At 43.7% G+C, this 144,179-nt stretch overlaps 5 protein-coding genes, 1 non-coding gene and 2 pseudogenes across 8 annotated transcripts; 2 read left to right on the top strand and 6 right to left on the bottom strand.

The window, feature by feature from the left end:
• Positions 1-15,798: 15,798 nt before the first annotated feature.
• Positions 15,799-15,872, bottom strand: TRNAV-CAC. Its single transcript has one exon. It is a non-coding gene; the product is annotated as a tRNA-Val (tRNA).
• An 8,010-nt stretch (positions 15,873-23,882) lies between these two features.
• LOC120110011 (putative mannan endo-1,4-beta-mannosidase 9) lies at positions 23,883-26,368 on the bottom strand. The gene is made up of 6 exons (XM_039123970.1): positions 26,323-26,368; positions 25,713-25,954; positions 25,181-25,375; positions 24,876-24,998; positions 24,486-24,688; positions 23,883-24,231 (listed from the first exon to the last, which is right to left on the bottom strand). The coding sequence occupies exons 1-6, from the start codon at positions 26,366-26,368 to the stop codon at positions 23,883-23,885; spliced, it is 1,158 nt and encodes a 385-aa protein (XP_038979898.1).
• A 12,182-nt stretch (positions 26,369-38,550) lies between these two features.
• Positions 38,551-44,019, top strand: LOC103717422. Its single transcript, XM_008805801.4, has 2 exons — positions 38,551-38,938; positions 43,544-44,019. The coding sequence occupies exons 1-2, from the start codon at positions 38,782-38,784 to the stop codon at positions 43,759-43,761; spliced, it is 375 nt and encodes a 124-aa protein (XP_008804023.2). The 5' UTR covers positions 38,551-38,781; the 3' UTR covers positions 43,762-44,019.
• A 1,005-nt stretch (positions 44,020-45,024) lies between these two features.
• On the bottom strand, positions 45,025-102,002 carry LOC103717421. Of its 3 annotated transcripts, none has more exons than XM_039123710.1 (12): positions 101,624-102,002; positions 51,419-51,645; positions 50,885-51,097; positions 50,325-50,685; positions 50,108-50,226; positions 49,889-50,012; positions 49,175-49,274; positions 48,934-49,011; positions 47,816-47,899; positions 46,090-46,175; positions 45,580-45,881; positions 45,025-45,485 (listed from the first exon to the last, which is right to left on the bottom strand). In XM_039123710.1, the coding sequence occupies exons 2-7, from the start codon at positions 51,587-51,589 to the stop codon at positions 49,264-49,266; spliced, it is 999 nt and encodes a 332-aa protein (XP_038979638.1). In that variant the 5' UTR covers positions 51,590-51,645; positions 101,624-102,002; the 3' UTR covers positions 45,025-45,485; positions 45,580-45,881; positions 46,090-46,175; positions 47,816-47,899; positions 48,934-49,011; positions 49,175-49,263. The 3 variants fall into 3 exon arrangements, with proteins under 3 accessions (XP_038979638.1, XP_038979639.1, XP_017700745.1); XM_039123711.1 differs by lacking the exon at positions 101,624-102,002 and adding an exon at positions 52,382-52,659 and having other exon boundaries at positions 49,914-50,012; XM_017845256.3 differs by lacking the exon at positions 101,624-102,002 and adding an exon at positions 52,382-52,658.
• On the bottom strand, positions 45,704-49,227 carry LOC108511661 (mitochondrial substrate carrier family protein V-like). The gene is made up of 6 exons (XM_039123969.1): positions 49,175-49,227; positions 48,934-49,069; positions 48,091-48,195; positions 47,816-47,899; positions 46,090-46,175; positions 45,704-45,881 (listed from the first exon to the last, which is right to left on the bottom strand). The coding sequence occupies exons 1-6, from the start codon at positions 49,225-49,227 to the stop codon at positions 45,704-45,706; spliced, it is 642 nt and encodes a 213-aa protein (XP_038979897.1).
• Positions 57,962-63,014, bottom strand: LOC103699770 (receptor-like protein EIX2). The gene is made up of 2 exons (XM_039123709.1): positions 60,964-63,014; positions 57,962-59,365 (listed from the first exon to the last, which is right to left on the bottom strand). The coding sequence occupies exons 1-2, from the start codon at positions 62,808-62,810 to the stop codon at positions 58,150-58,152; spliced, it is 3,063 nt and encodes a 1,020-aa protein (XP_038979637.1). The 5' UTR covers positions 62,811-63,014; the 3' UTR covers positions 57,962-58,149.
• LOC120110010 lies at positions 93,880-100,169 on the bottom strand (annotated as a pseudogene).
• Positions 102,003-129,724: 27,722 nt separating the features above from the next.
• LOC120110009 lies at positions 129,725-137,770 on the top strand (annotated as a pseudogene).
• The last annotated feature ends 6,409 nt before the right edge of the window (positions 137,771-144,179 follow it).

Below are 144,179 nucleotides of genomic sequence, written 5' to 3'. Positions count from 1 at the left end.
TAATCAGATTGAACCCAGAAGCCTAAGTTTATAAAAATGGTCAACAATATATATCAAGCTTTCGTTTTTCAGTAACAGTACTGGTTACATCAATCCTAAGGTCGCGTGCAATACACATTTGAGGGAAGAGAGAAAGGGGAACAAATGATGATAAAGTGCATGCCACCTATTTAGAAGTGACATCCGAGTCAACTTTGTTTAGGTGAATTAGAAAAAGTTGGAGTCTAATTTATTTAGGAGTTCATTTGAGGTCATATATAACTGGAAAAGAAGCAGAAAGCAAGTATGCAGGAGAAAGATAAGTATTGTATTTTTAAGATAAACAAGAGTAGAACTCTGAATATAAAAATTGATAGACAGAATTAAAAGAAAATATTTTTTTTTTTTTTTTGTGACTGGAAGAGTAAGCTGGGAAGGGTCGCAAATGGTTTACTCTTTTAAGAACTCGGTTAGTGGCTTCACTGTGAGGCTAACCAAGGAGGAAGTGAAGGACATGAAGAAGATGGATAGGTTAATTCGTACATGCCAGACTAACTGTTCAAGCTCCAGAGTTGGTATAGATCATTCTTATGAGCAACTACCGCAAGCTTAGAAGGGTTACGGATGGTCCACTCTTACAACAACTCAAAACTCAATTAGTGGCTTGGTGTGAGGCTGACCTTAAAGGATCCTGACCACCAATATAACTATATAAGACTAAATACATATTTGTATGAGTCTTCATGTATTTACATTGTTTAAATCTCGACATGCTTACTTAGCTAAGTATTCAATCCGACCAAATCCAATCACAAATACCACGATCAATCCATGGTCAGTTCCAAAAGGGCACATGCTATAATATTTCTTGATCCATATAAGCCATAGGTTGTGTTCACTTTAATACTATTTCTAATGATCCAAAGCTTCATCCAAAAGTATTAGTTAAAAAATATTATTTGCGTTTCTTGGCTTTATATACAAGAACTACCTAATACATAATTGATGTGGAACTAAATCAACAACCCCAACCATCTATCCTGTAGTTGTGAAGGGATGCCTCCTCTTGCCTGATGGAAAGGATGGTGGGAGTTCGAAGCCTCCAAGTGCAACAACAAGCTCATCAGGAACGTTTCTCTCAGATGCAATGGCCATGAAAGGAGCAACAGCAGTGTTGATGTCTCCAATTTGATGATGCACGCCATGGCAAGCATCTTGGTAAGAACAGCCTTAAAAAATGCCAATACACTCGATAATGCGATAAAGATGGCTTGCGATATAAAAAGTATGCTCCATGGAGGATTGTGCAGCCAATGATATTTCGATAGGAATGGATGCTGCGTTGTCGGACAAAGTTGACATGCTTTTCCTCTCTTTAGGTGAAGCAGATGCTCCTTTCTTTCCAGATGAAATTGCCATTGGCTCCTTTAGGGCTCGTTTGGTTCGTGGGAAAAAAAGAGGAAAAGTGTGGTCAACGGAAAAGTAATGAGATGCCTCTTGTTTGGTTGGAGTTTTTAAATGAGAGAGACGGAAAAGTTGCATTGCCATGGGAATATGATTTCCACAATTCATGGAAAAGTCTTTCCCATGAGAAACATGGGAAAGTTACTTTCCCATGAGGCGGGAATCACTCCATTTTTATTTTTTTCCAAAAATGCCCTTCAGTATTAAAGAAGCATTAAAGAGGCATTAAAGACCTAATTTTTATTAAGGGTATAATAGGAATTATATATAACTTTTCCAGGAAAGTGGATGGTCAACCAAATATAAGCACTTTGGAAATCTGTCACTTTTCGATGGTTAACCAAACATGCCAAAAGTACTTTCTTAGGCATCCTCTTTCTAGGAATCTGCTTTTCAGGAATCATATTCCTAAGAGGGAAATGCTTCCCGCAAACCAAACGAGCCCTTAGTGTAATCGTAAAGGAATTATCCCTAAGCTATGCAGGTAGGAATTCTGACCCAGTTGCCACCACTCTCTCGAATGAGACTTCGTGGAATTGGGGTAAGGAGCATCATCAATTAGAGCATGAGGACGATAGTCAAGCTTAGAAATAGTGTTTTGAAAGTATATTTGGGGTAAAGGAAGCATCAAGGTCTAATACCACTCTAAATGATATGATAACAGAGTAGGAGAGGGTAGATAGAACATAACACTCTAATATTATTTCATTCCATAATTTATTCTTACTCTGATACTCATATATATATTGAGGACAATGGAAGCAAACACAATTCTAAATCACTCTATTTTAATATTGAGATGGAGAGTAGGAGAGAATAATAGAGAACACTCGTTAATATTTTTTATTCCATCACCACTTGCCCCCTTAGTTACAAGATGTCTCATTACCTGGCTTTAGCCAGAAGAGATTTTCCACCTTGAAAATTCTTCAAAAAGCAAAATAGTTGAACTTACAAGCAGGACTAGTCAGCAATAGCTTGGAAAGAAATTAACCTTTTCCTTGTGTGTTTTGGAAAGTTGGCAAGTGCATATCAATCATCATAAACAAATGTTACATGACAAACAACATTTACAATATATCCAAACAAATTGTGTTATTTTAATATATAATTAAGGTAGCTCTGGTAGCACATCCTCATCCCACCAACCCATCTACTGACCTCCAAAACTACCAATCACCAAAGAGAAAGGAGAGAAGGAGAAGAGAGCTAGGGCAACCCACCTTAGAGAGCTCTTCATGGACTCTGTGGCCGACCTGAACTCAGAGGCTGAGGCGCGGCAAACCTCGAAGAGAACCCACGGTAGGATCTCTCCGTCTCTTCCTCCTCTTCCCAACCTCCACCCTCATCAAAATTCTGTGAGTAGCTTAGTGGGTCATACTTGAAACTACCCCTCCTCACATACAACTTTCCTCGCCGCCGCCGTCGCCTTCTCCCTAACCTTCTTATCTTTCCACACAACGACCCCCAGCACGAGAAGAATCCATACTGCTGCTGCTGCTGCTGCTGCTGCTCCTCTTCTTCCACTGCTGGAAGCCTCTCCATGGTTCAGCTCTTACGACAGCATCGAGAAAGAAGACAGAGACACAGGAGAGTCGGGAAATGGGTATATGGACTTTGGACTGCTGGAGAAGCTGCAGTTAGATAAGAATATGGCGAGGGGGCGGCTGGCCCGAGGAGGACATTGTGGGACCAGCGGCTTGGAAGCTTGTGCGAGGCTACGGATGTGATTGCATTGTTCGGTTTGGCACATCGCATTTCCAATGGAATCTTATCACATGACGAGGGACGCACGAAAGGTCCCCATTCGGTGCGGCTCCGTGGAAGTTCCTTTCTTTCTTTATTAGAATATTAACTTTCGCATCCCAATTATTTAGTTCTAATTTGGGTGCTTGACCGCAAGCCAACTCAGACACAATCTATTTGATAAACATGTCAACAAAACCAACCCCAGATCTAACTCGCTTACCACAAAGGTTATGCAGCCCCCCTTGCTTAATCTACCTGTCCAAAGGATCAAGTTGGACCGGATTAGGTATTTCTATTCTCTTCCAACTTTTTCCGAAAATATCTTCAACGGGACTGGCCATGAGCACACAAAAAAATATATATTTTAAATAGATTTGTCAGAAGCTGAATTAGAAATAAATAGAATTTAGGTCCGAGACCCGGTCTATTTCGACAAATGGCAAGTGTAATCAATTTATCCTAGTTCATGGATGCAGGCTTGTGAACTCATCTGAATTACCTTATTATGTAGTCTTTAGTGTTGCTGGGGGATATGACTCATTTCATCTATGAATTGCCTTCCTTCAAGACATCCATGAAACAAGTCATGTCTTTGTTGGGGGGAAAAAACATCGCCGTAGTTCGGTGAGCAGACCCCCCGAGCGGGGGCCGACCGAGCAGACCCCCTTTAGCTTGAAGTTATCTCCTCTCCAGACGATTAAAGGGTTACATCTTACGTTTGCCATCAATTAATGCGTATGGGCTGCGCAGACACCTGATTCACTCAACAATTAAAGTGTATGGCCTCCATCACCTACGGACACCGAGCCTCTTACGGCAAATACGCATGCCTTCAAATGATGGCATGACTCTTCGATGGCTTAAGGCTCCGGCCTGATTTCGTACAATGATAGCATTGACTTACATGATCGAGCATTAATGGCCAATTGAGCAAACGTACGACCTGCTCTGTCACAGTCACAGGTAGCCCGACCCTCCCTATAAAAGGAAGATTTCTCCACTCACAGGGACAGGCTCTCTCTCTGGCTCAATCTCTCTCTCGCTCCCCCTCTCCTTCCTCATTTAGACTTCTTGCTGACTTAAGCATCGAAGGGCCGGTGCCGGACTGCCCGGCCACCGGATTCTTGCAGGCCTCCGGCTTCTTGCAGGCCTCCGGAAAGACGCAGCTCGCCGACAAGCCGCCGTCCGCCACTCAGGCAGCGGAGCCTCCCCCTTCCAGCCGACGGTCGCCCCCGGGTCCAATTTCCAGCAACAGTGGCGCTAGAGGAAGGGCCCGAGTCGCAACCATGAAGCTGAGAAGTAAGGGAGCTTCCAACGCCTCCCGACGTCCTCCACCTAGCCCTGGGCACTCTGTCCAGAACTCGCCGCCGCCGGAAGACTCGACTCCCCAAGTTCGGCCGGAGCAGTTCGATGCCTTGGTGCAGCAGATTCAGGCTTTGGCCGCTGCTATCCAGGGCCTGCAACCTAGGGGCGCCCCGACGGCACCGCTCCCTCCGGCCCCAGATCAACCGGCGCCCCCTGCGAGTGGACCGCTCCTCCCAGGCCAAGATCACCGTGTTCCGGCCTCCCCCTGGGGGGAACACCCGGTGAGGGGTCCTGGAGACTGGCCACAACCGTCAGAAGCCGAGTCAGTCCCAGGACAACTCGCGCCGGGGCGGACCGCTGCGGCGGTCCCTCCAAGTGATGAGCTCGACAAGAAAGTCGAGAACCTGGAGCGTCAGATTGAGGCGCTCCGTGGCAGGAAGATGGGACGCGATGGCGACTTCGAGTTCACCACGAGATCCCCCTTCTCCCAGCAAATCGAAGATGAGCCGGTCCCGCCAAGGTTCAAGATGCCCCAGGTGGAGCCCTACAGCGGCAGGATCGACCCTCTCGACCACCTGGAAAGCTATCGGGCCTTAATGGCCCTGCAGGGAGCCTCGGAGGCCCTACTTTGTAAAGCCTTTCCAGCGACACTCCGAGGAGCAGCCCGGCTCTGGTTCACTGGGCTAAAGCCTAGCACCGTCTCCTCCTTCGAATAGCTCGGCAGGCAGTTCGCCAGCACTTTCGCTGCCAGCCGACCCCAGCGGCGGACCTCCGACTCCCTCCTCGACATAAAGCAAAAGGAGGGAGAATCTCTCAGGGACTACCTGGACCGTTTTACTGCTGCAACATGGGAGGTCCGGGAGCTCGACCAGTCAATCGCCATGTCAGCACTAAAGACTGGGGCCCGGTCCTATAGATTCCTCTTCTCCATCGAGAAGAATTTTCCCGCTGACTTCACGGAGATGTTGGTTCGGGCGCGAAAGTATGCAAAAGCCGAGGAAGCGGTGGCTTCTAGGCAGAGCGGGGTCGAGCAGACCTCTAAGAAACAGAAAAGGCGTCGCGAGGACCGCGGCCGCCCCAGAAGCCCGTCCCCGCACCGAGCCGAGCGCCCGCCTCACCTGAAGCACCTACCCCGGCTGCAAGGACCGCCTCGGCAGAGATCCCCTTCTCGCCCGAGGCCACCACAACGGCCCCGCACACCCAACGGGAGGTACGAAAATTACACTCCCCTCACTGCTCCCCGGACCGAGATCCTCATGGAGATTGAGGGCCGGGACTACTTCCGACCCCCGCCCCCGAGGCGGGATCCCGGGGCCTGGCGCAACCCCCGGAAGTACTGCCGCTTCCACCGAGACCACGGCCATGATACGGAGGAATGCTTCCAGCTCCGGGACGAGATTGAAGCACTCATTCGCCGAGGAGTGCTTGACCGGTTCGTGCGGAACCGGCCCGCAGGAAGGCCAGTGGAGAATCCCCCACAGTCCGAAGATCCAAATACCAACAGGCCCATCGCCGGCACCATCAACACCATCCGAGGCGGGGCCTCGGCTGGAGGAGCTCCAGAAGGAACCACCTCAAAACGCTTGCGCGCCTCGGAGGCCATCTCATTCTCAGATGAGGACCTGAAGGGAGTTGAAACTCCCCATGACGATGCTGTGGTCGTCTCCATGGTTGTGAACAAATTTGATGTAAAGCGTGTTTTGATTGATAATGGAAGCTCGGCGAACGTTTTGTATTTTGATGCCTATTCCAGAATGGGAATGACGGAAAATCAACTGCGGAGGATGAACGCCCCGCTGGTCGGCTTCACTGGGGACTCGGTCCCAGTAGAGGGCGAGGTCGACCTTCTGGTCACGGTCGGACTCGCCCCCCGAGAGAGCACCGTGAAGATGAATTTCCTCGTGGTGCGCCTGCCCTCGGCTTACAATGCCATTCTCGGGCGACTAGGACTCAACGCTCTCCGAGCCATAGTCTCAATCCGCCACTTGCTCATGCGGTTTCCCACCAGCCAAGGGGTCGGCGAAGTTCGTGGAGACCAGATGGTAGCCAGACGGTGCTACATGGCGACCCATGAGGCAAGGCAGCCGACCGAGGCATCGACCACAACGAAAGATGAACTCCTGGCCGAAACCTTAGAGGCGCGGGTCGGCCCGCAGAAGAACCGGGTGGAGCCTGGTGAGCTGCTCATTCAAGTTCCCCTCCAAGAAAATTTCTCCGAGCTAACCGTACAGGTCGGCTCCGGCCTTGACGCTCGCGAGAGGGATCGCCTCATTAACTTCCTGCGGGACAACGCAGACGTCTTCGCCTGGTCGCCAGCAGACATGCCGGGGATAGATCCGGAGGTCGCGGTCCATCGACTCCAGGTGAAACCTTGCAAGCCTGTGCGACAGAAGAAGCGCAACACCGCCCCAGAGCGGCAACGGGCGATAGCTGAGGAAGTCGATAAGCTTCTCAAGGCCGGCTTCATCCGGGAGATATCCTATCCAGAGTGGCTCGCCAACGTAGTCCTCGTCAAAAAGGCCAGCGGGAAATGGCGCATGTGCGTGGACTACACCGACCTGAACAAGGCCTGCCCGAAGGACAGCTTTCCACTCCCTAGCATCGACCGGCTCGTGGACTCCACCTCGGGACACGAGCTGCTGACATTCATGGACGCCTTTTCCGGATACAACCAAATCCGGATGGCGCCGGAGGATGAGGAAAAGACGGCCTTCATCACTGATGGGGGCACTTATTGTTACAAGGTGATGCCCTTCGGCTTAAAGAATGCTGGTGCAACTTATCAGAGGCTGGTCAGTCGAATCTTCAAAGATCAAATAGGTCGAAACATGGAGGTCTATGTAGACGACATGCTAGTAAAGAGCAAAATGGCGCAAGACCATGTGACCGACCTCAGCGAAGCATTCGCCATACTCCGAAGGTACCAAATGAAACTCAATCCGGCCAAATGTGCATTCGGAGTCACCTCGGGCAAGTTCCTTGGCTTCGTGATCTCTCAGCGGGGAATCGAGGCCAACTCCGAGAAAATTCGAGCGCTCCAGGAGATGACGCCGCCAAGGACAGTGAAGGAAGTGCAGCGGCTTACGGGCCGGGTCGCAGCCCTCGGAAGATTCGTCTCCCGATCGGCCGAGCGCTGCCTCCCGTTCTTTGCGGCCCTCAAGAAGCTGAAAGACTTCCTATGGTCGGCCCAATGTCAGCGAGCCTTTGAGGAGCTCAAGCATCTCCTCGCCTCTCCTCCCCTGCTCACAAAGCCTCAGCAGGGTGAGCTCCTCTACTTGTACTTAGCTGTTTCCCCTGTAGCAGTGAGCTCGGTCCTGGTCCGGGAGGAGAGCAAGCTCCAGAAGCCGGTATATTATACAAGCCGGGTCTTGAGGGGTGCTGAGACCCGATATTCCAAGCTGGAGAAGACCGCCTACGCCTTGGTCGTCTCAGCCCGGAGGCTCCGGCCCTATTTTCAAGCTCACACGGTGGTCGTGCTGACCGACCAACCGGTGAAGCAAATCCTGCAGCGATCAGATCGAGCCGGACGAGTCACCAAGTGGGCTATCGAGCTTGGGGAGTTCGACCTCGAGTATCGACCCAGGCCGGCGATCAAGGCACAGGCACTCGCCGACTTCATAGTCGAGTGCACCGTGCCGGACGAGCCTGAGCTCGAGCTAGCGCCGGCGGAGCAGATTCCGAGCTCAACATGGACCTTGCATGTTGATGGTTCTTCGAACTCGGGGGGTAGCGGAGCGGGCCTCGTCCTCACCAGTCCAGATGGAGTGGTCGCCGAGCTGGCCTTGCGCTTCGAATTCCCCACCTCCAACAATGCAGCAGAGTACGAAGCACTTGTCGCCGGGCTCAAGTTGGCCAAGGAGCTGGGAGTAAAGGACCTAAGGGCCTTCAGCGACTCCCAGTTGGTTGTGAACCAAATCTTGGGTGATTTTGAGGCCAGAGAGCCCACTATGCAGGAATATTTTCGGAAGGTGCGGGATCTCACCTCGGCTCTGAACTCCTTCCACATCCAACATATCGCCAGAACGGAGAACTTCAGAGCAGATCAACTATCGAAACTGACGTCCTCCCGCATGAGCGAACTTCCGAAGGCAGCAGCGCTGGATTACTTCCAAAGACCCAGCACGGAGGAGCCCGAGCCGGCCCTTTGCATCGAGGTTGAGCCGAGCTGGATGGATGAGCTCGTCAACTATTTGCGGGATGAAGCCCTCCCCAACGATGAACATGAGGCCCGCCGGGTGAAGCGTTTGGCTGCCCGGTATATATTGTATGAGGGTAAGCTCTATCGGAGATCCTTTATCTCTCCCCTCCTCAGGTGCCTTCGCCCGACAGAGGCGGACTACGCAATGCGCGAAGTCCACGAGGGGATCTGTGGAAATCATCTTGGAGGGCGAGCGTTGGCGCACAAGATTTTGCGCCAAGGATACTACTGGCCGACGCTTCAAAAGGACACCCTGGACTTCGTCCGAAGGTGCGACCGATGCCAGAGAAACGCCAACATCCAACGTCGGCCTTCGTCTCTGTTGACCTCAATCAGTTTCCCCTGGCCGTTTGCCCAATGGGGAATCGACATCTTGGGACCGTTCCCCCTGGCGACCGAGCAAAGGAAATTTCTAGTCGTCTCCATCGATTATTTCACAAAATGGGTGGAGGCCGAGCCGCTTGCCCGGATCACCGAGCAGAAGATGCGAGACTTCGTCTGGAAGTCGATAATTTGCAGATTCGAACTTTCCCGCATCCTCATATCAGACAACGGTCGCCAGTTCGACAATGCACGTTTCAGAGAATTCTGCTCCGAGCTCGGAATCGATCACCGCTTCACCTCGGTCGCACATCCACAAACAAATGGAGAAACCGAGGTAACGAATCGTACTATTTTGCAGGGGCTCAAAGCCAGGCTCAACCAGTCCAAGGGATAGTGGGTCGAAGACCTGTACAATGCCCTGTGGGCTTACCGAACCACGTTTCGCACACCCACCGGCGAAACTCCTTTCAATCTGACGTACGGGACAGAAGCCGTCATCCCCTTGGAGATCGGGCTTCCTTCTCCAAGGGTGGAGCATTTTGACGCCGGCTCCAGCTCCTTGCAGCTCAGAAATAATCTGGACCTAATCGAGGAGACCAGGGAAGCCGCCCGAGTTCGCATGGCAAAGTACCAGCAAAGGACGGCGCAGTACTACAACGCCAGAGTCAAGATCAAATCCTTCAAAGAGGGGGACCTTGTTCTCAGAAAGGCGGAAGCCTCCCAGCCAACCGAGCAAGGAAAGCTGGCCCCGAATTGGGAAGGACCCTACCGGATCGCACGTGTCCAGCGACCCGGAGCTTACAAGCTAAAATCTCTTGACGGGACCCCCATTCCACGGAGTTGGAGCTCCGAAAACCTTCGAGTGTACTACCAATAATGCCCCGGAGGATCCTCCGTACCAATTGTGACTCTCATTTGCAATTGTTTTAACTCTGCTAAATTTCTCCTGGTGTCTACATACTTCCAGATGACCCGGCCCAGCTCGTATATACGACCCTGCTCGGATGCAAATAGAACCGAGCAAAGCCGGGCACCGCAGCGAAAATTCGGAATGCCGATATCTCCATCGACCATCGTGCTCGGCACAATCTCCATCGGTCAACGAGCTCGGCTCGTTCTCCTACCCCGACCACGGCCGGGATGCCCCGGTACTTCGGGATGACGGGGTACCTACGTGGTCTCCCTGAAGATGTTCGTGAGTCCGTGATGCGGTCTCGACCGTCGAGCTCGGCTCGATCTCCATCAGGCATCGAGCTCGGCTCGATCTCCATCACCTATCGAGCTCGGCTCGATCTCCATCAGGCATCGAGCTCGGCTCGATCTCCATCACCTATCGAGCTCGGCTCGATCTCCATCGACCATCGAGCTCGGCTCGATCTCCATCAGGCATCGAGCTCGGCTCGATCTCCATCACCTATCGAGCTCGGCTCGATCTCCATCGACCATCGAGCTCGGCTCGATCTCCATCAGGCATCGAGCTCGGCTCGATCTCCATCACCTATCGAGCTCGGCTCGATCTCCATCAGGCATCGAGGTCGGCTCGATCTCCATCACCTATCGAGCTCGGCTCGATCTCCATCACCTATCGAGCTCGGCTCGATCTCCATCAGGCATCGAGCTCGGCTCGATCTCCATCACCTATCGAGCTCGGCTCGACCTCCATCGACCATCGAGCTCGGCTCGATCTCCATCAGGCATCGAGCTCGGCTCGATCTCCATCACCTATCGAGCTCGGCTCGATCTCCATCGACCATCGAGCTCGGCTCGATCTCCATCAGGCATCGAGCTCGGCTCGATCTCCATCACCTATTGAGCTCGGCTCGATCTCCATCGACCATCGAGCTCGGCTCGATCTCCATCAGGCATCGAGCTCGGCTCGATCTCCATCACCTATCGAGCTCGGCTCGATCTCCATCAGGCATCGAGCTCGGCTCGATCTCCATCACCTATCGAGCTCGACTCGACCTCCATCGACCATCGAGCTCGGCTCGATCTCCATCAGGCATCGAGCTCGGCTCGATCTCCATCACCTATCGAGCTCGGCTCGATCTCCATCAGGCATCGAGCTCGGCTCGATCTCCATCACCTATCGAGCTCGGCTCGATCTCCATCACCTATCGAGCTCGGCTCGATCTCCATCGACCATCGAGCTCGGCTCGATCTCCATCAGCCTTCGGGCTCGGCTCGTCCTCGCCGACCACCGACACCTGGTCCCGATGTCAGACCCAAGTGATCCAGGCATCCCGAATCCAGTGGTCGCTCCGTGTGCGAGCTCGAAAGTCACGACCCCGTGCCTTGGGCTAAGCTCGGGGCCGTCCTCCATGGACAAATTCGCGGCACGGGGCATATAGCCCCGAAAAGGTATGCCCCGATAGCGCCCGCCTTGTTCGATACGCATGCTCCGTTCATTCTTATATCCTTGATGAATACCTCGACTGATAGCGGGGTCCTCAGCCAGAAGTCTGGTCAAACGCGTCTACTTAAACCTTAGCTCGGTTTTGCGGCCGCTCGGTAAAGTTTGGTCCCGAGCTCGAGGTCCGATGATTAAAGCAAGACGCTACCTAGCTAAGGCCCCGAGCCCTACGATTGCGAAACTGCATCTAAATTTAGGAGCTCGGCAAGTCCGAGTCCGATCTAAAATGCCTTGGTGGCTTGGACTAAAACGTCTAAGAAGTCGGAAAAAGTTGGGAAAAGTATAATTTCATTTAAAGGCCCAGAGGCCAAGTACAAAATTGAGGTTCGGTCGCGCGATAGACGCGGGCCGACCTCTTATAAAATGAGTACAAACTAAGGGGCGGCTGCCGCGACGTCTTCGGCCGGGAGCTCCCCGGGCTCGACTTCGGCTTCAACCTCGGCCCTTTCGGCAGCAGCTCCGGGTTCGCCGACCTCGGTCCCCTCGGACATGGCTTCGGAAGCGCCTCCCCGAGCAGTTTCCTTAGTGGCCTCCAGAGCCCCCTCTCCGGTCGCCTCAGCCGACTCCGCCTCGAGGCCCTCGACCCCGGCTCCGGGCTGAAGCAGGTCGAGATCGAAGTCGGGGCAAAGCCGGCGCAGTTGATTCCGGAAGTCGGTGAACCCTTGAACGAGGCCGTTCACAGCTTCCTCCTCGAGCAGCTCCCGGAATTCTTCCGACTCTCGGAAGAGCTGGACAGCGCTCCGAGCCCGCTCCTGGGCCTCCTCCTCCTAGGCTCCAAGCCGAGTTTGGAGCTCCTCGGCCTTGAGCTCCGCGCTCCTTATAGCCTGCTTGCGGACGACGAGCAGGGACCGCGCCTCGGCCAGGCGAGCCTCGGCGGCCCGCAGCTCTGATCTAGCCAGAGCATGAGCGGCCTTCTCTTCATCAAACGCCATCGACAGAAGCTTGACTTCGTCTTCGGTGGCGCCTACTCTGAGCAAGAGCTCCTTCTTATGGAGCTCGAGCTCTGCCACTTTCTTCTCGGCCTCCACCTGGGGTCGAACCCCCATGTCCGCTCAGAACCCAAGAAGAAAAACTTCTTTTTCCAGTCATGAATGGACGATGGGGCACCGTGGAAGAGTGGCCGACCCGCCCGGAGGGCGATGTAAAGCCACTCTCCGTCTCCCGGATTTGACTTTAACATGAAAAGTCGCCGGCTAACGTTGACCGAGGTCGGGATTCCGAACGCCAAGCATAGCGATAGGAACCCGACGATCGTCCTCCATGCGTTCGGAGCGAGCTGCGCCGGGACCAGCTAGTACTCCGCGAGCAGCTCATTCAAGAACCCATGAAGGGGGAACCGTAGGCCGGCCCAGAGTGCCTCCCGGTACACTCCGATCCGACCCTCCGGGGGGTTCGATACTCGATCCCCCGGTCCGGCGGGTTCCAAGCGGAACCCCCGCCGAGGAAAAAACCATTCCTCGGCTATCTCGACCTCGACCTCAGTCATGGTGGACCCAAAGTCATTCGGACCGGACCCCATTGCAAAAGAAAAGAAAGGGAGAGGAAGGAGAGACTCCGAACAAATAAGGGAAAGACCTGTCGGAAGTTCGCCGGAGAACGGTTACTTCAGACTAGGAGGAAAACAGGAAGAAGAAAGCAGGAAGAACAACCTGAGGGATATGTATATATATATACACCCTCCTCCGACGACCCAGATTTGCGGAGCAGAATGCTGCTCTCCGCCCAGATCGTGACACGCGTCCACCCAGAAATTAAAGAGCCGCACTCAATTCGAACCGACACCTCGAACACAGAAGCGTCTCGTCGGATCGTGTGGTCTCATCATGAGCCCACGACGCGAGGACGCTTCGGAAAGCGGAAGGGTACCCTGATAAAACATTTTCGGAGAGGGAGAGTCGCCGCCTATTTAAGGCGCCTTGAAACGCGCGATAATTCAAAATTCTCTCAAACGTATAAACCTAAACTACTTCCCGCGCTCGAACTCCCGAGCAGCTCGAGCTCGGAAGTCGGGGGGTAGTGTGGGGGGAAAAAATATCGCCGTAGTTCGGTGAGCAGACCCCCGAGCGGGGGCCGACCGAGCAGACCCCCCGAGCGGAGGCCGACCGAGCAGACCCCCGAGTGGGGGCCGACCGAGCAGACCCCCCGAGCGGGGGCCGACCGAGCAGACCCCCGAGCGGGAGCCGACCGAGCAGACCCCCTTTAGCTTGAAGTTATCTCCTCTCCAGACGATCAAAGGGTTACGTCTTACGTTTGCCATCAATTAATGCGTATGGGCTGCGCAGACACCTGATTCACTCAACAATTAAAGTGTATGGCCTCCATCACCTACGGACACCGAGCCTCTTACGGCAAATACGCATGCCTTCAAATGATGGCATGACTCTTCGATGGCTTAAGGCTCCGGCCTGATTTCGTACAATGATAGCATTGACTTACATGATCGAGCATTAATGGCCAATTGAGCAAACGTACGACCTGCTCTGTCACAGTCACAGGTAACCCGGCCCTCCCTATAAAAGGAAGATTTCTCCACTCACAGGGACAGGCTCTCTCTCTGGCTCTAATCTCTCTCTCGCTCCCCCTCTCCTTCCTCATTTAGACTTCTTGCTGACTTAAGCATCGGAGGGCCGGTGCCGGACTGCCCGGCCACCGGCTTCTTGCAGGCCTCCGGGAAGACGCAGCTCGCCGACAAGCCGCCGTCCCCCACTCAGGCAGCGGAGCCTCCCCCTTCCAGCCGACGGTCGCCCCCGGGTCCAATTTCCAGCAACAGTCTTCATCATAATTCATGATCTCAATACATGATCGATAGGCATCTCTATTTCTTCTTGAGGAAAATGAATCATGATGGTATTGTATTGTGAATCATTATGGAGACAGATTGTATAGATTCTTTGCAGCTTCTTCACACGCCAGCTTGATTGCCTCTCTTCTAAACATGATGTTTGGAATACTTAACCTTTTAATGGGGATATTTAGCTAAATCTTGTTTACAGAAAATATAGTTTGATAGTTGACAGGCTTGGTAGCAAAGTTAATATCAATGGCACTATGGGGATTTAGGGCGTCAACTTGGTAGTTAAGTTGGGTCACATGTTTTAGCCATCAAAATACTTGTTCTTGGAAGACCTGGTATGTCTAGCTTTTGAATGGTGTCTTCTTCTAGTAAATATAAAAATTAAGGTTGGTCTCTAATCCACTTCGGATTTTGGCTCCTCATGACCCCTTTTACAAGTTTAGTGACATCTAAGATACTCTAATTCAAGAAGGATTTCAAAATTGCGACTAAGAAGAAAAATTTAACCTATTTCACTTCATCAAAAATTCTGCATTCATAGCTAAATACTACTACTTGTGCATGTTATGCTTTCACCTTTGCTCATACTTTAGTGGTTAATCATGCAAATTAATAAGCTAGAGGTTAGCAATATCCTGTGAATAGATGATTCAAATCTGATACCCTTAATGTAACAAATAGTCTATGATTTTTTTTTTTTTTTCATTCTGGCCTTGCTAAGTATCATGATTGACTACTAAGTTATATACTTATGTTTGAGGAAAAAGGATAAAGACTAACCATGGTGCTGCAGCATTCAGACACAGAGTAAGCAGATTTACATTTTCAAATTTTAAGAGTTGAAGCCAGTAAGTGGAACAAAATGTGAATCACTCTAAGCTTATTATTTTTTCCTTCTATAAGAAAAAGGGAAATGACTAGTTGATTAGTTGGGTCTTGGTTTAGAAGGATATCCTACTTTATATATAGACACATCTATATTATATTATTAAATGAGAGAGGAATAAGTTGATCTAAATTTCATCTAAATTTTCTGATTAGAATATTATTAGTTCCTCTCTTTATAAACCTCTAGATTTATTTAACAAATAGGAGAAAGAAAACTCTACCCCTCACCAAAAATCTTAAAAAAGCCATAGAAAAATCAGCTACATGGATGAATATGAACATAATGCATGCCACAATGGATCAATTGCTGAAGGCAAAATGGCACAAATAAATCTTTCCTTTTGTTACTTTTTCTCATGATAATGACAAACAAAGTAATCTGTTTGACCAATTAAAGATGGTGTACGGGCAGGAGGTCTATCATCCTATGCTTTTTGGTGCACATTGTTGAGGTCTTTTAATCATTCATAAAGTGAATAAAATGAAAAGCATCTAAATCAACTAAAATTTAAATTTTTATCTCTAAAATAGGTAGATGAACATCAGTTGTTAGATAGATATACATACAGGTGTGGAGCCATGAATTTGCTGGGGAAAAATAATGAAAATAATGTTCCAAGCAGCAATTAGCAAGCTTAGCAAGCCTTAAGGGAATCAATTTTTTTTTAAAAAAAAAACGAAACTTGTCTGAGCCCGGGTTCGAACCGGGGACCTCTAGTGTGTGAGACTAGCGTGATGACCAACTACACCACCCAGACAAACATTTTTTGGTTAAACGACTGCTTTAGAATATGTTTATATATTATTATCAACGTTTAGAATATCTCCATCAGCTCGGACTACTCAAGGATAGTTTTTCGGATCCCTCACCGTGGACTACTCTACATGAGCCCTCTCTGCACAATAGTAAAAAGCTGTATGTGAAAACCCATGTAGGTGCTTATTTAGTTTCTCATTGATTGTATATTAGAAAGATTTTAGATATTTAAGTAGCGTTAAGAACTAACTGCTGCTAGTCTTTTTAGGTTAATTTTGGATGGTTATAAATGGAATCAAATCAAACATAATATATGGTTTATGTGATGTAGGGAACACTCACTACCAGAAAACACGCGTATAGTGACGGCGATTTCCGTCACTATACCGTGTTTCCGGTTACTAATATGGAATTTGTGACCGGAGCTCCCGTCACTGACTTGGTTACAAAAACACGCGTCACTAAATTCTCAGTGACGGCGGCGATTCCCGTCACTAACCTCCGTGACAGAACCGTCGTCACTAAGCCGTTACAAATTCAAGAATTAAATATTTAAAAAATTATGTATTTTCCGTCACTATCTAGTTGCGGAGTTAGTGCCGAAGGTAACTTGGTCACTGATTTTGTCACAGAATGCGGTCACAAGTTTGGTCACTAATCTGTCACAACCTTTAGTGACAGATTTAGTCGTCACAGACATGATCACACATTTTGTCACTACATTTGTCATTAATCCCGTCACTGACCTAGTGATAAGTTTACCGTCACTAATTGGTTACAAACGCGCTGAGCAAAATCAATTTTTATTAACCAAAATCCTGTCACTAAGTTTATGACTGCTCGTCACAATACTTGGTAAACAATTTAGTAACCAAAATTTGGTCACCGATCACAATCTAATAACCTGGAACATTTGGTACATTGATTGGCTCATAACAATAATAATAATAATATCATTAATAGCAAAGGCATTCAACATTACGCAAAAGTCATTTTAAATGTCATTCAAAATTGGCATCAACATGTCCTAAATCCATCAAAATCAAAGTCTAAAAATATATCATAAAGATCAACAGAGATTTCATTCCTCCTAGGAATGCAAAGACCTATCATCTAAGGCAAAAACAATCATAATGAAGCATGATCAGCAGAACCAGAATCACCATTACTCCCCCGATCTGCATGCCTTGGTCCAAAGCCAATCTCTTCTCTCATCTTTTGAAGAACCTCCTCTTGCCATTTTTTCTTTTCCTGCTCAAGAATACGTAGAAGGTCTTCATGAGTGTACAGCTTTGGAGCTTGACTTGTAGAGGTGGAAGAGGATGATGATTGCCCAATAATTCCAGTGAGATCCTCTAGGGGACTAAAGCCATAGACATGGCCATGAGTTGGGACACCAGTTGCCTCAAACCACAAGTCATAATCACGTGGAGGAGCATCTGAGGTGGAGGCATCACCATATTTTTTGGAGTATTCAGCTGAATACTTTGCCTGCCAGTTGATTTAAAAGAAGAGAAAAACATTATGGTGGATCAAACAAGAGATAAACATGAGCAAGCTCAATAATATTTATGAATTATAAAAAAATTATACTTACCATGACAGCTTCACTTTTCTTATCTACATATCCTCCCATGCCTTGCTTTGTCTTATGCGTCCGATTAAAAGATTCAACTATCGTTGGCTCCCTACCTAACTTTAATTTCTACAAAAGAGAAAAGAAAAAATTCATTAACAACAGCAAAATTACAAGCACAATTTTAAACTTGTAGATTCTCAGACACCATAGTATCATCGGGTACCAGCACTTGTGCATTATCGACATTAATCCCATAGCTTTCAAAACTAAACCAACAATTTGGGTTGACATTGCATACCCTTCCCCATCATTCACTAATATAAAGGGCTAAATCTTTCCCAAGTCCATATCCTTGTAATTGAAGCTACATATATATTAAAAAAACAGCATGCAAATTTTCAGCTAATATGATTCTAATGTGAAGTATAAAATTTTCATGTATTTTCAACCATATAAATTAAACATGTATTGGCCAGATCTGGATATGCGCTAAGATACAGTGGCTGCATATTATGACATTTCAGCGAATTCTACATCAAGAAAAACAAAAATCCACCCCCCCCCCCCCCCCCCCCCCCCCCCCCCCCCCCCCCCCCCCCCCCCCCCCCCCCCCCCCCCCCCCCCCGCGCCGCGGACAACACACACACAAGAAAAAAGGTTTTGAGTCTAATCATTTTGTCAGTAATAAGTAAGTAAAATTACCATGATCAACAACCTAACAAACAGGCCAGTAGGACGCACACCTGTAAGAACCAGTTGCTACCCGTAGTCCATCACCACTTAGGCAGCACTCAAATTTGTCGAAAATGGAGTCACTTTCATATAAATCACATAGCTGTATGAAAATAGAACCATCATAACCAAAGTACATGGTGCATTACATCTTTCTCGCCAACTATAATTAACATGAGCTAAACTGTAACAAAAACAAATTACCTGAGGCCTTAAATATTCATGGACCTGAAAAGTTGCAACAGGACCAGAGTCCATATTTATGTCCCATAACTGGAAAAATCGCATAAGGAAAAAAAAAGAAAAGTAAATCTAAATGAGACAACAAAATAAAACAAAAACCAACATCATGAGCTTCATAGGAAAGACTACAAAAGATATAACAGACTAATGCTACAAACAGACATCAAAAATAGCTACATGTAAATCCTACAGACACCAGAAATAGTTACACAAAATCAAGGTAGAGCTGCAATACTGCTAGACAAATAACATCATCATTCTTCATATTAAAAAATTAGCAAGGGAAGGGAAAAACTTTCATGTGTCTCAATTAAAGGGCAGAATTACTAGCTTATAAATGAACTAGAGCGAAGCTGTGCCATATACTTTACCAATATTTGTTTTTTATTGTGCCAAAGCCAAGGGACAGAAGAAAAAAAAAAGAGTTCAACCATTTGCTACCATCACCTAGCACACATGAAGCATGTATGTGTGCATATGAACGAGAGTCTGTGCATAAAGAGTATCAGCCTCACTCAGCCCAGGATGATGGGTGCATGACTTAAACCAAGGAGATGGGTATTCGACTTTTACTTTTTATGAACTTTTTTCATGATATAAAATGGAGCAAAATAGGGATTCGTGAATCCTCATTTGCCTACAAATTAAATGCTACATTATTGATTGCCTTGAAGTAGAAAATATCACAATTTTATATAACAAGGAGCTCGATCCTCATTTGCCTACAAATTAGGAAGGATCACAGATTGTATTACAAGGAGAAACCTCATTTCTCCAACAGAAGTGTGCACAGCTTAAAACATTGACAAAGTCCATTCTTTGATCTTTTCATACAATGGGAAAGTCATCATAGACTTGAAAACTGAAAGGGTCAACTGCAAAAGTCACATTGCTGCTCACAATCATGGAATACTGTCTAAAGTGACTTCCAAAGATCTAGAATGTGCAATCCAAAAGAAAGCTGCAGGAGTTTACACAGCATAAGGACAAAAGTGAAATTACATAAACATGTGATATGAGTTAGTTGTGCCTCTTAGGCACTTGGGCTTGCATGACGGATATAGTTCTCATTTCTGAACTTCTGATTCACAAAATTGCTCCTTATTATACTGCATTATATTACTTCTTCCTTTTATGCACCTTGTCAACACCATTATTACCTTGCTCTAGTGCCGTTTGGGCCAAAGAATTGATAACTCACTAATAATATTAGACAATCTGTACAAGAATAGGCAACAAGTTCTCTTGTTCAGTAATGCTGAACAGTAACATGAAATATCATAATCAAATACAGATGTTCCGAAAGTAGTGAGCTCTTCAAATAAATGGATTTGAACCTCTTGATCCCAGTAGTTGTAGGTCATTACCTTAATGTCAAGAATCCATTTCATCTGACTATTAAATTTTTAAACCACTTCCTTGCCTATTGCAGTAACCAGAAATTACTCAAACTACCAATTCAAAATTATGCAACCAAAACAGCTAACAAAGCTTATGAAAAAAAGGAACAAAGTGTCACTTTACTGATATATGTTGAAGCCTTCGCATCAATGGCATCTTTAGAGTATTGTATTCTTAACTGCTTAACAAAAACCAAATAAAAGCAAAGTTTCACCTATTACTACAAAAACTCATATCATTTAGCACAACATCTCGAGGATTCTTGATTAATTAAAATGATCCATCATGTGCTTAAAAAAGGATGTAAAATTTATCAAATATTATGTTCAAAATATTTCTGACTTAGTTCCTCCATAAATACTAATTAATTATCTTGTCTCCAAAATTACTGCTCAAATTTAGAAACCACTGCACACAACTTCCAAAACAAAAGAATATTTTCTGGAATGTGTTAAAATGTAAAAGCATGACACGTTGCCAGCAAGCATAATTCATATTGCTAATCCCTCAAGAAAAAGCAAATAATAAAGAAATTAAATTGCAAGAGGGATACAACTGTATGAACCTTAAGCGTCATATAATCACGACTTAGGATGTGCCTTCCATCTTGTCCAAATTTAATATCTGAAATTGAAGCAATGATCTCAGTAAAAAATGACCTTGAACCTGGAGCCTCCTCAAACCTGTATATGGAGAAGTCCCATTAGCTAAAGCAACACCAGACATGCTAAAGAGTCTAAAAGACACTTGTAACTGGGCCAGTAGAGTCCCATTAGGGTTTACCTCCGGGAAGAACCAGTTTAGGGTTTTGAAAACCCTAGCCGACGAGCAAGAAAGAGGGGGGCGCCGACGGGGTGATGTAGCCACAAGTTTGATCCCGGTGAGAAGGAGATGAACACAGGCGCCGAGCAAAAAAATAATGAAACCCTCGGTAGGTTAGGGTTTACCTCCGGGACGCCCAGTTGTGGGTTCTGAAAACTCTAGCCGACGAGCAAGAAGGAGGGGGGCGTCGACGAGGTGATGTAGCCGCGATCGGGAGGCGTGATGTAGCCGGAGAGGAGAGGGAGAGGCCGGAGGTGGAGGAGAGGAGAGGAGATGGGAAGCCGGAGGGGAGGCAAAAATGGTCGGCAAGGGGGAGCCGGAGAGGAGAGGCCGCAGGCGGAGGAGACGAGAGGAGATGGGAAGCCGCCCAAATCCCTAACTCGGGACTCCACTAAGAAGTCGGTCTGCAAGCCAAATTTCATATTAAACTATCTTTTACCTATAAGGCTGTGGGCTAAGTCGGTTTGCAAGCCAAATTTCATATCAAGCTATTTTTTATCTATAAAGCTGATTGGATGAAGGAAAAAATAATTTTGAACTATAAAGCATGGTAAAAAAATTCCAGACCTTCTTCCAAAATCCAATCCCATTGCAGGAAAGTTGCAATAGGGGTGCAAATGGGTCATGGGCGACACCATGAGATTTGAAAATGAGAAGAAGGAATTTGAGTTTTCTGGAGAAAAATTGGAATTTGGGTTATCGAAGAAATTTGGGCGGAACGGCGGGCACACTTAGTTTCATTTTAGATTTTCCTCCTTTTATCTTTTTTTTAAAATTTACATCTACTCAAAAATAATATTTTTAATATTTTTGGAATTAAAAATTAAATTTGGTGACGGAAATTTTTGTTAATAACCTGTCACCGCCAAAAATAATTTTTAAAAATTTATAAATACTTGGATTACGATATTTGTGACGGCTGCATTTGTCACTGTCTGGTTGCAATTTTGGTTATCATATTGCTGACAGATACCCCGTCACGATGATGGTCACTAAGTTCTGGCGCTCATCCTATCCGCGCATTCTGTAACCGGTCTGTCACTAATCGGTCACTAAGTTAACATCACGGTGACCAAATTTCTGTCGGTCACTAATCCGTCACAAATAGTGACTGATAACGGTCCGTCACAAATTTCCCGTCACTATACGCGCGTTTTCTGGTAGTGACTATAGATGGTCATTTTTAGGGTTGACCACCAATCAATTATGGCATTTGTATTTATGATTTTGATTGGATTCTCTCTGGCGAGGATGTTAGGGCTTAGATAGAAAATATGCGAGAATTCTCTCTGAATTAAAAGAACTAAGGTGATTTTAGATACAATCTGAATTCTCTCTATATTTCAACCTAATTTAAGCTTGGCCGAAAGATCTGAGAGCTGAAAAGGTGAGCCTATTCCATTGCAGTTTCTCATGTGGGACAATCTTCTACTCCATTGTAGATTCTCATGTTTCTTGAACTAAGAGAAGCATGGCGACCATGTTCAAATATGAAAGCCAGAGGACCCATTCCTAGTCTCAATAAAATAAAATAAAATAAAATGGGGTACCCACCAAATAAAAGGGAATCTGGAGAAATGTAGGACAGAAGAATACAAGACCTGACCAACTTCTTCAAGAATTTCAACTTCATATATTCAGCCATGTCATAATTCTGGCTAATTCGGAAGAGGTCAACAAAAATATCAGTGGGAGAATAGCCAAATGGACATGGCACAGGGAAAGCAGAAGGGGGGGGCGCAATCAAGGGGATTAAAAACATGGGAGAGAGAAAGAAGGCTGAGATTCTTGTGATCAAAACCAAATGGAATAGAAGAGTCCGTTTAAATTGCTTTGGAAGAGTCCCATTCATAAGTAATTGGGTAAATTCATAAGTAATTGGAAGAGAGAAAGAAGGCTGAGATTCTTGTGATCAAAACCAAATGGAATAGAAGAGTCCGATTAAATTACTTTGGAAGAGTCCTATTCATAAGTAATTGGGTAAATTCATAAGTAATTGGAAGAGAGAAAGAAGGCTGAGATTCTTGTGATCAAAACCAAATGGAATAGAAGAGTCCGATTAAATTACTTTGGAAGAGTCCCATTCATAAGTAATTGGGTAAATTCATAAGTAATTGGAAGAGAGAAAGAAGGCTGAGATTCTCGTGATCAAAACCAAATGGAATAGAAGAGTCCGATTAAATTACTTTGGAAGAGTCCCATTCATAAGTAATTGGGTAAATTATATTTTTTGTCCTCCAAATTTTGGTACCTTTTTTAAGTTGCCCTTTAGATTAAAAACCTCTAAATTAGGTTCATTTATTTTCAAATGTGATTTCATATAGTTCTTCTGGTCGGTTTCTATTAATTTTCGGTGCTGAAAAGTTGTACTTGATGCACATGTGACCTTCTTTTTCTTGTTGGCACCAATGTCAGCATATAGGTGATCAAGGAGCAAACTAGATAGTACTTAGCAGTAGCGGTGGTCACAAACCTCTCTCCATCTACCTACCTATTACTTCTTACCCAATCTTATGTCTATTTCATGATCCTAATGAATTTGATGAATCTTCCAATCTTTCATCAAAAACAGAAAAGCTATCATAATATGTCATTCTAGGCATGCAAATGTTGTGAGTACATGATACCTAGCTATTTTAACCAGTAGGCACATGATTTGGATTGTGATTATGGCTCATCCTTAGGTTCACTAGTCCAAAACGAGTTTGTGCTCGAGAATTAATTTAGGTCACAATGAAGAAAAAGGTATCACCTCGAAACATTTTTATTGTTTTCTCTAGAATACCAAATTATTGCTTGTTAATTGAGACAACATCAAAAGCATGATCCGCAAAACAATATCTAGAGGAAGGCCACATGAAGCTGAACAAATGTAAATTATCATTATACCCTTCATGAAATGAATAGACTGAATTTACCAATATTATAAAAAAAGTTGCATCATAGATGAAGTCTATTTTTCTTTCAAGGAAACAAATATTAGTTCTTATAACAATAATTTGGTCCCCTTGGTACAATCAAAGAATCATGCAACACTAACATTTGGATCCTCAGTTTCAATTGGTTCAAAGGGATGAATCCAACAAATATCATTAATAAAACATAATAATATAATGAAGACCATATATTTTCTACTGAGACCATATATTTAGTCTCTATATAAGGACAAATAAAGTTCATATATATCTTTAATACTTAGACTCCTTTATTTCTTCATCTCTATTTAGGATCTAATTAAAGGCTCGATATCCTGTGGGATTGCTGGGCAATGATACTCGTCGTCGAGGGGCATTCTGAAAATATGATCTCATAGCCATCTCCAAAGTTATCCATCCCTGGGGCCAACACCTGCCAGAAGAGCCCACCTGCACACGGGCCCCCGGCTCTGGCTGAGCCGTAGATCTCACCGTACACATCCGAGAACAAGGCATCCCTTTCGCCTACGGTGTACCCTGAAGTCTTGGAGCACTTGCCAAATTCTGTGATCATAAGTGGCTTTCCAAGGAATGCACCAGCATCATCAGTATGTGATTGAACCCAACTCTTGAGGAATGCCATTTGGGCCTCATTTGAACCTGAAATCCTGAATAAAAAAAAAAAACGAGTGTTATTTGATGGACTACTTGCTCCCTCCATGAATTCTGTTGCTGGTTGATGGACTCATGACCATGAACAGCTTGCAACTTTGAACTTAATGGGCTGGTGAAAAGAATTGCTTGCTTATAAATTATGATGCACAGTTTCAGTTCAGAAATTTATACTACTCAATCACATGTATAAACTCTTTCTGCTAATTAAATCGTAACAGGAGTTAGCAATCAGAGAGACCTGGCTTACCATTGATCAGGGTAGGCATGGATGGTGGCAAAGTCAATTTCAGGGACCATATTATTAGCGATGAAATCGGTGCCGACCTCATAGCCAGGGTTGAATTGCTTCCTTTCAGGCCTAGATTCCCCATAGAACCCTTCCAACCCAACTTCAAGCATGTGATTGCTATCTATGGATTTAACATAAGCAGCCATCTCTGTGACCCAAGCCTGTCACACAAAAAAAAATATGGAAGTTTGGCTTTAATTTTTGCTTCATAGAGCTAATTTTAGACTACGTCTTCCTATAGCTTGAGCGCTTAATTGTAACTGCAACTAAATGAGATTTAAGGCAACAATAGCATAACAAGAATATCGAAATTAGTTTAGTAGAAAAGAATGAACTAGGGTTATGAACCTGGAGAGTTTTGCCAGAGAGGTCACTTTGGCATCGTGGTTCATTGATGAGTTCCCATGAAAAGATGATGGGATCATCCTTATATGCCACTCCCGTTATCGTGTTCACCCTCGTAAGAACCGTCTAGATCAAACAATACAAAAGTACTAGATGTTAGGATAATGCCCAAGCTTCAACCAACTATTTCTACCATATATCTACTACTACAAAATGGCAGAAGAAAGTGAAGTGTTTGAGTCAGCACTTAGGTGCAAGCAGAAAGGCATGATAGCGTGCATGGGAAAAAGGTAGGATCTCATAGTCACCTTCACATGATCCTTGTATAATCCTTTGACGACATCGTTCGAATAGAAGTCATCATCGGAACCCAAGTACTGTCCCTTGTCCTTTGCCCACTGAACATACTGCTTCCTCCCTCCAAAGTCTGCGTAGTTATTCACCAAACTCAGTATCAGATACACTCCATTCTTCTTAGCCTCCGCGATCACCAAGTCCAAACCCTGAAAAAGAACGCCAAGCAAAAGGAGGACTCATCAGCAGTTTGAAAATAGATAATTACATGCATGCGTGCACTATTACGTACTTGCATGTTTTATAATTTCCTTTTCTTTATTTTTCAAGAAATTTATCACCAATTCCGATATGAAGTATGGTATAAATTGATAAATATCTTTACATACTACCTGCTTGCAAATGTTTTCAGTTCCACTATCTTTAAGTTGAGATGATTCCGTAAAAGATCGAGCAGATTCTACAATAAGCTCTTGGCTTGACGTCAACTATTTAAAGTTGGTGTCAAATGCCAAGACGAGACAGGTATATGTAGTAAATATATACCTTGAACATAGCCTCATTGTAAGAGCCAGGGGAGTACTGCAGGGGACTGTTCCCACCGTCGCTGAAGGCCCAGGTCCTGACCACTCTCATTCCATAAGCGGACGCCTGTTGGAGGACGGTGGACACCTTGCCCCTCTCGGCCGGGTCCGATGCCTTGAGCATCAACCAGTACGCGTTAAATCCATTGGAGTGGAACGGGCGCCCGTCCACAACGAAATGGGTTCCGGTTGTCCTTGCAAAGCCGGAGCCAGTATAGGCAACGGCAACATGGAACACAAGCAGAGGGAAGACTGCGAGACTGAAAAGAACTTGCTTCCCCACCATCTTCATACCAGAGAGCGAGAAGTAACAATGTGCGTTGTGGAAAGGAAGGAGAAATGCTATCGATATCAAAGAAGACTCGATGTTTTGAGGTGTGGGATGGTGAGAGTTCTCATGGTGGAGAGAGGTTTATATAGAGCTCCAGGGCATGCAAGAGGACAAGGTTTAGTTTCCTGTTTTGCTGCTAAGATTTGGTGCAACTTGATTAACGGTATGGCCAGCCAAAAATAAAATATATGACCACCGAAAAATGCCCTCCGGGAAGGTAATATAAGTTGAGTTGATGCATTAAAAGAAGAAGAAGAAGAAGAAGAAGAAGAAAGAAAGCATTTCATAAGAAATTTCTCCTCACCAATTCACCTTGGTTATCAACATAGGATTGAGTAACAGCCAAGGAACTCTTCCTATTATACGGAGTCCCGGCCCATGTTACGCTTCCGTTCTTCTTACACTGTTATAGCAGTACTAAGGTGTTTTTTTTTTAATTTAATAAAAAAAAAGTGTCATGATATGGTATGTGTTTCTGTGAAGTCGATACGGTTCATAACTTGGTTAGCAAGTATGTTAGTTGTTACCTCTAGCACACATCTTCGGCATATTGCATGCATGGCAAGTGCGTCAATTAATGCTAACTGACGTAAGTTTGTTTCAGAATTTACTGTGACTTTCTTTCCCATCCTTGATTCAAGCTTTTATGCGAGTTCTTGAGCACTGCCCATTCCGATCTGATCTGACTGATCTCATGCTGGGGTGCAAAAGGATCCCTCTTACTCGTGGCTAGCTACATGGAGGCATATGCATGCAATTAATGCATGGGATGGCCATCTCTAGCACAACTATTGTTGTGGGATGGGGTTTCCAGTTTAGTCCCACATCGGGTAATCAGCGAAAAGGTCTGTGCCTTAAATGGGGGGCAAACACCTCTTCTCACCGAGGCCTTTTGTAGGACAAAACCGTGAGGGTAGGGGACAACCTCCGCGGACCCCCGCGCCGTCAGGGCTCGGGACTGTCATTGGGCCACGGCCCTGGGCGACCTCCCGCAGACCCGAAGCGGCAATCCCAGAGCGGACAATACCTCGGGGAGGACGCGGATGCTTTCCCTGCTCGCCCGGTGTGCGGGCTGAACTATTAAAGCAACTTTTATATGTATATTTACTTGAATTGATTGAGGCATACAATATTAAAACTAAATTTCGCTCTGACCCTTCAATTAAAACTTCTCTCTCTGTTACGGTTGTGTCCATGTGATAGTTTTTCATTTTTTTTTTAATTATATATGGTTGTTGATGATGTTGTCCGTGTAAAAAAGGTCACATTAGCCTAGGTTCTACCATGGCCGGGCTTCCAAATGGTTACTTCCCACTAGCCCACTGATACCGTTGGCTCATTTGCCCTTTCCAATACTATCTGTTGTGTTTTCTATAGTATTTTTATACTGAGCTATATATATTTAGTTTATAATATTATTTATAATTTATTTAGATATGCAGGAGAAAGAAACAAACTTACGTTCAAGAAACGACTACGTACACGTTAACGAAACCATTGAGAAAATATAACATACCCACATGATCCAGAAAAAAAAAACATTGGAAATTCGAAAAGCTGGTATTGGCATGGGAATGAGTCAAGCGAACACGGAGACCAAGGTAATTTGTCTAATAAACAACGTCGATGTATTGGTGGAGCATGGATCCTTTACGATGCACATATGGTACCATAAAATGCTGTACAGCTATGAATGACTGCCATCAAAAGATGAACGGCTATCAAATAAGGCAGTTTACGAGAACATCTTATATCATACACCATATACATTATTTGATGGCTGTCCATCTTTCAATTAATGATGACCATCCAAAGATGCACAATATTATACTCTGTGGACTGCACCATATAGAATTCTAGTTAATATCGGTAACATGGGGTTTCTCACCATGTATTGCGGCAGGAATGCACGAACGAAGGCCATCACATATTAAACAGACTGCAAAGATGCCTTTTGTAAAGTCTGGACTATGGCATCTCGCCATTTTCTCCTCACTAAGCCATTTTAAAAGTGGTAACTATAGATATTTCATGATCTTAGCCCATTATATTAGGACCGTGATCGCTGCTTGACCCCGGACTCAACTAACCCTACTGCTCATGAACAAATCAGGTTAGGCTTGCTACGAGCTCAGGCTCAATTAGGAAATAAGCTCAGCTAACACATTTTCAAAGCTTGGTTCGGTTATATAGTGGGGAAGCTTGATTCGGCCGGACTAATATTTAGCTCAAAGCTTAGCCAAGCTGATCTCGAAAAAGTTTTTCAAAGTCGCTCAACTTCACATCGAGCTTGAATAGATTGTTTAGAATTAAACCGAGCCAGGTTTGATTATCCTAGTTCTTAGCTTGACTCATCTTCCAAACCTAAGTGATCCATCACACTACAAAAAAATATTAATTTGCCGACTCTTCCCCGCCGACGCTATCAAAAGCATCGGCGAATTTCGAGCGGGGGTCGAAACTCGACGCTTTAAAGTGTCGAAAAATTGTTTAAAGCGTCGTCGGAGACCAAAAGGGGCCCAACTTCCCCGATCCCTCCTTCACCCAGCGGGTCCCCCGATCTTAGAGACGACGATGCTTTAAAGCGTCGTCGGAGGCCAAAAGGGGCCCAACTCCCCCGATCCCTCCTTCACCCAGCCGCTCCTCCGATCTTAGAGACGACGACGCTTTAAAGCGTCGTCGGAGGCCAAAAGGGGCCCAACTCCCCCGATCCCTCCTTCTTCACCCAGCCGCTCCCCCGATCCCTCCTTTTTCTGCCGCTCCATCCACCCACCCCACCATCCGCCGACGTTCTTCTTTTAATCCCACACCGGAGACCCCACCCGTTCTCCCCTTTTCTTTATCTACTGCACCTTTGGGCTTCTCCGTTCTTCTTTCTACTACTCTTTGGCATGGGGTGTTGGGAGGGAGAGGATGGGGATCGATCTGAACACGATCGAGGAGGAGGAGGAGGAGGAGGCGGGCCCGCGTCGCCGAGCACAACCCCGACCTCCGCCACTCCGCCTTCAAGCCCACCTCGCCTGCCGCCAAGGCGGTCGTCGACCAGCTCCTCCGGATCGCCTGGGCTTCGAAGCAAGGGCACTTGGTGCAGGACTCCAGGGTGGACTCCTCCTTGCCGGAGGCCAGAGGTCGGATGGAGCTCTACCAGTCAAGAGGATCTCGATGATCGACGACATTGAGATCATCCTCCTCCTCATCACTCTTCTTCCCAGGCCGGCAGCCCCCTGGTTCCCCTCTTCTTTTTTAATTTTTTTTTGGAAAAACAGGTTGCTAACGCCGACGCTTATAAGCCTGTTTTTTTGAAAAACATGTCGGCGTTGAGTACTTTCGCGACGCTTTCATTAGCGTCGGGAAAGTTCCTGTTTTTGCGACGCTTTCTCTTAGGTCGGCAAAAAACCGGACCCACGCCCACCTGCCCGACGTCTGACCCACGCTTGTGGTGCGTGGGCTGGAAATCCGCCCGACGCTTAAAGCTGTCGGTAGAGACCAAAAAAACCGTCGGGAGATATTCCTTTTCTATGTAGTGTCATCAAATTCATTTTTCTTGAAGTTAATCTAAACCAATTTGTTGATGAATGTGTCTTGAGGGGCCATAGTCGAGCTCTAATCCGGGACCATGTTTTGAATGTTTGGCCTTATATGGACTTGAAGTTAATCTAAACCAATTTGTTGATGAATATGTGTCTTGAGGGGCCACAGTAGAGCTCTAAGCCGGGGAACCATGTTTGAATGTTTCGCCTTATAAGGATATGTTAGAATCACCCTCCCCCCATACTCACTTCTGTTAATTTAAGTTAATAGGAGAGCTAGTATAGTTGGCCATAAGGTCACACCAAACACTGCAATTATTCAGGTGTATAAAATTGAAAACTCCGACGTTCTTCTACGCCTCCATTGTTACAATAAGATCGTGAAGTCCCAGCTGAGTAAAACTATCCCAAACAGGAACCATCTCCAAAAGGTCTTTGCGCGCATCCATCCTCCTTTGCAACTTTCTCAAAATCATAACTCTTCCTTCTATAAGCCACTATCAAATCAAACCTGAGACAATCCTAATTTAAATTAAGTTCAAACTTGATTCAGTGATTGGTCAGTCGATTAGATCTGACAATTGCTTTTATTATTTCTAATATTAATTATAATATACCAGACCAATTTCCAGTTCTATGTAGCTTTATCAGTCTTCTTCTTAGGCCCCACTTGAAATTACTTCCAAGCCTATAAATTAGTTTCATGTTCAACTCAATCACACTCAAATCAATTCTTATTTGAGCTTTATTTCAACTCAAGCTTAAGTTGCTTGAATCAATAAATAAATCTACCTAGCTTCAAGAGTGGATTTTTTCTTCTGGATTTTCTCTTTTTAAAATAATGTTCGAGAGACTGCAATGTTGCAAATTAGACATAAATTTGAGTAGGCATAAAGAGGAAAAAAGAGTTCAAAATGCTAAGTCACCTTTATCTGTGAAGAGGCATGTGCAAGCATGAGTGGGCTTTTTTTTTTTTTTTGCTACATCAGATGAATCATACAACTTTAGTATGAATACATCCAAAAAAAATAAAATACAAGTCATGAAGCACCTGAGGCAGTTCCCCGCTGCCTGTCTAAAGAACTCCCCCAATTAAAGTGATTTGCAACAAAGAGGCCACCTAGTTCGCAACTCCATTGGTCTCCCTAAATACATGCTTTGCCCTGAAAATAATGTCACCACTAGCCATGCTTCATATGTCCCGAAAGTAGAGGGTGGTGTCTCCCAGCTACGCCAGGACACTCTCGAATCTAGCCGATCATAGTGGCCGGGTCATCTTTAAGCAGGATGGCACTGGCATGCAACACATGCTGAGCATGACGTAGGCCAGCCCAAGCTGCTCTCATCTCTGCCCTAGGGACTGAGATGTTGAAAATCGAGCTTCTTCCGATTGCTACTACTTTAGAGTCCGGGCCTCTGATCACAAAGCCCGCACTACCCTTCCTGCCACCGTCCAAAATATATCCATCAAAGTTGACCTTGAGAAAAATTGAGGGGGAACGCTCCAGGTGATGACACCGTCTGAGACGCTACATGAGCAGAAGAAGAGTTCCAGATGCCCCAAGCTATCAACGGCTCGCCTGATGGACCAGTATAGGGAATCTTCGTAGCCTCCCCTCGGGCCCTCTTCATGACGAGCCTACATGTCGAACTGCTCTCCCCAAAAATCTAAGCATTTCTAATTAGCCAAATGTGATAAGCAACATAAGTCACCCTGATAGCCACATATCGATTCTGAGGCATTCCAGACTACCTTCTGAGTGCCTAGGTAAAGAAACTAGATTAGCGTAGTGCCTCTAGCGGGATGTCAAACAACCTCCATACCCTCACAACTCAATTACACTAGAATAACACGTGATCCACGGACTCCTCCGCCTATCACCCAAGGCAAATCAGCGAAATACTCAGTCCACACTTGCTCTGGATGGCCCTAGTTAGTAGACGTCCCCAAGTCATCTTCCATAAGAATAATGCAACCCTTGGATGAAGACCGAACCTCCAAATCCAGGCACAATCCAGCCTTTGACTCTGCTTACTCTGGAACAGGTCGTAGATGTCCTTTGACATTGATTCTCAGATTGCAGAAAGTACTCTAGACCCTCGCATCTGGGACATCGTATCCAGGAACTACCAGTGAATGCACTCTCTCTGCAAGGTGCTCTCCAAATAGATGACTAATCCGGCTAGAGTCCCACCCAGTCTCATCCAGACGGAGGAGATCACAAACCTGCAAACCACCCATAACCTCAATGTTGATCTTGTCAGCTAGAGTCTCACCAAAAAGGTGTCTATCCAGGGATCCTCCACTAGATGCACATTGTGCCCGTCTCTGATCAGCCATTCGATGTTGGCCAAGATAATAGGAACATGCCTGCAAATCTCTCTCCAAATAAAGGAGCACCTTTGACCTCTCTGGAATACTCTATCAATGGTCCCAAGGTCGTACCAAGCTGTCATCACTTGACTCCATAGGCTCTGTGGCTCAAGGAACAACCTCGCGGTATGTTTGGTGACCAATATCTCTGTCCTCTTGAGCAGAGACTGAACACCAAGTCCCTCTCCTGAGTCGGCTGGCAAACGATATTCTAAGCAAGCAGGGGCACCCTATGCCCACCAGCATACGAGCCCCATAAGAAGCTCCGGAGCATTCGCAATCCTCAGTAGCATCGACTTTGGAACCACCAAATTGAACATGAGGTAGATCGACATGGAGTTGAGGACCGATGCCACAAGGGTCAGCTTGCTCATTATGGATAATGAATCAGCTCCCCAACCCTCCAGCTGCTCTTAGATGCGCTACGCCATACCAAGGCACTCAGTTGTCCGAAATCTCCTTTCGGTAATAGGTACGCCCAGATAACTCCATAGCCCCTCGTGCTCTCTTATACCATGGAGCTCCCTAATAACCTACCTCACCCTCAGCTTAGTTTTTGGACTGAAACAAATGGTATACTTGAGCAGGTTCACTCTCTAACTTGAGGCCGCACAGTAGTCCTCCAAAATACATCTGAGAACCAACGCGTCCCTTGTCATTGCCCTGACCAAAAGGAGACAGTCGTCAACAAAGAGTAGGCGAGAGATCAATCAGGCCTAAGGGCAAGCTCATAGGCATCCATCACTCGTTCTTGACACGCTGCCCATAAGGCTCAGGATAACACGTCAATGCAAATAATGAATAGGTAAGGAGATAGGGGACAACATTGACACAACTCGATAGTGGAAATGGAAGAAAGGTGTTGGCGTGCCACTGATCAGGATGGAGAAAAAGGCATCCGCACACTATCTAGAATCCAGCTGATCTAGGTCTCGTGGAACCCAAAGCCATCCAGAGTATACCGAAGAAAGTCCCATCTAACTCTATCGTGGGCTCTTTCCATGTCGAGCTTTGCTGCCATGAAAGCTTCGCCAACATAGGGCCCGCTGCATATCCCATATCATCTCCTGGGCTATCAGAATATTATCTGTGATGTTCTACCCCCCACAAAAGCACCCTACTCCTGGCTAATAAGTCTAGGCAATAGCGGCTTCATCTTGCCCATCATGATCTTCATCACTACCTTGTACAGAGTAGTGCAAAGACTGATCAGTCTGAAATGGTTGTGCTCCGCTGCATTTTGGCACTTTGGGATCAGGATAATGTAGCTGGCCTTCCAAGCATTCAGCATTGAGGTCGTATTGAAAAATAGCCGGACAACCTCCACCACCTCATTCCTAATAATGTTCCAATATCTCCTGAAGAAGGCCCCAGAGCCTTGTCCTCCGCCAAAGCCCAGATCGCCTCTCGCACCTTGCCCTCCGAGATCAGCTCAATAAGACTAGCACTCTCCACCATCCCAACTCCAACATCCGAGAGCGGAAAGTTGTTGGCCATCTCCTGGTCACTGCCCTCAGTCCACCTTGATCTAAAAAACTCAAACACCACCTGTCGAACCCTGTTCTCCTCCCCACTCTTTGTCTAGTTTCATCCTTCAAAGATCGGACCAGGTTTCTCTGCCTCCTAATGATAGCAGACCGATGGAAGAACCGGGGGTCCCTATCCTCTTTTCTGATCCACTAAACTTTGGACTTCTATTGCCAAAATACTTTCTATTGTCGTAAGAGAGAGTGATGCATAGCCAGCTTCTGTCGGAGATCAGCTAGCCCTTCCTCTAATAAGGCACCACTACTCGCCTTCCTTCCCTGAAGGTTGGCAATGGATGCTTCCACCACCTCTAGACATCTAAAGATATTACCCACCATCTTTCGGTTCCATCCTCGCAGCCTCCACTTGGTGAGCTTCAATTTTTGGGTGACCCTCTACATAGCATCCCCTAGCATTGGAGCCCCCAATGCTCCCCAGATGATGTCCCAAAATCGAGGATACGACAACCACAACTTCTCAAACCGAAATGGGATGTAACGACAGATGCTAAAGACACTGCTAATCGGGATAGGAAAATATGATTCGAGAAATCCGAGGAAGGTGACAGACCTGATAGGTGGAAAAGTGCTGGATCCAACTAGTTGAAGCCATGACCCTGTCAATCCTCTCCCACACTTTGATACGACCGAATCAGTTGTTAGACCACATAAACCTTTAGTCCGGAGAATCCAAGATCCACTAATCCATTAGCCGCAATAAAGTCATGAAACTCCTTTCTGCCTTATCAATATAGGCCTTATCACCTCTCTTCTCCATGGGCCCCTAGATGCAGTCGAAGTCACCAGTAACTAGGGTCGGGATACCCTGTGCGACAAGGTTGGTCACTTCTCCTCAAAGAGCTCTCCTCACTCTGTAGTCAGTACTGACATTCACACCCGACAAAATCTAAGAAAGTTCATTGGGTTTCGAGATTACCATTATAACCTACTAGGGATATTTATTGAACTCATCAATTATAGCCACTCCCCGCTTCCATAGTACAATTATTTCCCCTGACAAGCCTTGTGATGCGATGCCATAGGAATTCCAGGTCGCAGAAAACCGATTTAGAGTTTGGAAGAGGTTGTCTCCAGAGAGTCGCATCTCACACAAAAAATCGACATTCGAGCCATGCACTTGCATCAACCTCCTAAATGAGGTAGAAAAGGACGGCTTGCCCGCCCCATGCAATTCTACACCAAAATCTTCATTCTTATACATGAGGTGAAGATAAAGAGAGACCCGGCTCACCACTCAAAGGCCCCTTCCCAGGCTTCTCATTTTGGGCCGGTCCACTACAAGTGGCCCCCTCCTTCACCCCCAAATTCAGTGCTTCCTTTGCCCTCCTCCCAGCTGTTGAGTGGTCCCCCATTGTGGAGGAAGAAGGGCAGTCCGGTTGCTCCCTAACCAGCCCACTCCCTCGAGTGGCCTCTCAGCCGATCTACTCCGCTACTGCTGCCAACCGCCGATCCAGCTCCACCACCTAATGGGCTACCGCTTTGCCATCCACGGGAGAGCGCAACCTTTGAAAGTCCCCAGCAATCGGTATAGACGCCCCCAACGGTGCCGGAGGAGTGTTGGAGATCGCCGGAGCCATAGGCTCAGTCTCCAGAGTCGACTGTGATGCTTGTGCGGAGGATGGAGCATCGCCCAATTCTTGCTCGCCATTAGAGCTCTACCCGCGATCCTTAGCAGATTTGGCCACCAGGGATGCGTGAGACCTAGCAGCCACAATGCCCAGGTTCCCCGCATGTTGGTCCATGCTCGTTCCCACAAATGCTAGGCTCCTGAGACTCTTATTCGAGTGACTTAGGCCCATGTCTATCATTGCCACTTCTGGGTCGGTCTACACATCGCCCCGCCCAGCCTCATCGGATTCCTTAGCCAATTCGCCCAAGTCATTGAGTGGGTCAAACCTTGACCCGGTTCGGAGCCCCAATAGAGTTGAACTAATGCCCAGGGTCGGCTCCCTCTCCAACCATCCAGTCCTTCGGGGGCGAACGCTGGCTCACCACCTTTGCTGGCTTCTACTAACCATCCGAGTCCGGCAACAATCTAGTGGAGTTCGGGCGATTGAGGGGTGAACTCGGCCGTGAAGACGACAAACCCGAGGCGGACAATTTCGGGATTGACTCAGTCATCTTCCTCAACCTCGGCGGGCCTTTCACCACCCTCGACAGTCGGATCTTAGTCGTCGCCAGCCAGGGCCAAAGCTCGCCTCCAGGCCAGCTCATCCGAGCTGGAGTCAAGCTTGCCACCGACCCTCGGCTCTCCGATCACCTCCACCACCATGGGAGCTGAAGATCTTGAATGCTCATGCGAATCCCTAACCTCCGCTGCCGGCATCGGTGCTGGAAACTTGCACTCACAACTTGCATCCCTGATCCGCCCATAGTTGAAATAGAAGTCGAGGACATTCTTGAAAATGAAAGGCTGCTACAAAACCCTATTTCTTCCTTTGATTTGAATGTTCAGCACCAACGGTTTGGTGGCATCGATGGCCACCTTGACCCTCACGAAGCCCATCTTCCTTTGTTGGTTAGTGATGCCGTCCACGGCCAAAAGGCGACCAACAGTGGAGGTAATATGCAAGATAGTCTCCTTCTCGCAATATTCCACTAGAAGCTTCGGTATCTGAAGCCAAACAACCGTTGAGCTAACGTCATCAAGGTTCGAGACGAAATCAGGAGCTCAAGACTCCATGGCTGGCAGCTGCACTTGCACCACCCAGGGCCACCAGAGAGGGCATTGTCCCGGTCGGCCTCCAATTTGAACCTCACCACTATGTGATCTTCAGCAAGAGGGAAAACCTCTACCAAGAATTATTAGTTGGCTCAACCAAGAATTTTTTTTTATTTGAACATCATGGACTTTTCCAAAATTTTGCCTAGGTATTTTAGAAAAAGCTAAATCACAAGTTTTAATAATATAATCAATGGACTGTTCTGAAATGGGTTTGAAAAAAAAAACTAATGTGTCAAAATTCTTTATTATTGCTCTTGTCATGGCATGTCTCAAAAAATGTTAGTTGCCCGAACCAAGAATTCTCTTCGTAGGAACAACATGGACTTTGCCAAAATTTTGCCCAGGAAATTGTCAAAACATATAAATTAAAACATATAAATGTCTGAGCCTTCGAACCGGGGACCTCTAGTGTGTGAGACTAGCGTGATGACCAACTACACCACCCAGACATTACATAAGCATTACTTGCAAGTTCAGTTCAGTTATGACATATATTCCTGATTCTGCACCCTAAACGATGATCTCAGATTTGCAGGCAATACTGATCTTTAGGTTTTGGTAGATCAAGAAAGAGAAATGTAAATAAATTCACATTAGATTTGGAACCTTTCTGCTAGATAGTCTACCTAGCATGGCAAGCATCAATAAGCAATATATATGATGTACCATCATAGACATTGTCTTGAGTTTGGATACACATATTTATTACATGTTAGATCTTCACCTCCACATCAAGCATGCGAACAAGTATTTATTAAATTTTTGCTTCGACAATAAGTTGCATTCATGAATAAATTTTTACCTAATATTTCTATAGTTATGCTATCAAATGAAAGAATAGATTAAGTTTTGAGAAGATCTAAGCTTGTTTCATATTTGAATCAGGCCTAAAATGTTGAATTCGTACGTGGTCTACTTTTCCTCAAAAAGGTTAAGCAAGGATTGTAAATTGTTTTAACAACCCACTAAAGCTCTCTAGTGTTGACTTTGAGCGAGGAATAACACAAAGCCAATCTCTATAAAGCATGTAAGCACTGGTTGTTTAATCATATGATAAGCATATCAAGTAATACCCGTAAGCACTAGCAATAACTTGCATGCAACAAATTTACAATTATACATAATTTATCATTTATGATGATATAAGTAAACAATTAATTGCATAAGAAGTTGTTAGTAACCAAAATTTAATTTCATAAGTTTGATTAGATTTTGGTAGATTGGCGGAGGAAAATATATTTCATTACTTTCAAGGCAAATTGTATTTGGTTTAGATTTCATATAAGAAAGTCTAACTTATATTTCTTTAAAAGGGCAAATTTTTCATACAAGCTTGGTCTAAATTATTCGACATCAAATTAGATAGATTATTTTTGGGTCAATCATGCAAGTCGACATAATCTATTGGTACCTATAGTATTGCATATCTACAAACAAATTAATTATTTTTTACTAGTTTAATTTTTAAAAGCAACATAATAGTTTTTAATTAACATGCTAATCCCTACTGTTGTAATATTAAGACCTCGAGATTCTCATTCATAAGTTCTATTACAAATATAACGCAATTTTATATATACATACACACACAACAAACACACACACACATATATATAAAAAAATATATAATATAATATAATATAATATACATATAATATAATATACATAAAAAAAAAAAAAAAAAAAAAAAAAAAAAAAATATATACATATATATATATATATACATATATATATATATATATACATATATACATATATACATATATATATATATAATATATACATATATACATATATATATACATATATAATATATAAATATATACATATATATATTTCTTTCTTATATATATATATATATAAAAAACATATATATATATAATATATATATATATATATATATATACATATATATAATATATATATATATATATATATATATATATATATATATATACATGCATGCAAACATACATGCATAGACACATACATACAGATGGAGAGCTCCCTCCATCAAACGCCAAGTCCAGTTCAAATTTTAGAGCAGCGCCAGAGAGGTTCTAATCTCCTGCCCCTGCGGCTCAGTGTAATCGCGAGCTCTCCATCAACGACAAATCATTAAACGGTTTTTCACAGAGTCACAAGCCTTCACCACTCTCCTTAGTCCTTACATTAAAAGGCTCCTCAAAGGCACCACACCGTAGGTGGGCCCCGCAACGGCTTCCGAACGTCCCAATCCAAGTACCCAGCGGTCCTATCTCAATAAAACTGGACGAAAAAAAGAAAAGAGTTCGGAAAAAAATTCGCACGGGCGGGCGAGGGGGAGAAATTTGTTTGGGGGGTTTTTGAGAACCCTAATTTCTTGCCCTTGGGGAAGAGGAGATGGCGAGCGAGAAGCCGGGAGAAACCCTAACCCTAAGGAAGCGGAGGGCCAGTGGAAGCTGCGGCGGTGGAGGCGGAGGAGGGCGGGGAGGAGGAGGAGGAGGAGAGGGAGATTCAGGAGCTGGAAAAGGAGGTGGGCGAGATGGCCCGGCGAATCCTAGATTTCCGGAGGACTATCCCGGATAGGCTCATGGAGGCCTTCTCTTCTCGCCTCGTAGCACAAAGACCGCTTCTTCCGCCTCAGATTGGTTCTGCTTCTGCTCCATCTGAAACCCTGGTGGGCGCTGATTCCGGAGCTGGTATGTTTCTAGTGTTCTTTTCTTGAATCAGTTACTCTTTTGTTTTAAAAAAAAATTCGTTAATATGTTCGTCGGTCCAGTTGTCCGTTTGTTGCTGCTTTTTTTAAAAATTATTTAGTAAAAGATGGGTCTTTTGGATGTTATTGAACAGCTGTATTTTAGACTGATTTTGGTTTTGTTTGATGCTACCAGCACTGAGAGAACACAATCTAGTGTCTTCTAGTTTACCATAATTTTTAGGTTGCTATAATTTTTTTTCTTAATAATACATTGAATTCGATGAGAAAAGAGGGAAGAGTGGTAGAAATGGTGAGAAGATGCTGGTGTTTCGTGTTTGATTGTGGGAAATTACTTATCATTGTACATCAACAAAGGTGTAAATCGATTGATGAAGTGTGGTAACATTGGATGAATGCACTGCTGAGCCTGCTAAACAACAGTAAAAATGAAGTGATTGCCTGCACATCTACAAATTTTGAGTTTCTTGAGCTGAAAGATTTACGTGCAACAAAGTTCATTGAAGCAGGGTTCTTGACAACAATAGGTGATAACAAGTTTTTCTTCAGAAATTGAAAGTAAGCAACTTGACTTTGCAGCGGACTTGATGGGAATGTATTCATGATGCGGTGAAAAAAATCAAAATGTGAAAAACGAAGGAAAAAGGAGTTGGCCACTTATGATTGCAAAAAGTCTGCTTTTACTAGGTTATATGGTTGAAGAAAAGGTAGACTGAGGTTCGCAAAACTGCAGTGATAGCACTTCTAAGTTTGTCGAAAGACTCGCTTATCTCGAAGATGAAGGTACCTCATAGTTTTCAATGGAATGTGGATGTCTATAAGAGACCTCCTAATTGATTAGGGCAGGCAAATTCTGTATCCAATTGCGTCCCAAAATTCTAGCCACCTAAGCTTTATTACATTGTGGGGAACATAAGACATTCATGGTGACAAATAATTATTCATGGGGCAGGATAGATATGGTTATTATGACAATCCTATATTTATTGCCCTTAGAGAGGCATAACTTGATAGGTTCTTGTTTGAAATAACATGCATTGTAACTTGTTAGAGACAATTTTCTACTTATATTAATAGTCTTTAGGGATTGTGCTTGATGAACTCAGTAAGACAAAAAAAAAACAAAGTATGTAACATGCAAATATGTGACTCTAATTGAATATTTGTCAAAAATGATAGAGAAGATGTAACCTTTATTAGTGCGAAATGGATAAGTGGAGTCTTGCTTCATGGATATCGTGTTACTTGCAAATGCTTTTGACACTTAAGAGAATCTCGTCAAAGATTATAACAAAGCCTTCAGGGTGTTGGGTAAACAAAGATCTAACAAAATAAGATGGGTGTTAACAAATAAAATTATTGAATAGGATTTATGATAGAACCTTATTTCCTAGAAGTGGCTTGGGTGCGGGTACAGGGAAGCAGGTCTTTTAATAAATATTAATAATAAAACACTTAGAAAATAAGTCCAAGGATGAGTTCCTAAAGGGAAGATTCCTGCTACTAAGGGTAGAACTAGGAATGTGAAACAAGTACTGTAAAGGAAACCAAGGAGTAATACCAATGGAGAACAAAATGATGGAAACCTAAACAAGATGGCATGGTTATGTGCAATGAAGGTCTAAGGAAGTCCTGGTCATGTGAGACTTTTGAATTTGCATCAAAGATTTTTGAATGAGCAGAAATAGGCTAATGTGGATGGAAGTTGTGAAAGGATTTAGTAAAGCTTGACGGAGAACCAATATTTGACCTTAGTGGGAACAATTGGCAAACAAGGATTTGTAAAGGCAGCAACACATAGCTGAAATAAGGCTTGATGGCTTTGCTCATGGGTTCTTTATATATTGTGAAAGTTGCTCAAACTATGAATGTTGAAGTAAACTAGGAGTGTAAGTAGCTCTGCATTTACTTCTTACAAAAAACGTGAATCTAATCAGCTGTCTACATTTGATGGATTTTAGGGCAACATGGTTCAAATACGTTGGCTGATATAGGTTGCAAAGTGGGCATATACACTATTTTTAGTTATATAGATAATGAATGAACTAATGATTCTGCTTGGTGGATTTTTCTACTTATGACTGCAAAAAGTTACCTCATAGTTACTCTTGGTAGATTTTAGGCTATTCCATTTTTCTACTTCATGTCCCTGCATACATCGTCCTTCATTTTCAGCCCGTCCCTTTCTACTCTTGCCTTAACTAGACTTGATAAGAAGGTTCATTTCCTACCTTCGTCATATTTTAAATTTAAAGAAGCTCCATCCAATGAAAGGAGTTTATGCAATTTTATGGAGAGTGACTTGTGGAGTAAATGTAACTTGAGGACACTTGTTGAATATTCTCTTGAACATTACTTTATAATAAGGAGGGGACCAGTTGTAATGGTGACTATAAATTTTGGGATATGTTGTGGTTGTTAGCAAATTCTGCCACATTCATCATTTAAGTTTTGCAAGTTGATTTTATGTGCACCCTATTTATAGACTTTGGAATGATAGTAAACATCATATCTTGAGCATTACTTCGATGATGATACCTTAAATGATTGTCATGTGGATCGATGTGGCAAGATGTTGTAGTTCGTATGAAAGCAAGCTGATAGGCAAATTATGTAGTTCAAATATTCTTTGTGATTTTGTTGAGAACTACTAAAGTATTTTGTTATATGCTTTTTCACTTTTCTTGCAACATTACAACATTAGATTTGACACCAAAAGTAGCTCCAGTGCTGATATGGATGATGTTGTGATCATCTAAAAGCAGTCATAAAAATATCCTATTTCAAGTTATTAGTAATATAGAAGCTCAAAGGAAAGTTGCTATTAATGAAGGCCATTGATATGATCCATCTGTTAAAAAGGACCTAGTTATGGTATATATTTGCTTAGAAATATCTCCGTCAAACAATTTGTGATATATCAACGACAAAAGGTATGGCCTTGTCTAGTTGTAAAATCGATTCACAAATGATTATCATCTGGGAGTGCAACAAATGAATAAATTAATCTGCCTTTGCTCCCTCTTTTTCCTCGGGCTTGACCGGAATCGTCTCAAGGGTCCCATCCCCGCTGCCCTCCCCCTCATGCCCTCCCTCACGTTGCTCTCCCAGTCACACAACTGCCTCTCCGAACCCCTCCCTTTCTCCCTCTTCTCCGGTCCCAAACTCCACATCGCCCATCTCGCCTACAACTCCTTCAACTCCTCTCCTACCTCGTTGGTGAATTTTTCGAGCATGCTGGTCATCTTGGACATATAGGCCAACCGGCTGGCCGACTCCTTCTTAGCGTAGTTGGCCAATGTCATCAGGCTTGCGGTCCTGGACCTCTTGAGGAATGCATTATTCGGTATCCTTCTGCCGGTGATCAGGCGGCTCTCTAGGTGTTGTTGGTCAATGGTAACTCCTTGTCTAGCCCAATCTTGGTGGATATTTGCTGTCTCGCTATTCTCATAGAGCTCGACCTTGGCAAGAACAATCTCTCTGGTGAGATCCTGCCAGAAATCTCCAACTGCTCGTCTCTAGTGCTGCTCTTGCTGGATGAGAACCATCTCTCAAGTAACATCCCCAGCTCCATCTCTAGGCTTTTCTAGATCTGAACACTTGACCTCTTTGCAAATGACCTCTCCAATCCTATTCCAACATTTCTGGCTCACATCCCCAGGTTAGTGTGGCTTGACATCTCAGAGAACAACCTCAGCAGCAAGATCCAAGCATCCCTAAGTTCTCGCTTCAAGGACCCCTCTGCCTTCATTGGAAACACAGACCTGTGTGAGGTGCTGCTGGTGTTATGCAAATGCGTCCGAAGCAGGAGGTGACATAGTCAGGCGCTATTGATTGACAGCATGGTACAACCCACAATTTATGTTGTCATTCTTATTGGTGTTCTATTTTGGTGGAGGGCAGTTATATTCAAATGTGTTTGTATATTTTTATAGACCCGACAGACGACAGTGCAGCTCTAGGAATCCCCCAAATGAAGTGGAATTGTCCGTTTCAAATGGTTGGGAGTGATAAAAATTTTGTAAGGGATGGTACTGGAGTCAATATTGCCAGGTTTTTGTTTCTTGGATGGATTCCAGTAGAATTGACGACACGATGAGAGTGGGGAGCTATGAGGTCATACTGCTGTAGTTTGTTTTAACAAAAATTTTTTTGTATAGCGATGGGAACCCGAGTTGGTAGCAGTTTGAAAAAGTTGCTAGTAGTGGTTTGAAGAAATTAGCTATTACTCATCAAAATTTAGATGTTAATATGCCACCTTGAAATTCCGAGATGATATTTTGCTACAATTTACATAACATATATAATTTTTTGCTAATTTGATTTGCATATTTTATATCCATAACCATGCACTTAATATCATGATCATGATATTTTGTTAAAAAGAACAGATGATTTTTATATGAGCATGCGACAAAATTAATCTGGTTTGGTAAACCTTTTTTAACCCCAACAAAAAGTTGAGTATGAGCTGATTATCTGTTTTCTTTATACATTGTACAACTTTATCTGTTGGCTTACCTGAGTCAGAAATCAAAATCAATTACAATCAGTTGAATTATCCTTCAGTTTACTTTGTGATGTTCAGATGTACGATTAGAATCCCAGTTGACTTGGGGGACATCTCCTGCAGAAGCTGATCAGCTAATGCTTGGGAAATTAAATATTTTCAGAGCCAAAACTGCTAGCAATATTGCTGCAATGCCTGTCATTTTGAAGAGATTGAATGACTGCATTGCAAGGATTGACAAGCTGGATCAGTATAATGCAAGCATACATCCTGTTTTCAAAAGGAAAAGGAACTAGTAGCTGATAATATTTTGTTCTCAGTTCCTGATGTATATTGTAACAAATGAAGTAGAGTGTATTTTGAGAGTACCATTTTTACTCTGTATGCTGGTACCAAGAATCATTGGTTTGATAGAATTTGGTAAAGAAAATGTGACTCAGCGTAGACAAGACCGTGTTCAGCTTGATGTATTATTATTATTTTGCAAGTGCCGACGTGGATAATGAAAGATGGCCTTTTCGTGAAATACGATCGTTACTCTTCAGTGGTTCAAATCATATTTTGTGCACAATTGTACAAATGTTCTGGATGAGCTTAGCTTATATGGTTATTGACTTATTGATAACATTCTATGTAGCAGGGATGGTATCCCCAGAATGTCATGATTTATGTATTTTCATTATGGAGTTAACAGGTGTAACAAAACTATCTCTTTATTGCAATTCAATATTATTTATGATGTCTTAATTTAGTTCTGATCAAGTAATAGTGTTATGATACCATGGTTAGTGTCCTATACACTTATGTGCTGTAATGCTGTTCGTATAATGTATAATTCCTTGTTTTGGATAGCTAAGGACATTCAGTGGATTTCAGCTTGTGATATAAAGGATAAGGTGGAGTGAGACCAGAAATTTTCCTGCAAAAATATTGTGAAGAAAATAAGTGGGAAAATACAATATCGTAGAAGTATGTAACAGTATAAATTCTTTGCATATGTTTACACAGGACGTAAAAGATGGATTTGAACTTCCGCTATTTATCTTGGAAACCAAGAAAGGTTATCCTAGCAGACAATGTGCTCATTTTTCTATGTTGTCATCTTGGTTTTCAGTCTTGTTTTAAGACCCTTTCAAGATCTCACTCTTTCATGGCTGCAAAGTAGCACCGGTGGCTTTCTTCATAACATGGTAGTGGTGCTAAGTTAATGTGCTATCTGTTGCGGATGGTTTTGCAAATATGGTGTTGAATGTTCCTAAAGGTGATGGAAATTAAAATTTGGACGGTATGCAATTAGAAGCTCGGGCCATTTCACCAATTGTTGGAAACTTGGAGCATTAGTTACTTTGTTTTTCCCTTCTTTATTTTTTTAAAGTGCCTTAGCGAGAACAAGAATCTTCTCTTCCTGCATTGCATGTCTGTGTTATCTGATACTGACCAAAAGATACTGCGATTACAAGAGCAAGCAGCTTCAGATCTGCCACCAGCCATTCAAACTATTCTTTCCACTTTTCATTTGAATAATGTTAATTGAAAATATTTCTTGGCTCAGGGAGGGAGGGAGATCCAACATCTCGTTTTTATTAAGTTGTCTAAGCAGAAACTGGTACATATATTGCTAACGTATACAAAAAACAAAAAGGTAATTGACAAGGAGATCAAGCAAACATACAGTCATGTAAAGATAACATCCAGATGACATTTTCTGTTGCTTGATAAGAATCTTGAAATCTTTCAAGAATGGAAAGCTCCATGATGTTCAGAAGGCTGCTTGAAATGCTGTTGGATCTGATGCCTGAGGCAGTTTTGCATCCATGGTTGCAGAAGTATACCCATGTAGCATTAATTCAGCATGAAGAAACAAACAGAAACAAGAGGACATATAAAAATTCCAAATTGATGGACCAAATTGTTCATCTTCCTTAACAGAATGTAATGTTTTTCCCTTCCAGATTTTTTTATTGTTGGGGGGGGAGTGGCTAATATCCTGCCTTTATCCAGCTGAAGTGTGGTTGTAAGCCTGAATTGTCAACAAGACATTTAGTTTGTGATGAAAAGAATTCTAGAAAAACAAAAGGAGTATTAGCAGAACAAACAGTATTGCAGAATCTAACTTGAGCTTCGTTCTTCCAGCCGACTGCTCTTCTGTAGATGCTTTCTTAAGTTGGTATATCTATGACTTTCTTTCCTTGAAAAAACAACTTCATATGAACTTTCAAATATGTGCTCAAACTGTACTTATGAATGCCATTTGTGCATTCTTGATGGCGCAAGATCATCTGCTTTATGTTTGATCTTGGTGACTTGGCAAGGTGGTTGTGGAACTTCCAAAGCAAAAACTGCTTTGAGAAACTCATATGATGCAAAGATGATGGCTCCTTGAGAAACATACATAGCCAACCTCAGAGCCAAGCCCCTGAACATGGAAAAAGAGAATATCAGATTAAAGCAAAATTTAGGTGAGGTAATCTCAATACTGAAGATTACAAGCACCATTATATGCTTAGAGCATAAGTGAATCAGCTGTTCAATTGTCAACAGAGGAAGAATGATTGCATGGATTTTTTGGGGGAAAACATAGATTCATTTAAACTATGTGACAGAGATGATAAAATTACACTCACCTGTAAAGACCTTGCAAACCTTCTTCCCTAGCTATTTCTTGAAGCGCATGAAGAACCCCATTGTACCTTCCAAGAGTTCCAGGAGCCTAGATAGTAATTTCTCATTAGAACTACAGAACTCTCTAAGCTCACACATGTAAATGGTTACAAGGCATAAAAAAGTATCTGATCTCATATTCCCAAAATTGATGATCATATTCAAGCCATCAACTTCAACAGATTGCTTTCTTGCGGTTGTTTAGTTACTTACTAGGTATTTTCAGTATTCATTTTAGTTAATTGCATCTAGCGTTCATTTAATTGGGAAGGCCTGACCTCATTATGACTTTTGTAATCAAGAATGCCTCCCTTGCATTAAATATTTTATGATTTTGCTGTCAAAACTACAACTAGTACATTTAATCAAATCTAATTAACTAATTGCAAATAATACATCTTTCGAATATAATATAACTTATCTAGCATTTTCTGTCAAGTCCACCTGGTCAAATTCTCAGCAGGTCTGCGCAAGGAATATCGGCCTACCAAGTTGTATTGGCCTCAATCTTCACTCCCTCTCTTTCCTCTATCCCTTCATCCCTTCCCTCCTCTGCCTCTATAGACGCACCACTTGTTAGTGACTACCATTGCACCCAAGGTATGTTGTGTCCCCTTTCTATCAACTTAATCCCTTAATCTCCATCTCATGGCTCTCCGCTCCACTCCCCCGCAACACTCTCAACTACACCCTCCAATACCTAATTGCTGATCCATGACTCCTCTCTTTCCCAAAACTAAACCACAACCCCAACCTTCCTCCTTTCTCTTTCCCAAACATCACCTCTACCCATATAGTCCTAGCCCCTCCCCCTCCTCAGCCTCCGTATCTCTCTCAAGGCAGCCATGAAATGAAGTTTGCCTTTGAGTGTTGAACTTAGGGTTAGGCCATGCAGGGCTCATCCTACCCCAAGCCTATGGTTTAACTGTTTAATAATCAGGCTAGATTTGGGCTACATGAAAGTAGGTGCAAGGTCAGCTAGTTTAGGCTCCTGCCAACTATTTGGCTCTTGACCATGCACTATGACCTGAAATGAACCTGGCCCAGCCCAAAAATGTCTAGGTTTATTTGATATGAATGACACAACATACTAGAGTTCCCAAATATTAACAAGTTCATGTGATAGTATATTATACCTTCAGAAGGCACTATACACCCAATATTTGACTAGTAACAATTAGAACGATGCTTATATACGATATGCCCATCTTTAGCAGTTTTTTGTGTGTGTCCTCAACTAACAAGAATAGAACTTTAGATTGGTTCATTCCCCATATTAATAGGGGTCTTATAACTGTGGCCAAATTTTGATATATATGACTTACAAAGCAAGCTAAAGCCAAAGATGATTCCAATATAAATGTCTAATTTCTAATAATAGTTGAATATTCATTATCTTTTTGATTTTATAAGTTGAAATTCAAGACATTCTTGAACAGAAAATCCTGAAAGTGAGACAAGCAAAGAAGAATTCATGCATCTTAGTGCATCAGAACGGCACAAATAAATTTAAATAATAGATGATGCCAAATCAAAATGGATAAGGTGAGCCTCAACTGTTATGGTTCAAAGGCAAAATGCAGGAATTATTTATCAAAATTTCTCTACTTAGGATAATTAAATTCTATAAGGAAAGCGTTAAATTGTTTATCTCTTGAAGTCATCATTAATGCAAGCATGGAAACTCACTTGTGTCTGTAGTCTTGTCTTCACTACACCAAAAGGAGTTGTGAACAAAGCAGCACTAGATCCAGCAAGGCCACCGCATACTAGCTGCAAAGATACAATCATTCTATTCAATTAGTGTGTACTTCTTTAATGTCTAATACTGCATGTAATCATCCTTAGATACTACATAAAAAGAAACATATAAAGTATAAAATTCATTGGCTTGAAATGCATCGCATTTGTGCATAACACTAAGACAAGATAATAGCCTTAGTAGGTTGGTACTAGATGCTCACTAATTGTTGCAAACTTTCATAACCATTAACCCTAACAGAAAACTCTGGCTTCTGCTGATATGTTATCATAAAATCCTTGCACATGTGGATGCCCACACAGAGATTCTGATGACATATGATCTATTAAAGCATAATCAGCATACCTGATTTGGAAGGTATACAATAATAATAGTAGCAATAGCAGCATCCACAGAAGTAATAGCAGCGGCAACAGCATATTGTCACACATTATCCAGACCTTCTTAATTGGCAGTGCATAGGCTCTTCTGAAGAAATCCTTAAATATAAACCAGACTACTGAAAACATACATACAGACCATCGCAACAACATCACACGACGCCTACCTGTCTTAATTTGAAGCTAGTACGGTAGCAAGCTATTTAAGAACTCCAATGACAGAAGTTAAAACTCAACACTAGTGGCAAATTTAAAACTATAACATGCTAAATCCTTTGCTAATATATAAAAACATGCTCCCACACACAAATAATATGGTTTGGTTTACATTTTTGATACTGTGTAAGTTACTGTTCTAACCGCTGCACAAGCAGTTCTGGAATGTCCAAGTAGAGGTCTACATAACTAGATTATTAGTGAATAGCATGATTCGCCTATTAGAAAACTACATATATGAGGATCTTCAGTCTTCACAAAATCAAGGCAGGCTGAGCATTAGCTCACAGAGAGAACTGTAGTTTAGTACACATTTCTTAGAATACACAATTACAAAGAACTTCTCTTCAAAACAAACCATTATTGATGGCTGTTAATAATGATAATGTTGGCAGGTCCAATAGCTAACAGTATAGTGCGCACTGCAGGAGGATGGACAGAGAACTAACCGTTTGCAATGTGTTGAGACTAGCATCAGGCTTTGCTGATGCCAAAAGAAACTGCTTCAGGCTTTCATACGTATAGAACTGCACGCAGATGGATTTATATATGCAAGCATTGAAATCATATGAGCCTTTTAAAACACTGTATGTATTTAAAGGCAGACAGAGCAAGAAAAAAATACAGGCTCACTATAGTTATCACATGTTTGAAAGTTAACTAATAACAAGCTAAAATAAAGCAAAATACTTTAATGATAGAGTGTGGGATGTTCCTGCAAAGGACTGCACTCCATCCAGCATATAATGAAGACACACCACCTTTTTCAACACATCCAATCATAGCATTCCTGCAAAAAGATTTCTTTTGAGAGATTGATGAACTGACATATGCTATACAAAGAATTTACAAGAAGTATGATTTCTGAGAGAAATTTATAAGGCTAATTAAATTTCTGCAGCTAATATATGTGATAGTTAAACTTTGCAAAGTCCAAAATATATCTTGAAAATTTTATCAAAAATTATTAATTTTTTGATAGGATCAACAACAGCTTCTCTTCTGGGTGAGTGGCTAGCTTAAAAATTAGTGGAACGCTGGTCACCCTGATCCACTCCATGGTTGGATCAACGGGATATCTTATGCTGATGTTGCTAGCAAATTACAAAATATGGCTGCAAAGAACTCAATGCTCATCAAAGTTCCTGCTCTATGCATGTGAAGGCTATGCTTGGAAGAAGCGATAGATGCACCTGGAGTCTAACTAGTGTCATTTACCCTCAAATTCAAGGTGCTTAAAAAATAAAAATTATGCTTGGTTTTGTTGCCAAAACCAGGTATCTTATAACTTAAGTATAACTAATTCCATAATAGCTCTTGGTTGTAAGAGAAAAATACCAACAAAAGAATTCAAATAAACACTCTCAAACTTGAGACAAAATGGAATATACAATAAAAGATTACCAACAGTTCTGATACTGCAAACCACTTGCATCTGCTGCTTAATGCGTTCACTAGGAGTAGAGACAAAAGAGGTCGCTATACTTGAACAGCCACCCGTAATGCAATGTGCCAAGGAATGGTATTCCTGTATAAGGAAGACCAGTAAGACCAACAAAGGCAAATAGAAAAAGTACCTGCAACAAATAATGACATCTCACAGATGCAAGGACCAAAAATCACCTTTGGCAGAAGAGGCAGCAGAGCTCCCTTAACCGATTCATATGTGAAAGTATAAATTGCAGATATTGGTGCTGAAGAAGCAATATTGCTAGCAATTCCACAGTAGAGTCCCAGTGTGCCTAAACAAATTCTAAGCACATTTTAAGAAGGGTTCCCATCACATTCTTCAAGTAATAGCAACAAATGAACATCCTAAGCATATGCACTCAAATTTTACCTTTTTCAGATATAATTCTCCTAACAATGAGATAAGTTGATTTTTGGCCCATGCCATTAGCCTGAATGATGGTCTTAACTGTATCAACAGGATGCAGACAAAGGCTAACCAATGCTCCAGCCAGTGCTCCTGCTATGGCATGTCTATTATTGGAACAGACATTTTGGATTTTATTTTGTATGGATAACCAATGCTTTAGAGAAGGCTCTTGCTCATGAACAAGCTTGTCATGTAATTTTGTACTATTATCATGAACATTACAATCAATCCTTGGAAGCAGAAATTTCGCCTGAGGATTCAATGTCTGCACATAAAGAGTCTGTTTCTTGTTGGCACTGTCCAGGTGTGCAATCAGTTGAACCTAAAAGATCCATCATCCATGTTACAGTCGAAGTGAAGACCAGAACTTGGATTTCTTAAAACAATGATTGCCTCTTTCGTAGTTTTCAATGGTTGAAGTGTATAAGTTGAATAATGAGAACCATGAGTTTGTAGAACATTTTCTACTAAATTCACACGATTACCACTAGAAACACCTTCGCATTCAGTTTCGATATTACCTCCTTCACTCCGATTAGCAGATAAGTCAACAAGAGAATTTCTTTGGGCAATGGTGCAGTTGTCATCTGTTCCATCCGATCCATTGCTAGTGGGTCAGTCAGAACTTTCTTCCTAGTTGTACTTTCATATGGGTGTGCCAGATCATTGGAAACCTTTTGGCTTGCCACCTTATCGATTCCATAAGAGTCTACAGGCAAATGAGAATCACCGACCTGGACATTTTTACAGATGAAAGAATTACTGACATTCCTATTGCATGAAGCAAACAATAACCTTTTCTAAATTGTTTTCAGATCTTCGAAATTTGACTTTGCTGATGATGAGAAACAGCTACTGGATGTGAGATTATTGCAGAAATTTTCTCCATTGGCAGATCTAGATTTATGCTTTGTTTGGCCATCAGAATAGCATATAAGATTATCCTTCTGACAAATGTCGGGGCATTTCAAGCTTCCATTGGTATGAAAAATTGCTGGCTGACCAACATAATCCCAGATCCCTACAACTGCTGATATAAACTTCACTGTACTTACTCTGTTGCTAGGAGCTTTGGTTTCAGATTGTGCATTGCTTTTTGCACGAGAAATAGAGACATCCTCCTTGAGGAAAAATGTATTTGGCTCCAAGGATTGCACTTCCATTGGAACCCACCAATACCTGGTTGAAGATCTATTGCTTTTTGAAGGCCAGCACTGGGAAGTCATTTTCAGAAAACCTATATAGAAGTGTCCTTGACTGCTAAAGAGTAGCAATATCTACACTGAAAAGAATTACAAACACTTCAACAACTCAGAAAAGCACAAGAGTTAATATTTAGTAGCAAAAAAATAGTTACAGCACGATAAAATGGAGCATGCATTCTAATAAAACTCTTGATAATTTAGGCATTTGAAGATATCCGAGTAAAAAGCCTGCATAGCTAATACCAATATGAATAAATGCATACAAAATGGCGATCATAATGTCTGAAAAAGGTATAAGAAAATTTTATTATTTTACTAAGTAATTACATCGCAACTAGCACAGTGTAATGAAGAGCACCGCAGAGGTGATTCCAAAAAAGTTGAATGATAGAACTAATTAACTGGAGGTTTTATTTCTAGCAGACTTGAATATAGGAAGCAAATTGCCCAGGTCAAATCAGTACGCAAGCTCACAAATTCCAATGAAACCTAACAAGTACGCAACTACACATAAATCAGAAAAACCGAGATTAAATCAAAAACTCTGTTCTTCTCGGAGCTCTTGCATCAAACAGGAATTCTGCATAACCTAGCATCGAAATTCCCCAACACCACTAACTCAGACACAACATATCGTCCGATCATAAGTTCATATTTTTGAAATTTAACTGCAGATCCGACATAGTAGAAAGTGCAATTATCGGTGCAAAATGAAGCACAGATTTCTTCCAAGGATATTCATCAATTCACATTCAAGACAATACCTTTTCCAAGAAATCACAAACCCTAGCTCTAGATCGATGGGATTTATACCTCAAAGGGATTCGAAGGAGAGGAGCCTGCTCTAAACGGAGTAGGACAAGGGCTTCTCTACTGCGGGTTTGGGTGCTCTTCGAGGTCTTCCATCTGCCTCCTCTTATATATCGTTCGAAGAGGAGATTCTCTCGAGCGAGCATCGTTCCCGGTTCCAAAACTCTCCAAAAATCATTGTTTTCACTATCCAATCTTCAGCTGCGGTCGATCTCACCCGAAATCTGGAACATTTTCTTCGTGGAGAGAACACAGCCTCGGCTACTTTGTGCAAACGTTTTTTTAGCGAGTGTTTTCTTTTTTGAAAACGAATGATGGAGCCGTAGAAGTTGCTACAGCTGCTTTTTTTTACAAGAAAAAAATATTTCATCTCCGTCGAAATTTTTCCTAAACTTGTACAAATGCAGAGCTTATTAGGATATTTTTATAGAATTAAACTAACAATTTTTAAGGAATCAGCCCTTTTAGTATATTTAGCTTGTATTTTCTAAAAATTTATCCAAATCCAAACCCAAACCTAGTTCGTAGTCTGTGAGAAGAAAAAAAATTATAGATTTTTTTTTACTTCCCATAGAATTTAGACTGGTTGGTACTTAGCCGATACAGAGTCATGCTTAAATGAACGACCTAATTTTCGAAATCTACAGAATTTTCAACTCACTTCTATAGTATTATTGAAACAGACCTGAAGAGTTTTTGATCTTAGCTACACCGAGAGCTTGTCTAAGTCCCATGTTTATTACTGCCACATTGGACCAGCCGAAAAACCAGCAAACCAACCTTTGGCCTATCCGGTTTCTTAAAGGATTTGGAAATGCATTCGGATCTTTCAAAAAATTAGCCAGTTTTCAGGAAAAAAAACCTAAAGTCTTTTTTTTCAAATTAGGAATTGGAGGCAACCCCTTGAACTCTTACAAAAGAGCATTAATATGCATCACTAGAGAGAAGCAAACTAACAACCGAAAACATCATGATGCAAAACTAACAGCTGCAGGGATTGCTGCAACCTAGAGTGACAGTTCATCAATCTCACATCCTATATTAGCTAATCCAATCAGCTACTTGAAATGTTGTAACCCATATCAAGGGTTCATCAAGCTCACATCCCATATTAGCTAAACAATCAGCCATTTGATTACCTTTCCGAAGTATGTGAGTTGCCGAGAAGAAAGATAGTTGCTAGAATAAGTAAATAAAAACCTATACTTTAAACTGGGATACGGATTGCTGATATTTCACATGGTATGCAATCGCCAAACCACTGCACAATAACTTGTTGTTGTGTCATTTTGATTTTTTTTTATACTTATTCAATGTCATTACGTGAAATTATTTTAAATAGGTTATGATATTTCATAATCAAATAATTTGTATAAAAAATATAATCATTTCAATCTTTTGGAGGAGAATGAAACATACAATGCATACTTATTTTATTTTTTGAGTATTTTCAAATCTTAACTATTGTAGTATTACAAAATCAATAAGTTTCACATATGGTTTCCCATAATATAAATAATTTCATAGGTTTTAAAATTAAATAATTCATGATTATTTTCTGTTTATGCTATCATCAAAGAGTAGCATAGAATGTCGATCAATGTGATTTAGACAGTAGAATCAAAATATAAAATTATAAAATATAGATATTTTAAAATATATTTTTAATGCAAATCCACTCCGAGTGATGGCCAAGTTGGCAGCCCAAATTCTTAGCCAAGTTGGTCTTTGGTATGCTAAGTCTGAATCCAGTAAGAGATATATTTAGTAAAAGATACTAATAGATATCTTTTTATTTATTTTTATATAAAATAAATTGCAATAATCCATCATTTTTATGGTATGGATATTTTATTATTTTTGATGTGGATCATGGATATTACATATGTAATAACTAATTAAATTATGATTGTCATAACTTTTATATTTATTCATTTTTTATAATTTTTTAAATTTTATTACTTCTAAATATTCATTATTATATAGTACAAATGATTCCATAGGTCAATTGATTTACTCATGTTTCACCCACAGCTGAATTGTTCACTCATGACCCAAACACTAATGAGTTAGCATCAAAGTTAGTTTTCAAAATATTAACATGGATGCCCGTCTTTGGTAATATTATTATGCCTATATTTTTGGTATATGTGACTTACCAACGCAGCTACATAATAGAAGCTCAAAATAAAGTAAAATACTTTAGGGTGCCCACTAGTGCATATGAAAAGTTTTTCCAAGCCCACTCGCTACTGGCTAGGCAAGTTTGTCCTCAATCACTTTATGTGTATCACACCGATTCTCTTGAGCCATACCAATTTTTTATGCCTTTTGATTGGAGGAATTTTTCGCATATATAAGATAAGTAGACTCCAATTCTCTATAAGTAGACAAGCAATTTTATATATAGCAAATTTTTTATGCCTTCAATGGTGCGTTCTCTTTGAGGAAGAAATTTTTGATAAATTAACCCATTTTTCTAGGATAGTTTTGGAAGGACTTGTTGTTACTTAAATGAGTATTGGTTCTAATCACTCATTAGTAATCATCGCTCAATTCACCTAGATATCAATCGGGTCTTCTATGTGCTCTATTAGTTACACACTTTCACATCCCCGATGAATTAAATGATGATCGGAAGCGGATTTTGACAACCTAGGACCTTACCCACATAGGCTAGCCAGCATGTATTCTTTTATATTCCTTAGTCCTGGTATCATTATCCATATTCTTCCCAGCACATAATCGATGTGAATTAAGCATACACCTATATGGTTCCTTACATACTCTTTCATTTAATCTCTGACGCTTTCTAGGCTTAAATTCAATCACAATACTATGATCGGTCCATGGTTCCAAAAGGAACCATGCTGCAGTGTTTCCTAATCCATATAGACCATGAGTTAGGTCTATCCTGATATCATTTTGTAATAATCCACGATTTTACAAAAAAAAAAGTGAGCTGAAAGGTATTATTTTGAGTTTCTTAGTCCTGTATAAGTATTTAAAATTTTTCTTGTACAGATCCTCTTATAAGTGATATGTAATTTTTTACTATTTAATGTACTCATATTTTTGCATATTTTGTTTGAAGGGACATATATATAGTTGTAATTACCTCACATGGAAAGCATAGTTGCCCAGGAATTTGGACTGCTGCAAAAGCTTATTACATTGAGGATGAAGCGAGGGAGATAGCCATGAGTTCGCATGGATGGAGAGTAATAATCCAGCTTCATTTTGGCACAGCCTTGCGTTAATTTTAGTGAACCAAGTTTTGATCTACTAGGCATCCTGGGTTGGAGGCCTTGCACCTGAATGTCCCCTGACCTTCAAATATTTAATTTTTTCTATCTTAGTTTTACTAGGAACCCAGTCTTTAATTCATCTAAGATTGGCATGTGATTGTAAGTAAATATATTTAAGTCATTTAAGAGGTGGATGTTGAATCAATCTCAACTTTTCATTGTGCACGACTTTTAATTCTTGCTCAATTAGAATCAAATATCTGAGTAATGGACTCTAGATTTTCTTCTTATGAATATGGAACGCTGATAAGATCAGATCATGTCACCTGAATTAAATATTGTCCCTCTCCATTTGTATTCATTTTCTTTAATTTCTTGAATTAGGTTTGATTGTTTCACTCCATGCTTCGTTAAATGAAGTCTTCTTAAGCAACTTCGCACCAAATGTCTAATAGCAACTTGAAAGCATAGTTTCATTAGGCTGCTTCTGCTGCACATGATTTGGTTACAAGACTATAGTATGCTTCTTTGCGACAATTAGGAGAATTGTGACCATAATTATAACCATCTGGCCTTATCTGAATTATTTGGATTCGGCAATCAAATGTCTGTACATAAAGAAAAAAAAGGGACAAAATAGAGACATACAATTCAAAGAATTAACTCATTGCATAAATTGAGAGACCCAATTTTCACTATGTTGGTTATTTACTCCTTTGACCTAATTGCTGACAACTAGCAACTACCCAGCGATTGGGATGGTCAAGGACTCTGTGAAACTAGCAATAGCTTTCATTGAATTGTCAAAAAAAAATGGCTGGAGTGTTCACCAATGAGGTCGAGGTTGTCGCAATTGCCAGAATCCTACCTTCATGCTTGCCCCTCGCTAGAATGGTGTATCCATCCGGCATAACTGTGGAACTTTAGGAACACAACAACCAAATGAATGACTATGCCATGCGATATACCATCCGTATGGGTTGTTCCCTCTGATGCTAAAGAGTAAAGAGAGGCCCCCATGCATATATTAGAACAAAATTATTTGGAATGTCAAGGTTGCAGGCTTCCATAGCAAATTTATTTTATTTAGTTTTGCTTAGTTAAGGTAGGCTTCTGCATTGTTAGAAATGGTATTAGAGCATATCTGGTGTATAATCCATGTGGACTAGAAGATATTGTAGCATGGGTGGAGAAATTACAGGTCGGGGTATTTGTAATTGGATCTAATTGGATTTGATTGGATTTAAACCTTTAACATGGCAAGGATATTAGAGTATAAACGATAAGAGTGTAATAACACCTTCCTTTTCTGGTGAGGTCCTCGTTTAACTCGTTTCAAGTATTTCCTTCATATCCTTGAGTAAAGGGTGTCGTCCTTGACTCAAAGGTGAAATTGAGAATAATGGATCCCCAAGGGGATGCAATTGGATCCTTAGCTCCAACCTTTTGATAGAATTTCTCTTGTATTAAGCTTTAAAGCAAGCCACATAAAGATTTTAACTTACATCTTGGCATGCTGCAGTTGGGATGTGGGTGTGCAAAATTGAGGAGATCAAAGAGAGATTGAAAGCAAGACCATCCAAAATGGATCCAGATAGAAGTCTGGTTATAGTCTTATATGCCTGTAAGATTGAAGCCCATCCTCTTGTAATAATTCTAATAGATTTGCTTGATCCAAGGCTTTCTTTATCAATAATCAAATTTTCAAACCCCTCTTCAAGCACCACATCATCTCTATCCTTCCTCTCCACTTCTCTCTCAACTTAAACAGTAAACTCAACACATATCTAAGACACATATCACAACATCTTTCTCAACTCATACTTTTCTAATCCCTTTGATCCAAACTTGAAATAAATGGATCGGATATCTAAAATTGGAACAAGAAGTGATACAATCCTGACAATGCTGTGTGCATCTATAGATACTAGCATTGCTCTCTCTGTGTGTGTGTCTGTCTGTTTGTCCGTCAAGAGCCCAAAACGGTGTCAGGCATACTTTTTGGCAGTCAAGATCTACCAAGAAGGTAATCAATTCATAATGGTTGATGTCGTGGGAGTGAGGTTCGGAAAAATGTTCTTAGGGGCTTTGTCCCTTTTTCCTAAGAATTTAAAAGAAACTAATAATAAAAAAATATGCAAAAATATATATGTTTATATTTTCCAATTCCATATCATTGCACATAAATTATTTGAAAATGACGATTAGAATAAAGCATCCAAATTTTTTTTCTAAGCAAAATAGTGAGGATGCTACACTTGTCACTTCCATTGATAAAAGTATCGAAAGAAAACTTACAGCTTATAGCAAATGTAGAGAGGCTTCTAGGAGTATTTTGCTTAAATAATTCACTCAATTACAGCTTTTAAGTCCTCAATAACTAAAACATTTAAATGGTTTCCAAGCATTTCTATTTATTCTAATAGTCCATATTTCTACTCATCTTTCATGCATGATGCATTGCAGAAACATTAAGTCAACCTGAACCATACACAGGGGAAAGCATTACAACTTTGCAACAGTTTACTTGCCTCCTTTGCGTCCTCGATTTCTCTTGGACTTTGGCCTAGCAGAATTTATTGTTACAGCCATATAAATCCAATCACATATCCTGTCAATGAATCGGATATAAGCATACCTTGTGCTCTTTTTAAGCATCACTGCGCCAAGAAATCCCCAGAAGCCAACCACAAATCCCGGACTTAAGCCAACATAAAGCCATTTCATTTCTGAACCATTTTCATCCTGTTTTTCTTCTGTTGGACCTTCTGTAGGTTCATCGCCGGGGCATTTTTCTGGTAGTGGCTGTCCGCAAAGATACTGATTGCCAATGTAGATGGATGGATCATTCAAGGTTTGGAGTTGGTTCCCAGATGGAATTCTTCTTGACAGATTATTGTAGGACAAGTTCAGGCGCGCCAAAAAATTCAAATCTGTGATGCTTGTAGGAATTGTGCTTGATAAGTTGTTCATCGACAGATCAAGTGACTCCAACTGTCCCATGGCGCCAATATTGATCGAAATCCTTCCTGTCAAATGATTCCTTGATAAGTTCAAGGAATGAAGCCCATGAAGGTTCGTAAACTCCTCAAGAATCTCTCCAGAAATATTGTTGTCTGAGAGGTCTAAGCTTGTCACAAGTGAGAGCACACTAGTGAATGTGAGTTGCAAATCTTTTGTGGTTATCTGGATATTCTCAGTGTAATAGGAGGCCATATCTTCAGAAAGAACAGGTTTGCTCCCATTTTGTGTGGTAATCATGGCTTTTAAATTACCAAATGATGGTGGCAAAGTTCCAGAAAGTTTGTTGTCAGCAAGATCCAACACTTGAAGAGAAGCAAGGAGTGACAGTTGCTTAGGAATATTACCATCCAACATATTTGATCGCAGACGGAGAACCCTTAATGATAAGAGGCTCCCTCCAATCCATTCAGGTATGCTACCTGAGAACTTATTATTGCCAAGGTCAATAGTAGTCAGATGTTTGCACTGTTGCAAGGACAAAGGAATTTTACCAGAGAAGTTGTTGTCTCTCAAATGCAGTGACATGAGTTGACTGAGAGATCCCATTGAGCTAGGAATGCCTCCTGACAATTTGTTATCTGAGAAATCAATGACTCCCAAACGAGATGAATTGTTCCAACAGTTAGGGACAACTCCTGATAAATCATTATCGGCAAGATTGAGAACTTTTAGACTATTTGCCTCACAAAATGCTGATGGAATGCTGCCATTGAACCTGATGCGGGGTCGGAACCCCGACACCAGCCCACACACCGGCCGAGCAGGGAAAGCATCCGCGTCCTTGCCGAGGTATTGTCCGCTCTGGGATTGCCGCTTCGGGTCTCGGCGGGAGGTCGCCCAGGGCCGTGGCCCAATGACAGTCACCGCCGAGCCCTGACGGCGCGGGGGGCCGCGGAGGTACTACCCCTACCCTCACGGTTTTGTCCTACAAAAGGGCCCTCGGTAAGGAGAGGTTATTGAGCCCCCCATTTAAGGCACAGACCTTTCCGCTGATTAGCCGATGTGGGACTAAACTGGGAACCCCATCCCACAACATAGCCCCCCCAGCGGAAAGGTCTGTGCGTGGCCGGGGCCCTTCCTCTAGCGCCATCTGATGCGGGGTCGGAACCCCGACACCAGCCCACACACCGGCCGAGCAGGGAAAGCATCCGCGTCCTTGCCGAGGTATTGTCCGCTCTGGGATTGCCGCTTCGGGTCTCGGCGGGAGGTCGCCCAGGGCCGTGGCCCAATGACAGTCACCGCCGAGCCCTGACGGCGCGGGGGGCCGCGGAGGTACTACCCCTACCCTCACGGTTTTGTCCTACAAAAGGGCCCTCGGTAAGGAGAGGTTATTGAGCCCCCCATTTAAGGCACAGACCTTCCCGCTGGGCTGGTGTCGGGGTTCCGACCCCGCATCAGATTTGTGTTGTGGGATGGGGTTCCCAGTTTAGTCCCACATCGGCTAATCAGCGGAAAGGTCTGTGCCTTAAATGGGGGGCTCAATAACCTCTCCTTACCGAGGGCCCTTTTGTAGGACAAAACCGTGAGGGTAGGGATAGTACCTCCGCGGCCCCCCGCGCCGTCAGGGCTCGGCGGTGACTGTCATTGGGCCACGGCCCTGGGCGACCTCCCGCCGAGACCCGAAGTGGCAATCCCAGAGCGGACAATACCTCGGCAAGGACGCGGATGCTTTCCCTGCTCGGCCGGTGTGTGGGCTGGTGTCGGGGTTCCGACCCTGCATCAGATGGCGCTAGAGGAAGGGCCCCGGCCACGCACAGACCTTCCCGCTGGGGGGGCTGTGTTGTGGGATGGGGTTCCCAGTTTAGTCCCACATCGGCTAATCAGCGGAAAGGTCTGTGCCTTAAATGGGGGGCTCAATAACCTCTCCTTACCGAGGGCCCTTTTGTAGGACAAAACCGTGAGGGTAGGGGTAGTACCTCCGCGGCCCCCCGCGCCGTCAGGGCTCGGCGGTGACTGTCATTGGGCCACGGCCCTGGGCGACCTCCCGCCGAGACCCGAAGCGGCAATCCCGACACCAGCCCACACACCGGCCGAGCAGGGAAAGCATCCGCGTCCTTGCCGAGGTATTGTCCGCTCTGGGATTGCCGCTTCGGGTCTCGGCGGGAGGTCGCCCAGGGCCGTGGCCCAATGACAGTCACCGCCGAGCCCTGACGGCGCGGGGGGCCGCGGAGGTACTACCCCTACCCTCACGGTTTTGTCCTACAAAAGGGCCCTCGGTAAGGAGAGGTTATTAAGCCCCCCATTTAAGGCACAGACCTTTCCGCTGATTAGCCGATGTGGGACTAAACTGGGAACCCCATCCCACAACAGAACCTGTTATGTGCAAGAAGCAGAATGGTAAGATAGTCGAAACCACCACCCAAGATTGGCGGAATAGGTCCAGAGAATGAATTGTTGGATAGATCTATTAATCCACTAATCACTGAGTAAGATATAACATTCGAATATGATAAGCGTGTGAGGTTGGTGAAGTGGTCTTCAGTTAGTGCACCTGCCAAGGAATTTGCTGCGAGATTCAGATAAGAAAGGGCAGATAACTTCCACAATGATGCAGGAATTGAACCGTCCAATAAATTTGAACCAAGATCAAGATAGCCCAAACTTTGGAGCTCTCCTATCTGATTGGGCAAAGCACCGCTAAGATTGTTGTGATGCAAATCAACATTTTGTAATCTATTGGTGCTGCATCTCGAGAAACCTTCTATGAATCCTGTAATATCTCCACCTATATTGTTATCAGAAGCATTAAAGGTGCTCAAGTTGCAGAGATTACCCACTGTTCTAGGTATCTGCCCGTTGATACGATTACATGATAAATCCAAACTGCTCAACTTACCGAGATTCCCTATGGTTTCTGGAATCTCCCCACTAATGCTGTTAGAGCTGAGGTCCAAGGTCTCCAAGCTTTTGAGATTCCCCACAGTTTTTGGTATACGCCCACTAATTGTGTTTATACTGAGGGACAAGGACACCAAGCTTTTGAGATTCCCCACAGTTTCTGGTATATGCCCACTGATATTGTTATAGCTGAGGTCCAAGGACACCAAGCTTTTGAGATTCCCCACAGTTTCTGGTATATGCCTACTGATATTGTTATAGCTGAGGTCCAAGGACACCAAGCTTTTGAGATTCCCCACAGTTTCTGGTATCTGCCCACTGATACCATTCCCATTGATATTGTTCGTACTCAAATCTATTGACTGCAAGCTCTTGAGACTCCATACCATCTCCGGGATGTCTCCATTGAAGGTGTTCACTGAGAGATCTAAGACTCGAAGCTTCTTGAGATTTCCGATGGCAAGTGGTATACTGCCAGGGAAAAAATTGTTCCCAAGATCGAGAAGTTCAAGGCTGCTAAGATTAAACAGCCAACCGGGTATGCTTGATGCAAAGTAGTTCCCATGGAGATCAAGTGTAGTAAGAGAAGTGAAATTAACATGGGGTAGTGTAGAGGGAAGGCTTGGAAGACTAGCAAGAGACAGATGCAAGACAGAAAGAGAAGGGAGCATATTGATCACATGAATCCAGTTGGATGCTTTTGAGAGGTCGGCATAACTCATGTCAAGATGCTGCAGGAAACGGATCGAAGGTAACCAGCCAAGATTATCAACATCCAAAGAGTACCAAAAGTTTGAAGCGAGATCAAGATAGAGCAAGTTTGAGAGGTTCCCGAGTTGGTGAGGGATTGTTCCACCAAACCCAGCATGCGAGAGGCTTAGATACTTCATGTTGGCAAGAGATCCAATGAAGTCAGGGATCGGGGCACCACCAAAATTGTTCATACTCAAATCCAAATAATTCAGATGTCTCAAGTGAAGTAGTGAATGACTTACCTCACTTTTATCAGGACAAGGTTCGGGATAATAATCGTCACATGGATAAGGGTAGTGGAGGTCAAGCTTTATGACGTGTCCGGTCATGGTGTTGCATCGAACTCCTCTCCATCGGCAGGAGTCTTTTCCATTCCAAGAGAGCCATCTGTGGGCATCATAGATGCCCTTCCGTATGCTAAGAAGAGCCTTCCTTTCCCTCTCTATGCAGCCTCCTGACCCGGAACTATTTCCACTGAAACAGAGGCATAGTTGCACGGATCCAAAGAAAAGGAGGAACGCGATCCAGATGGCATAAACAAGAGGAATGGAAGTATTGGTTGAAGCCATGAGATCTCCCTATGCGAAGGAGCAAAGGGAGGATAGCTTGTTGAGACAACTGAGTTCAGAGGGAGACGGGAATGGGATTCTTGGTCATGTAAATAGTGACTCGCCTATCAGTGGAATGAAAAACTCGGTCATCGAAGAATAGTTCACCAATGGTTACGAATGAAGCTGAGCTATCAAGATAAGAATCCCGGTTCCCATATAGCTGCCAAAAAACATAGACCAACATCTAGTATTCTCAAGTCAATGCAACTACTAGAGGATGAGTTCCTGTTTTAGAAATGTATTTGTGGACAAGAATGCTCCCTATGCCGTAGGGAAGAAGTTGGCAGGACCGAAGTTGTGTGGACAAGAGTACTCCCTATGCCGTAGGGAAGAAGTTGGCAGGACCGAAGGTCGTGCTGGTCTTCTCGAATTTAGTTTCAAAGAGTCATTTAATTGCTCTTCTGCAGTTATAACCGCGACTTTCAAAGAGCCATTTAATAAGTTCAAAATTAAATTTTATTACAAAGACTCAAAATTTATTATGTTGACTTGACCATGCCGCGTCAGAGGCACGCAAGAACAAATAGCATATTTTGGTACTTTTAAGCTAATTTGCCTCCCTCGCACGCCAAAAATAAAGACCTGTCTCCTTGACAGTCGAATACCTCAAAAGATTTTGGACAAGTTGATCTTGTCAAATTATATATAAGCTGTATGAAGAATTTCCTTAACAATAAGCACAAAAGATCGTGCACAGGCTATTAAATCTATCGGCTACGTCAAGATTACGACACAATGAGCAGATAAAACTTTAATTTCTATGCTTGACTCCACAAGGAAAAGTGGATGACTAAGCTATTTTTGGCCATCCAAACTTGAGAGTCTTCTCCATATGGGTTGGCACCACCTAGAATGTCTCAGTTCTAATGATTTGTGGGATGGCACGCGCATCTCTTGCTGACTGTGGTACGAAAAAGAAAAAAAGTATGATCCCCTGGCTAATCTTTAACACTCCGTTTGAATTTTAGGAATGAAAAATTAGAAGAAGAATTGGATATAGAATGGGAATACATACGTACGTATATATATACATACATACATGAACATATATATATAATTCATAGTTTTTATTTTATTTAATTTTATTTTAATTTTATTTTGGTTTTTATTTTAATTTTATATTTTTCATTGATTATTATGATTTATAATTTTCCTACATTATTTGTTTTAATTTTCTATATTTATTAATTGATGTTTCCTTTGAATTTTTTTATTTTGGATTGGAGTAAGCAGCAATAGTTATATCTTTAATATTTAGTTATATTTTTGTTAATCTTAATCTAATTTTTAATTCACATCTCTCTAAGGTGACAAGGCCATAGCGAGATATGTTTCATCAAGCATGGGAGGGAGCAATTCTCTGCTAAGTTTACTGTCCACCACACATGATATTTCAAAAATCTCCAGTTGCTGTGATTGCTGCTACCGATATAAAACTGCCATGGTCGTCATAATTGTCTTTCAATGGCTGCACCCCTCGTCACTTGACCGCTGCTACCACTGCTGGATAAGCTAACTCGAGGAGATGAAGCGGTGTCGCCGGTGATGATGGCAAAGAAGAAGCCGAGACCATCATCGGTTGCCAAGGAAGTCTACGAGATATGGTCAGAGATGGCCCCAATGCATTTGGAGTCCTAAGGCGAACTCCGTAAGGAAGGCTTTTTTTTTTTTTTAATGATGAATATTTTTTTATGGTCAGGGGCGGCCCAATGGAATTTTTTTTATTTTTAATTAAGTTGCCCATATGGCTAGGCCATGGCAGCATATAAGATGTCAACAACCACGGTTATTTGTGGGGGTGGGTGGGACTATTTCCCCACTCGACACCAAACCCCAAATGTGGTACGAGTGGGTTTGACCCATTACTCACCCAACTATGGGAGGTCCGACCACAAGTCCCACTATTGAAAAGAAGGCTAGGTTAACTCATGGTCCAATCAAACAACAGTGAAAAAGAATCCCTCCAGTGGGTGGGTTGGTTTGGGCTCCAAATTCTATATTGCCAACCAAATGCTGTTGCATTTAGGTCGCCAACAGCCACTTTGGAAGTACATTCAGAGTTGGCTTCATTACTGCAAACCGATTAAATTAATTGTATAGGACTTTCTTATATACAGTCCCCCAAAGACGGTTTAAGAATTTCTTCCCCCTTTTTTAACGAAAAAAGAAAACTACTTTGGAATGACCCAACCTAGGACCCAATATCTCTGCCATATTCGATGGAACATTTATTCCAGGACTTGGTTTAGGTCATGCAAGCTTTGATGCCAGTTCCCAATAGCAACATTTCAACATATACCACATTTAGATTCCGAAATTTGATCCATCGGTCAGGTTCATATCCCTGATCGAAATTAAAGTACTCAACTATTATCATATAATGAGCTATAGCTCAAAAATTTACCCTGCCAAATAGTATCGATCCTTTCAAGGTAAATGAGAAACTCAAGCCGCACTATTCCCGAACCCAATCCAGCTAGAACGTGATAGTTAGTGGGTCGGGTATGCTTTGCTTTTATGATATTTGTGTCTTTTTTAAAATGAAAGGGGTTCTGAATTATGCTACTTGGTCTTGAAAATATCATGATAATAAAGTCTGTGAAGCATATTATCGTCATTAAGATATTGCGCAACTCTATTGTTTAAAAATACGCAAAAGTTCTGAAAATGCTATTATTCATTATAATGGACCTCAATGAAATCTTTATTAGCTGTTTTATTGTTTGTTAAATCCGCCTAGGTAGTGATATAGATAATGATATATTATTAATTATTAATAACTAGAAGGTATTGCAGTTGCTGATGCGAACCACTATTCACCATAATAGAGAATATTTTTGATTGTTATCATTGGATCAGTAATTATTTGACCTTTGTAACAGCCGTTGTCTTTGGTTGAGGCGGCTTCTTGATGATTGAATTTGTGATTAAGCTCTCCGTTTCATTCCACTTCTCTGCTTCTTCCGACTATTTCCTTTGCCGTTTCATTCCACCTGCGCTTTCATATATAGATGGCTGGAATCTCTACTAGCTTTGATCCTTTTGTAGCACCGTCCTTCCTTTCCTTTTCTGTTTTCTCTCTGTAAAAAAACCATTTTCAATAAAAGCCAAGTAGCAGTCTCTCTGCTTCCCTTTCCATCACAAAAAAAAAAAAAACTCTTGCTACTATTGCTATCCAATCCTTACATATCAGTTAAAAAAAAAAAAACTTTCAAAATTTCCCTTTTAATCCCTAGAAGGAAGAAGAATGCCCTTTTTGGTTTCAGAGGAGGCATCAACTCTGGCAATAACAGACCAGCTTTATTGTTGGGCATTTACAAATAGATGAAAGTGGGGACTTAACATATATGAGGTGGTGTTCAGGATGACATAGCTCCTTTGCTTCACCTGAAGAGCTGAATCTCTTTGAGCTAAGCATCAAGCATTTTGAAAAATGTTCTTTAGGTTTCTTTGCCCTATATAAGCACCAAGGTGTCTTCAATCTATAACTGATTAAGTACTAAATATGTCTACATGGACTCTCTTGTTAGATGTGGAAGCACTATAGCTATTCTAGCCCTTTCATGACTTAAATTGGCTTCAGTACCATTTGTCAAGTTTCGAACCAATAACCAAGTACGCAGAAGTCATACATGAGTGCCAAGATCTCTCTTGTACACTTGTATCTACCGGGGGTGGGGTGTGTACTGGCGTTGGATGCTGGCTTAGTTTGAGGTGTAGTCAAGTTCATTGCATGTTTGGTTGGGATCTAAACTTTACAAGAAAAGTCCAATAATTTGACCATTTTATGTTGTATGCATTGGGTGTAGAAGAACTGAAATCTAATCTTTCAGGAAAGGAGCCCACCTAGCTATATGCGTGGAAATGGAATCCAGTTGTCCAGGAGAACTGGGTTCAACTCGAATGAAGTCTAAATTTTGAAGCTCTTCTTCATGGCTTAGAATATTTGGGAGAAAATAAAAAAAAATTATTCTAGCAAGGATTTTGTATCATTGTTCGGTAATGAAAAGAATTCAATAAAAAACTTAAAAAAAAAGAAAACAATGATAAATTCTTTTTGCAACACATCAAAGATTTTCCCCTTAAAAAAAAAACCATATTAAAGAAAATAATAAATAGAAGGGCAGGTCAACTTAACATAATCAGCTATTACGTTCAATTTTTTTGATTATGCCAAATACAAGAAAATTTCTATTATTTCTTTTTTTTATTTTTTTTATTTTCATACCAAACACACCTTAAAGAAGTATAAATAAAACCTGCTTCTACTTGTTCTCTCTTTTTTTTCTCTCCCCCATCTCTCATTCAAATGCAACATTGCATTATCACAGCGATATGACCTTATCTTTGCCACCTACACAGCCTTCACCAAACCGACGCGGTTCCTCTCATTAGATGTGGAAGCACTACATCTACTTCAGCCCTTCCATGACTTAATAGTCTGGTTTTGGTATGACTTGTCAAGTTTTGGACCACTAGACCAGCACTCAAAGTCATGTGTGGTGTGGAAAGAAGTCTTTATACATATCCCACATCTTGCCCAGTTTTGGACCGCTAGACAGGACTCAAAGTCATGTGTGGTGTGGAAAGAAGTCTTTATACATATCCCACATCTTGCCCAGTTTTGGACCGCTAGACAGGACTCAGAGTCATGTGTGGTGTGGAAAGAAGTCTTCACAAATATGAAATATCCCACGGACTTTTTGACTGCATTGGCAAATTGATCTTGTTGGGAAGCTTCCGCTAACTTTCCCAGATGGAATTCAGAGGTTAAACTAGTTGAAGAGATGATTTCAGTTTCTTCGCCCGTATCAGTATCTTCTTCAATATATAATAGATGTGGGATTGAGTACTCACTTACACGGTTCCTCTCATTAGACATGGAAACACTGCACCTATTCCAGCCGTTCATGGCTTTGGACTGGTTTTGGTACAACTTGTCCGAGTTCTGGACCACCGAACTAGCACACCGAAGTCATATGTGGTGTGGAGAGAAGTCCTCGTAAATATCCCACGGACTCTTGAGTGAATCCAAGTTTTGTGTGGAGTGGAAAGGAGTCTTCGTCAATATCCCACGGACTATGGACTGTTTCCAAGTCGTGTGGAGTGGAAAAAGGCTTGATGTTGTTGTGCGGGTCATGGACGGCAATTTATTGGAATTCAGAGGTCAATTTATTGGCAGGTCATGGACGGCAATGGAATCTGCTTCAGATAAATATAACGAGATGCATCTACTCCATCTCACAGCAGTTCAATTCATGGATCTAAAGGGAACCCAGGTTCTACTTTTGTAAAAGGATCTAAAAGGAACACCGCACAGAGTGGTCTCACTGGATCAGTAATTATTAATACTTGGTTTTGGTTTAGCTTTATGACTCAGTACGACATCCAAAGCGGTAGAAAGTAGAACAATGATTCTTCACTTGTTTGTTCAGTTCACTGCTGAGACAGATGTGCACCCTTGCCCATCTCAGAGGTTGGATGGGGCATAAATCATGAAACTATGCGAAATGTGGAAAATGCATTGTGTAGTTTTACATTAAGGGAAGCTCATGTTACCCATAGGTGAATGTAATTACATAAAACATGCAACTTTGCTGCCTCATCTTTCCCCATCAAAGCATTGAGCATGAATTGTGGAACATCCCTTTCTTAAATTTATGATCTGGGTTTTGGAGTGGCATCATTTTATAATTGTTCACTTTGCCTATGTTTGTCTTTTACTCACATGGAACACCCCGTTCTTCTGGTACTACTGCTTAAACTCGAAGACTTTGGGCCAGTAAAACAGCATTAGATTGTTTCCAATACAACTTGTTGGTGCGCAAATTGAAGGGAGAATTCCTATGTTTGTAATCATAAATGACTAAGACTTGATATCATGGTTTCAAAAACCATTGAAACGGGATGTTCGACAAGTACCGTATCATTCTGGAATGAAAAATACACTGGTGTGGATTCTAGATGCCGAAACAATTGTAATGGTACATACCAACCATACTGGTACATACCAACCATATTGGTCCATACCAACCATATTGGTCCATAGACTCCATACCAATCCATATCGGTAGTATTGTACCTGATGGGGGGCAAAATGGATCATCTAGCCCACCACAAAAGGGCCATCCAATTTCGGCCCAATGGACACCAACGTCAACCAGACGTGTCCTTGGTCTGACTCAAAATCAGCTCGACCTCGGACTCTGCCGAGAGCTCCTTCCGCCTCCTGTATTCGCCGACTCGCCCGACCAAGTTCGGAGTGCCTCCTGTATTCACCGACCCGCCCGACCAAGTTTGGAGCGCCTTCTGTATTTTCCGACTTTCCGACCAAGTTCGAAGCGCCTCCTGTATTCGCCGACTCGCTCGACAAAGTTCGGAGCGCCTCCTGTATTCGCCGACTCGCCCCGACCGAGCTCGGGGCGCCCTCTCCAGTAATATGCCCCGACCGAGCTCGGGGCGCCCTCTCCAGTAATATGCCCCAACCCTTAAGCTCGAGGCACTTCACCGAACATACCTCGGAACCTGGGATGCAAGGTCGACCTTAGCACCCGTCTAGCCGACCTCGCCAAATGCCTGATACGACCTCTTAAGGAGCTTGAGGATGATAGTGTTATTTTGATGATTAACAAGCAATTATCTAGAGCATGCTATAAGTTAAATTGATACTTCATTTATAAGTTCATTACTCTCAGTACATTTGTTTAATTGAGAATATATATATGGTCTTGTTCATTTGAATGAATCTAACCTTAAGAATGCAGCAAAGTGTGGATTGAGTCGACCCATAGGTTGATTGGGTCGACCCCGGCACATCGAGGAATCATCTGGCACACTCCTGCAAAAGTGGCACAAATGAACAGTGAGTTGGGTCGACCCAAGGTAAGCATGAGTCGACCCAACCTCCAAAGAACCTCAAAATGCAAAGGAAGAATGCTCTCTGGATTTACTGAGAGGGTCGACCCAAGAAGAAGTTGAGTCGACCCAAGTAAACCTTGAGTCGACCCAAAGAAAGGTTGAGTCGACCCAAGTGAAGAAAGGCTGAAATTCAAGGCTCTGAATTTTCTGAAGCTGACCTTGGGTCGACCCAAAGAAAGGTTGGGTCGACCCAAGGCAACAGAAGGCTGAATTTCAAGTTTCTGTATTTTCTGAGAGGGTCGACCCAAGAAATGGTTGAGTCGACCCAAGTGAAGGTTGGGTCGACCCAAGGACAGGTTGAGCCGACCCAAACACGGGCTGAACATAACGGCTAGTTGTGCAGAAATGCTTTTTGGACTCCCAACGGCTATAAATGGCTAGTTTCTTCAATCCAACGGTCAGAAAGGACTATTTGGAGGTTGGAGAAGTATTTAAGAGGGAGTATTCATCAGAGGAAGCTAGCCTTGGGGGAAAATACATCAAGTGCATTCAAGAGAGAACCCTAGCAAGGCAAGCCTCATCCAAGTGCTTCATTCAAGAATCAAAAGAAAGGGGTTGAGCAGTTTCAAAGAGGCATCAAGAGCTCCATCCTCCCTTGAAGAAGTGAAGCATCCTTGACAAAGAAGAGAGAAGCCACTTCAAAGCGATAAATATTTTCTAACTCTTCTTTGTAGTTTATATTGTTTTATATGCTCATTTAGGAGTTTGAATCTTTCTTTTTGTTTGTCAAACTACTTGTTGTAAGGTTTGTTGGTAAGCCCGTAAAACCAACATTGTAGGTTGTTGGTAAGCCCGTAAAACCAACGTAGGTTGTTGGTAAGCCCGTAAAACCAACGTAGGTTGTTGGTAACCCCGTAAAACCAACGTAGGTTGTTGGTAAGCCCGTAAAACCAACGTAGGTTGTTGGTAACCCCGTAAAACCAACATAGGTTCTTGGTAAGCCCGTAAAACCAATTGTGAAGGTTTGTTGGTGAGCCCGTAAAACCAACATAGGTTCTTGGTGATCCCGGAAAACCAAATTGTAAAGGTTTTGGATTGTGAGCCCGGAAAACAATCCTACTGTAATCCGAGGGGTTATAGTAAAATTCCCAAGGGGACGCTTGGGGAGTGGACGTAGGTGCCTTGGGGTGCACCGAACCACTATATATCGCTGTGTTTGTGTTGTGCTTGTTCTTATGCTTATTCTTGCATTATCTTTCATCTTTACTCTAGTTTAATTCATTCAAGTAATTTATGAAAGCATTCACCGTACTTAATTACGAAAGTTTTTAAAAGCACTAAAATTTAGAAAAACCCAATTCACCCCCCCCCTCTTGGATTGTCACCTTGGGCAACAAGTGGTATCAGAGCAAGGTGCTCTAATAGTACCCATTGATCTCACAATCAAGAGTTAAAGATCATGACAACCCAAGTGGGATGTTCTATACGAGAGGGACAATTAATTGATAGACCACCTCTATTTAATGGCACAAACTACACTTATTGGAAAGCTAGAATGAGGATATTCATTCAAGCTTCAAACTATGAATTATGGTACATCATTACCAGAGGCCCTTACTCACTCTCTCACACTATTAATGAAAAAGACTTAGCACAATTGAATGCTAATGCTATGAACATACTATATTGTGCTATCCATGAAACTGAATTTAATAAAATCTCTGCATGCTTATCTGCTCAGGAAATCTGGGATACTTTAGAAAATATCTATGACAATATTCAGATTAGCTCACATGTGCTTCAATTACATACTAACAGTGAGCCTGCAGAAAACGATGTTGAATCTCCCAATCCGGAAGAAAGAACAACAAATGAAGAATTCGGTGATGAAAACAAGGATCCATACCCAAACACCGAAAAATTCAAAAGCTTCCTAAAGACAAAGAAGAAGAGGAAGCAAGAAGAAAGGAAGAAAGAGATAAAAAGCAAGAAAGCCTTGACCAAGGAAGAGTCAAGCAAGAAAATGAAAGTGAGGAGCAACAATAATGATACTAGCTCCAAAGAACTACAAGAGGTAACTAACTTATGCTTTATGGCACAAGAAGATAAGGTAAAATCTGAATCTGATTTCACACCTAATGAATTTCAGGAAGAATTCTCTTATGATGAACTATTAAATGCTTTTCATGATTTGTATGGTGAATGTAGAAAATTAGCTACGAAAAATAAAAATCTTAAAAAGATAAATCTGGAAATGTCAGAAGAAAGAAATTCTTCTGCTAAAATGAGAGACAAATTAAACTCTGAGAATGAACGCTTAAGATTAAATTCGGAAGAATTGATTCAGAAAAATCAGAATTTAATTAAAGAAAATCAAAACTTAAGTGAAGAAGTTAACCAATTGAAATCTTTTATTAACAAATTCACTGTAAGTTTAGAAAGATTAAAAACGATGTTTGAAAGCCAACATGCTGTTTTTGATAAATCAAGACTTGGTTGGATTCCTTTGCTCAATAATAAACCCCTAAAGAAAAAGGTTATCAATTCGCCAAGCAAACCATCAAATAAGATAACTTATTTCAAACATAAAAAGATTGGGCATAAAAACTTTACCTATGGTTCTAATACAAGCAAATCAAATGATAAAATTATTACAATTAAACAGATTTGGATTCCAAAAGGAACCATATGCACTAACTCCCAAAGACCCAAGCAAGCTTGGGTACCTAAAATGAAAAACTGAGATTATCTTGCAAATGTGTCAAAGCAGCCCTTGAAACTCATGTGAAACTCTTAATTGGGTGCCATGGCACGTGACTTATAAATAAATTTTATTTCATCATTTGTGAATGTAATTTAAATTGTCATTTTATGTCTTGATATGCTTAACTTTATAAATTCAGTTAGGCTATTGAATATTTATTAAATGCCTTGTATGTATGACAAATCTTATCTACACGATCTTAGCATGAAATTTTCTAGTGCTTGCATGATGATAAGAAAACAATGAATGAATATGTATAACTTTCTCCTTCAAGTTTTCAAAATCTAAATTTTCTCTCTAGTATAAATGATAGATGCTGATTTCATGCCTTCATGTTAAAACTTCATTGAGCATAATCTTTGTATCCATGATTAATATCTTTCTCTAAAATTATCTCAAATTCTACTGATTAATTGTAACATGTCATGCTTAACTTGATCATAAAAATCTTTTAAAGCATGAATATTAATTCTTTTAAACTATCACTCATAAGTCAAAATAAAATCCTAATTGCTCTAAAAGAAGATTGCTCAACTCCCTGAAACATGATTATTAGTGTTGAAAACTAAATCATAATCAAAATTTTTGATAGAAACAACTGTTTAAGATAATTTGATTAAAACTCAACTTGTATATCTTATTGATAATTATCTTAAGCAAATAGAATCTAAGCTAAATTAATTCTGAAAATAAAAATTTTTTTTTGACCTTGATGAATCCTTCTATTGCCTCACATGTTTGTCCTTGAACCATTTTACTTAATGAAGTTATCTCTTTAGTTCAAGTGACTTGTGCTTGCTTATATTTAGACAATCTCTTGAGTAAAGTGACTTAATATTCAATTATTGTCATATCTTATGTTGAGTCATCTAGCTAAGAAATATATTGTATGAATGTTTTGTATCTTGAAAAAACTAATGACTTTCCTTCAAGAAAGAAAAAGATTTCATTAATGATACAGGATTTATGAGCAAGAAATTTCAACTTGAAGGACACCTCGATGAAAGATACAATAAACATTTCCTTGCAAACAAAAAAAAAAGGAGATTTTCTTCAGCCAAGGGTATAAAGAATCTAAAAGGTATTTGGCTTGAAGAATGCTAAATGCATTGGTAATCTAAACCCTTCTCTTGTGAGTTAGTTGAGCAAAATTAATAGTCTAAAATTATATGGTAGCATGATTAAACATTTAATTGCTAATCTTCTTGATATCATGCTTCATTCTCATGCTAATGATAATTGTTTCATGGTATGATTAAATTGAAGTTCACTTTTGCCTGTATAATGCATAACCATGAAATACACAAGTTTATGCCTCAAGTTTCTAATTCAAAATAACTTGTGATAAGCTATGAATCATTGGGCATAATGAAAATGCTGTTTGCATGATATATATTTATATGCAGCATATTAGATTAATTCTTTATTCTGCTCTTTCATGTAACTACTTGAAAATAACAAAAAGAGAGAGAGATAAAGAAAAAGAAAAAGAACATTGCTCAGAAGAAGTAAAAGCTAAGTAAATACTCCAATCTTAAGTAAAAGCAGCGCAAGCATAACATATTCAGCATATTTGTGAGACTTGTGTGAACATTCTTTTGGAAGGGATAAAATCCGTAATTAATTATATTTAACTAGGGAGAGTTTGGAGTGAATATCTTGTTGCTAAAGAGAACAGTTTAACATTTCTACATTGCTCATTATAGGGATGGTGCCAATGGGGAGGCTAGTGGTAGTACCCGGCACTATTTGACCCAACTATTCGGTGTAGGGCATATTAGGGACGGCACAAGAGGGAGGCTAGTGGTAGTACCTCGTGCCCCTTCCAACTCCACCGGATAGGGAGCAAATAGAATATAGAGCATAGAAAAGTAAAACCCAAAAATAAATGAAGATAATCAAAATGTTCATTGAATGGTTAAAGAAAGAAATTAAAAATTTGGGGAATGAATGATAAATAAATGAAAATATATAAGAAGGTTGTGAAAAATCAAATGAAGTTTCAATCACTTGAAAACACACCTTAAGGATAAAATCAGTGCTAAATTGTATTTAAATAAAAAAAAAATTTATTTGAAAAGAATTGATTTTGATCCATGACATGCTTGTTATGTTTTGCATACTTTGAATTATATATTTTCAATATTCAGTTTGAAATGCTTCATGCTTGAATAATTTGATTGAAACATGTTTCTACCAATAGCAAATTTATTTTTCTTTATAACACTCATAATTTGGAATAGGCTTTAACTTTGTATACAAGTTTTTACTTCACCTTTGACTTCGAAATAACTTGTGCCTCAAAGCCTAATGAAAATTGTTTTACTTGTATTCTATACTCATCAATGATATGTTGGATTTCTCTTGTACTCTCTTGATCAAAAATAAAATTTCTTATTAAATCGGTTCCAATGCTTGAATGTTTGAAAAATTACATAAAGAATTTTTCTAAAAATATTTTTGAAAGAAATTTTAGATTTGTCGTTCATGATCACCTTTGAAATCTGAAAGTTGAATATATTTATAAAAAGAAGAAGAAAAGGATAATCTGAATTTGCAAATTAGGCAGAATGAATTGATTATAATTTATCTTTCAACTTGCCTAACATTAGTACATAATGTCCTCCAATTTGTACCAAAATTCAATATGAATTACAAAGATTCTGGATGTGCTCTAATGTTTTTGAAATATGTGTTTTCAATCTTAATGATTTAAGATGAGCTACAATGTGAAGATACATATCTCAAATTACAACTTTGAAAGCCTCCTTGAGAATCTTTATGAAATTCAGAATCTGATTTTGTATAAAAGCTTAAACTCAATATGAATTTCTAGATAAAACTACAGCTTAAGAAAAATAGAATAATTCTGATGCCTTGATTGCTTGCCCCGATACGCATCTGAAACATATCATTTCTTATCTTCAAAGTGTACCAATATTGGTCTGAATGATGTGTCTTTCGATGATCTTGATTGCAAACAAATATTTTTAATATATGATTTTATTTTAATATTGAAAAGATTTATTGTGCTTCATATATTCATTGCTGAAAAACTATGACTAAGAAATTAATACTTTGAATATACACTCCTGCATAATTAAATGCTTCCATCAAAAAAAAAAACTATTTTTAAGAAAAGAGTGAATGATCTTAAGTCTAGAAATATTTCAGCTCACTCAAATGATTCTTAAAAGAAAGAAAATGTAAATACTTTTGAAAGAATTTGAGCTTCAAATGAATCATTTTCTGATTAATATTTCAGTACATTTTCTCAAAGATTAAGAGGAAGCATAACTTGTTCTTAAAAGATTAAAAAGAGTGATTGCTATAAATTTTGAATAATTCTAGATCACTCTACATTCTTGATATCATAAAGTTTCAGTTTTATTCACGTTTATCATTAAAATCTGAAATTCAACAAAAGATAAGAATAATTAAAGAAGAATGCATCTTTTAAGGGGGGAGCTTTAAATACTCAATCTCTTTATTGAAAATTATCTTCAAACTCTAAACTCTCAAATGGAATGATTAATTAAGGGGAAGAAAGAAAATATCAGAGTGAGAGATCATATAGAACTTAATCGTATAAATTCGCATCTAAAGATGAGACAAAGAATACGAAATGTAAAGTGGTACTAAACTTTGCGCTTCATTGAATATCTTTTGAAAGTTGGATTTCCATCTGTATTCATCGGTAAATCATTTATTTCTGAAAATTTAATTGAAAAGGATTCCATCTGTCTTAGTTTCGAAAATTTATCTTGGAATCTACTTATGAGTTCTTATTGGCTTGCACTTTAGTGTTTCAATCCTGAGCCAATTCATTTTAATTGATTTTGATGCTATGATCTTTAAAGGAGTAAAAGAAAATTTTTAAGAGAGCTCTAAAAGAACTTTCAAAGCCTTGAATTTTATGTATCCTACACTGCATAAATTCACGTTTTGGTATCTATGCCCCAATACTTTTATATCATGAAAGAACTTTAAAGTCATTAAGAATTAAGGATTCAACATAATCTTATATTTTTCAAGTATATAAGGTTTGATCTTTATTTGATCTTATACTATACTCTGAAAATTAATTAGATTGCTCTCATTTTGCTATATACTTAATATATTAAAAAAAAATGTTGGATTTTCATCCGTGCCTTTCTTTGAATATTACTCTTAATACTCCTTGAAATAACTTGAAAAAGATTCCATCTACACTTGATTTCAAAACTATCTTTGGAATCTACATTTTGAGATCACTTCTGGCTTATATCCTAAATATCTCATTCCTAAAGCCAAACACATAGAAATAAGATATGATTTTATTAGGGATCATGTGCAAAATGAAAACATATGTATTGAGCATATATGTACTGAAAAACAATTAGCTCACATATTCACAAAACCCTTGAGTGAAGATAGAGTCTGCACGCTAAGGAGGAAATTAGGCATATGTGATCCTTTTTATTGAAGAGATATAAAAGGGAGCAAGCAATCTCATGATACATTCCTCCAATTTCTAAAAACCCATGAAACATGAGTCAAACTTGTCATCTATAGATTCCCTACTCATGTATCATTGTCCCAGAAAGAATTTATAAGGATTGGAAGCAAGAAAAATTTTTAGAAGCAAAAAGGAAGAGAAAAGAAAAATTCTGCACTTGGGTCGACCCAACCCAGAATAGGGTCGACCCAACGTTGAGTCGACCCAAGAAAATTCTTGAGTCGACCCAACGTCGGGACCCCATTGTTAAAAAGGGGACCCGTGAGCTATCTAGGGCACTGTTTACCCTTTGTCCTCTTCCGAAAACCCTATTTCCCACTCTCAAATCTTCTCCAATCATCTCCAAACAGTAGATTACTTCAAGATCTTGGAGAAATGGGACCCGAGAGAGCCGTAGCCAAGCGATCCGAGAGAGTCTCACGATCTTGTTTAGAGACTAGGATATGTATCTGGTTCTCATATGTATTTGGTGGTTATCATGCATCTTTAAATCTTGATTGAGGAACATTGTACTTATTTTTATTTTGGATATTAATGTATGAAAATGTTCCTATTTTGATCAATGAAGTCCGAAGATTGTTCCTTATTGCATCTTTTCCCATATATATGTTTTTGATGATAACAAAAAGGGGGAGAAGAGAAGGAAAGAGTATATAAAGGAGAAGAGAAGAAAAGAGTATATAAAAGGGGAGAAGAAAAGATAGAGTATTCAATTTAAGAAAAGAAAGAGTATTTCATTTGAATTTGAGAAGTTAAGAAAGAGTATTAATTTTGTGAGAAAAGAGTGAATAAAGAAGTTATGAAAAGAAAAGAGAAATAAATGGGCAAACAAATTGAAAATCATATAAGAAAGCTTATACATCTAAGGGGGAGCAATTTGTAACAATGAAATTGTTTAAATCAGAAATCTCTATCACAATTCAGAATTTGGCACATAAAAATTCAGAATTTGGCACGCACCTCTCGCACCCCGATACATAGCCTGAAACTCATATTTTATCTCAAATTTTTGAAGTTTCATTGCTAATGAATTATAAATGAAAGGGGGAGCAATTCAAAGAGTCAAATTGGCAACATTTAAATGATATAGGGGGAGATTTCACTCTTATATATAAAAAGCTGAAATTCAGCAATTTAAATCCTTTTATAAACTGTTTTTAAAGACAAGTATCAATAGGCTTATATACTCTTTATTTTGTAATCATCAAAAAGGGGGAGATTGAGGATGATAGTGTTATTTTGATGATTAACAAGCAATTATCTAGAGCATGCTATAAGTTAAATTGATACTTCATTTATAAGTTCATTACTCTCAGTACATTTGTTTAATTGAGAATATATATATGGTCTTGTTCATTTGAATGAATCTAACCTTAAGAATGCAGCAAAGTGTGGATTGAGTCGACCCATAGGTTGATTGGGTCGACCCCGGCACATCGAGGAATCATCTGGCACACTCCTGCAAAAGTGGCACAAATGAACAGTGAGTTGGGTCGACCCAAGGTAAGCATGAGTCGACCCAACCTCCAAAGAACCTCAAAATGCAAAGGAAGAATGCTCTCTGGATTTACTGAGAGGGTCGACCCAAGAAGAAGTTGAGTCGACCCAAGTAAACCTTGAGTCGACCCAAAGAAAGGTTGAGTCGACCCAAGTGAAGAAAGGCTGAAATTCAAGGCTCTGAATTTTCTGAAGCTGACCTTGGGTCGACCCAAAGAAAGGTTGGGTCGACCCAAGGCAACAGAAGGCTGAATTTCAAGTTTCTGTATTTTCTGAGAGGGTCGACCCAAGAAATGGTTGAGTCGACCCAAGTGAAGGTTGGGTCGACCCAAGGACAGGTTGAGCCGACCCAAACACGGGCTGAACATAACGGCTAGTTGTGCAGAAATGCTTTTTGGACTCCCAACGGCTATAAATGGCTAGTTTCTTCAATCCAACGGTCAGAAAGGACTATTTGGAGGTTGGAGAAGTATTTAAGAGGGAGTATTCATCAGAGGAAGCTAGCCTTGGGGGAAAATACATCAAGTGCATTCAAGAGAGAACCCTAGCAAGGCAAGCCTCATCCAAGTGCTTCATTCAAGAATCAAAAGAAAGGGGTTGAGCAGTTTCAAAGAGGCATCAAGAGCTCCATCCTCCCTTGAAGAAGTGAAGCATCCTTGACAAAGAAGAGAGAAGCCACTTCAAAGCGATAAATATTTTCTAACTCTTCTTTGTAGTTTATATTGTTTTATATGCTCATTTAGGAGTTTGAATCTTTCTTTTTGTTTGTCAAACTACTTGTTGTAAGGTTTGTTGGTAAGCCCGTAAAACCAACATTGTAGGTTGTTGGTAAGCCCGTAAAACCAACGTAGGTTGTTGGTAAGCCCGTAAAACCAACGTAGGTTGTTGGTAACCCCGTAAAACCAACGTAGGTTGTTGGTAAGCCCGTAAAACCAACGTAGGTTGTTGGTAACCCCGTAAAACCAACATAGGTTCTTGGTAAGCCCGTAAAACCAATTGTGAAGGTTTGTTGGTGAGCCCGTAAAACCAACATAGGTTCTTGGTGATCCCGGAAAACCAAATTGTAAAGGTTTTGGATTGTGAGCCCGGAAAACAATCCTACTGTAATCCGAGGGGTTATAGTAAAATTCCCAAGGGGACGCTTGGGGAGTGGACGTAGGTGCCTTGGGGTGCACCGAACCACTATATATCGCTGTGTTTGTGTTGTGCTTGTTCTTATGCTTATTCTTGCATTATCTTTCATCTTTACTCTAGTTTAATTCATTCAAGTAATTTATGAAAGCATTCACCGTACTTAATTACGAAAGTTTTTAAAAGCACTAAAATTTAGAAAAACCCAATTCACCCCCCCCCTCTTGGATTGTCACCTTGGGCAACAGAGCTCAACCTCACCAACGGCCACACCTATATGCGTGCCCACGCCCTCCTACGTGGTCGTACATTCCGGTGCCACTACGCCACGTTTTGTTAGCTGGCCCATAGAAGCCAAAGGACAGTGTCGTGCTACTCCGGTCATATCCTGTTACGACTATCAACGCCTTACCGTTCTCAAGAACGGACTCCACCATGCGCCACAAGCAAGCTCAAGTTGCGCGCCACTCCCTCTCATGATGAGAACGGGCTATACCTTCGCCACCTAAGCACTCCTATCAGGACTATTAAGGATCCCAACAGGTAACGCCTAGGAGACTTTTACTGGATCTACTAAGCTCTACTCTAACTTGAACATCGGAGGGCCCTCGCCGGAAACACCGGTGAGGCTTTGTGCAGGTACACTGTCGAACGCGGGAGGTGGCTCTCCTCGTCTTCCTCCATACTCCAGCAGCTCCCCCGACTCCTCCGACGTGGTCACCTTTGGGCTAGATTTGAACCACAACAGTACCAGCACTGATATTCAATTTTTGGGAATATATTAGTTTCGGTATGTAAGTACTGTATTGATATCATACCATTCTGTTGGAAAAATGATATGAGATTCGGTACCCATATTTAAAACCTTGCTTGGTATAGTTGGATAGAATAAAGCTAATTACCAAACATCCAATTGTTGAGGCAGTATTCAGTTTCATCATCACCCACTACATCAAAAATGAGTTTTTCCGGTGCTTTTTAAAACGTCGCAAAAGTGTTGGCTATATGAGAGTGGAAAAAAAATTTGCCAATACTTTTGAAAAGCATCGCTAAAGGGTCGGTTTTTAGCGACGCTTAAATACGTCAACCTTTAACTGATATTTTTATAACTGATATTTTTTATAACATGCTTTAAAGCGTCGTTATAATTATTTTTTAAAAAATTAAATTTTTTTTTAAATATATACATATTTTCTGTGGGATAATTCTGCAAAAAAATTATCTCCTTTGCACATCTCATCGACGATCATGCAATATAAGTACTTGCTAATAATAACAAAAAAATTTGAAGAATTGAACACATATATCGTAGTAATACATAACAAGAAGAAGGCAAAACATGGAGTGAAGCATGGGATAATTTATAAGGATCAAGACCCAACCAACAAGAATAGATACCATACATCAATTCCCAACATTGCCAAATTATAAAAGCAGTCAAAGAAGGAGAAATATTTATAACTATTTTTCGCATGAATTATCGAACGACGCTAAGAGAGTCTCACCCATCACGAGTATCAAGATGGGTGTTATCTTCTATTTAATTAGGATAAAATAATAAAGAGGAAAATATAATTGAGATATATAAAAAAAAAACAGTGGGACATGTAGCTTCTAAGCACTCCATAAAGCGGGAGGGATTATTTAACAAAAGAGAGAGAGGGGGAGGGGGAATTAACGAAGTGCTCAGATGTCGCCCTTCTTCGTATTATAACCGATGGAGACCAGATGCCGAAAGGAAGGCAGCAGGCTCCACAGCGGCGGCCGTGGTGTGGGCATCTCCGACAGCTTTCTCCCATCGATGTCATAGTTAATAACGCCGGAGAAATCTAGCAGCTGGCATTTCTCTCCCACGAGTATCGACCTCCGCCAAGAAAGAAAGCTGAAGGTCCTATACGTCGATTCCCCATGGCTTCCTGCCAACACGATCAAGAGAAGCACACCCAAGAAAGAAATAAAGGAGAAGAAACCCTCGGAGTCGGTGACAAAGCGGGAGTGCTAGACGATAGAACGACTAATGGAGTTGATCCACTCCTCCTTTCTGTTGGTTACTAAACTTAGTTTTTAATATTTAGTAACTTATGGTTTTATTTCAATAATTGCATATTAGTATGGTGAGGAGTTACATGTCTTTTGGTTTTTTGGTCATGTGGGAGTTACATGGAGTTATAAGAAATTTATTTAGAGAGAGTTATTTGAGATTTATTTGGGGTTATGAATGGTGTAATGACTAATTCAATTAGGGAGGTTAAAAGACCATCTAAAGTCCCTATAAATATCCATGTACTCTAATTGTGTTTGGATGTGAGTTAAATGAAAATTATTTTTCTTCCAAACTTTCTTCTTGAGTGTTCTTCCTCATATTTTTTTATCTAACAAAGTGGTATCAGAGCTAGATTGATCCAATGGCCAACAATACGATGGCATTTTCGGTTCCTCAACTCACCAAAGACAACTACGAAAATTGGTGCATCAAAATGAAGGCACTTCTTGGCTCGCAAGATGCATGGGAGATGGTTGAAAAAGGCTATGTGGAGCCTGAAGATGAGGCGACTTTGACGGAGAATCAAAGGCAATCGCTAAGGGAGTCAAGGAAGAAGGACAAGAAAGCTCTTTTCTTGATTTATCAAGGATTAGATGAAGCCACCTTTGAGATTGTTGGAGCTGCTACAACATCAAGACAAGCTTGGGAATTTCTTCAAAAAGCATACAAGGGTATTGATAAGGTAAAGAAGATTCGTCTTCAAAGCCTTAGAAGTGATTTTGAGTCTTTACAAATGAAAGATTCAGAATCTATTGCTGATTATTTTACAAGAGTTATGGTGATTGTTAATCAATTAAGGAGGAATGGTGAAACTCTAACCAATGTTCGAGTGGTGGAAAAGGTGTTGCGGTCTTTGGACCCGAAATTTGATTTTGTTGTTGCAGCCATAGAAGAATCCAAAGATTTGGAGGAAGTGACAATTGAAGAAATTATGGGCTCTTTGCAAGTTCATGAGAAAAAGCTTAACAAAAGAAAGGAAGAAAAGCCATTGGAGCAAGTTCTACAAACGAAGCTTACTACAAAAGAAGATTATGGGAGAACTCAAGAAAGAGCCCGAGGACGAGGTCGTGGCCGTGGCCGAGGACGAGGAAGAGGAAGAATCAATCGTGGCTCATCAAGCAATGAAGAGAAGGAGCAAGGTTCAAATCCTATAAGAGGAAGAGGACGTGGTAGAGGAAGGCCATATGAAAGAAGGTGGTATGATAAATCTAATATTCAATGTTATAATTGCAAGAAGTTTGGGCACTACTCTTCAAATTGTTGGAGTGCTACTAATCAAGTTGATGAGAATGTTAATTATGGTGAAAAGAGAAATGAAGAAGAAGAGCCGTTTCTATTATTAGCATATAAAGGAGAAGAAAGCAACAAAGAGGAAGCATGGTATCTTGATACTGGAGCGAGCAATCACATGTGTGGCAAAAGAAGCTTATTTGCGGAGCTTGATGAATCAGTCGGTGGTCAAGTTACTTTTGGAGATTCTTCTAAAATTCCGGTAAGGGGCAAAGGCACTATTTTGATTCGTTTGAAGAATGGCACTCATACATTTATTTCTAATGTTTTCTATGTGCCAAATATGAAGAATAATATTTTGAGTCTGGGGCAACTTTTGGAAAAAGGTTACAATATTCAAATGCAAAATCGTACTCTTTCTATAAGAGATTCAAAAAATAGATTGATTGCAAATATTGAAATGACAAAGAATAGAATGTTTCTTCTAAACATTCAAAGTGAAGTTGCTATGTCTTTGAAGGCATGTTTTAAAGATTCATCATGGCTTTGGCATTTGAGATATGGTCATCTTAACTTTGGTGCTTTAAAGCTTTTATCTAAGCATGATTTGGTGAAGGGATTGCCATTCATAGAAGATCCAAAACAGCTTTGTGAAGGTTGTCTTCTCGGCAAGCATCATAGAAGGAGCTTTCCAAATGAAGCAATATATCGAGCACGGGAGCCACTAGAACTTGTGCACACAGATGTTTGTGGGCCAATTGTTCCTACCTCTTTTGGTGAGCACAAATATTTTCTCACTTTTACTGATGATTTCAGTAGAAAAATATGGATTTATTTCTTGAAAAACAAATCTGAAGCTTTTAGTACTTTCAAAAGATTCAAGATATATGTTGAGAAAGAAAGTGGTTATACTATTAAATCCTTGAGATCCGATAGAGGTGGAGAATTTACTTCTAAAGAATTTGAAGCTTATTGTGAAGAGAATGGAATTCGTAGACCTTTGACGGTTCCATACTCTCCACAACAAAATGGAGTTGCAGAAAGAAGAAATAGAACTATTCTTGATATGGTGAGATGCATGTTGAAAAGCAAAGGTATGCCAAAGCAATTTTGGGCCGAAGCAGCAAATTGTGCCGTTTACATCTTGAATAGATGCCCCACAAAAGGCTTGCGGAATATCACACCACAAGAAGCATGGTCCGGTAAGAAGCCTATTGTTTCTCATTTAAAAGTTTTTGGAAGTATTGCTTATGCTCATATACCGGCAGAAAAGAGAACTAAACTTGATGATAGAAGTACTAAATATGTTTTCATTGGTTATGATGCTCGCTCAAAGGGGTATAAATTATATAATCCATGTAATGAAAAAGTTGTTGTTAGTAGAGATGTTGAATTTGATGAAGAAGGCATATGGGATTGGAGTTCTCAAGAAGAAAAAAGGCAATCCGGCACATTTATTGAAGAAGAGCATCCAAGAAATGAAGAGTTACAAGCACCTACACCATCTTCATCTTCATTCCCAGCAGAACCAAGTTCAAGGCCAAGCAAAATGAGAAGACTAAGTGAAATATATGAGGTAACAGAGAATGACAATAATTTAACTCTTGTTTGTCTTCTTGCCAATTGTGAGCCTATAGATTTTGAAGAAGCCATTAAAGATCACAAATGGAAGAAGGCTATGGATGAAGAAATCAAGGCTATTGAGAAAAATGACACATGGAAGTTAGCTACTTTACCAGATGGGCACAAGGCAATTGGAGTAAAATGGGTATACAAGATGAAGAAGAATGCACAAGGTGATGTAGAAAAGTACAAAGCAAGGTTGGTGGCCAAAGGATATAGTCAAAGGTATGGTATTGATTATGAAGAGGTATTTGCTCCCGTTGCTCGTATGGAAACAATTAGATTGATAATTTCTTTGGCGGCTCAATTTAAATGGCAAATATTTCAAATGGATGTAAAATCGGCATTTTTGAATGGTTTTCTTGATGAAGAAATATATGTTGAACAACCACAAGGCTATATCAAAAAAGGAGAAGAGGAGAAAGTTCTCAAGCTAAATAAGGCTTTATATGGCTTAAAGCAAGCTCCAAGGGCGTGGAACCGAAGAATTGATTCTTACTTTCTTGAAAATAATTTTATGAAGTGTCCTTATGAGCATGCACTCTATAGTAAGGTGAATGAAAATGGAGATATATTTCTTGTTTGCTTGTATGTTGATGACTTGATCTTCACAGGAAGCAATCCAAACATGTTTATGCAATTCAAGAAATCTATGATTCGGGAGTTTGAAATGACAGACATTGGTCTTATGTCCTACTTTTTGGGCATAGAAGTGAAGCAAACTGAAAATGGAATTTTCATTTTACAAGAAGGATATGCAAAGGCAATATTAAAGAAGTTCAAGATGGAAGATTGTAATCCAACAAACACTCCGGTGGAATGTGGCACAAAATTAACGAAGTATGGTGATACAGAAAAGATTGATCCTACTATGTTCAAGAGCCTTGTTGGAAGTCTTCGTTACTTGACATGCACAAGGCCGGATATATTATATGGAGTTGGACTTGTGAGTCGTTATATGGAGGAGCCAAAATCATATCACTTGAAGGCCGCTAAAAGAATCCTTCGGTACATCAAAGGTACTATTGGACAAGGCTTATTTTATTCTTCTTCCAAAGATTTTTGTCTTGTAGGTTACTCGGATAGCGATTGGGGAGGAGACTTGGATGATAGAAAAAGTACTTCCGGCTATGTATTTTACTTGGGAGACACTGCATTCACATGGTGTTCGAAGAAGCAGCCAATTGTTACTCTTTCTACATGTGAAGCCGAATATGTAGCTGCCTCCTCCGGTGTTTGTCATGCAATTTGGCTAAGGAAGCTACTAAAGGAGATACAATGTCCACAAAAACAACCTACAAGATTGTTCATTGACAACAAATCTGCCATATCACTAGCCAAGAATCCCATCTATCATGAAAGAAGCAAGCACATTGATACTCGATATCATTTTATAAGAGAGCACGTGAAGGACAAGGAGATCGAGCTTGTACATGTCAAATCTCAAGATCAAGTAGCGGATATATTCACTAAGCCCCTCAAGAGTGAAACTTTTTGCAAGTTAAGGAGTTTGCTTGGAGTTGCAAAACCAAGTTTAAGGGGGGGTGTTGGTTACTAAACTTAGTTTTTAATATTTAGTAACTTATGGTTTTATTTCAATAATTGCATATTAGTATGGTGAGGAGTTACATGTCTTTTGGTTTTTTGGTCATGTGGGAGTTACATGGAGTTATAAGAAATTTATTTAGAGAGAGTTATTTGAGATTTATTTGGGGTTATGAATGGTGTAATGACTAATTCAATTAGGGAGGTTAAAAGACCATCTAAAGTCCCTATAAATATCCATGTACTCTAATTGTGTTTAGATGTGAGTTAAATGAAAATTATTTTTCTTCCAAACTTTCTTCTTGAGTGTTCTTCCTCATATTTTTTTATCTAACACTTTCGAAGTCGGTGATGAAGTACATGGTCTCGCGGCTGGTCGACAGCTCGAAGGCGAACTGCTGGTTGAGCACGTCCTCGGTGCCCTTCACAGTGAGGCAGGAAGCCACAGGGTTCACCCCTCGTGGGACCGATGCAGTCACCCCCGGTTCCTTGAACCAGAATATCTCTCGGACAACGGAGGCGATGGCGTTGGGGCCCGACTACTGGAGGAGAGACTCCACGCACGGGGCGGGGGGGGGGAAGGGGGGTTAGGGATTTATTGGGGCAGCAGGGGGGAGAGGGGTTTGGGATTTATTGGGAGTGGGATGGTGGGGAATGCTCTGGAAGGGGCCGAAGGAGACACTCCGACGACGTTTTCTAAAGCGCCATCCCACTTCGCAGAAGTAAAAATTTTGGACTCCGACGACGCTTTCTAAAGCGTTGTCTCACTCAGAAACTCCGATAACGCTTTCTAAAGCATCATCTTAGCTTAGAAGGCCTCCGATGATGCTTTTAGAAAGCGTCATGTTGTTTGGCCTAGGCTTCCAATGATTCTTTTAGAAAGCGCCATCAATTTTAGCCTCTAACGACACTTATAAGCATTGTCGGAGGTCAAAATTTTCTTTAAAATTCCGACAATGCTGATAAGCATCGTCTAATTCAGATTTCTCCCGAAAGAAGGATCAGCAATTTTTGGCACAGTGACCAAATTGCCAACACTTCTTTCTTGCATCTGCAGCTAAGAGTCGGCGAAACTTTTTTTTCCGCTGTAGTGACCGCATAATTTTTGTAGCCATTTCACTCTCACCATGTACATCCTATTTTTCTTCTCAAAAAATCACGACAACATCAAGCATGCAACACTGCAACCTGAAACCTTGCCATCTAGAATTGACCCCTATTTTCCTTGATAGTTGAAGGGTTTTTCTTTAGGTGAACATGTAGATACATGCATATCCAAATTAAGTTGCCACTACCTTTGATCCATCTCGGAATTCTTACACTTATTCAAGAATTGCAAACAAAGTTTTACTTTTGAGATGTATAAATAACTAATGCATGTTATAAATCTTAACATAACAAAACTCATTTTGCAGAGTACATCTATGATCTTTTAGATGTGCTTTGAGACACCTGTTATTGCATTCTAGGCCTCCATATGCTGGTTAGACAATTTAACATTCTATAGCTTTCAAGGAGCCGTGTCAATTCATGTAACTTGTCCTGAAAAAAAAAATCCTAACATACACGCTGTAACACGCCACGTAAGCCCATTCACATATCCAGGGCCGGCCTGAGCCTTAAGCGACTGAGGCGGTCGCCTAAGGCCCCGGGCCAATGGAAGGCCCCGGGAGGCTGACCAAAAGGAAGCAAAGGCCCCATATAAACGGGATCAGGAGCTGGCTACGAATCTTCCCCCCTCCATCGGTGGAGAGTTTTCTGGCCTGCAGAGGGGCAATTTGGAAGTTGGGGACAGTAGTTTTGTTTTGGATGGGGGGGGGGGGGGGGGGGGGGGGGGGGGGGGGGGGGGGGGGGGAGAGAGAGAGAGAGAGAGAGAGAGGAGGGATTTGGTTGGCTTGATAGACGCCTGAAGCCACTCTTACCTTTCATCCCTTCTCTTTTTTGTTTTTGGTCTTGGTTTTCCTTCCCTCACATTACTCCTGATCCAGCTGGGCCATCCGGAAGAAAGATAGGGGGGATTGGAGATGGACATCTTGGAGGGTGGAGATTCTTTTAGTTTTCTCCTCTCGGTTTCTTCTCCCCTCTTGGGTGGTAGAGAGAGAAAAGGAGGGAGGGGGTTGAATGGTTGCTGTGCCGTGATGTTGCAATTGCTCCTTGGGTACTCACTTGAAGGGGAGATGGTGGGATGGGACTTTTATTAATTTGATGGAGTGAATTTCCCATAATGACCCTACTTTCTCTTATTGAGAAGTTTCTTTATGGACAAATCCTTTTCTTTATCTTGACCATGAAGTGCCATGGGATGATCTTTTCCTACTCTGCTCTTGCTTGACATGGTAAACAGTATTGCCAAGTATTATCTCAGTTATTTAATCAATTTCATGGCCCTTCATTTAGAATAATTACTTTTATATGCTTCCATTCAAGAATTATATTAAATTGAAAAGGCTTCTTATCTATCTTTGTTAGATTCATGGTTGAAATAGTGTACTTGATAGCTATCTATTTTCATATTTTTTTTAAGTATTTTATATTTATTAAAAAAATTATTATTAAAAAAAATTATTATTTAAAAAAAGGCCTCATTCACTGGATTCGCCTTAGGCTCCAGAATGTATTGAGCCGCCCCTGCACATATCCTAACGCACAATCGCGAGGGAGGGGACGGGAACTAACGGAATCCGTTAGTTCCGTCAAGAGCCGCCCCCTACCCCCTTCATCACTCCAAGGCAACCCCACGGCCGTGGACTCGGGCTCCTCCCTCTCCGTCCTCCTCGCTGGCTGTTGCCACCGTCGACCACCGGAATTGTTCCTCTACCTCCAAAATGTCAAGCTATCCGAAATCTCTCCGTTCTTTTTTTTTCCTTTTTTTTTTTTAAAAAAAAGTGCCTTGTAGAGAAAAAGAATCTTCTCTTCCTGCATTGCATGTCTGTGTTATCTGATGCTGACCAAATGATGCTGCGATTACAAAAGCAAGCAGCTTCAGATCTGCCACCTTGTTGAATAATGTTAATTGAAAATATTTCTTGGCTCAGGGAGGGAGGGAGATCCAACATTTCGTTTTTATTAAGTTGTCTAAGCACACATAAACTGGTACATGTATTGCTAACGTGTACAAAAAACAAAAAGGTAATTGACAAGGTGTTGAAACCCAGCAACTGACTCAAGCTGAAATAATAAAATGCAATAGAATTCTCCAATTTGGGATGGAGACAAAACTACAATTACAATCAAATTCAATGCCCTATCCTGCTGTCCAAAGACCTATTTATAATAAGTAAGCCCAACAGCTACTTAGACTTCTGAACAGACTCAACAAACTCCCTTCCTAAACTCAAGCAACGTTCACATAGTCAACAAATCCTCCTTAGAATTAGCTCCAGCCTCCACTTTTATTATCTTTTGAACTGGTCCTCCTGTTGCGGCTAGCATAGCAAAATATCATGGGTTCGGTTTCCTAACTCTTCGAGATCCATCACGCACCGCCTTGGAACTTCGACCTTGCCCTCAAGGTCGAAATCTGAAAACTGATTTTGCATCAGTTTGGTTGACTCCCAAGTGGCTTCTTTCATTAGGCAGATGCTTCCACTGAACTGACACTTCGATTATCACCTTGTTACACCCAGTGGAAATGCTTGACAGCTATTGGCTCAAGCATAAGATAACCCTCTTCTGAAACTGGAGGCGCAATGCACTGTGAGACTTTTCTCGTTCCTATGCGTCGCTAGGCATGAGCTGTGGAACACCGAGCGAACCTTAGAGTGCTCTGGTAGCTCCAGTTTTTAAGCTACAGCACCTATCTTCTCCATCACCTGATAAGGTCCAAAAGTATTTATTAGCAAGCTTTTAGTTAGCTCGCTTGAACACGACTGTTGTCTAAATGGCTGCAACTTGAGAAAGACCCAATCATTCACCTCAAAGGAACCATCACAGCGATGAGCATCTGCTTGTTGCTTCATTCAATTCCTGGTTGTTTCCAAATTCTTCCTTAGACATCTTAGCAACTCATCCCGATTACGCAGCTCCTTATCCACTTCTTGCACCACTGCACTTTCTGGTAGATAATGAGTGATTACAAGTGGGATCTTCCATGCAAAGCTTGAAACGGAGTGAGCCAAATTGCACGGTGGAATGTGGTATTGTATCAAAATTCCGCCCAAGGTAGATGACGACTCCATTGCTTTGGCGCTTGACTTGATAAGCAGCGGAGGTATTGTTGAAGGCTCCGGTTTACCACTTTCGTCTGACCGTCAGTCTCGGGGTGATAAGCGGATGACATCTTAAATTGCATTCCTCGCAACTTAAAGAATTCCTTCCAAAAATTGCTAGCAAACAAAGCATCGCGATCACTAAGAATATTTGAGGAATACCATGGAGACGTGCTACACTTTCAATGTACACCTCTGCTATTTTCTTGGTTGTGAATGGATGGGTCACACCAATGAAGTGGGTGTATTTTGTCAAGCGATCCACCACCACGAGTATGGCATTTTTTTCATTGGAGTTCGGCGGTCCCCCTATGAAATCCAAAGAAACATCCTCCCATACTTGCAATGGCACGAGAAGAGGCTGAAAGAGGCCTGCTGGTGTTCGAGAGTCGGTCTTGTTTCGTTGACACATGTCACATGCTGCAACATAATTCTGCACATATTTCTTGAGCCTGCTCCAATGAAATGCTTGAGCAATTCTTTTCCAAGTTCGCAATACTCCCAAGTGGCCTCCTATTTTTGTGTCATGAAACTCCTCGAGTAGACGAGACTTCAAGATTGAATCTGGTGGGACAGCTACACATCCTTTGAACCATAGTAAATCATCCTTCCACTCATAGTGAGGCACTTCTTCAGGCTCAATTTCTATGTGGCTCTTTATTTCTTGAACCCATGGGCCATTGGCTGCTGCTTTTTTAATTTCAGCCCAAATCATGAACTGGGGCTCAGAAATTGCCCACAATGTTGGTGACCCCACTTCCCTCGATAGTAAATCTGCTGCACTGATCTCTTTGCCCGGTCTGTACAATATCTCATATTCGTAGCCCAGCAACTTGGTGACCCATTTTTGTTGCTCTGGGTTAGCTACACATTGCTCTAAGAAGAACTTTAGGCTGCGTTGATCCATTAGGATCCGAAATTTTCTGCCCAGGAGATAGAGCCACCAACACCGAATGGCTTCAAGTATGGCAAGCATCTCCTTTGAATAAATGGGCCGGGCTGTCTTTCTTGGTCACAAAACTCTGCTTAAAAATGACATTGGTCAACCTTGTTGGGATAGTACAGCTCCAATACCTGCATCTGAAGCATCGGCTTCTATTACAAAAATTTCATTAAAATTAGGAATAGACAATACCGGGGTTGCGGACATGGCGGATTTGAGCTCTTTGAAAGCTTTCGTTGCTTTTTCATCCCAGTGGAATTGTCCTTTCTTCAATAATTATGTTAAAGGTGATGCAATAATTCCGTAGTTGCGTACAAACTTATGGTAGTACCCCATAAGCCCCAAGAATCTCCGGAGTTCGGTCACATTGGTGGGCCTAGGCCAATTCTTCATAGCAGTGATCTTGCTTTCATCCACATGCACTCCTTCCTTAGAAATTAGATGTCCCAAATAATCCACCTTCTCTTGTCCGAACGCACATTTAGAGCATTTAAGAAAAAATTGCTGATCTTGCAAAATTTTAAAAACCACTCTAATGTGTTCCAAATGCATCTCCCAAGAGCGACTATACACTAAAATATCATCAAAAAATACAAGGACGAACTTACGTAAGAGTAGCTTGAAGATGGAATTTATGGTGGATTGAAATGTTGAAGGCGCATTACAAAGCCCAAAAGGCATAACAAGATATTCAAAATGCCCACTGTGTTCAGAATGTCGTCTTGTGCACATCTTCAGGATGGACTCGGATTTGGTGGTATCTGGCTCTAAGGTCAAGCTTGGTGAAATACTTGGCGTCGTGCAATTCATCGAGCAAGTCATCTATTGTTGGAATGGGAAAGCAATCTTTGATCGTCGCTTTGTTTAATGCCATATAATCAGTACAAAAATGCCAAGACCCATCCTTTTTCTTAATCAGTAAGACTGGTGAGGAAACCGGGCTGCGGCTAGGACGGATGATCCCTTTCTCGAGCATCTCTATTACTTGTCATTCAATCTCATTCTTTTGGAAGTGCGTGTATCTGTAAGGGCGCACATTGATAGCCAAAACCCCTTCTCACAATGGAATTCAATGGTCAACTTCTCTAAAGGGAGGCAAAGAACGTGGTTCCTCAAAAATCGCCGCAAACTCTTCTAATATTTATCTATATCGGTTGGCATTTGTGGGGCACTCACCTTTGTGTGTTCGACTTCCTTGACCAATAATGCGAATAAGGCACCCCCACCATCAATATCTTTCTCAAGAGACCGTAAAGTAATTGCCATTGAAGAGGGATCCTTTTGACCATGAAGTACTTGAGACTCCCCTTGCCAATTAAATCTCATTGTCATGTTGTGCCAATCACATAGTATAGGACCCAATTCTACCAACCATTGCACGCCCAATACAATATCCAATCCTTGTAGTGGAAGAGAAAAAAAAAAGTGACAGCAAAAGAAAAACCTTGGATCTCCAATGGTACGGCTTCAATGCTTTTCTTGGCAAGATAGTTGGCCTCCATCTGCAATTCTCGCATTGAAACTATCGGTTGAAGTAACTGGTAAGTGAAGGTGTCGAGCAACTCGGTGACTCACAAAATTGTGGCTAGAGCCGCTGTCTACCAACATCGTAACTGGGTGTTTGCCTATAAATGACTACAACTTCATTATATGTGGCCCCTTCCAACCCGAAAAAGCGTGGAGGGTGATCTCGGCTTGCTCCTCTACTCCTTCCTATTCCAATTCTTTGATTATTCGAATAGATTTGGGAACGTTGTTGCTGGTTTCGCCTTCCTCGTCCTCTCCTCCTTCGATCAAGAAGAGCTGTGAAGTTTTACATTTATAGCCAGGGGTGAATCGATTATTACAATTAAAGCACAGACCTATCTCTCTCCTTCTCTCCATCTCTTCCCATGATATGCGCTTAACTGGGGAGCCAACGACTTGTTTTGATAGCCTCGCGGAGAATCTTTGGTTTAGCTATTTGTACTTCATCTGTGATGTCATCGTGTAGGCCTCCGACATAGGTTCCAACAAGAGCCGATTGAGGCCACCCAGTCACTCTATTAGCCAACCTTTCAAACTCACTGTTGGTAGTCCCTGAGGGTACCCGTTTGCTTCACTCTGGAGAGTGCTTCATCAAAGAACTCATACTCTGTGGGACCAAAACGAGTCATGATTTCATGCTTGAATAAACCCCAGGTAATTTCCACTCCTTCATTTTTTTGGCTCTCTGGAGCCATTGTCACCACTGGTTTGCTTCTCCCTCTAGGTGGAAGGATGCTAAAGCGACCTTCTGCTCCTCCACAGTTTCCTGAAAGTCGAAGTATTGAGAAGCTCTGCTAAGCCACTCTATTGGATCACTACCAAAAAATTTTGGAAAATCCATCTTAATGAATCTTGTGGGGGTGGAATAATGGAAGCCTTCTGTTGGACCCTTCTTGAGACAATGAACTCTTCTTGCCATGGTGTTGAGATGATTTTTCCCAGGACACATGAAAGCCAAATAAGGAGTTGAGGACCTCCTTCAACTTATCCTCCACTCCTGGCATCTGAGCTCGTGTTTCCTTAGATTCAATCATCGATTGCTGCAAGCCATCGCGCACGTCCTGCAATTCGAGCTCCAGCCTGTCCAATCGCTCCTTATTAGTTCCCATGTGCTCTGATACCAGATTTGTTGAAAACTAACAACTGACACAAGCTGAAATACTAAAATACAATAGATTTCTCTAATTTGGGCTGAAGACAAAACTACAATTACAATCAAATTCAATGCCCTATCCGACTGTCCAAAGACTTATTTATAATAAGTAAGCCCAACGGCTACTTAGACTCCTAAACAGACTCAACTGACTCAACAAACTCAATAAACTCCTTTCCTAAACTCAAGCAACGTTCACATGGTCAACTAATCCCCCTTAGAATTAGCTATAGCCTCCACTTCTGTTATCGGGTCCTCCTGCTTTTGCGGCTAGCATAGCAAAATATCGTGGGTTCGGTTTCCTAGCTCTTCAAGATCCACCACAAAGAGATCAAGCAAACATACAATCATGTAAAGATAACATCCAGATGACATTTTCTGCTGCTTGATAAGAATCTTGAAATCTTTGGAGAATAGAAAGGCTCCATGATGTTTAGAATGCTGCTTGAAATGCTGTTGGATCTGATGCTTGAGGCAGTTTGCATCCATGGTTGCAGAAGTATACCCATGTAGCATTAATTCAGGATGAAGAAATAAACAGAAACAAGAGGACATACAAGAATCCAAATTAATGGAGCAAACTGTTCATCTTCCCCAAGAGAATGTAATGTTTTTCCTTTCCGGATTTTTTTTATTGTGGGGGGGTGGGATGGCTAATATCCTGCCTTTATCCAGTTGAAGTGTGGTTGTAACTCTGAATTGTCAACAAGATATTTAGTTTGCGATGAATAGAATTCTAGAGAAACAAAAGGAGCATTAGCAGAACAAAAACCTCAAAAACCTCAAAGAAAATTAAAATATGTTGGTTGGAAATAAATGGGATTGCAAAATCTAACTTGAGCTTTGTTCTTCCAACCGACAGTGCTCCTGTAGATGCTTTCTTAAGTTGGTATATCTATGACTTTCTTTCTTTGAAAAAATAACTTCATATGAACTTTCAAATATGTGCTCAAACTGTACTTATGAATGCAGTTTGTGCATTTTTGATGGTGCAAGATCATCTGCTTTTTGTTTGATCTCGGTGACTTGGGAAGGTGGTTGTGGAACTTCCAAAGCAAAAACTGCTTTGAGAAACTCATATGACGCAAAGAAGATGGCTCCTTGAGAAACATACATAGCCAACCTCGGAGTCAAGCCCCTGAACACGGAAAAAGAGAAAATATCAGCTTATATCAAAATTTAGGTGAAGTAATCTCAATACTGAAGATTACAAGCATAATTACATGCTTAGAGCATAAGTGAATTGGTTGTTCAATTGTCAACAGAGGAATGATTGCATGGATTCATTTAAAGTAACTATATGACAGAGAGATGATGAAATTACACTCACTTGTAAAGACCTTGCAAACCTTCTTCCCTAGCTATTTCTTGAAGCGCATGAAGAACCCCATTGTACCTTCCAAGAGTTCCAGGAGCCTAGATAATAATTTCTCATTAAAAGTACAGAACTCTCTAAGCTCACACATGTAAGTGGTTACAAGACATAAAAAAAGTATCTGATCTCATATTCCCAAAATTGATGATATTCAAGCCATCAGCTTCAACAAATTGCTTTCTTGCAGTTGTTTAGTTACTTATCAGGTACTTCCAGTATTCATTTTAGTTAATTGCATCAAGCATTCATTTAATTGGGACTCAAAGGGAAGCCCTGGCCTCATTATGACTTTTTGTAATCAAGAATACCTCCCCTGCATTAAATATTTTATGATTTTGCTCTCAAAACTACAAATAGTACATTTATCAAATCTAATTAACTAATCGCAAATAATACATCTACCGAATATAATCTAACTTATCTAGCATTTTTTGTCCAGCCCACCTGGCCAGATTCTCGCAGGTCTGCACAAGAAATATCGGCCTGCCAAGTTTTATTGGCCTCACAATTTTTTGCCTGAGTTAATTTTGGGTCAGGGTTAGGCACGAGCTGGATATAAGTGTACCTTGGCTTGGCTTGCCTGCCCAAACAGTTTATATATGATAAATGTATCAATAATTCCTAATATTGTCCTTAGTTTCAACCCTAAAATTGCTTCCTTTATTGCTTCACCCATGTCCCCTCTCCTCCCACTTTAGCAGCTTTCCCTCTCTTTCCTCTATCCCTTCATCCCTTCCCTCCTCTGCCTCCATAGACGCATCACATGTCAGTGACTACCATTGCACCCAAGGTATGCTGTGTCCCCTCTCTATCTCCCTTAATCTCCGTCTCATGGCTCTCCTCTCCACTCCCCCGCACCACTCTCAACTACACCCTCCAGTACCTAATCGCTGATCCATGACTCCTCTCTTTCCCAAAACTAAATCACAACCCCAACCTTCCTCTTTTCTCTTTCCCAAACATCCCCTCTACCCATATAGGCCTAGCCCCTCCCCCTCCTCAACCCCCGTATCTCTCTCAAGGCAGCCATGAAATGAAGGTTGCCTTTGAGTGTTGAACCGAGGGTTAGGCCATGCAGGGCTCATCCTACCTCATGCTTATGGTTTAACTGTTTAATAATCAGGCTAGATTTCGGCTATATTAAAGTAGGTGCAAGGTCAGCTAGTTTAGGCTCCTTCCAACTATTTGGTTCTTGACCTTGCATTATGACCTGAAATGAACCTGGCCCAGCCCAAAAATGTCTAGGTTTATTTGATATGAATGACACAACATACTAGAGTTTCCAAATATTAACAAGTTCATGTGATAGTACATTATACCTTCAGAAGGCATTATACACGCAATATTTGACAAGTAACAATTAGAATGATGCTTATATACGATATGCCCACTCTCAACAGTTTTTTGTGTGTGTCCTCAACTAAAAGAATAGAACTCTAGATTAGTTCGTTCCCAGATTAATAGGGGTCTTAAAATTGTGGCCAAATTTTGACATATATGACTTAAAAAGCAAGCTAAAGCCGAAAGATGATTCTCATATAAATGTCTAATATCTAATGATAGTTGAATATTCATTATCTTTTTTATTTTATAAGTTGAAATTCAAGACATTCTTGAACCGCAAATCCTGAAAAGGAGACATGCAAAGAAAAATTCATGCATCTTACTGCATCAGAACAGCACAATAAATTTAAATAATAGATGATGCCTGGTCAAAATGGATAAGGTGAGGCTTAACTGTTATGGTTCAAAGGCAAAATGCAGGAATTATTAATCAAAATTTCTCTACTCAGGATAATTGAATTCTATAAGGACAGCGTTAAATTGTTTATCATCTCTCTTGAAGTCATCACTAATGCAAGCATGGAAACTCACTTGTGTCTGTAGTCTTGTCTTCACTACATCAAAAGGAGTCGTGAACAAAGCCGCGGTAGATCCAGCAAGGCCACCGCATACTAGCTGCAAAGATACAATCATTCTATTCAATTCGTGTGTGCTTATTTAATGTCTAATACTGCATGTAATCATCCTTAGATACTACATAAAAAGAAACATATAAAGTATAAAATTCATTGGCTTGAAATGGACCGCATTTGTACATAAGATCAAGACAAGATAATAGCCTTAGTAGGTCGGTACTAGATGCTCACTAATTGTTGCAAACTTTCATAACCATTAACCCTAACAGAAAACTCTGGCTTCTGCTGATTTGTGATCAAGAAATCCTTGCACATGTGGATGCCCACACAGAGATTCTCATGACACATGATCTATTAAAGCATAATCAGCATACCTGATTTGGCTAGCATACAATAATAATAGCAGCAATAGCAGCATCCACAGAAGTAATAGCAGCGGCAACCAGCATATTGTCACACATTATCCAGACCTTCTTAATTGGCAGTGCATAGGCTCTTCAGAAAAAATCCTTAAATATAAACCAGGCTACCGAAAACATGCATACAGAACAGAGCAGCAACAACACAGGATGCCCACCTGTCTTAATTTGAAACTAGTACGGTAGCTAGCTATTTTAGAACTCCAATGACAGAAGTTAAAACTCAACACTAGTGGCAAACTTAAAACTATAACATGCTGAATCCTTTGCTAATATATATAAACATGCTCCCACACACACAAATAATATGGTTTGGTATACATTTTTGATACTATGTGTAAGTTATTGTTCTAACCACTGCACAAGCAGTTCTGGAATGCCTAAGTAGAGGTTTACATAACTAGATTATTAGTGAATAGCATTATTCCCCTATCACTAAACTGCATATATGAGATCTCCAGTCTTCACAAAATGAAGGCAGGTTGAGCATTAGCTCACAGAGAGAACTGCAGTTTAGTACACATTCTCAGAATACACAATTACAAAAACTTTTCTTTAAAACAAACCATAATTGATGGCTGTTAATAATGATAATGTTGGCAGGTCCAATACCTGACAGTATAGTGCTCACTGCAGGAAGATGGACAGAGAACTAACCGTTTGCAATGTGTTGAGACTAGCATCTAGGCTTTGCTGATCCCAAGACCAACTGCTTCAGGCTTTCATAGGTATAGAACTGCATGCAGATGGATTTATATATGTAAGCACTGGAAACGTATGAGCCTTTTAAAACACCGTATGTATTTAAAAGCAGACAGAGCAAACAAAAAAACACAGACTCACTATAGTTATCACATGTTTGAAAGTTAAGTAATAACAAACTTAAGTAAAGCAAAATACTTTAATGATAGAGTGTGGGATGTTCCTGCAAAGGACTGCACCCCATCCAGCATATAATGAAGACACACCACCTTTTTCAAGACATCCAATCATAGCATTCCTGCAAAAAGCTTTCTTTTGAGAGATTGAAGAACTGACATACGCTATACAAAGAATTTACAGGAAGTATGATTTCTGAGAGAAAGTTATAATGCTGATTAAATTTCTGCAGCTAACATATGTGATAGTTAAACTTTGCAAAGTCCGAAACATGTCTTGAAAATTTTATCAAGAATTATTAATTTTTTGATAGGATCAACAACAGCTTCTCTTCTGGGTGAGTGGCTAGCTTAAAAATTAGTTGAAGACTGGTTACCCTGATCCACTCCATGGTTGGATCAACAGGATATCTTATGCTGATGTTGCTAGCAAATGACAAAATATGGCTGCAAAGAACTCAATGCTCATCAAAGTTCATACTCTATGCATGTGAAGGCTATGCTTGGGAGAAGCGATAGATGCACCTGGAGTCTAACCAGTGTCATTTACCCTCAAATTCAAGTTGCTTAAAAAAATAAAAATAATGCTTGGTTTTGTTGCCAAACCAGGTATCTTATAACTTAAGTATAACTTATTCCGTAATAGCTCTTGGTTGTAAGAGAAAAATACCAACAAAAGAATTTAAATAAACACTCTCAAACTTGAGATGAAATGGAATATACAATAAAAGATTACCAGCAGTTCTGATACTGTAAACCCACTTGCATCTGCTGCTTAATGCGTTCACTAGGAGTAAAGACAAAAGAGGTCGCTATACTTGAACAGCCACCAGCAATGCAATGTGCCAAGGAATGGTATTCCTGTATAACGAAGACCAGTAAGGCCAACGAAGGCAAATAGAAAGAGTACCTGCCACAAATAATGACCATCTCACAGATGCAAGGACCAAAAATCACCTTTGGCAGAAGAGGCAGCAGATCTCCCTTAACTGATTCATATGTGAAAGTATAAAATTGCAGATATTGGCGCTGAAGAAGCAATATTGCTAGCAATTCCACGGTAAAGTCCCAGCATGCCTAAACAAATTCGAAGCACATTTTTAGAAGGGTTCCCATCACATTCTTCAAGTAATAGCAACAAATGAACATCCTAAGCATATGCACTCAATTTTACCTTTTTCAGATATAATTCTCCTAACAATGAGATAAGATGATTTTTGACCCATGCCATTAGCCTGAATGATGGTCTTAACTGTATTCAACAGGATGAAGACAAAGGCTAACCAATGTTCCAGCCAGTGCTCCTGCCATGGCATGTCTATTCTTGGAAAAGGCAACTTGAATTTATTTTGTATGGATAACCAATGCTTAGAGAAGGCTCTTGCTCCATGAACAAGCTTGTCATGTAATTTTGTACTATTATCATGAACATTACAATCCTTGGAAGCAGAAATTTCGCCTGAGGATTCAATGACGGCACATAAAGAGTCGTTTCTTGTTGGCACTGTCCAAGTGTCAATCAGTTGAACTTGGATTTCTAAAACAATGATTGCCTCTTTCGTGGTTTTTCAATGGTTGACAATTATAAGTTGAATAATGAGAACCAGAGTTTGTAGAACATTTTCTATAAATTCACAACATTACCACTAGAAACATCTTCACAGTCAGTTGCGATATTACCTCCTTCACTCCGATTAGCAGATAATCAAGCCAAAGAATTTCTTCTGCAATGGTGCAGTTATCATCTGTTCCATCCCGATTCCATTGCTAGTGGGTTTGGTCAGAACTTTCTCCCTAGTTTGTACTTTCATATGGGTGTGCCAGATCATTGGAAACCTCTTGGCTTGCCACCTTATCGATTCCATAAGAGTCTACAAGCAAATGAGAGATCACTGACCTGGACATTTTTACAGATGAAAGAATTACTGACATCTTATGCATGAAGCAAACAACAACCTTTCTTAATTGTTTCAATCTTCAAAGTTGACTTTGCAGATGATGAGAAAGAGTTACTGGATGTGAGATTATTGCAGAAATTTCTCCATTGCAGATCTAGATTTATGCTTTGTTGGCCATCAGAATAGCTATAAGATTATCCTTCTGACAAATGTCGTTGGTATTTTCAAACTTCCATTGCATGAAAAATTGCTGGCTGACCAACATAATCCCAGATCCCTGCAACTGCTGATATAAACTTCGCTGTACTTACTCTTGCTAGGAGCTTTGGTTTCAGATTGTGCATTGCTTTTGCACGAGAAATAGAGACATCCTCCTTGAGGAAAAATGTATTTGGCTCAAAGGGATTGCCACTTCCATTGGAACCCACCAATATCTGTTGAAAGTCTATTTGCTTTTGAAGGGCCAGCACTGGGAAGTCATTTCAGAAAACCTATATAGAAGTGTCCTTGACTGCTAAAGAGTAGCAATATATACGCTGAAAAGAATTACAAACACTTCAACAACTCAGAAAAGCGCAAGATTAATATTTAATAGCAAAGGAAATAGTTACAGCACTATAAAATGGAGCATGCATTCTAATATAACTCTTGATAATTTAGGCATTTGAAGATATACGAGTAAAAAGCCTGCATAGCTAATACCAATATCAATAAATGCATACAAAACGGTGATCATATTGTCTGAAAAAGGTATAGGAAATTTTATTATTTTCCTAAGTAATTACATCACAAATAGCACAGTGTAATGAAGAGTACCGCAGAGGTGATTCAGTTGAATGATAGAACTAATTAACTGGAGGTTTATTTCTAGCAGACTTGAATACAGGAAGCAAATTACCCAAGTCAAATCAGTACGCAAGCTCACAAATTCGAATGAAGCCTAACAAATACGCAACTACACATAAACCAGAAACAGCGAGATTAAATCAAAAACTCCGTTCCTCTCGCAGCTCTGCATCAAACAGGAATTCTGCATAACCCAGCATCGAAATTCCCCAACACTACTCACTCAAACACAACATATCATCCGATCATAAGTTCATATTTTGATATTTAACTGCAGATCCGACATAGTAGAAAGTGCAATTATCGGTGTAAAATGAAGCACAGATTTCTTCCAAGGATATTCATCAATTCACATTCAAGACAATACCTTTCCAAGAAATCACAAACCCTAGCTCTAGATCGATGGGATTTATACTTCAAAGGGATTCGAAGGAGAGGAGCCTGCTCTAAACGGAGGAGGACAAGGGCTTCTCTACAGCGGGCTTGGGTGCTCTTCGAGGTCCTCATCTGCCTCCTCTTATATATCGTTCGAAGAGGAGATTCTCTCGAGCGAGCATCGTTCCCGGTTCCAAAACTCTCCAAAAATCATTTTTTTCACTATCCAATCTCACTCTCTTCAGCTGCGGTAGATCTCGACTAAAATCTGGAACATTTTCTTCGTGGAGAGGACCCAGCCTCGGCTACTTTGTGTAAACGTTTTTTTAGAGAGTGTTTTCTTTTTTGAAAACGAATGATGGAGCCGTAGAAGGGTCGTTTTGTAGAGAGGGATCGCGCCTTTTGGATTATTAAGCACAGGGGTACGGTAGGCGGAGGGCAAGCCCTGAGAAAGTGGCTTGGCTTCGCGTCAATGGGAAGTTGCTGCAGCTGCTTTTTATTATAAAAAAAATATTTATCTCTGCCGAATTTTTTTCTAAACTTGTACAAATGCCGAGCTTATTTAGATCTTTTTATAGAATTAAACTAAAATTTTATAGAATCAACCCTTTTAGTATATTTAGCTTGTATTTTTTAAAAATTTGTTCAAATCGAAACCCAAGTCGTAGTCTTTGGACCGTAAGAAAAAAAAAATTATAAAATAAAATTTTGAATTTAGGCTAGTTCATATTAGTCGATACACAGTCATACTTAAACAGACGGCCTAATTTTTGAATTCTACAGAATTTTCAGCTCAATTCTATAAAATTATTGAAGCAAACCTGAAGATTTTTTTTCTATTGGGCAGCGATGGCAGAGTTAATATTTAGACTCTAATAAACCACCTGCCCACCGTATTAGCACCAAAAATATTCAGTTTATCAGACAAACATAATTGCATCCTTATTAAAAAAAATTATAAATATATTTATTGTTTTATTTTTAGAATTAAGTTTTGATCTTAGCTATACCGAGAGGTTGTCTAAGTCCCATGGTTATTGCTGCCACATTGGACCAGCTGGAAAACCAGCAAACCACCTCTGGCCCATCTGATTTCTTAAAGGATTTGGAAATGCATTCGGATCCATCAAAAAATTAGCTGGTTTTCAGGAAGAAAAACCTAAAGTCTTTTTTTAGGAATGGGAGGCAACCCCTTAAACTCTTACAAAAGAGCATTAACAGGCATCAGTAGGGAAGCAAACTAACAATCGAAAGCATCATGAAGCAATACTAACAGCTGCAGGGATTGCTACAACCTAGAGTGACGGTTCATCAAGCTCGCATCCTATATTAGCTCATCCAATCAGCTACTGGAAATGCTGTAACCCATATCAAGGTTCATCAAGCCTCACATCCCATATTTCATAATCAAATAATTGTATAAAATATAATCATTTCAATCTTTTGGAAGAGAATGAAACATACAAAATCAATAAGTTTCACATATTTTTCCATACTATAAATAATTTCATAGGTTTTAAAATTAAATAATTAATGATTATTTTCTGTTTATGCTATCTTCAAAGAGTAGCATAGAATGTCGATCAATGTGATTTAAAAAGTAGAATCAAAATAGAAAATTATAAAATATACATATTTTATATTAATTCTATTTTTATATCTTAAATTTTAAAATATATTTTTAATGCAAATTCAATCTGACTGAAGGCTTGTAGTAAGACCAGTATCTTGGCAACCCAAATCCTTAGCCAAGTTGGTCTTTGGTATGCTAAGCATGAATTCAGTAAGAGATATATTTAGTGAAATATACTAATAGATATATTTATATTTATTCTTCTATAAAATAAATTGCAATAATCTATCATATTTATGGTATGGATATTTTATTATTTTTTATGTGGATCATGGATATTACATATGCAATAACTAATTAAATTATGATTGTCGTAACTTTTATATTTATTCATTTTTTACATTTTTAAATTTTTATTACTTTTAAATATTCATTATTATACTGTACAAATGATTTCATAGGCCAATGGATTAATCCATGTTTCACCCACAGCTGAATTGTTCACTCATGACCCAAACACTAAGTTAGCATCTAAGTCAGTTTTCGCGATATTAACATGGATGCCCATCTTTGGTAATATTATTATGCCTATATTTTGGTATATGTGACTTACCAATGTAGCTACATAGTATAAGCACAAAATAAAGGAAAATACTTTAGGGTGCCCACCAGTACACGTGAAAAGTTTTCCAGGCCTACTCGCTACCATCTAGGCAAGTTTGTACTCAATCACTTTGTGTGTATCACACCGATTCTCTTGAGCCATACCAATTTTTTATGTCTTTTGATTAGACGAATTTTTTGTATATATAAAATAAGTAGACAAGCAACCTAAAAACAACTTTGTAAATGCAAATTCTCTATAAGTAGACAAGCAATTTTGTATATACCAATTTCTTATGCCTTCAATAGTGGGTTCTCTTTGAGAAAGAAATTTTTGATAAATTAACCCACTTTTCTAGGATAGTTTTGAAAGGACTTATTGTTACTTAAATGAGTATTGGTTCCAATCACTCATTAGTAATCATTGCTCAATTCACCTAGATATCAATCGGGTCTTCTATGTACTCTATCAGTTACACACTTTCACATCTCTAATAAATTAAAAGAATGATCGAAAGCGGATTTTGACAACCTAGGACCTTACCCACATAGGCTAGCCAGCATGTATTCTTTTATATTCCTTAGTCTCGGTATCATTATCCAAGTTCTTCCTAGTGCATAATCGATGTGAATTAAGCATACGCCTGTATGGATCCTTACATACTCTTCTCATTTAAGCTCTAATATTTTTTCTAGGCTTAAATTCAATCACAATACTATGATCGGTCTGTAGTTCCAGAAGTAACTATGTTGCAATGTTTCCTAATCTGTACAGGCCATATGTTAGGTCTAGTCTGATATCATTTTGTAATAATCCATGATTTTGTAAGAAAAAAAAGCTAGCTAAAAGGTATTATTTTGAGTTTCTTAGTCTTGTTTAAGTACTCATGATTTCTCTAGCACATAACTAATGTAGGACTAAAAAAAAGCCCGTATGGATCCTCTCATAGATGATCTATAATTTCTTACTATAATCATGTTTTTGCATATTTTGTTTGAAGGGATGTGTTGGGGGAAAAACCCAAGTCATACCACCACGGAGGCGCTCGACCAAAGAGCGCCGACCAGAAAGGCGCCCGACTAAAGAGCGCCGACCAGAAAGACGAGAGCGCCAAATAGAGGCGCTCGGCTAGAAGGCGCTGCCGAAGGGCGCCGACCAGAAGCACTAGAAGCAACCCCGCCACAGGGCGCCCCACTGGGCGACCAGCTCGGCTCGGCACCCCTGCCGAGCCGATGCCTTAACCAATTCATCCCGCCTAACTTGAAAGATCTGGGGCTATATACGCAACTCCACTACAACTGCCACCTGCCACCATCTTGAGCCATCAAGGCACAAGATCTCCGCAGGTATTCTGGCACGACCTGTCATTAATGCATGAGACCCCCTCAAGTCTCCGATGCACTCAGTCATTTAATGAACACGGCCCAAGACGATCTCCGGATCACTGAACCATCAAAGCGTATGGCTCTCCCTGACGCCGGTTCACTCGGTAATAAATGCACTTACCATCACGAACCCCAGGCCCACTACGGCCGACGGTTCAACCACTCCAACAGGTCCGATCCGACCGACAACTCCCTGACTCCGGTCTGATTCGGCCTTATTCTCCACTACGCCATTAATGGGCCAAATCGTGCCCAATTATACAAAAAGGACAAATTCCCCTGTCACCTCCCAGGTAACAAATATCCCTCTATAAAAGGGAACCTGGGGGAAAAAAGAGGGGGACGGGAAGACAGCACAGACACAATTGAACACAATATTCTCTTTATTTCTCCACATATCTCTTCCTTGCTCTCTCCACATATTGCCCCCTCTGACTTAAGCATCGGAGGGCCGGCGCCGGGAGCCCGGCCACCGGCTTTTTTGCAGGACAGGACAGGACGCACTCTTCTCCGCTCTCTCACCCCCAAGGACGCAGCCGGCCGGCGCACCGCCGTCCGCCCTCCCGGCGGAGCTCCTCCTCCCCTGGTTTCGCGGCGGCCCCCGGGTCCAATTTCCAGCAACAGTTGGCGCTAGAGGAAGGGCCCGAGTCGCTGCCATGAAGCTAAGAAGCAAAGGGGCTTCCAACGCCTCTCGACGTCCTCCACCCAGTCCTGAACATTCTGTCCGAAACTCCCACCTCCGGCCGAGTCACCCTCAAGTTCGGCCGGAGCAGTTTGATGCCCTGGTGCAACAGGTGCAGCCTTGGCTACCGCTGTCCAAAGCTGCAACCCAGGGGCATCCCAACGGCACCGCTCCTCCGGCTCCAGTTCAACCGGAGCCCCCTACAAGCGGACTTCCCCTTCGAGGTCAGGACTCTCAAGTCCAGGCCTCCCTCTGGAGAGAGCACCCAGTCAGAGGCCACGGAGGCTGGCCACAACCTTCAGAAGCTGAGTCGGTTCCAGGGCAACCTGCACCCGAACGAACCGCTGCAGCGATCCTCCAGAATGACGAACTCGACAAGAAGGTCGAGAAGCTGGAGCGCCAAATCCAGGCACTCCACGGAAGAAAATCAGGACGTGATGGCGACTTCGAGTTCACTACGAAGTCGCCCTTCTCCCGGAGATTGAAGATGAACCGGTTCCACTACGGTTCAAGATGCCCCAGGTGGAGCCTTACAACGGCAAGGCTGATCCCCTTGACCACCTGGAAAGTTACCGGGTCTTAATGGCCCTACAAGGAGCCTCGGAGGCCATGATGTGCAAGGCTTTTCCGGCGACACTCCGAGGACCAGCCCGGCTTGGTTTACCGGGCTGAAGCCGAGTACTGTCTCTTTTGAGCAGCTCGGCAGACAATTTGCTGGCAATTTTGCCGCCAGCCAGCCCCAGCGGCGGACATCGACTCCCTCCTTGATATCAAACAAAAGGAGGGAGAATCCTTCAAGGAGTATTTGGACCGGTTTACCGCCGCAACATGGGAGGTCCGGGAGCTTGACCAGTCAATCGCCATGTCAGCGCTAAAGACTGGAGCCCGGTCTTACAGGTTCCTCTTCTCGATCGAGAAGAATTTCCCGCGGACCTCACCGAAATGTTCGCTCGGGCGCGGAAGTACGCCAAGGCTGAGGAAGCCGTGGCTGTTAGGCGGGGCGGGACCGAGCAGAACCCCAAGAAGAGACGCCGCGAGGAGCGCGGCCAGCCCAGAAGCCCGTCTCCGCGACGAGCAAGAATCCGCCCCGCCCGAAGAGTCCACCCCGGTTGAGGGGACCGCCACAGCAGAGGTCACCACTCCGCCCGAGGTTCCCACTGCGGGCCCATGCACCCGAAGGGAGGTATGAAAATACACTCCCCTCAATGCTCCTCGGGCTGAAATCCTCATGGAGATTGGGTCGGGATCGCATCCGGCTCCCACCTCCAAACAAGATACCAGAATCCGGCGTGATCCCGGAAGTATTGCCGTTTCCACCGGGATCACGGCCATGATACTGAGGATTGTTATCAGCTCCGAAACGAGATCGAAGCACTCATCCGCCGAGGGGTGCTCGATCGGTTCGTGCAAGGCCGGCGTGAAGAGAAGAAGCCAGCCGAAGGAGCGCACAGCCTGAAGGTTCAAATGCCAACAGGCCCATCGCCGGCATCATCAACACCATCCGAGGCGGGGCCTCGGCTGGAGAAGCTTCAGGGGAAGAACCTCCTCGAAGCGCCTGCGCGCCTCTGAAGCCATCTCCTTTTCAGATGATGATCTAGAGGGAGTCGAAACTCCCCATGATGATGCCGTGGTCATCTCCATGATCATAAATAAATTTGATGTAAAACGCATCTTGGTTGATAATGGAAGCTCGGCGAATGTTTTGTATTTTGGTGCTATTGTAAAATGGGGATGACAAAGAGCAGCTACGGAGGATGAATGCTCCGTTAGTTGGATTTACTGGGGATTCAGTCCCAGTAGAGGGCGAGATCGACCTTCTGGTCACAGCCGGGCTCGCCCCCGTGAAAGTACCGTGGGGATGAGCTTCCTTGTAATACGCCTGCCCTCAGTCTACAATGCCATCCTCGGAAGGCCAGGCCTCAACGCCCTCCGAGCAGTGGTCTCGACCACCACCTGCTCATGCGATTCCCCACCAGCCAGGGAGTCGGCGAAGTTCGAGGGACCAAATGGTGGCAAGGCGATGCTACCTGGCGACCCACGAGGCAAAGCACCAGCCGAGGTGCCTCCCAGCAACTGACCAGCCCTCGACTAAGATGGAGGCACGGGTCAACCCTCAGAAAGTAGAGCCTGGTGAGTTATTAATTCAAGTTTTTACGAGAGAACTCCCGAGCTAACCGTGCAGGTCGGCTCTGGCCTCAACGAGCATGAGAGGGTCGCCTCGTCAATTTTCTACGAGACAACATGGATGTCTTCGCATGGTCGCCTGCAGACATGCCGGGGATAGATCCGGAGATCATGGTCCACCGGCTCCAAGTGAAGCCAACCAGCAAGCCCGTGCGACAAAAGAAGCGAGGCGCCGCCCCTGAACGACAGCGAGCAGCAGCCGAGGAGGTCAGCAAGCTCCTTGAAGCTGGCTTCATCCGGGAGATATCCTACCCGGAGTGGCTCGCCAATGTGGTCCTCGTCAAGAAAGCCAGCGGGAAGTGGCGTATGTGCGTGGACTACACCGACCTGAATAAAGCCTGCCCAAAGGACAGCTTCCCACTCCCCAGCATCGACCAGCTCGTGGACTCCACCTCGGGTCACGAGCTGCTGGCATTCATGGACGCCTTTTCCGGATACAACCAGATCCGCATGGCGCCAGAAGATGAGGAAAAGACAGCCTTCATCACCGACGGGGGAACCTACTGCTACAAAGTGATGCCATTCGGCTTAAAAAATGCCGGGGCAACTTATCAAAGGCTGGTCAGCCGGATCTTCAAAGACCAAATAGGCCGAAACATGGAGGTCTATGTGATGACATGCTGGTGAAAAGCAAGGTGGCGCAAGACCATATAGCCGACCTCAATGAAGCATTCTCCACACTCCGAAAGTACCAGATGAAGCTCAATCCAGCCAAATGTGCATTCGGAGTCACCTCCGGCAAATTCCTCGGCTTCATCATTACACAACGGGAATCGAGGCCAATCCAAAAGATCCGAGCCCTCCAAGAGATGACGCCTCCCAGGACGGTCAAGGAGGTACAACGGCTCACAGGCCGAGTGCAGCCCTCGGGAGATTCATCTCCCGCTCGGCCGAGCGCTGCCTTCCATTCTTTGCAGCCCTCAAGAAGCCGAAGAACTTTTTGTGGTCGGACGAGTGCCAGCAATCTTTTGAGGAGCTCAAGCATCTCCTGGCTTCCCCTCCCCTGCTCACAAAGCCTCAACAGGGTGAGCTCCTCTACTGTATCTAGCTGTCTCCCCTGTAGCAGTAAGCTCGGTCCTGGTCCGAGAGGAGGGTAAACTCCAAAAGCCAGTATATTACACCAGCCGGGTCTTGAGGGACGCCGAGACCCGATACTCCAAGCTGGAGAAGACTGTCTATGCTCTGGTCATCTCAGCTCGGAGGCTCCGACCCTACTTCCAAGCCCACACAGTGGCCGTACTGACCGACCAGCCGGTCAAGCAGATCCTGCAAGATCAGACCGTGCGGGCCGGATCACTAAATGGGCCATCGAGCTCGGAGAATTCGACCTCGAGTACCGACCCAGACCGGCGATCAAAGCACAAGCGCTCGCAGACTTTATAGTCGAGTGCACCATACCGGACGAGGCCGAGCCCGAACCTGAGCCACCAACGGAGCCGACCCCGAGTTTGACATGGACTCTGCATGTCGATGGCTCTTCAAACTCGGGGGTAGCGGAGCGGGACTTATCCTCACCAGCCCGGAGGGGGTGGTCGCCGAGCAAGCCTTGCGCCTCGAGTTTCCTGCTTCCAATAACATGGCGGAGTACGAAGCGCTTGTCGCCGGGCTCAAGCTAGCCAAAGAGCTAGGAGTGAAGGACTTGAAGGCCTTCAGTGATTCTCAGCTCGTCGTCAACCAAATCATGGGCGACTTTGAAGCCAGAGACCCGACCATGCAGAAGTATCTTCAGAAGGTACGGGATCTCGCCTCGACCCTGGACTCTTTTCACATTCAACATGTTACCAGGTCGGAGAATCTCAGGGCCGACCAGCTATCAAAGCTGGCGTCCTCTCGCATGAGCGAGCTTCCCAAAGAGGCAGTACTGGAGTATCTCCAAAAGCCCAGTACAGACGAGCCCGAGCAGACCCTCTGCACTGAGTTCGAGCCAAGCTGGATGGATGAACTCATCAGCTACCTGCAAGACGAAGTCCTCCCCACTGATGAACGAGAGGCTCGCCGAATAAAGCGCTCCGCCACCCGGTACATACTGCATGAGGGAAAGCTCTATCGGAGATCTTTCACATCTCCCCTCCTCAGATGCCTTCGCCCAACGGAGGCTGATTACGCCATGCGCGAAGTCCATGAAGGAATTTGTGGAAATCATCTGGGAGGCGAGCATTGGCCCATAAAATTCTACGCCAAGGATACTATTGGCCGACACTCCAGAAGGATGCTATGGACTTCGTCCAAAGATGTGACCGGTGCCAGAGGAACGCCAATGTTCAACGCCGGCCCTCGGCTCCCTTGACTTCAATCAGCTCCCCTTGGCCTTTTGCCCAGTGGGGAATTGACATCCTAGGGCCATTTCCACTGGCCACCGGGCAAAGGAAGTTCCTGGTCGTCTCCATCGACTATTTCACAAAGTGGGTGGAAGCCGAGCCCCTTGCCCGGATCACCGAGCAGAAGATGCGGGATTTTTCTGGAAGTCCATAATCTGCAGATTCGGGCTTCCCCGCATCCTTATCTCTGACAACGGTCGCCAGTTTGACAACATTCACTTCAGAGAATTCTGCTCCGAGCTTGGCATTGACCACCGCTTCACCTCGGTCGCGCACCCTCAGACGAACGGAGAAACCGAGGTAACAAACCGTACTATTTTGCAGGGTCTCAAAGCCAGGCTCGACAAATCCAAAGGACAATGGGTCGAAGACCTATACAATGTCCTGTGGGCTTACCGGACCACGTTCCGCGTCCCCACCGGCGAGACTCCCTTCAACCTGACATATGGGACGGAGGCTGTCATCCCACTGGAGATTGGGATTCCTTCTCCAAGAGTCGAGCATCACGACGCCAGCTCCAACTCTTTGCAGCTCAGAAGCAACCTTGACCTAGTCGAGGAAACAAGGGAGGCCGCCCGAGTTCGTATGGCGAGGTACCAGCAAAAGACAGCTCAGTACTACAACGCCAGGGTCAAAGTCAAATCTTTCAGACCAGGGGACCTTGTCCTCAGAAGAGCTGAAGCCTCCCGACCAACTGAGCAAGGGAAGCTGGCCCCGAACTGGGAAGGACCATACCGAGTCACGCGCATCCGCCGACCCGGAACTTATAAATTGGAGTCTCTAGATGGGACTCCCATTCCGCGAGCTGGAGCTCTGAAAATCTCCGCGCGTGTACCACCAATAGAACCCCAAGGGGTCCCTCATTATTCAACTATGAATTTCATTTTGTGAATTTCGTTTTATGATGGTCTGCGTGCTTACTTCAAGCTCACCAATTCTCCTGATTACCCATGGTGTCAGGTTTATTTCCCTCCCTTGACCACGGTTGGGATGCCCCGATGTCTCGGGATGATGGAGTATCTACGTGGACTCCCTGAAGATGTTCGTGAGTTCGTGATGCGCTCTCCATCGGCCAACGAGCTCGGCTCGTTCTCCATCGACCAACGAGCTCGGCTCGTTCTCCTGCCCTGAGACGTTAGGATGCCCCAATATATTGGGATGCCCTGTTACAACGGGATGCCCCGATACGTCGGGAAGCCTCGAGACGTCGAGGTGCGGTCTTTATTGACCAGACGAGCTCGGCTCGTTCTCCATCGACTTCCACCAACGAGCTCGGCTCGTTCTCCATCAACTAAACGAGCTCGGCTCGTTCTCCTACCCCGACCACGGTCGGGATGCCTCGAGACGTCGAGATGCCCCGATCCGTCGGGATGCCCCGGTTATAGGGATGCTTGAGACGTCGAGATGCGGTCTTTATTGACCAGACGAGCTCGACTCGTTCTCCATCGACTTCCACCGACGAGCTCGGCTCGTTCTCCATCAACTAAACGAGCTCGGCTCGTTCTCCTATCCCGACCACGGTCGGGATGCCTCGAGACGTCGAGATGCGGTCTTTATTGACCAGACGAGCTCGGCTCGTTCTCCATCGACTTCCACCGACGAGCTCGGCTCGTGCTCCATCGGCCAACGAGCTCGGCTCGTTCTCCTACCCCGACCTCGGCCGGGATGCCCCGAGACGTCGGGATAACCCGATTCGTCGGGAAGCCTCGAGACGTCGAGTTGCGGTCTTTAGTGACCAGACGAGCTCGGCTCGTCCATCGACTTCCACCGACGAGCTCGGCTCGTGCTCCATCGGCCAACGAGCTCGGCTCGTTCTCCTACCCCGACCTCGGCCGGGATGCCCCGAGACGTCGGGATGCCCCGATTCATCGGGAAGCCTCGAGACGTCGAGTTGCGGTCTTTAGTGACCAGACGAGCTCGGCTCGTTCTCCATCGACTTCCACCGACGAGCTCGGCTCGTGCTCCATCGGCCAACGAGCTCGGCTCGTTCTCCTACCCCGACCTCGGCCGGGATGCCCCGAGACGTCGGGATGCCCCGATTCGTCGGGAAGCCTCGAGACGTCGAGTTGCGGTCTTTAGTGACCAGACGAGCTCGACTCGTTCTCCATCGACTTCCACCGACGAGCTCGGCTCGTGCTCCATCGGCCAACGAGCTCGGCTCGTTCTCCTACCCCGACCTCGGCTGGGATGCCCCGAGACGTCGAGATGCCCCGATTCGTCGGGAAGCCTCGAGACATCGAGTTGCGGTCTTTAGTGACCAGACGAGCTCGGCTCGTTCTCCATTGGCTTCAGCCAACGAGCTCGGCTCGTTCTCCATCACTGAATCTCTGCCGACGTCCTCGAAGAACGGACCCCGAGCAGAGCGTCTTCAGTCGCCTCGGCGAAAGGCAACCTCGGTACAAGGTACCCATTTATTTAATGTCTTTACATTATTTTACCTATTCTTGGATTTCTCTGCCGACGTCCTCGAAGAACGGACCCCGAGCAGAGCGTCTTCAGTCGCCTCGGCGAAAGGCAACCTCGGTACAAGGTACCCATTTATTTAATGTCTTTACATTATTTTACCTATTCTTGGATTTCTCTCTGCCGACGTCCTCAAAGAACGGAGTCCGAGCAGAGGAGCGTCTTCAGTTGCCTCGGCGCGAGAACGCTCACGGTACCAGGTACCCATTTATTCAATATCCTTACATTATTCTATTTTTGGATTTTCCTCCGCCGACGTCCTCAAAGAATGGAGTCCGAGCGGAACGTTTTCGGTCGGCTCGGCGTGAAAATGCTCACGGTACCAGCAAGCTTAGTTTATACTAAGTCCGGTGAATCCTCGTCACGAGCTGACGAGCATTCAACCCACTCGTTGAAAAAGAATCCGCCCCGCCCCGGTAACTCGAGGCTCGGACCCGAAGTTCACTAACTTCGCCAGAGTTTTAAGTCCTAGTGACCGCCTTAGGGCTCGGTCGAATTCTAGTCTAGGCTCGGAAAGACCCTCCGAGCCCAAATTCCCTAAGCATAAAAATCGCTGTACTGATGGTCGAAAGACCGAGCAATGGAGCTCGGCAAGCCGAACCTAAACCCAAACCCTGTGGCGGATGAAGTTGAGGCCATGGAGCCCAAATCCTTGGAACCTAAAATGGATCCGAGCAGAGAGACTTTAGTCTACAACAGACAAGTTTCCAAAAAAGTATATTCATTTCAAAAAGCCCGTAGGCTAAGTACAAAAATTCGGGCTCGGCCACTACAAGTATGGGGACCACCCCGACTTAACAAAAACAGCAGAACTACACTCAAATCTCGAGCTCGACCGCTTCGGCTTCGGTAGCGTCGGGAGCGGTAGGCTCTGCAGTCGGGACCTCAGCAGTGGCCTCGGCAGCAACAGGAGCAGCTTCGGGGATGGCTTCGGTCGTTTCGGCCAGACCTCTCTGGTCGGCCTCCAGGATGTCTGCCTCCGCCTCCGGCCTCTCGACCCCCGCTCCCGGTTGGAGCAGGTTCACGTCAAAATCCGGAAGGAGCCGCCGCAGTTGGTTGCGGAAATCCCGAAAGCCCTGAATCAGCCCATTCACGCCCTCCTCTGCTAGGAGGTCGTGAAACTCCTCCGACTCGCGAAAGAGCTTCACCGCATTCTGGGCTTACTCCCGAGCCTCGAGCTCCCGAGCCTCGAGCTCCCGAGCCTCGTGGTACGCGGCCTTCCGCCCGAGATTTCTCAATTCCCGCTCGAGCTCCAAGTGGCAAAGGCGGGCGTTTCCCATCTCCTGCTCGCGGGAGGCCAGCGCCAGCTCGGCCTCGGCCAGACGAGCCTCTGCGGCGCACACTTCAGACCTAGCCAGTGCATGCGCGCCCTTCTCTTCATCGAGCTCGGCGGCCAAAGCTCGGTTTCTTTCTTCGGATGCTCCCACCTTTGCTTGGAGCACCTGGCGTTCAGCCTCGGAGGCCTGGCACCTCGCCTCGGCCTCCTCATACGCACGCTGATACTTCCGGGCCCGCTCCCGGTAGTCATGAGTGATGTGCATCAGCATTTCCGTCTCGTGCAAATGCTGTAAAAGAGACGAAAAGAAAAACATAAGGCGCTACGAGTAAAAATTATTTTTACAAATTACACCGATGAAAAATTTTACTTACCCGGACGGCGTTGCAGCGGGTAGCGTCCATGAAAGCATTATAGCTCATGAACTGTATCCTGGCCCGGTCGGCCGGGAGAAGCGCGACCCGAAATACTTCGCGCGCCACTCGAGGGTTTTCGAGGGCTGAATCGCCCTTGAATACCGACCAGGTGAGTGCAAGAGGCACTCGCTCCTCCGAGCCTGATGGGCCCGGAAGGCCAGCATCGGTTGGCCTAGGCAGAGCCGACCCCGAGGCTCCCTGACTGCTCTCCGGCTCGGAGCTAGGGGGCTGGGGTCGGACAAGCGGCCGATCTGACTGCCGCACGACTGAGGCGGGGCGCGCAAGCGCGAGACCCGCGGAACTCCTCCCCTGGTCGGCAATTGAAGCATCCTGCCGACCAGGGATTTGTGCCAAGGGCACCGGGCATGGGAGCACCACCGAAGCTCCCTGGGACCCCGTGCCCCTGGAATCCACGCCGGAGTGCGCGGGACGAGAAGGACCCGCCTCGGCCACTGCTGTCGCCGAGGGAGTCGAGGTTGCCGAGACTTTCGCCTTCTTTCTCGGCTCGGTGGGCTCGCCCGAAGCTCGGCTGCCCTCTTCTGGAAGCGGGCGTAGAGGACCTCGCTCTTGGTCACCATCTTTGCGATATTTGCAAGAGCGAGCAGGATTAGAACATTAGAACAGTAGCAAAACGAAAAAGACATTGTAACTATCCTTACCGTGGGGACGCGCCGAGCTCAGGCCCACGTTCACTAGAGCGTCCTCACATATGAGGCCGTTCAGCAAAATGCCGTCCCCGAGGCCGCGGATGGTGTCAATGATCCCCTGCTCACGTGGAGAAAGCTGGGGGGGCTTGTTGATAGACCTGAGCTGGGCCGGCCCCCACCTAGGGTCGAACCCCCAGGTCCGTTCAGAACCTAGGAAGAAGAATTTCTTCTTCCAGTCGTGAATAGACGAAGGGGCACCGTGAAAAAGTGGGCGACCCGCCCGAAGGGCGATATAGAGCCACTCTCCGTCTCCCGGATTCGACTTAAAAATAAAAAGTCGCCGAAAAACGTTGACAGAGGTCGGAATCCCGTGCAGTAAGCACAGTGACAGGAAACCGATCACTGTCCTCCAGGCATTCGGAGCGAGTTGTGCCGGAACCAGCTGGCATACCGTCAACAACTCATTCACGAAGCCGTGAAGAGGAAATCGGAGGCCGGCCCAGAGTGATTCCAGATACACTCCGATCCGGCCTACCGGAGGATCGGTTACCCGATCCCTTCGCCTGGCGGGCTCCAAACGGAACCCGTGAAAGGGAAGAACCACTCTTCGGTCATTTCGACCTCCAGGACGCTCATAGTAGACTCGACTTCATTGGGAAGAGAACCCATTGAGAAAAAGAGATTAAGAAGGAAAAAGGGGGACCTGAGGAAGACACCGGAGAAAAAGAACTTCGGACTGTGAAAAGCTGGAAGAAAAGCTGGAAGAAGAAAGCAATAAGAAGAGGATAGAAGGCCAGGGGAGAGTTTATATAGACCTCCCCACGGCCCGGATCAGCGAGGAAAACGCTGTGTCCCGATTAGATGATAGCACGTGTCGGTCCAAAAGACAGAACGACGCATTTAATTAGGGCTAGCGCTTCGAACACCGAAGCGCCCCATCGGATCTTGCGGCCCCATCATGAGCCAATGACGCGAGGACGCTTCGCAAAAGGTGTCCCAAAAATGAGGCTTTTCGGGAAAGAAGAGACGCCGCCTATTGAAGGCATCTCGAAGCGTCCGATAATTCAAAACGCGCAATAAATTAGAATTTTTGGAATCCGAAATGATCCTACTAAAGTTACTTCCCGCGCTCCAGCTGGTAGCCAGCTGGAACTCGGAAGTCGGGGGTAGTGTTGGGGGAAAAACCCAAGTCATACCACCACGGAGGCGCTCGGCCAAAGAGCGCCGACCAGGAAGGCACCCGACTAAAGAGCGCCGACCAGAAAGACGAGAGCGCCAAATAGAGGCGCTCGGCTAGAAGGCGCTGCCCGAAGGGCGCCGACCAGAAGCACACTAGAAGCAACCCCGCCACAGGGCGCCCGCTGGGCGGCCAGCTCGGCTCGGCACCCCTGCCGAGCCGATGCCTTAACTAATACTCATCCCGCCTAAACTTTTTGAAAGATCTGGCGGCTATATACGCGACTCCACTACGACTTGCCACCTGCCACCATCTTTGAGCCATCAAGGCACAAGATCTCCGCAGGTATTCTGGCACAACCTGTCATTAATGCATGAGACCCCCTCAGGTCTCCGATGCATTCAGTCATTTAATGAACACGGCCCAAGACGATCTCCGGATCACTGAACCATCAGAGCGTATGGCTCACCCTGACCACTGGTTCACTCGGTAATAAATGCACTTACCGTCTACGAACCCCAGGCCCACTACGGCCGACGGTTCAACCACTCCAACGGGTCTGATCAACCGCGACAACTCCCTGACTCCGGCCTGATTCGCCTTATTCTCCACTACGCCATTAATGGGCCAAATCGTGCCCAATTATCACAAAAAAGGACAAATTCCCCTGTCACCTCCCAGGTAACACAATATCCCTCTATAAAAGGGAACCTGGGGGAAAAAAGAGGGGGATGGAAGGAGACAGCACAGACACAATTGAACACAATATTCTCTTTATTTTCTCCACATATCTCTTCCTTGCTCTCTCCACATATTGGCCCCCTCTGACTTAAGCATCGGAGGGCCGGCGCCGGAGAGCCCGGCCACCGGCTTTTTTGCAGGACAGGACAGGACGCACTCTTCTCCTCTCTCTCATCCCCACGAAGGACGCAGTCGGCCGGCGCACCGCCGTCCGCCCTCCCGGCAGCGGAGCTCCTCCTCCCCTGGTTTCGCGGCGGCCCCCGGGTCCAATTTCCAGCAACAGGATGTATATATAATTGTAATTACCTCACATGGAAAGCATAGCTGCCTATGAATTTGGACTACAGCAAAAGCTTATTACATTGTGGATGAAGTGGGGACGATAGCCATGAGTTAGCATGGATGGAGAGTAATAATCCAGCTTCATTTTGGCACAGCCGTGCATTAATTTTAGTGAACCAACTTTTAATCTATTAGGCATCCTAGGTTGGTGGCCTTGCACCTGAATGTCCTTCGACCTTCAAATATTTAAATTTTCCTATCTTAGTTTTACTAGGAACCCAATCTTTAATTCATCTAAGATTGGCATGTGATTATAAGAAAATATATTTAAGTCATTTATGAGGTGCATGTTGAATCAAACTCAACTTTTCATTGTACACGGCTCTTAATTCTTACTCAATTAGAATCAAATATCCGAGTGATGGACTCTAGATTTTCTTCTCATGAATATGGAAGGCTGATAAGATTAGATCATGTCACCTGAAATTAAATGTTGTCCCTCTCCATTTATAATCATTTTCTTTAATTTCTGAATTAGGTCTAATTGTTTCACTCCATGCTTCGGTAAATGAAATTTCTTAAGCAAGTTTGCACACAATGTCTAATAGCAACTTGAAAGCATAGTTTCATTAGGCCTGCTTCTTTTGCCACATGATTTGGTTACAACACTGTAGTATACTTCTTTGTGACAATTAGGAGAATTGTGACCATAATTATAACCATCTAGTCTTATCTGAATTATTTGGAATCAGCAATCAAATGTCTGTACATAAAGAAAAAAGAAAAAAAAAAAGGGACAAAATAGAGATATACAATTCAAAGAATTAACTCATTGCATAAATTGAGGGACCCAATTTTCTCTATGTTGGTTATTTACTCCTTTGAACTAATTGCTGACACTAGCAACTACCCAGTGATTGGGATGGTCAAGGACTCTATAAAACTAGCAATAGCTTTCACTGAACTGTCAAAAAAAAGGGCTGGAGTATTCACCAACGAGGTCGAGGCTGTCGCAATTGCCAGAATCCTAGCTTCGTGCTTGCCCCCTCACTACAATAGTGTACCAATCCGGCATAACATGTGAGACAGCTGTGGAACTTTAGGAACACTACAACCAAATGAATGACTATGTCGTGCGATATACCATCCCTATGGGTTGTTCCTTTGATGCTAAAAGAGTAAAGAGAGGCCCCCATGCATATATTAGAACAAAATTATTTAGAATCTCAAGGTTGCAAGCTTCCGTAGCAAATTTATTTCATTTAGTTTTGCTTAGTTAAGGTAAGCTAGCTTCTGCATTGCTAGAAATGGTATCAGAGCATATCTGGTGTATGATCCATGTGGACTAGAAGATACTATAGCAAGCATGGAGAAATCACAGGTCGATCGTGGTATTTGTAATTGGATCTAATTGGATTCGATTGGAATTAAACCTTTTAATTTGGTGAGGATATCAGGATATAAACGAGAAGAGTGTAATGACACCTTCCTTTTCTGGTGAGGTCCTCGGTTAACTTGTTTCAAGTATTTCCTTCAAATCCTTGACTAAAGGGTATCGTCCTTGACTCAAATGCACACTTGAGAATAATAGATCCCCGGGATCCAATTGGATCCTTAGCTCCAACCTTTTTATGATAGAATTTCTTTTGTATTTAGCTTTAAAGCAAGCCCACATAAAGATTTTAACTTACATCTTGGCATGTTGCAGCTGGGATGTGGGTGTGCAAATTGAGGAGATCAAGGAGAGATTGAAAGCAAGACCATCCAAAATGGATTTAGATAGAAGTCCGAGTATAGTCTCCTATGACTGTAAGATTGAAGCCCATCCTGTTGTAATAATTCTAATAGATTTGCTTGATCCAAGGCTTTTTTTTAATCAATAATCAAATTTTCAAACCCCTCTTCAAGCACCATATCATCCCTTCTTTCCTCTCCACTTCTCTCCTCAACTTAAACAATAAACTCAACACAAATCTAAGACACATATCACAACATCTTTCTCAACTCATACTTTTCTAATCCCTTTGATCCAAACTTGAACTATATGGATCGGATTTCTAAAATTAGAACAAGAAGTGATACAATCCTGACAACGCTGTGTGTGTCTGTAGAGACTAGCATTGCCCTGTGTGTGTGTCAAGAGCCCAAAACAGTGTCAGGCATACTTTTTGAGAGTCAAGATCTACCAAGAAGAATTAATCAATTCATAATGGTTGATGCCGTGGGAGTGAGGTTTAGAAAAATGTTCTTAGGGGCTTTGTCCCTTTTGCCTAACAATTTTAAAGAAAATAATAAAAAAATATGCAAAAATATGTATGTTTATTTTTTCCAATTCCATATCATTGCACATAAATTATTTAAAAACGATGATAAGAATTAAGCATCCAAATATTTTTCCAAGCAAAACAGTGAGGATGCTACACCTGTCCACTGACATTGATAAAAGCATCGAAAGAAAAGTTTCAGCATAGAAAGGCTTCTAGGAGTATTTTGCTTAAGCAATTCACTCAATTACAGCTTTTAAGTCCTTAATAACTAAACCATTTAAATAGTTTCCAAGCATTTCTATTTATTCTAATAGTTCATATTTCTACTAATCTTTCATGCATGATGCATGACAGAAACATCAAGTCAACCTGAACCATACACAGTGAGGAAGCATTACAACTTTGCAACTGCTTACCTGCATCCTCTGTGTCCTCGGTTCCTCTTGGACTTTGGCCTAGCAGAATTTATTATTACAGCCATATAAATCCAATCACATATCCTGTCAATGAATCAGATATAAGCATACCTTGTGCTCTTTTTGAGCATCACTTGTGCCAAAAAATCCCCAGAAGCCAACCACAAATTCCGGACTTAAGCCAACATAAAAGCCATATCATTTTTGAACCATTTTCATCCGTTTTTTTTTTTGTTGGACATTCTGCAGGTTCATCGCCGGGGCATTTTTCTGGCAGTGGCTGTCCACAAAGATATTGATTGCCAATGTAGATGGATGGATCATTCAAGATTTGGAGTTGGTTGCCAGATGGAATCCTTCCTGATAGATTGTTGTGGGACAAATTCAGGTGCTCCAAAATATTCATATATGTGATGCTTGTAGGAATTGTGCTTGATAGGTTGTTCATCGATAGATCAGGTGGCTCCAACTGCCCCATGGCACCAATATTGATCGGAATCCTTTCTGTCAAATGATTCCCCGATAAGTTCAAGGAATGAAGCCCATGAAAGTTTGTCAACTCCTCAGGAATCTCTCCAAAAATATTGTTGTCGGAGAGGTCTAAGCTTGTCACAAGTGAGAGCACACTAGTGAACCGTGAGTTCCGAACCTTTCGTGTTTATCTGGATATTTTCAATGTAATAGGAGGCCATATTTTCAGAAAGAGCAAGTTTGCCCCCATTTTTGTATCATAATCATGGCCATGAAATTACCAAATGATAGTGGCAAAGTTCCAGAAAGCTTGTTGTCAGCAAGATCCAACACTTGAAGAGAAGAAAGGAGTGACAGTTGCCGAGGAATATTACCATCTAACATATTTGACCGCGGACGGAGAACCCTTAATGATAAGAAGCTTCCCTCCAATCCATTCAGGTATTCTACCTGACAACTTATTATTGCCAAGATCAATAGTAGTCAGCAGCTTGCACTGTTGCAAGGACAAAGGAATTTTACCAGAGAAGTTGTTGTCTCTCAAATGCAGTGACATGAGTCGACTGAGGGATCCCATTGAGCTAGGAATGCCTCTTGACAATTTGTTATCTGAGAAATCAATGACTCCCAAAAGAGATGAATTGTTCCAACAGTTAGGGACAACTCCTGATAAATCATTATCGGCAAGATTGAGAACTTTTAGACTATTTGCCTCATAAAATGCTGATGGAATGCTGCCATTGAACCTGTTATGTACAAGAAGCAGAATGCCTAGATGGTCGACACCACCACCCAAGGTTGGCGGAATAGGTCCAAAGAATAAATGGTTGGATAGATCTATTAATCCTGGAATTGGGGTGGGGGGTAGAGGTTCATGCTAGAATAATTTCAAAATATGGGCTTACACTGATTGCGTATTTTTGTTTTATAAAACGGGTTAGACGTAGTGGGCTCAGAATGGTACTATGGTTAAGCCCAATATGATGTGTCATCATTTTATTTTATGGGCTTTTGGTGCACCTTGGATGTATAGGATTGAGTCCTATTTATTGTGGTAATTTTGGTTATGTAGGCCAGGAAATCCAATTAGCGGTTTTGGAGCCTTTAATGGGAAGGCTTCCTCTATGTTTCCTATATAAAGGCTAGGTTCCCTCTCCCTCCATATGTGTCACGCCCCGGACCCGGATCCGTGACACGGCCGTGCTATTGCCGACTATCGCCCACAGTAGCACGCAGCCTCATACAGGAGTAACAGGTAGCCAAAAGGATTCAAAATTTTATATATTAAAAGTTTTGCCGGTACAACCTTGAAGTTTTGATACCAAAAATACAGAACTTCTATGCTATTCAAATGTACAAAAGTATATAAGCTTCTCCAAAAATAACGAAGCTCTGTAACAAAATAAAAACATATCTTGATGGCGATCACTGGTGAGGATCTGAAAGAAAACGAAGCATAAACAGACGTGAGCTACACGACTCAGTAAGTAATCCTGCATAATCCTACCGGATCAACTAGTAGGCTAAACATGTAAATCAGGGTTTGAGAAGCTGACATGCATATTTATCTAATAATCATCATGGCATAATATGTATGCCAATTTAAACAAGCAGTAGTGCAAATCACAAAAATTTTCATAAAATATGCATATGAAACCGTGCCCCCCGGCATGCCGTGGTCCATTCTCTCGATGCTACTGTGAAGTCAGTCTCGGCCACTGGCGGGGCCAGCTCAGTTACTATTCAGCCACTGGCGGGGCAGGCTCAGTTTACTATTCAGCCACTGGCGGGGCAGGCTCAGTCATTCTCGGCCACAAGCAAGGCCAGCTCAGTTGCATTCGATCAAGTAGCATCTTTGAGCCCATTATAGTGCCTCTTGGCTTAGCTAAGACTTTATAAACTTACATGCATGATTAAATATCAGCATCATCATGTTGCATACATAGCCAAAGCTTCTGAGATCATGCAAGTTACTTATGCATTGTAACATATCATGCATGAAACATATATACTTAAAATAAATGCTTAGGAAACATTAATAACAATGACATGATCCATAACAGGATTAGGACAGGTTACTTACAATAAGTTGTTATCAAATTCTTTGAGTCCGGACGACGAGTCTTCAAATTCCTGGAAACCATTTTATAAGACTCACATTATCCTCTATTTATCATAATTTTAGCCCAATTAAAGTAAAATTTGAGTCTACCAGGCCTAATTGGGCCTCTAAAGGGAAAGGTTGGGCCTGATTTGTGGTTAAGTCCACTTTTTCTAGCCAATTTGGCCTTCTGCCAATTTAATTGGGCCTGGTATGGGCTTGATTTAGGGCTAATTGGGCCTTGCTGGGGTCAACCTGTTATGAACATGGTTCGGACCCAGCTGAATTGGGTTTTAATTGGGTTCGGATTTAGCCCAATTTGCTTAATTTGGGTTCATTCAGGCTTGGTCGGATTCAGACCCAACCACCAATTAGGCCTAATTGACCCATTCAATCTGATTGGGCTTGGATCGACCCTTCATTTGGGCTCACCCAATCGATTTGAACCACTTGGGCCTAACGGATTTCGGATCTGGACTTGGATCCGACCCGCTAGCCCGTTTAAGGCCCTCCTTTCTCTTTTTTTTTTTTTTTTTCTTACCGGGAGTTTCCAGAGGCTTCGGCCTCTTTTCCCCGCTCGTGGCTTCTCTCTCCCCTCCGGTCTCTTCGTCTCCCCCGCTTTCCACCGAAACCCTTTCCGGCCTCCTCCGCCTCCGGTCCCCTCCCGCTCCGGCCGAAGCCCCTTCCCGACCGCCTTCTCTCCTTCGCGGACGACCGGGGGATGCAGCGCCCCCCGATCCACCGGCCGAAAAGGGTGCTCCTCCCTCGGGCAACGGCGGCGGGAGGCCGGCCCCTTCTTCCCTTCCTCCGAAGTGCTGCCGGAGAAGAGGGGAAGGGTCGGGAGGTGAGATCGAGGCCGGACCTCCTCCGGGGGTCTTCACTGGCTCCAACCACGGCTAGATAGGGCCGTGGCCCGAGGTAAGTATTTTAATATTATTTTTTTTTTTTGTCTTTCTTCTTCTGTTTCCTTCTCCCCCCTTTTTCTTGTGGGAGTCACGCCACCACCTCTCGGCCGGCGGGGAGGTGGGGCTCGGCTGGGGCTGGCGGCCTTGAAGGCCGCGTTGGTCGCCGGCACGGCAGACCCGGCGGCCCTTGGCTGCCCCTCAGCCCTAGGGCAGCCATGGCTGGGGCCTGTCACCCGCAGGCCGAGTCCGGCTGGGCTCGGCCCGGGTGGCGTTGGGCTCGACTTGGGCCGTTCTCAAGCCAGCCCGCGGCATGCTGGTCCGGCCCGCAGCCCGTGGTCCGGCCGCGGCCCTCCTGTTCTCTCTCCCGTGCCGGTCTCCTCCTCTCTGTGCCAGTCTCCTCCCCTCTGTTTCATCAGTGAAACAGAGGGGAGAATACCCCACAGAGGGGTACCTCCACCCTGTCCTTGCCTAGAGACCTACTTACAGAGCCTTACCTTTTCTTGTGGTCGGTTGAAGCTGTGGGGTATCACTTCGGTTCAATAGTCCCTCCTTCCTCTCTTGGGGCTGCGGGTACCTTCTACCTCCAGCTCCTGGGACTAGCTTCCTGGTACAATGCAATTCCAGGGGGTTAGAGGTTAGGGAGGGTAGATGCAAGGTTTCGGGGGGTTTGCAGGCTTTTGGGCTATAAAAGCTTGGCTTAGGATTTGACCCCAAGGAGAGGTGGCATTCTCTCCTTCCTCAGTGCCCTGGGAAGCCACCACCTGCCCTCCCTTCAGGCCAGCTCAGGGTTTAGCTGCCGAGGAGGAGTAGGTGGCGGGCTCTGGTTGTGCATGCTTGTGGGCGGTCTCTTCTTTGGCCATCTGGTGGTCCTGTCTTTTCAGCCATCGGGGAAGATGGTATTCTGTTCTTCCTGGCCTGCAAGGCTGTTAACCCCTCACGCTGGCCAATCCCTTCAACTGGGCCCTACAGTATTGGGGCCCGATCTGTATTGGGCCGGACATTACAATATGGTTGATAGCTTGCCCCATTGACGGCTATCTTTTGTGAGGAGCAAGGAAGGAAAGATCTAGCCACTATTACTCCAGGTGATTGAAGAATCGTATTTTAATATGTCTTCCGCAGGTATATCTCTCAAACTTGAATACACTATTGTTGTGATTCTAAATCCTAGCATGTTATTATTTTGATTAACAATTGGTATCATAGCCTCCATGCTAGGATTAGAATCCTTCATATACGATTATTATTTTATCTGAATTTATGGATTAATTTTATGCATTAGTGAAGGGATCTTCTACATAAATCGATCTCCCATTGATAATCAAATATCTAATTTTATTTTATTTTAGATTTGCATGAAATATGATTGTATATGATTTTTGGATTAATAAAAAAGGAAAAAGGAAAGAATTTCACTGTTCATGCCTTTTAACCCGCAGGCCTATTCCTTCATCTTCTTCGCTGTTTTCTAATCCCCCCTTCTAGATCTATTCATGGAGGATGAGCAAAACGTAGGGGAAGATGAGGAGCATGGCATTAGATCTTCCTCGCCGCCGGCCGACGCCTCTGTGTCGTGCGAGGCCGGCGGAAGGAAGCCAAGGTGGCTTCCGCTTTTCTGCCACCGGCAGACGCGCCATAGGGAGAATGCCGGATCCCTCGAGCCCGACCACCCCACGGCCGAGCCCGGCGGACTCCACGAGCCGACCGTGCACCTCGTGGCGTCGCCGGCGCCCTTGGATAAGGGTCGCCGGCCACGGGTGGTGGCCGGCATGGTGGCTACCATGTTAGGCAGCCACAGGTTTCCCAAAAAAAAAAAGAGGAGAAGAACCCTCTATTTTCTTTCTCCTGCAGAGGCCCTTGCCTCCCCTTCTCTCGCAGTCGGGAGCCGCAGTCCCGCGGCTGGCGGGGTTGCTTTTGGCCACCGCACGGTCGCCGCGCGCCTCTAGCGCTGCGGCTGGCCTGGGGGCGTCGCCGGCCACTTGCAGTGGCCGGCATGGTGTCGACAACAGGCGTCAGCCACGCTGCCTTCCAAAAAAAAAATAAATAAAAATAAAAAAATAAAAATAAGGGAGGCGGCGGCTAGAGGAAGAATCTAGGGAGAAAATTGTTTAGGTTTCTTTTGATTGGGTTTGGGTTATGTGAAGCCCAATCCGAATGGGTCGCTCTTTATATAACCAGCCCAGTTTTATTTAATAGGCCAGAATGGATTTTGGGCTGGGGCTAAGAGTTAGTGACTCATTTAATGTTATTTAAATACTGTGTAATTTGAATGAGGGCCCTATGCATATTAATTATTAAAGTATTAAATTAATGAGGTGTCAAATTTTGGACATATCTTGCTACAATATATGCCTTGAATTTTATGATTAATATCTTTGTTTGATCAATCACATTTGATTTTGATTATGATTGTAGTATGTTTGATAGTTATATTTTTGTCACATAAACCATTATTTTTGTAATTGAAATTTTGTTGGGCATAAAGACTATCCTTATTTCCCATTTAAGAGAATAATTTGAAATTGAAGTGCGGTGGTAGCCACCAAAGTGGCACACTCACTGATATTTATCTGATTTTCTCAAAAAAAAGGGTAGCATTGCATTTTGCCAGATCATTGAATGCAATATCTTGTCCGAAGGTGTTATTGTATATGATGATTTGAAAAATGACATGAAGTGATTAATGGAATTGCATTAGCCTAGAATCATCCTTCTGCCCAAAGGTGATGGTGTTTCGAAAGTTGATGTGATTTTGTTAATCGGCTTTATGATATGTTCTTAAGAGTACCTTATAGCAGTTGTATTGTTTGCCCAAAGGTGACTCTACAACGATGCACGAGGCTCTTACCGTAATTAAACTTATATGTTTTTCAAGTTTGATTACGGACTATCTAATTAATAGCCCAAGTTGAGTAGATAGATATCTTGTCATCCATTGATTGCATGCATCACATTTGGATGATATTAAATAAAATATATTGTTTCCGCAGTTTGAATGCCTCTTTCCTTTTCAAGCAAATTGTTTGCTATTGAAACCTTGACTGGAAATAATTATGTGAGATGGAAACGAGACATAGAAATAGCACTGGGTCTCTTAGGTTTAGATTTTGCTTTGGAGGAGCAGCCTTCAAAACCAACAAATAAGAGCACTATCGAATACGAGGCTGAGTATATCAAATGGAAAGAGCTAACAGGCTATGTTCGAAGATTATCAAGCGTTCCATATCTGATTCCATTATGGGTGCTATACCGGACCACGATAATGTTAAGAATTTTTTGGATGCTATAGGACAGCGATTTGTTGAGTCTGATAAGGCTGAGACTGGGGTCCTAATGGATAAATTTATGAATATGAAATATGATGGTGTTTGTGGAGTTAGGGAGTACATCATGAAAATGCTGCACATAAGTTCTAAATTGGAAGCCCTAAAAGTTTCCATTACAGAGCCTTTTCTTGTCTATCATGCTCTTAATGTGAAATTGATTAAATAAACATTGACTTTGGGCTGTCTTGTTACTATTGGTTTGCCCGTCACAAGCTCTAAGTGTGACATTACTGGTTTGTCCATCATAGGCTCTAAGTGTGACATTATTGGTTTGCCTCGTCACGGGCTAGAAATGTGATCGAGATTTGGCCCAAAGTCAGAAAGATAATTGATCCGAATCAAGTAGCAGAAAAAGCATGGAATAGTTCTTTCCATTAAAAAGCTGAAACAAAGTCTTTCCATTGGCCATGGTCCAGCAAAGCTTCCAAAATTCCTCTCACTATCATGACGATGAGACGGAATTTAATTTGTGTCAAAACTTGATCTAGATTTTCTTTTAAATTTTATAATAAAATGATTGAATTATTTTATAATTCTCGTATGGTTGGAAATGACGTTTTATATAATGGTTTGTACAGATTGAATTTGGCTCTAGTTGATAAAGTTTCTTGTGTTACTAAAGTTGGAAAGAAAATGGCTTTAATTCATAAATCATCCTCTATGTTGTGGCATAGATGTTTAGGGAACATTTCAAGGGAGCGAATGGAGAGATTGATGAAAGCTGAGATTCTGCCCTCTCTAAATTTTTCGGATTTTTGATACTTGAATAGATTGCATAAGGTAAAAGCTGAATAAAACTACAAGGAAGGGATCCACTAGGAGCGATTGTCTTTTGGATCTTATTCACCCCGATATTAGTAGACCGTTACCTTCTACTATATGTGGGAACAAATACTTCATAACCTTTATGATGATTTCTCGCATTATAGTTATGTTTACTTGATTAATGATAAATTTCTCGCTCTTGAGAAATTCAACATATTTAAAATGGAAATAGAAAAGCAATGCGGGAAGGGTATTAAAATTGTGAAATCTAACCGTTGTGGTGAATACTATAGTATGTATGATGAGTTCGATCAGAACATGGGTGATTTTGCGAGATTTTGACAAGAATGTAGGATAGTTTTTTAATACACAATGCCAGGAACACCCGAGCAAAATGGTTTTTTGGAAAGGCGTAATCGAACTCTGAAGGATATGGTTAGGAGTATGATGAGTAGAACAAATTTGCCAGAATTCTTATGGGGTGAAGCATTGGAATCTTTCATATACATTCTGAACAGGGTTTTCTAGTAAGCTGTTGAGAAAACTCCTTTTGAATTGTGGACAAATTATAAACCCAGTTTAGCCCATTTTAGAGTTTGGGGCTGACCAGCTGAGGTTAGAATATATAATCCTACTAAAAAGAAATTAGACCCCAAATCCATACCTAATTTTTTTATTGGGTATCTAGATAGATCAAAGGGCTATAAGTTCTATTGTCCTAATCGTAGCACCAGAATTGTTGAGTCTATTACGACAAAGTTTCTGGAGAATGATGTTGGTGATAGTGGGAGTTCTGTATTAAAAAATATTTTTGCAGAATCGAATCAAGTTGTGGTTTCAATTTTCGTTGTACAAGAAAGAGTTATTTCTTCAGCTGATACCACAGTTAATGAAGAACCTAGGCATCAAGAAGAGCCTCACGTTCCTCCTCCAATAGTGGTTGAGTTAGTTTTTTGAACCACAGGTTAGAAGATCATAAATGGAAAGAAGGTCTGCATTGCCTAATGACTATATTATCTACTTACTCGAGAGTGATTTTAATATTGGGCATAATATTGATCCTGTTTCTTTTAATGAAGCATTAACAAGACCTGACTCAAATAAATGGCTGAATGCCATGGAAGATGAAATGCTTTCTATGAGAGAAATAGAGTTGGAAACTTGTTGAACTTCCACCACATGTTAAGGCCATAGGTTGCAAATGGGTTATAAATCCAAGTTAGACTTAAAAAGGGATGTTGAATGACAAAGGGCTAGACCCGTTGCCAAAGGGTTCACTCAGCGAGAGGACATTGACTATAATGAGACTTTTCACCGGTTTCATCCAAAGATTTCTTTAGAATTATCATGGCACTTGTAGCACACTATAATTTGAAGCTTCATCAAATGGATGTTAAGACAGCATTTTTAAATGGAGATCTCTATGAAGAAGTTTACATGAGGCAACCTGAAGGTTTTGTCATAGAGAAAAAGAAAAATTTGGTGTATAAGTTGAACAAATCCATATATGGGCTCAAGCAAGCATCCTGACAATGATATTTGAAATTTGATGAAGTTGTGACTTCTCTTGGTTTGTTGAAAATATAGTGGACCAATGCATTTATCTCAAGATCAGTGGAGAAAAATTCATTTTTTTATTGTATGTAGATATTTTATTTGCTAGCAGTGACCTAGGGTTACTTCATGAGACAAAGAAAATGTTATCTTGCTAATTTTGAAATGAAAGATCTTGGGGAAGCTTCTTTTATACTTGGAATTGAGATACAACGTTGATAGAGACCGTGGCTTGTTGGGACTTTCACAGAAGACATACATACGACGCATCCTAGATAGATTCAATATGCAAAACTGTGCACCCGGTGATGTACCTATAGTAAAAAGAGATAAGTTTAGCAAAGCCCAGTGTCCAAGAAATGAACTTGAAAGAGAATCTTTGAAGAACATACCCTATGCAAGTGCTGTAGGGAGCCTGATATATGCTCAAGTTTGCACTAGACCTGACATAGCTTATGCAGTGAGCGTCCTTAGTAGATTTCAATCGAATCCAGAACAAGAGCATTGGAAAGCAGCTAAGAAAGTTATGAGATATTGAAAAAGACTGAAGGTTATATGCTTATCTTTCAACGTACAGATAATCTTGAGATGGTAGGCTACTCAGATTCTGATTTTGCAAGATGTCAAGATGATCTGAAGTCAACTTCAGGTTATATATGATGGCTGGTGGTGCTATTTCTTGGAAAAGCGTAAGCAAACTCTAGTGGCTTCTTCTACTATGCAGGCTGAATTTGTTGCATATTATGGAGCTACAGTACAACCATTTGGTTGAGGAATTTTATTTCTGGACTGAAAGTTGTTGATTCCATCTTGAGGCCAATTACCATCTACTGTGATAATAGTGCAGCGGTGTTCTTTTCAAATAATAACAAGAGTTTTGGTGGCTCTAAGCATATAGACATCAAGTACTTGGTGGTTATAGATAAAGTTAAAGAAGGGCAGACAAAATAGAACATATAAATACAGAGGCAATGATTGCAGACCCATTGACTAAGGGACATGCACCGAAAGTTCTTAAAACACATATTGCTAATATGGGCATTGTAGAAACCTTTGATGTTTTTGGCTAGTGGGAGTTATTTATGTAAAAAAAAAACTACCATTTTGGCTTGATCCCCTTTTGACGGGATACGTAGGCAACCCATATGCTTCGGGTATAGCCTCTTTCAATAATAATAACATTTATCTCTCTATTTATAATTCTGTATTTTGTGCACAGAAATTATAATTATATTTGAGCATGCCTTTCATATATGTCTTTATGATATCATTTTGATCTCGAGATATAATGCATAAAGACATGATGTGAGTCTCTTTTGAGACATGTGGCTTCTTTTGAAGCATTTATGAGGACCGATATGAATTAGCATATCTTTGATCACATTTTGGTGCTAAGTTCATACTACATACTACCACATTGGTTGGAGGATGGGGATCCATGTCGATAAGGATGTTCGCATTTGTAGCTGTGGAGTGGTCTTACATTGATTAAATGGTGTAACGACTTTCATATTCAATGTTGATGTTCTTGTTGGACCGGATCATGTATCCAAGGTAATTATCATTTGAGCTATATGTGTGGCCACTTTTGTAGTCTAACCCGAGAATCGTTTTCAAAACAAAGTTTTTAAATTAATATGACAATCCGTGTTCGCCCAAGTGGAAGAATGTTAGAATAATTTCAAAATATGGGCTTACACTGATTGCGTATTTTTGTTTTATAAAACGGGTTAGATGTATAGCTCAGAATGGTACTATGGTTAAGCCCAATATGGATGTGTGATCATTTTGTTTTATGGACTTTGGTGCACCTTGGATGTATAGGATGAGTCCTATTTATTGTGGTAATTTTGGTATGTAGGCCAGGAAACCCAATTAGGATTTTAGAGCCTTTAATGGGAAGGCTCCTCTATGTTTCCTATACAAAGGCTAGGTCTCCCTCTCTTCTCCATATGGTTGATAGCTTGCCCTATTGACGGCTATCTTTTGTGAGGAGCAAGGAAGGGAAGATCCAGCCGCTATTACTCCAGGATGATTGAAAAATCATATTTTAATATGTCTTCCGCATGTATATCTTTCAAACTTGAATACACTATTGTTGTGATTCTAAATCTTAGCATGTTATTATTTTGATTAACAGTTCAAAGCTAGGTGGCTTTTCTTTCATATGATTATGATAAACATTAAGAAAGTACATAGGCAAACGCATGTCCGAAAACTAGTCATGGGCATCGGGCCGTGCCGGGCCGGCCCGGCCAGGCCCACCGGGCCACAGACTAAACGGGTCGTGCCGGCCCGGCCCGCTTCGTAAGCGAAGCCCCGGCCCGGCCCTAGGCCCGTGGATTGGCGGGCCGTGGCCCGGCACGGCACGAGACGGGGCCGTGCCTGGCCCTGCGCCGATTGCTACCAACAATCTGACCCCGTCTTCGACCCCTCCGCTTCCTCCTCCTACACCCCCCTCCCTTGCGACTCGCCCCGTTGCCGCGCCCTCGACGTCTCCGCCTGCCGCAACTCCTCCGGCAGCAAAGGAGGCTCATCGTGCCTCTACTAGGTCTCCTACGGCGACGGGTCCTACACCGTCGGGGATTTCGCGACGGAGACGGTGACCCTCGGCAACTCCGCCCCTGTCGCCGGCGTCGCCCTTGGCTGTGGCCACGACAACGAGGCCCTCTTCGTCGGCGCCGCGGGGCTCCTCGCCCTTGGCGGCGGGCCCCTCTCGTTCCCCTCCCAGATCTCTGCCCGTTCCTTCTCCTACTGCCTCGCCGACCGCGACTCCCCGGCGAGCTCGACCCTCGAGCTCGGCGGCGGCGGCGCCGCCTCCGCCCGGCAGTGGCCGCGCCGCTCCTCCACAACCGGAAGCTGGATACCTTCTACTACGTGGGTCTCTCCGGCATCAGCGTCGGTGGGAAAATGCTGTCGATCCCGCCGTCGTCGTTCGCCATGGACGAGAGCGGGAGCGGCGGTGTGATCGTGGACTCCGGGACGGCGGTGACGCGGCTCTAGGCGGAGGCGTACGGGGCGCTGCGGGACGCGTTCCGGTGGGAGACGTCGGGGCTGCCATCGGCGGAGGGGATGTCGCTGTTCGACACGTGCTACGACCTCTCGTCACGGAGCAGCGTGGAGGTGCCGACTGTGGCGTTCCACTTTCCGAAAGGGCGGGAGCTCCGGCTGCCGGCGAAGAACTACCTCATCCCGGTAGACGGGCCGTGCCGTGCTTGGCCCGCGGGCGTGCCAGCCCAGGCCCTTATGGGCCGTGCCGGGCTCGGCCCGCGGGCCAGAAAGTGGGAACCCAGCCCGGCCCCCTTTTATGGGCCGTGCTAGGCACGACCCATTACTGTAGCATGGCACGGCCCGCTTCGTGCCGGGCTGTGCCGGGCCATGGGCGGCCCGGCCCAGTGCCCATCTCTACCGAAAACCAATCAAGGAAATTTTCTAATATTTCTGCACTAGATAGGTCCAGCAAAGTCAAATCAGTCTGGTTCCGAAGCCATGGAGGGAATTTGGGCCCTAGTGGACAAGACGTCATGATGATGTAGCTAGCGTAATTTAAATGGAGGAAGCCAATCTTGACTCACATTTACTGACAATAAGTTATAAGACAGATCCAAACTTGATAAGCTTGTGAGGTTGGCGAAGTGGGCTTCAGTCAGTGCACCTGCCAAGGAATTTGCTGCGAGATTCAGATAATAAAGGGCAGATAACTTCCCCAGTGATGCAGGAATTGAACCATCCAATAAATTTAAACCAAGATCAAGATAGCCCAAACTTTGGAGTGCTCCAATCTGATTGGGCAAAGGACGGCTAAGATTGTTCTGTTGCAAATTAACATGGGGTAGTGTAGAGGGAAGGCTAGGAAGAGTAGCACGAAACAGACGCAAGACAGAAAGAGAAGGGAGCATATTGATCACATGAATCCAGTTGGATGCTTTTGAGAGGTTGACATTACTCATGTCAAGATGCTGCAGGAAACGGATCGATGGTAACCAGCCAAGATTGTCAACATCCCAAGAGTACTGAAGGTTTGAAGCGAGATCAAGATAGAGCAAGTTTGAGAGGTTCCCGAGTTGGTGAGGGATTGTTCCACCAAACCCAGCATTAGAGAGGATTAGATACTCCAACTTGGCAAGAGATCCAATGAAGTTCAGGGATTGGGGCACCACTAAAATTGTTCATGCTCAAATCCAAATAATTCAGATGTCTCAAGTGAAGTAGTGAAGGACTTACCTCACTTTTATCAGGACGACGTCCGTCATATGGGTAAGGGTAGTGGAGGTCAAGCTTTACGACATGTCCGGTCATGGTGTCGCATCGAATTCCTCTCCATCTGCAGCGGTCTTTTCCATTCCAAGAGAGTCATCTGTGGGCATTATAGATGCCCTTTCGTATGCTAAGAAGAGCCTTCCTTTCCCTCTCTATGCAGCCTCCCTGACCCGGAACTATTTTCACTGAAACAGAGGCATAGTTGCACGGATCCACAGAAAAGGAGGAACGCGATCCAGATGGCATAAACAAGAGGAATGGAAGTATTGGTTGAAGCCATGAGATCTCCCTATGCGAAGGGGCAAAGGGAGGATAGCTTGTTGAGACAACTGAGTTCAGAGGGAGACGAGAATGGGATCCTTTTAAGTGATCCTTTGTCATGTATGTTGCTGGAAATTGGACCCGGAGGCCGCCGCGAAGCCGGAAAAGGAGGAGCTTCGGCGCCTGAGAGGGCAGACGGCGGGGCGCCGGCCGGCCGCGTCCTCCGCTGGAGAGTGGAAGAGAGCAAAGAGGGGTGGTGCGTCCAGTCCTGTCCTGTCCTGCAAAAAAGCCGGTGGCCGGGCTCCCCGGCGCCGGCCCTCCGATGCTTAAGTCAGAGGGGGGAGTATGTGGAGAGAGCAAGCAGGAGAGCATTGTGTCTGTGCTGTTTGCTTCTTTTTACCCGGTCCAGGAGGGTTCTGTCCCGGGCCCCCCTCTCCTTTTCCCCCCAGATTTTCTTTTATAGAAGTATTTTTGTTACCTGAGAGGTGACAGGAGGTTTGTCCTCTTTTGTAATAATTGGGCACGATTTGGCCCATTAATGGTGTAGTGGAGAACGGGACCGAATCGGACCGGAATCAGGGAGTTGTCACGGTCGATCGGACCTGTTGGAGTGGTTGAACCGCCGGCCGTGGTGGGCCTGGGGTCCGTGGATGGTAAGTGCATTTATTACCGAATGAACCGGCGGTCAGGGAGAGCCATACGCTCTGATGGTTCAGTGATCCGAAGATCGTCTTGGGCCGTGCTCATTAAATGACTGAGTGCATCGGAGACTTGAGGGAGTCTCATGCATTAATGGCAGGTCGTGCCGAATACCTGCGGAGATCTTATGCCTTGATGGCTTGGAGATAGTGGCAGGTTGTAGTAGAGTCGCGTGTATAGCCGCCAGGCCTTTCGAGAAAGTTAGGCGGGGAGGAGTATTAGTGAGGGCATCGGCTCGGCAAGGGTGCCGAGCCGAGCCGGTCGCCCATAGGGGCGCCCTGTGGCGGGGTTGCTTCGAGTACTCCTGGTCGGCGCCCTTTGGGCGAACACCTTCTAGCCGAGCGCCTCTATTTGGCGCTGTCTCTAGTCAGCGCTTTCTAGTTGAGCGCTTCTCTGGTCGGCGTCCGCTGGTCGGCTGTTCCTATCCGAGCATCTCTACTTGGTTATTTTGATTGGGCGCCTCTTGGCGCTCTCTCTGGTCGGCGCCCTTTAGTCGAGCGTCTTCCTGGTCGGCATTCTTTGGCCGAGCATCCTCCTGGTCGGCGCTCTTTGGCCGAGCGCCTTTCCGGTCGACGCTCTCTAGCCGAGCGCCTCCGCGGCGGTATGACTTGGGGTTTTTCCCCCAACACTACCCCCGACTTCCGAGTTCCAGTTGGCTACCAGCTGGAGCGTGGGAAGTAGCTTTAGTTGGGGCATTACGGATTCCGAAAATTTTAATTTGTTGCGCGTTTTGAATTATCGAGCGCTTTGAGGTGCCTTTAATAGGCGGCGTCTCTCTTTTCCCGAAGAGTCTCATTATTGGGACACTTTTTGCGAAGCGTCCTCTCGTCGTGGGCTCATGATGGGGCCGCACGATCCGATGGGGCGCTTCGGCGTCCGAAGCGCTAGCCCTAATTAAATGCGTCGTTCTGTCTTTTGGACCGACACGCGTCGCCATCTAAACAGGATACAGCATTTTTCTCGCTGATCTGGGCCGTTGGGGAGGTCTATTTAAACTCTCCCCTGGCCCCTTGTCCTCTTTCTATTGCCTTCTGCTTCCAGCTTTCCTTCCAGTCTTCCTCAGACCGAAGTTCCTTCTCTCCGGCATTTCCCTCAGGTCCCTCTTCTTTTTGATTTCTTTTTCTCGCTTGCAATGGGTTCTCTCCCTAGCGAAGTTGAGTCCACCATGAGCGTCCTGGAGGTCGAGATGACCGAAGAGTGGTTCTTCCCTCTTCACGGGTTCCGTTTGGAGCCCGCCAGGCGGAGGGACCGGATAACCGATCCTCCGGTAGGCCGGATCGGAGTGCATCTGGGATCGCTCTGGGCCGGCCTCCGATTTCCTCTTCACGGCTTCGTGAATGAGTTGCTAACGGTGTGCCAGTTGGTTCCGGCGCAACTCACTCCGAACGCCTGGAGGACGGTGGTCGGTTTTCTATCCCTGTGTTTACTGCAGGGGATTCCGACTTCTGTCAACGTCTTCCGGCGACTTTTTATTTTTAAGTCGAATCCGGGAGACGGAGAGTGGCTGTATATCGCCCTTCGGGTGGGTCGGCCACTTTTTCATGGTGCCCCCTCATCCATTCATGGCTGGAAGGGGAAATTCTTCTTCCTTGGTTCTGCACTGTCCTGGGGGTTTGACCCCAGGTGGGGACCGGCTCAGCTTAAGTCCATCAACAAACCCCCCAGACTTTCTCCGCGTGAGCAGGAGATCTTCGACGCCATCCGCAGCCTCGGGGACGGCATCTTACTGAACGGCCTCATATGTGAGGACGCTTTGGTAAACGTGGGCTTGAGCTCGGCGCGTCCCCATGGTAAGAGTAATTTCAAGGTGTATTTATTTCCTTACTGTTCTAATGTTCTAATCCTTTTTGCCTTTGCAGATATCGCAAAGATGGTGACGAAAAGCGAAGTCCTCTACGCCCGCTTTCAAAAGAGGGCAGCCGAGCTCTCGGGCGAGCCCACCGAGCCGAGGAAGAAGCAGAAGGTCTCGGCGACCCCGGCGACCCCGGCGCCTCCGGCGGCAGCAGTGGCCGAGGCGGGTCCTTCTCGCCCCGCTCACTCCGAGACGGGTCCTTCTCGCCCCGCTCACTCCGAGGCGGGTCCTTCTCAGCCTGCGCGCCCCGAAGCTGGTCGGAGGGAGGGCGCGGATTCCGGGGGCTCGGGCTCCAGAGGAGCCTCGATGGCGCCCCCATGCCTGGCGCCCTTGACGCAGATTCCTGGTCGGCAGGACGCTTCAGTTGCCGACCAGGGGAGGAGTTCTGCGGGTCCCGTGCTTGCACGCCCCGCCATAGTTGTGCGGCGGTCAGATCGGCCGCTTGTGCGACCCCAGCCCCCTAGCTCCGAGCCGGGGAGCAGTCAGGGAGCCTCGGGGTCGGCTCCGCCTAGGCCAGCCGATGCTGGCCTCCCGGGCCCATCGGGCTCGGTGGAACGGGTGCCCCTTGCACCCACCTGGTCGGTGTTCGAGGGTGATTCAGCCCTCGAAAACCCTCGAGTAGCGCTTGAGATATTCCGGGTCGTGCTGCTCCCAGCCGACCGGGCCATGATGCAGTCCATGAGCTATAATGCTTTCATGGACTTTACCCGCTGCAACGCCGTCCGGGTAAGTAAAATTCTCCACCTGTGTAATCTGTATAGATTTTCTACTAGTGGCGCCTTATGTTTTTCTTTTCGTCTCTTTTACAGCATTTGCACGAGACGGAGATGCTGATGCACCTAGTACAAGAATACCGGGAGAAGGCCCGGAGGTGCCAGCGCGGGTATGACGAGGCCCAGACGAGGTACACGGCCGCCGAGGTGAAGTACCAGGCCTCCGAAGCGAAGTACCAGGCCTCTGAGGCCGAACGACAGGTGCTCCAAGAAAAGGTCGGAGCATCCGAGGGAAGAATTCGAGCTCTTACCGCCGAGCTCGATGAGAAAAAGGGCGCGCATGCGTTGGCGAGGTCCGAGCTGCGCGCTGCTGAGGCTCGATTGGCCGAAGTCGAGCAGGCGCTGGCCTCCCGCGAGCAGGAGGTGGAGAATGCCCGCCTCCGACATTCGAAGCTCGAGCGGAAAATAAAAACCCTCGAGAAGAAGGCCACCTACCACGAGGCTCGGGAGCTCGAGGCTCGGGAGCAAGCTCAGAGCGCGGTGGCGCTCTTTCACGAGTCGGAGGAGTTCCGCGACCTCCTGAAAGAGGAGGGCGTGAATGGGCTGATCCAGGGCTTCCGGAATTTCCGCAATCAATTGCGGCGGCTCCTCCCGGATTTTGACGTGAACTTGCTCCAACCGGGAGCAGAGGTCGAAAGGCCAGATGCGGAGGCGGATGCTCCGGAGGCCGAGGCGACCGAAGCCGCCCCCGAGGCTACTCCCATCGCTGCCGAGGCCGAGGAGGTCCCGACTGCTGAGCCCGCCACTCCCGACACTGCCGAAGCCGAAGTGGTCGGGCTCGGGCCTTAGAGTGTAATTTTGTTTTGTTTTGTAAAGTCGGGATGGCCTCCCGTACTTGTAAGGGCCGAACCCGAATTTTGTACTTAGCCTACGGGCCTTTTTGAAATGAATATACATTTTTTTTTCCTGGAAACTCGTCTATCGTAGTCCAAGTTTCTCTGCTCGGATCTGTTTTAGGTTCCGAGGATATGGGCTCTAGGGCCTGAGCTTTACCCGCCACAGGGTTTGAGTTTAAGTTTGGTTTGCCGAGCTCCATTGCTCGGTCCTTCAACCAGTGGTATAGCAACGCTTGTGCTTATACCAAGGATTTGGGCTCGGAGAGTCTTCCCGAGCTCAGTCCAGAATTCGACCGAGCCCTAAGGCGGTCTCTAGGACTTAAAATTTTTGCGAAGTTAGTGAACTTCGATCCTCGCGTTGCCGGGGCGGACCAGATTCGTTTCCAACGAATGGGTCGAATGCTCGTCAGCTCGTGACGGAAATTCACCGGACTTAGTATAATAATGTGCTGGTGTCATGAGCACTCCTTCGTCGAGGCGATTGAAGACGCTCCTCTGCTCGGTGTCCATTCTTTGAGGACATCGGCAGAGAAAAATCCAAGAACAGAATAGATAATGTAGAGACATTAAATAAATGAGTACCTTGTACCGTGTGCGTCCTTGCGCCTAGGCGACTGAAGACACTTCTCTGCTCGGACTCCGTTCTTTGGGGATGTCGGCAGAGAAATCCAAGAATAGAATAGATATAGAGACATTAACGTTAAGTAAATGGGTACCTTGTACCGTGTGCGTCCTGGCGCCGAGGCGACTAAAGACGCTTCTCTGCTCAGACTCCGTTCTTTGAGGATGTCGGCAGAGAAATCCAAGAATAGAATAGATATAGAGACATTAACGTTAAGTAAATGGGTACCTTGTACCGTGTGCGTCCTGGCGCCGAGGCGACTAAAGATGCTTCTCTGCTCGGACTCCGTTCTTTGAGGATGTCGGCAGAGAAATCCAAGAATAGAATAGACAATATAGAGACATTAACGTTAAGTAAATGGGTACCTTGTACCGTGTGCGTCCTGGCGCCGAGGCGACTAAAGACGCTTCTCTGCTCGGACTCCGTTCTTTGAGGATGTCGGCAGAGAAATCCAAGAATAGAATGGATATAGAGACATTAACGTTAAGTAAATGGGTATCTTGTACCGTGTGCGTCCTGGCGCCGAGGCGACTAAAGACGCTTCTCTGCTCGGACTCCGTTCTTTGAGGATGTCGGCAGAGAAATCCAAGAATAGAATAGACAATATAGAGACATTAACGTTAAGTAAATGGGTACCTTGTACCGTGTGCGTCCTTGCGCCGAGGTGACTAAAGACGCTTCTCTGCTCGGACTCCGTTCTTTGAGGATGTCGGCAGAGAAATCCAAGAATAGAATAGACAATATAGACATTAATGTAGAAACATTAAGCAAATGGGTACTTTGTACCGTGTGCGTCCTGGCGCCGAGGCGACTAAAGACGCTTCTCTGCTCGGACTCCGTTCTTTGAGGATGTCGGCAGAGAAATCTAAGAATAGAATAGACAATATAGAGACATTAACGTTAAGTAAATGGGTACCTTGTACCGTGTGCGTCTTTGCGCCGAGGCGACTAAAGACGCTTCTCTGCTCGGACTCCGTTCTTTGAGGACGTCGGCAGAGAAATCCGGCGATGGAGAACGAGCCGAGCTCGTTGGCTGAAGCTGGTAGAGAACGAGCCGAGCTCGTTTGGCCAATAAAGACCACATCCCAACGTATCGGGGCATCCCGATGAACCGGGGCATCTCGACGTCTCGAGGCATCCCGGCCGAGGTCGGGGTAGGAGCACAAGCCGAGCTCGTCCGGTCAGAGAGGACCGCTACTCAATAGTCGATGGAGCACGAGCCGAGCTCGTCCGGTCAGAGAGGACCGCTACTCAATAATCGATGGAGCACGAGCCGAGCTCGTCTGGTCAGAGAGGACCGTTACTCAGTAGATGGAGCACAAGCTGAGCTCGTCCGGTCAGAGAGGACCGCTACTCAATAGATGGAGCACGAGCCGAGCTCGTCCGGTCAGAGAGGACCGCTACTCAATAGATGGAGCACGAGCCGAGCTCGTCCGGTCAGAGAGGACCGCTACTCAGTAATCGATGGAGCACGAGCCGAGCCCGTCCGGTCAGAGAGGACCGCTACTCAATAGATGGAGCACGAGCCGAGCTCGTCCGGTCAGAGAGGACCGCTACTCAGTAATCGATGGAGCACGAGCCGAGCCCGTCCGGTCAGAGAGGACCGCTACTCAATAGATGGAGCACGAGCCGAGCTCGTCCGGTCAGAGAGGACCGCTACTCAGTAATCGATGGAGCACGAGCCGAGCTCGTCCGGTCAGAGAGGACCGCTACTCAGTAATCGATGGAGCACAAGCCGAGCCCGTCCGGTCAGAGAGGACCGCTACTCAGTAATCGATGGAGCACGAGCCGAGCCCGTCCGGTCAGAGAGGACCGCTACTCAATAGATGGAGCACGAGCCGAGCTCGTCCGGTCAGAGAGGACCGCTACTCAGTAATCGATGGAGCACGAGCCGAGCCCGTCCGGTCAGAGAGGACCGCTACTCAATAGATGGAGCACGAGCCGAGCTCGTCCGGTCAGAGAGGACCGCTACTCATATCTCGACGTCTCGAGCTTTCCGGTAACCGGGGCATCCCGACGTCTCGGGGCATTCTGACCGTGGCCAGGGTAGGAGAACGAGCCGAGCTCGTTGGTTGATGGAGAGCGCACCACGAACTCACGGACATCTTCAGGGAGTCCACGCAGGTACTCCATCATCCCGAGGCATCGGGGCATCCCAACCGTGGTCAGGGAAGAAGAATAAACCTGATGCCATGAGATAATCAGGAAAATTGGTGAGCTCGGAATAAGTTCGCAAACCATCAGTTTATTGTGAAATGAAATTCATAGAATGAAATTCAATGGTTGAATAATGGGGAACCCCTTAGGGTTCTACTGGTGGTACACGCGGAGATTTTCAGAGCTCCAGCTCCGCGGAATGGGAGTCCCATCTAGAGACTCCAATTGATAAGTTCCGGGTCGGCGAATGCGCGTGACTCGGTATGGTCCTTCCCAATTCGGGGCCAGCTTCCCTCGCTCAGTTGGTCGGGAGGTTTCAGCTCTTCTTAGGACAAGGTCCCCTGGTCTGAAAGATTTGACTTTGACCCTGGCGTTGTAGTACTGAGCTGTCTTTTGCTGGTACTTCGCCATACGCACTCGGGCGACCTCCCTTGTTTCCTCGATCAGGTCGAGGTTGCCTCTGAGCTGCGAAGAGTTGGAGCTGGCATCGTGGTGCTCGACTCTTGGAGAGGGGAGCCCAATCTCTAGTGGAATGACGGCCTCCGTCCCATATGTTAGGTTGAAGGGAGTCTCGCCGGTGGGGACGCGGAACGTAGTCCGGTAAGCCCACAGGACATTGTATAGGTCTTCGACCCATTGTCCTTTGGATTTGTCGAGCCTGGTTTTGAGACCCTGCAAAATAGTACGATTTGTTACCTCGGTTTCTCCGTTCGTTTGAGGGTGCGCGACCGAGGTGAAGCGATGGTCAATGCCAAGCTCGGAGCAGAACTCTCTGAAATGGATGTTGTCGAACTGGCGACCGTTGTCAGAGATAAGGATGCGGGGAAGTCCGAATCTGCAAATGATGGACTTCCAGACGAAATCCCGCATCTTCTGCTCGGTGATCCGGGCGAGGGGCTCGGCTTCTACCCACTTTGTGAAGTAGTCGATGGAGACGACCAGGAACTTCCTTTGCCCGGTGGCCAGTGGAAATGGCCCTAGAATGTCAATTCCCCACTGGGCAAAGGGCCAAGGGGAGCTGATAGAAGTCAAAGGAGCCGAGGGCCGGCGCTGAACATTGGCGTTTCTTTGGCACCGGTCACATCTTTGGACGAAATCCATAGCATCCTTCTGGAGTGTCGGCCAATAATATCCTTGGCGCAGAATTTTATGGGCCAATGCTCGCCCCTCCCAGATGGTTTCCACAAATCCCTTCGTGGACTTCGCGCAGGGCATAATTAGCTTCCGTTGGGCGAAGGCATCTGAGGAGAGGAGAGGTGAAGGATCTCCGATAGAGCTTTCCCTCGTATAGTATGTACCGGGTGGCGAGGCGCTTGATTCGGCGAGCCTCTCGTTCATCAGCGGGGAGGGTTTCGTCTTGCAGATAGCTGATGAGTTCATCCATCCAGCTTGGCTCGAGCTCGGTGCAGAGGGTTTGCTCGGGCTCGTCTGTGCTGGGCTTTTGGAGATATTCCAGTACTGCCTCTTTGGGAAGCTCGCTCATGCGAGAGGACGCCAGCTTTGATAGCTGGTCGGCCCTGAGATTCTCCGACCTGGCAATATGTTGAATGTGGAAAGAGTCCAAGGTCGAGGCGAGATCCCGTACCTTCTGGAGATACTGCTGCATGGTCGGGTCTCTGGCTTCGAAGTCGCCCACAATTTAGTTGACGACGAGCTGAGAATCACTGAAGGCCTTCAAGTCCTTCACTCCTAGCTCTTTGGCTAGCTTAAGCCCGGCGACGAGCGCTTCATACTCTGCCATGTTATTGGAAACAGAAAACTCGAGGCGCAGGGCATGCTCGGCGACCACCCCCTCCGGGATGGTGAGAATAAATCCTGCTCCGCTACCCCCCGAGCTTGAAGAGCCATCGACATGTAGAGTCCATGTCAAACTCGGGGTCTGCTCCAGTGGTGGCTCAGGTTCAGGCTCGACCTTATCCGGTATGGTGCACTCGACTATAAAGTCTGCGAGTGCTTGTGCTTTGATCGCCGGTCTGGGCCGGTACTCGATGTCGAATTCCCCGAGCTCAATGGCCCATTTAGTGATCCGACCCGCACGATCTGATCTCTGCAGGATCTGCTTGACCGGCTGGTCAGTCAGCACAGCCACTGTATGAGCTTGGAAGTAGGGTCGGAGCCTCCGAGCCGAGATGACCAAAGCATAGGCGGTCTTCTCAAGCTTGGAGTATCGGGTCTCAGCGTCCCTTAAGACCCGGCTGGTGTAATACACTGGTTTCTAAAGTTTCCCCTCCTCTCGGACCAGGACCGAGCTTACTGCTACAGGGGAAACAGCTAGATACAAGTAGAGGAGCTTACCCTGTTGAGGCTTCGTGAGCAGGGGAGGGGAAGCCAGCAGGTGCCTGAGCTCTTCAAAAGATTGCTGGCACTCGTCCGACCACAAAAAGTTTTTCGGCTTCTTGAGGGCTGCAAAGAATGGAAGGCAGCGCTCGGCCGAGCGGGAGATAAATCTCCCGAGGGCTGCCACTCGGCCCGTGAGCCGCTGTACCTCCTTGACCGTCCTGGGAGGCGTCATCCCTTGGAGGGCTCGGATCTTCTCTGGATTGGCCTCAATTCCTCGTTGTGTAATGATGAAGCCGAGGAATTTGCCGGAGGTGACCCCGAATGCACATTTAGCTGGGTTGAGTTTCATCTGGTACTTTCGGAGCGTGGAGAATGCTTCATTGAGGTCGGCTATGTGGTCTTGCGCCGCCTTGCTTTTCACCAGCATGTCATCCACGTAGACCTCCATGTTTCGGCCTATTTGGTTTTTGAAGATCCGGCTGACCAGCCTTTGATAAGTTGTCCCGGCATTTTTTAGACCGAACGGCATCACTTTGTAGCAGTAGGTTCCCCCGTCGGTGATGAAGGCTGTCTTTTCCTCATCTTCTGGCGCCATGCGGATCTGGTTGTATCCGAAAAAGGCGTCCATGAATGCCAGCAGCTCGTGACCCGAGGTGGAGTCCACGAGCTGGTCGATGCTGGAAAGTGGAAAGCTATCCTTCGGGCAGGCTTTATTCAGGTCGGTGTAGTCCACGCACATACGCCACTTCCCGCTAGCTTTCTTGACGAGGACCACATTGGCGAGCCATTTCGGGTAGGATATCTCCCGAATGAAGCCGGCTTCAAGGAGCTTGCCGACCTCCTCGGCTGCTGCTCGTTGTCGTTCAGGGGCGGCGCCTCGCTTCTTTTGTCGCACGGGCTTGCAGGTCGGCTTCACCTGAAGTCGGTGGACCATGACCTCCGGATCTATCCCCGGCATGTTTGCAGGCGACCATGCGAAGACATCCATATTGTCCCATAGGAAGTTGACGAGGCGACTCCTCTCGTGTTCGCCAAGGCCAGAGCCGACCTGCACGGTTAGCTCGGAAAAGTTCTCTCGTAAGGGAACTTGAATTAACAACTCATCAGGCTCTATCCGCTCTTTCTGGGGGTTGACCCGTGCCTCCATAACTTCAGTTGAGGGCTGGTCAGTCGTTGGGGCAGGCACCTCGGCTGGTCGTCTTGCCTCGTGGGTCGCTAGGTAGCATCGCCTTGCCACCATTTGGTCCCCTCGGACTTCACCGACTCCCTGGCTGGTGGGGAATCGCATCAGCAGGTAGTGAGT

Source organism: Phoenix dactylifera, chromosome 2, assembly GCF_009389715.1.
Source record: "Phoenix dactylifera cultivar Barhee BC4 chromosome 2, palm_55x_up_171113_PBpolish2nd_filt_p, whole genome shotgun sequence".
NCBI lineage: Eukaryota > Viridiplantae > Streptophyta > Magnoliopsida > Arecales > Arecaceae > Phoenix > Phoenix dactylifera.
Note: the sequence above shows the minus strand (reverse complement) of the source record. Positions and strands in the feature narration are given on the sequence as shown.

Excerpts from the sequence above, each read along its gene's own strand:
- LOC103699770 (XM_039123709.1), bottom strand. The coding sequence starts at position 62,810 with ATGGCTTCAACCAATACTTCCATTCCTCTTGTTTATGCCATCTGGATC. Across the intron at positions 59,366-60,963 it reads CTGCTTCTTGCACATAACAG|GTTCAATGGCAGCATTCCAT; the intron begins GTTCTGTTGTGG and ends ACCCCGCATCAG.
- LOC120110011 (XM_039123970.1), bottom strand. The coding sequence starts at position 26,368 with ATGAAATGCTTTCTTTCTTCTTCTTCTTCTTCTTCTTCTTCTTTTA. Across the intron at positions 25,376-25,712 it reads ACAATGAGGCTATGTTCAAG|GGTTTGGACTTGGTGATCGC; the intron begins GTATATATTTAC and ends GTTCTTTTTCAG. Across the intron at positions 24,999-25,180 it reads TATACAAGGATCATGTGAAG|ACGGTTCTTACGAGGGTGAA; the intron begins GTGACTATGAGA and ends TGTTTGATCTAG.
- LOC103717422 (XM_008805801.4), top strand. The coding sequence starts at position 38,782 with ATGGCCCGGCGAATCCTAGATTTCCGGAGGACTATCCCGGATAGGCTC. Across the intron at positions 38,939-43,543 it reads GGGCGCTGATTCCGGAGCTG|ATGTACGATTAGAATCCCAG; the intron begins GTATGTTTCTAG and ends TGTGATGTTCAG.
- LOC103717421 (XM_039123710.1), bottom strand. The coding sequence starts at position 51,589 with ATGACTTCCCAGTGCTGGCCTTCAAAAAGCAATAGATCTTCAACCAGG. Across the intron at positions 50,686-50,884 it reads TGCTAATCGGAGTGAAGGAG|GTTCAACTGATTGCACACCT; the intron begins GTAATATCGAAA and ends TGGATCTTTTAG. Across the intron at positions 50,227-50,324 it reads GAGAATTATATCTGAAAAAG|GCACACTGGGACTCTACTGT; the intron begins GTAAAATTTGAG and ends GAATTTGTTTAG.
- LOC108511661 (XM_039123969.1), bottom strand. The coding sequence starts at position 49,227 with ATGCTGGATGGAGTGCAGTCCTTTGCAGGAACATCCCACACTCTATCA. Across the intron at positions 49,070-49,174 it reads TCCCACACTCTATCATTAAA|TGTTTTAAAAGGCTCATATG; the intron begins GTATTTTGCTTT and ends AAATACATACAG. Across the intron at positions 47,900-48,090 it reads ATGAAAGTTTGCAACAATTA|CTAGTATGCGGTGGCCTTGC; the intron begins GTGAGCATCTAG and ends GTATCTTTGCAG.